General features: G+C 42.1%; 1 long non-coding RNA gene and 1 pseudogene across 2 annotated transcripts; both read right to left on the bottom strand.

Moving 5' to 3' along the window:
* Positions 1–13,185: 13,185 nt before the first annotated feature.
* Positions 13,186–96,626, bottom strand: LOC123989774 (annotated as a pseudogene).
* Positions 24,607–27,208, bottom strand: LOC123991964. 2 transcript variants are annotated; one of them, XR_006831064.1, is made up of 4 exons: positions 26,961–27,208; positions 25,788–26,065; positions 25,162–25,688; positions 24,607–25,039 (listed from the first exon to the last, which is right to left on the bottom strand). It is a non-coding gene; the product is annotated as an uncharacterized LOC123991964 (long non-coding RNA). The 2 variants fall into 2 exon arrangements; XR_006831070.1 differs by lacking the exon at positions 26,961–27,208 and adding an exon at positions 26,533–26,938.
* Positions 96,627–131,928: the final 35,302 nt, after the last annotated feature.

The raw sequence follows: 131,928 nt of genomic DNA, 5'->3' as shown, positions 1-131,928 counted from the left end.
AAGCAGTAAGTGAATATAAAACTTGTGGATGTCTGGGGAAAAAACGAATTGATGGGAAAACAGCGCCGCACTTTAAAATATACAAAAGTTCCTTTATACTAAAAGGTAAAATACTAGAAAGCCAGCAGAATGTGAGTGTATCCACTATTAAATGCTTTTCTAAGTGCTTCGTCATACATGTAATCAATGAACACATGTTTAAAACTCTTCAGAGCACTGCTGAAAACATATTTTCACTGATCAGAGAGAGAGAGAGAGAGAGAGAGAGAGAGAGAGAGAGAGAGAGAGAGAGAGAGAGAGAGAGAGAGAGAGAGAGAGAGAGAGAGAGAGAGAGAGAGAGATCTTCCATATCCCCCATGCAGGTCTGCATGCCCTGGAACAGACATGATAATAGCACATAACATTTAAAACACAGGAACATCAGGATATGATATTTAATTCAAAAGGTTTCAGTCATTCAATAGCAAGAAAGGAGATACAAAGCCGACTCATTACTGCCTACAATATTATGTAAGCAAATATCAATCTAATATTTTCCTGTAGGATTGCTGCAGCTATACATTAGACCTGGATAAGTGTTAATAATACTTGGACCATTGGGGTATTTAGCCTACGATCCATAACCATTGTGCTGTATAGAAATTATTCCTTGATAATTGTATTCACATCATAGTAGTGACCGTCATGGAGAAATAAGCTATGAACTAGATCCCTTTTTACATCTGCGATCTGCTCATTCGCCTGTGGTCTATGTATGCAAAGAACCAGCACCTTCAGGACAATAACTTTTGTATGTTTTGCCTGCAAATGTCATAATGATTGCAGATCATTTATCTATAGGCAACTACACCTGCTTACTCAACCGTCTTATTAGCAAAAGCACATTAGAAGCTAGTCCTCTAAGGATGAAGAGGAGACCACCAGTAGCAGATCCCCAGAGGGTGATATTCACCAGGGCTGTTTGTTTCTCTCTGCGGCTGTCACCAGACTGATTAAACGCGGCGTGCTTTACAAAGGGTATGGTTATGCAAATATAAGAGCAAATACTGTTGACACATGATGATGATGAAACATGTTTTGAGATCAAGCAGCCTTGAGATCCCCACTAGTTGCTAGTGCCTCTCAGTGCTACGTCCATGCATCCATTTAGCCTAAATGGGGTGATGAAGTCCTGCTCTAGTATAGGACTCCATAGGACTACGATGAACAGTCGGCTCTAAAGAGTCTCTTTGGAGCAGGTGTGGTGTTTTCATCAAGAATCGCCTTCACGGCAGAACAAATAGTGTAGCAAATTTCCTCTTCTTTAATCCTGTGTTGAAGCCATGCTTTCCTTCCATCCAGTATCGTTGTTTCCTCCATGTCAGAGCAAATAAATGGAACGCCTGCTCAGCATTCACAGATCGCAGGGTAGAGAGGATAGCTGGAGAGATGGGTGCTGGGGCCTCAGCAGCTCCATGACTCACGGGAGGAGACTCTTTTTACAGACATGACACAAGAAAATGTGTGTGTCTGTGCATGCACGTTGTGTGTATTGTGTTAGTGTGTCTGTGGACCAGCCATAGCCCCTGAGAAACACCATATATTCCACCAATAACATTCGGATGGCAGAACAAGCACTTTCAAAATGAGTGGTACGTAGTGTGCAAGGGATAGCTATTCAATAATTTAGACCGCAGATGAGGGTTACATGTACCGAATGCATAGAGCCCTGGCTGTTTGCTGGGGAGGAAAATCTAGTCTTCCCATGTTTGCATTGTGGAGACAACATTGACAATTTCAATTGCTGACTTGCCTCATGCTCTGCTCTGACGATCCTCAATATATCAAACTGATTGGCACGAGGATGAGTCATCTAATTAATCTTCCTTTTCTAATTTTGGCACATTTGAACATGGTATTTAGAGAAGGATCACAGATATGGGAAATGGAAATGTCGCGAACATGTAAAATGGCTCATCAAAAAATGCAAGTATCTGATAAGTCTGTGAGCACAAGCTGCATTCTAAATGAGAAAACACCTTCTCTATCTGAGTATAACGCAAAGACAATATCCCATATAAAGCACATTAGACAGAGCAATATGAACAACCCAGCTAGCCCACAACAAACAGAGTGATTGGTTAATATCGACAAAATAATAGCCTATGAGCCACCAAGTGCCAACTACATGGAGAGAGAGACTTAAGAAACAGCTTCACCAGTTGGACCACTGGTTCCCTCTACTCCCCTCCAGTTCAACTGCAGGGTTGTATAACATTACACTAATGGTTCACAAATCATTAAGTTGTCCCCACGATGAAAATGGGGAGGGGACAGTGGATCTGTCTCTGTCCTTAGTATCTTTGTACGGCACGATTTTGACAAAACTTGTGTGAATGATGTGTCTTGCCATAGAGATCCAGCATTTACAAAATTACACTGATTGGCCAGATGGTGGTGTTATAACAAGTGATTGAAAACGTTAATTTTGAAAGGTCAAGCCCCTAATCCCATTTGACCTGAAGTAATGAACTTCCGGCCATACAAGTTTGGACACACCAACTCATTGAAGGATTTTTCTTTATTTTTACTATTTTCTACATTGTAGAATAATAGTGAATACATCAAAACTATGAAATAACATATGTGGAATCATGTAGTAACTATAAACGTGTTAAACAAATCAAAATATAAGAGTGTGCAAAGCTGTCATCAAGCCAAAGGGTGGCTACTTTGAAGATTCTCAAAATGTTAAATATATTTGATTTGTTAAAATTTGAAATTGGTTAGTACATGTTTGCATATGTGTTATTCCATAGTTTTGATGTCTTTACTATTACTCTACAATGTATAAAATAGTCAAAATAAATAAAAAACCTGGAACAAGTAGGTGTCCAAACTTTTGACTGGTACTATAGCTCCCTCTCCTCACAAGGAACAAATTTGCCTGAGGAAAACATAAGGTCCGCCATGATGGATTTTCCACCATTTAGAATTTTGTGAAAAACACTTAAAAAGCTTCTCCTCTGGCACCGAATGATTGATCTACAAGAAAATACATATGTGACATCAATGGACAAAGGTCTCTGAACGCAACACTTTCCAGACTAGTACATAAAACAACATTAAAGTGGGCGTGGCCTTGATGGAATTCATATTCATATTGTAACAACACTGTCAAGACTCAACATATGGAAGAACATTCATATTGACCCACATGGTGGCTCTATAACGGGCACATTTTTATATCTCTTGATCTGTTTGACTCAGAGTGATGAAATGTGGCACACATGCTCAGGGATACAAGTCTAGCCAACCCACACGTTATCTCAGACACCACTGGCTAGATTTTGATGAAACATGGGTGAATTATGCGTCTTGTCATATAGATCTCGGGGGGGGGGGGACACATCATCCATGGGGGACGTCATGCTTGCTGTTGCCTTGTTGTAATTTGCCATTTCATACATTCATTAGTGAACATATGCCTAATAATGCAGCTGAGATGGTGGCCCAAGGACTATACTAAAATATAGTCCCTGGGCCACCACACGGTATTCAGTATTCAATCTCATAACTTACAGTAGCTACAGTATGCCTGTCCTTCATATTGCCTGTGGTTTTCTATCTGTTGTACAGCCGGACTGGAGACCATCTGACAGACCCCCTTTCTAAAGCTTTAAACAAACTGGAAATATTGCTAGACTTGTATGATTCCCTTTCAAAAAACATTTGACACAAAGATCAGACAAAATGGAGAGAATAATAACTGAGGAACTGGAAAAGTGCCTGTCTCTTTCATGTGAGTGATCTCCAACCATGTAATCAGAGGGACCTCATATGCTGTTGGAGGAGAGAGCCAAGTGTCCATGTCCCATGTTGGGAAGGCTGATTTGTGTTATGTCCATAATTAGAATAAACTGTGTGGGTTTCAAGCCGGGCATTACACATTACTTAAAAATATATCAAGGCAATGAATGTGCCAGATCTCTTGGCTTTGAAGAAGATCTTAATTAACTCCTAGCCATGCACACAGATCTCTATCATCTCAACATGGCTTCTCCAGCCCATAGAGACACCATGGTTTCAAATCTCACCGCCAGATTTCCCAACACACTCTATTTAGCCTGTATTGTACCGCCCACTTGATTTACATTTCTGTGAACATTATTTTAGGGGATTTACGGTAAGGAGGTTATTTCTTTAGATTATGACCAGCCTCCTCTCATTTTCAGCCTCTTGTAAATCATATCTCCTTTTAAGACCCAGGAAATTAAAAAAGGCAGTCTGAACACAACAAACATTAATATTTCCCTGAAAAACGTGATACATAGCAAAGAGCACTGTCTGGAGCCTCTTGGACCCTTGTTTGTGGAGCCCATGTGTCTAGTCTACTGATGCTGGTTAATTTATTCTCTAATGTCCCTGTAGAAATCACTGTCTCTACTTTGTACAGATTGTGCCTCCACACTATGGTGGCCACTTACTGAAAACAATAACTCCCTAATGGTCTTGTTAACAGGTTCATGCACTTCTATCAGGACAACAAACAGTCACACACACACACACGCACGCCCACACACCCACACAGTCACATTCACACACACGGTCGCACAAACATACACACACCCCAACATTGATGTAGCGTAGGCGTAACTGTGTCTGGGATTTGACATTTGGTGTATCTTTTAAAAGGGTCTCTCGTCATGACTCTTTCATTTGATATTACTGTAGATCCTGATTAATATTGGATGGATTCTGCCTTTCCCAGTGAAAGACTGACCTTCAGAAAATATATTCTGAGGTCACTGCCCTGATGTTTGAAGTTGATGTGCTGTCTCTCTTCTCTTGTATATGTATGTACAGTAGTCCCAATAGGAAAGCTAGGTCTGAGGAAGTTTGATATACAGTATATCCTTATTGTAAAGTCACCACCTACAGTAATGTATTGTAATTTGTAGTTATTAAACTCAGCTCCAGTGGAGTGTCCTGTAACTTTTAGGCACCTCTCCTCTCTCTGAAAAACCTTTACATAAAAAGTGAAAACCTTTAAAAGCCCTATCAATTAAATGAACTATTTGTCCTCTTCTTCAGTTTAGGACAATATTTAGAATGAAGTACCATAAAAGATAAATACAACCGATAGTTTGTGAGGAAGCAAGAAACTCCAGAAACCTAATCAAAGAATTTGGTGATCATTTATTCCGGTACTCATTTTTCTTAATTCACCACTCACTGTCACAGTCATACGCTGGACCTAGTTTTGTCCCATGGAATAAATGTTGTGGATCTTAATGTTTTTCCTCATAATCCTAGACTATCGGACCACCATTTTATTACGTTTGCAATTGCAACAAATAATCTGCTCAGACCCCAACCAAGGACCATCAAAAGTCGTGCTATAAATTCACAGACAACACAAAGATTCCTTGATGCCCTTCCAGACTCCCTCTGCCTACCCAAGGACGCCAGAGGACAAAAATCAGTTAACCACCTAACTGAGGATCTCAATTTAATCTTGCGCAATACCCTAGATGCAGTTGCACCCCTAAAAACTAAAAACATTTCTCATAAGAAACTAGCTCCCTGGTACACAGAAAATACCAGAGCTCTGAAGCAAGCTTCCAGAAAATTGGAACGGAAATGGCGCCACACCAAACTGGAAGTCTTCCGACTAGCTTGGAAAGACGGTACCGTGCAGTACCGAAGAGCCCTTACTGCTGCTCGATCATCCTATTTTTCTAACTTAATTGAGGAAAATAAGAACAATCCGAAATTCCTTTTTGATACTGTCGCAAAGCTACATTCACTTTAGCAGTGATAAATTCATGAACTTTTTTGAGGAAAAGATTATGATTATTAGAAAGCAAATTACGGACTCCTCTTGAAACCTGCGTATTCCTCCAAACCTCAGTTGTCCTAGGTCTGCACAACTCTGCCAGGACCTAGGATCAAGAGAGACGCTCAAGTGTTTTAGTACTATATCTCTTGACACAATGATGAAAATAATCATGGCCTCTAAACCTTCAAGCTGCATACTGGACCCTATTCCAACTAAACTACTGAAAGAGCTGCTTCCTGTGCTTGGCCCTCCTATGTTGAACATAATAAATGGCTCTCTATCCACTGGATGTGTACCAAACTCACTAAAAGTGGCAGTAATAAAGCCTCTCTTGAAAAAGCCAAACCTTGACCCAGAAAATATAAAAAACTATCGGCCTATATCGAATCTTCCATTCCTCTCAAAAATTTTAGAGAAGGCTGTTGCGCAGCAACTCACTGCTTTCCTGAAGACAAACAATGTATACAAAATGCTTCAGTCTGGTCTTAGACCCCATCATAGCACTGAGACGGCACTTGTGAAGGTGGTAAATGACATTTTAATGGCATCGGACCGAGGCTCTGCATCTGTCCTCGTGCTCCTAGACCTTAGTGCTGCTTTTGATACCATCGATCACCACATTCTTTTGGAGAGATTGGAAACCCAAATTGGTCTACACGGACATGTTCTGGCCTGGTTTAGATCTCATCTGTCGGAAATATATCAGTTTGTCTCTGTGAATGGTTTGTCCTCTGACAAATCAACTGTAAATTTCGGTGTTCCTCAAGGTTACATTTTAGGACCACTATTGTTTTCACTATACATTTTACCTCTTGGGGATGTTATTCGAAAACATAATGTTAACTTACACTGCTATGCGGATGACACACAGCTGTACATTTCAATGAAACATGGTGAAGCCCCAAAATTGCCCTCGCTAAAAGCATGTGTTTCAGACATAAGGAAGTGGATGGCTGCAAACTTTCTACTATTAAACTCGGACAAAACAGAGATGCTTGTTCTAGGTCCCAAGAAACAAAGAGATCTTCTGTTGAATCTGACAATTAATCTTAATGGTTGTACAGTCGTCTCAAATAAAACTGTGAAGGACCTCGGCGTTACTCTGGACCCTGAACTCTCATTTGAAGAACATATCAAGACCATTTCGAGGACAGCTTTTTTCCATCTACGTAATATTGCAAAAATCAGAAACTTTCTGTCCAAAAATGATGCAGAAAAATTAATCCATGTTTTGTCACTTCTAGGTTAGACTACTGCAATGCTCTACTTTCCGGCTACCCGGATAAAGCACTAAATAAACTTCAGTTAGTGCTAAATACGGCTGCTAGAATCCTGACTAGAACCAAAAAATTTGATCATATTACACCAGTGCTAGCCTCTCTACACTGGCTTCCTGTCAAAGCAAGGGCTGATTTTAAGGTTTTACTGCTAACCTACAAAGCATTACATGGGCTTACTCCTACCTATCTCTCTGATTTGGTCCTGCCGTACATACCTACACATACGCTACGGTCACAAGACGCAGGCCTCCTAATTGTCCCTAGAATTTCTAAGCAAACAGCTGGAGGCAGGGCTTTCTCCTATAGAGCTCCATTTTTATGGAACGGTCTGCCTACCCATGTCAGAGAAGCAAACTCGGTCTCAACCTTTAAGTCTTTACTGAAGACTCATCTCTTCAGTGGGTCATATGATTGAGTGTAGTCTGGCCCAGGAGTGGGAAGGTGAACGGAAAGGCTCTGGAGCAACGAACCGCCCTTGCTGTCTCTGCCTGGCCGGTTTCCTTCTTTCCACTGGGATTCTCTGCCTCTAACCCTATTACAGGGGCTCACTGGCTTACTGGGGCTCTCTCATGCCGTCCCTGCAGGGGGTGCGTCACCTGAGTGGGTTGATTCAATGTTGTGGTCATTCTGCCTGGGTTGCCTGGGTTGCCCCCACACTTGGGCTGTGCTGTGGCGGAGATCTTTGTGGGCTATACTCAGCCTTGTCTCAGGATGGTAAGTTGGTGGTTGAAGATATCCCTCTAGTGGTGTGGGGGCTGTGCTTTGGCAAAGTGGGTGGGGTTATATCCTTCCTGTTTGGCCCTGTCCGGGGGTGTCCTCGGATGGGGCCACAGTGTCTCCTGTCCCCTCCTGTCTCAGCCTCCAGTATTTATGCTGCAGTAGTTTGTGTCGAGGGGCTAGGGTCAGTTTGTTATATCTGGAGTACTTCTCCTGTCCTATTCGGTGTCCTGTGTGAATCTAAGTGTGCGTTCTCTAATTCTCTCCTTCTTTCTTTCTTTCTTTCCTCCCTAGGACCATGCCCCAGGACTACCTGACATGGACCTGCTGCCCCAGTCCACCTGGCCATGCTGCATTTCAACTGCCCCCTAGGACTACCTGACATGATGACTCCTTGCTGTCCCCAGTCCACCTGTCCACCTGGCCATGCTGCTGCATTTATGAACATTTGAACATCTTGTTGTTCTGTTATAATCTCCACCCGGCACACCTGAGCCCCACCCCACATAGGACCATGGACCCCCCAGGACTACCTGACATGATGACTCCTTGCTGTCCCCAGTCCACCTGACTGTGCTGCTGCTCCAGTTTCAACTGTTCTGCCTTGTTATTATTCGACCATGCTGGTCATTTATGAACATTTGAACATCTTGGCCATGTTCTGTTATAATCTCCACCCGGCACAGCCAGAAGAGGCCTGGCCACCCCACATAGCCTGGTTCCTCTCTAGGTTTCTTCCTAGGTTTTGGCCTTTCTAGGGAGTTTTTCCTAGCCACCGTGCTTCTACACCTGCATTGCTTGCTGTTTGGGGTTTTAGGCTGGGTTTCTGTACAGCACTTTGAGATATGCTCTGGATAAGAGCGTCTGCTAAATGACTTAAATGTAAATGTAAATGTACGAAGGGCTATATAAATAAATTTGATTTGATTTTGATTTGATCATGTGTGTCCTACAGAAAAATAAGACTTAATTCATTTGAGCGTAAAAAAATGACAACTCAGCAGACATTCTCCCTCTCTAGCTGGAATTGCAAAGCTAAGGTGATTAGAGTTAAAAATCTGTGTGATGCAAATTAGATTCCTTTGATGATTTCCCTTCTTTTGGCATTGACAGGCTTACTGCATCAAGAAATAGAAACCCAGAGGCATGGTGTTGAATGGAAAGTGTCACGACTTCTGCCAAAGTTGATGCCTCTCCTTGTTCGGGCGGTGCTTGGTGGTCGACGTCACCGGTCTTCTAGCCATCATTGATCCATGTTTCATTTTCCATTGATTTTGTCTACACACCTGGTTCCAATCCCATTCATTTATTGTTGTGTATTTAACCCTCTGTTTCCCCTCATGTCCTTGTCAGAGATTGTTAATTGTTATGCTCATGATTTATGGGCGACGGTTTCTTGTACCCACGTTTATTGTGTTATGTACTTTGGTTTTGGAGTCTGTTTTACGTTATTAAACTACTCCATTATACCAAGTTTGATTCTCCTGCGCCTGACTTCCCTGCCACCTACACACACGACATGACACAAAGGCAAAAGCCAATATGGCTTCCAATATACTGAAGTCCCATTTTGAGCCAGTTTATGGCTCGTGTCTGGTCCAAAAACACATTAATGTATTCATATTTTGACAGGCTATCATTCAGAAAACAAATAGAGTAGAATTACCTGATGTAATGAGCTCAGTCCAAGTAAACCCTCTTGAATTGCCCATACAGGTCTGGATATGGGAATGGAAGAGATTAGAAATTCAAGCTAAAGGAAATTCAGATTACAAAAAAGGATACAAGTCCATGTGTGAATAAAGTGCAGAATATTTTTGGACACTGCTGTTTAAAATATTCTCCTACTAGTATAAAACACCCCTTAGTTCTCCAATCCTTCACACCAAACCCAGCGTAGTGTTAACTCAGTGGTGAGCTGCTCCCAACAATGACCAACTCTCTGATTCAGTGACTTTCTGAGAGGACAATTAAGCTTCTACTCTCTGACGAATCCCACAGCCAATTCCAAGTCTCACACAAACCGCTAATTGGCATGAATTAACAGTAAACTGAGGTAGTTTCTTCACCGACTGCTCAGGCAGCACATTAAAGAGCAGCAGAGAGAAATAGAGAGAGAAAGAGAGAGAGGGCCCACTTGAATTCACTTTACAGTCAGCCAGACTTAATAATAATAATAATAATATATGCCATTTAGCAGACGCTTTTATCCAAAGCGACTTACAGTCATGTGTGCATACATTCTACGTATGGGTGGTCCCGGGGATCGAACCCACTACCTTGGCGTTACAAGCGCCATGCTCTACCAACTGAGCTACAGAAGGACCACATGGCCTGACGATATTAGTACAGACTTTTTAATCAAGAAACATTCAGGCTTTTGCCCAACCCTAAAGTGCATGTAGCAAACATCTGGCCCACCACCTGTTCTGCTCACTGGGCCACCCTAATGAAAAATCTGATTTTCTCATCCATTAGTCCATATCACCCCACATTCAGCTTCTGATCATATACCCAACACATGAACACGACGCAGTGGCGCTATTCTAGCCAGCTGGACTCAATCTTCTGAGTCATTGACTGTGCTATAGTGAGAACATTAGGTATAAAGTATGAATGTTTTCAAATGACTTGCTCAAATTACTGTCATAATTAGCTTACTCTACTCTGCAGAGTCAGTTCTATTGCTTATGGAACTTTCAATATCACTGAAACCATGATGCCATGAAGGCAGCCTACCAGTAACTCAGGCTGCATCACATCCGGCCGTGATTGGGAGTCCCATAGGGCGGCGCACAATTGGCCCAGCATCATCCGGGTTTGGCCGGGGTAGGCCTTCATTGTGAATAAGAATTTGTTCTTAACTGACTTTCCAAGTTAAATAAAGGTTAAATAAATAATCCTCCTGATATAACTTAGTTTGAAAGTGACCTTTATTCTACTCTACTTTATTTCTTCATTCTCAGGATCACTTTTCTATGGAAGGGCCTGTACCACATTTTAATAAAACTGTGCTATAGAAAGTTACATCATAACTATACCCTGTAGAGCAAAACATTACCATCAAGGTCAAGATTAACTGGGGTGCATAAACGGACCCATGGCACTCATCTCAAAAGGGGAAGTTATTCTGGCAATGTTCCCACCTATCCACTGGCTGCCTCTGCAGCCCAATTTAATGTATCTTATTTCTGACGGTCTAAACATTATACCTAGTTTGTTTACCAAGGTTGTTTTCCCACACTGATGGATCATAAGGCGAATCTTCAGTACTTACTAATAGTTGAATCCTATTTAAAGATGGTACAAAAACGGAAAATAAAAGGAGGATGATATGTCGCTTACTAACATGTTTATGTGAAAGAAGCATACATCATATGTATACAGTACATAGCAATATAAAATAATTGTGCTTCATTGAAAATGCTGGCAAAATTTGTGAAATCACCAGGGAGAGGTTGCCTAGTAGCGTTTAAAACATGATTACAAACCACATGTGATCCAATCAGCAGAGCAATAAATTATTATTACCTTCTGCAGGCTATAATGAGGCTACAACTCCAATGTGATTATTACAGGGGAGGGAGAGGGGGGCAGGGGAAGTGGGGGAAAGAGAGGGAGGTAGGGGGAGGTAGGAGGAGTTAGGGTGAGGTAGAGGGATTAGAGGAGATAGCGGGATGTAGCGGGAGGCAGAGGGCGGTAGGGGAAGGTAGAGGGTGGTGGGAGATAGGGGAAGTAGAGGGAGGTAGGGGAAGCAGCGGGAGGTAGAAGGAAGTAGGGGAAGTGGAGGGAGGTAGAGAGAGGGAGGGAGAGTTAGGGGAAATAGAGGGAGGTAGAGGGATGTAGGGGAAGTGTTTTTTTAGGATCCCCATTATTTGATACTGTAATGCCAGCTAATCTTCCTGGGGTTCAACACAGAACAAAAAATACATGATCAACCATTTAACAAGTAGACCTTGCAGACAATGAAAATACCTGACAGGTAATACATTTAACATTCAGTAGATGATCTCTAGTGTAAGTCCTGTCATATGGTTGATCACATTAGATGTTCTTTTATTGAATTCTTGAATGTGAATGTACTTTTTGCCTTAGAAATGTGAGTTGGTAAAACATTCAGAGATGGCTTGGTATAAAACTAGATTTGAGGAGATTTGTCCTTGGCCTTAGGGTTATCATGCCCTGAATTTTCCTGTCTGGTTGTTGGTTGTTTGTTTCTAGTATACACTTGGTCTGAGAAATACTGTGGTTTCTTGAAAAATATAACATTTCTAAAGACAGTCAAAATATGTAATAGTAATTTGTGTTCAACGGGAAGCCATGAGAGATTCTGATGCTTTTGGTTGACATTCATTCAGATAGAGCAATGAAGAGCTAATCTGGCTTTGAGAGAGTTGGAGCAATTTTAATTGTTTTCTTTTGCAGCAGATGCCCATATGACTGGACAGTACTCTAGGTGTGATAGAACCAGAGGTTGAATCACATGATTCAGAGTGCTGGATGTTACATACACAGAACCTTTTTATCATTACAGCAATGACATTAATCATTTTAATTACAATATTGTTGTGACACTTTACTTGACACCCAGTGTCATAACACGATATGACACGGTCATAACCATGTCATAACAGCTGACATAACTTGTCATAACCTGTCATAATATGGTCATATCACTGTCATGACCCATATATTTACACCTGTTGTGACAAATATTGCGTTATTTTATGGCTGGTTATTACACCTCCTGTACATAAGCGTGTCAAACCCACATTTATTTAAATTAGTTTTTCCCTGCCAAGAAGTTTCCTTCTTAAATCCTTTGTTGTCGTAATGAATTCTTTACAGTCATTTTTTTTTTCATCATATTTTAAATAACTTGGAGAAAATACAAATGCATGACACTGTCAAGAAGCATTACGACTATCCCTTTTCCTTTTACTTGGACTAAGAAAATACACTTTATGACGCTGTCAAGGAGCATTATGACCATCATAATCATAAAATCCAGATAGGCCTATCACATACATGCCCTTATATCAGTCATCAGTCAAAAATAGGGTGTCTTGCTCCTGAAATCAGCTCCTGCTTTCATCCAGGTCATCAGCAACGGAGCTTTGGTGAAGGTGCATGTCTGACATCAATGTGTGCGCAATTACAGTGATTATTTAACATGATCTATTAAAAAAATGTACAGTTCCAGTCAAAATTGTGGACACACCTACTCATTCCAGGGATATTAGTTATTTTCTTTACTATTTTCTACATTGTAGAATAATAATGAAGACATCAAACTATGAAATAACACATATGGAATCATGTAGTAACCAAAAACTGTTATACAAATCAAAATATATTTTATATTTGAGATTGTTCATAGTAGCCACCCTTTGCCTTGATGACAGCTTTGTACACTCTTGGCATTCTCAACCAGCTTCATGAACCAGCCGGGCCGTGGCCTCTCGGGACTTCTCTACCAGGTAGTTATAGCTGTTGAAGGAGAACGCCTGGGCTATCCGTTCCAGAGTCTTAGGGATGGTCTGGAAACAAAGAAAGAGGGAGAAGAAATTGGCTTTAATACTGTAGTGGGTATTCTTTACATTGTTTAGCCATTGAAGCCCAGATAATGTAGGTAAAGGAAGGTTGATTACCATCATGATTCATTGAGGCTCTAAGAAATGATTGATACATGCTTTATACTAGATGAATTAATAGTTTTATAATAATAAATGTTTTAGCTACATTATAACATTTCCAAGACTTTACCTGACCGAAGCTTGATACTCTAGCTGGGTAATGATCAAGCTTAACAGTAATTCTACCTCAAATGTCCACTAATAGTTACCCTATATCCTGGGTCCTCCTTCAGAGTGGCAGTATTAACAGCAGAACCTGACTGCCACACAGTCTCCTAAACACTACAGTCATACAGGAACACTTTCTTCTTCCATGAGTGGCCATGGTAATCACAGAACACCTGTGGAGGCAACATGACAGAGATACTGTAGAGGGGGACAGAGTAGCCAAGAGAGAAGTCTAATGTCAGACAGGAGAACGGCCCATAGCTGTAATGATGGCCTTAAATGAACACAAGGTTCTGGGCTTTATTTACCCTCATTAATCTAACCGTGATCACACAAATGACAATGTTTTGAGAGCCATTGTGAGATAATAATACAGTCGCTTTAGTACAAATGCAGTCGACTGTCTAGCCAGAATGGGTATTAACGCATCACAGGCACTTTGGTTTGCAGCAATTACAACAAAGAGAAGTCAAACACTACAGACGTAGGATCTTAATTGGAGCCAGTTTGCTACAGCAAGAACATAATACTGGACATTTTTGTATGGGTTGATACATTTTTCATTATGGAAAATCAAGTCTGAAATGTCCACTTTCTTTTGAAAATGTTTTGTAACTCAAATACAAGTATGCATTTCCTGCGGTGGACGAAACTTCTCAGCAACAAAAAAGTGATCAAATTAAGATCCTACATCTGTATCAATCAATTACACGCATTAAGCAATTGTTTTGTTTACTGACACTAATACAGTTCCATACTCATAATTATGTGCAGGTACACTTGATTATAATAATAAACTGTTAATAACAGTTCAATTCATTTGAAAATCAAGGTAATTACTTCATGATATTGCTGCCACACAATTTACTTCCTCATTTCACACTGCAGAAAAAATATATAATCAAACCCATTGCTGGAATAGTTTCTTATTATTTATGTTTACAGTGATAAGTAGTAAAAAGCCTTTGTTTCATTATGGCATGGTTTTCCTTCACACCAATGTTGGAGAGACGCACAATACATTTTCAGTTAGAGAAATAAACCTGTCAGATTGTTATAACAGCTCTAAGTGAGTTAGCTAAATTAGTTAAACATGTTCCAAAACAGTTATATCAAGTCCACTGTATGGTTAGAATGGCTGATCAACTGGAGTTGTACTGTAGATGTTTCCCTGACATGACATTCTGGAAATATAACAAATGGTTGTTGGAGTTGAGAGAGATCACAGAAGAAGAACCACAGAGCTATAAACAAGCTATTCAGATTCAGAAAGAAGTTCAGGGGAGGTGAATCAGACAACAAAATGCCCCTTGTCTATCTGAATGAACAACAGAGGTACTTTTTGCATAATAATTATGCTCAAAACATTGTGTGTGCATTCCATATGCATATCACTGAATGTTTATGTGGGAGGGTGAGGTAGAAAGACAGGGAGAGAGAAACAAAGAGAGAGGGGTATCTATTTGTTCTACAGATACGGTGAAGCTGTATGTTGAGTGACATCTCTCACCAGAAGTGTCCTGCTGATGCTGTTGAGGTAGTGAAGAAAGCCATTGGCATGGTAGATAGTATGGCTCAGGAAAGGATAAGGCTTCATCCACTGTCTGTTGAGATCATCACCGTTCAGAAAGCAACGGTGACTGTTAACAACGCAACAGAGTTACACTACATGACAGAAAGTATGTGGACACCTGCTCGTCGAACATCTCATTCAAAAATCATGGGCATTAATATGGAGTTGGTCCACCCTATGCTGCTATTACAGCCTCCACTTTTCTGAGAAGGTTTTCCACTAGATGTTGGAACATCGCTGTGGGAACTTGCTTCCTTTCAGCCACAAGAGCATTAGTGAGGTTGGGTACTGATGCTTGGCATTTAGGCATGGCTCGCAGTCTGTGTTCCAATTCATCCAAAAGGTGTTAGATGGGGTTGAGGTCAGGTCTCTGTGCAGGCCAATCAAGTTCTTCCACACCGATCTCGACAAACCATTTCTGTATGGACCTTGCTTTTTACAGGGGAGCATTGTCATGAGGGCCTTCAACAAACCATTGCCACAAAGTTGGAAGCACAGAATCGTCTAGAATGTCATTGTATGCTGTAGTGTTAAGCTTTTCCTTCACTGCAACTAAGGGGCCTAGACCGAACCATGAAAAACAGCCCCAGACCATTATTCCTCCTCCACCAAACTTTACCGTTGGCACTATGCATTCGGGCAGGTAGCGTTCTCCTGGCATCCGCCAAACCCAGCGTGATTCATCACTCCAGAGAACGTGTTTCCACTGCTCCAGAGGCCAATGGCCTTACATCACTCCAGCCGGCGCTTGGCATTGTGCATGATGATCTTAGGCTTGTGTGTGGCTGCTCGGCCATAGAAAACCATTTCATAAAGCTCCCAATGAAAAGTTATTGTGCTGATGTTGCTTTAAGACAGAGTTTGAAACTCAATAGTGAGTGTTGCAACCGAGGACAGATGATTTTTACACCATACAACCTTCAGCACTCGGCAGTCCCATTCTGTGAGTTTGTGTGGGCTACCACTTCGCGGCTGAGCCTTTGATACGCCGAGATGTTTCCACTTCATAATAACAGCACTTACAGTTGACCGGGGCAGAAATTTGACAAACTGACTTGGTGGAAAGGTGGCATCCTATGACGGTGTAATGTTGAAAGTCACTGAGCACTTCAGTAAGGCCATTCTACTGCCAATGTTTTTCTCTATGGAGATAACATGGCTATGTGCTCCTGTCAGCAACAGGTGTGGCTGAAATACCTGAATCCACTCATTTGAAGGGATGTCCGAACACTTTTGTGTAATAGTGTATTTTCAAGCAGATTTAAGTCAAAACTGTAACTCGGCCACTCAGGAACATTCACTGTCACTCAGGAACATTCAGTGTATGAAACTCCAGTGTAGATTTGGCCTTGTGTTTTAGGTTATTGTTATTGTCCTCCTGAAAGATAAAATCATCACCCTGTACTTAGTGGAAAGCAGACTGAACCAGGTTTACCACTAGGATTTTGCCTGTGCTTAGCTTCATTCTGTTTTTTTTCATGCTGAAAAACTCCCCAGTCCTTAACAATTTCAAGCATACCCATAACATGATGCAGCCACCACTATGCTTGAAAATATGGAGAGGGTGTCATAAGTGCAGAGCGGAGTAAGCAGGTTTAGAACTACTGAATTTATTAAAGCACCATATATAAAAGTGGGACGAAACCCAAAGTGCAAAATAATAAAGTACTCAGAAAATAGTAAGAGAGATTCCTCTCAGGAAAACAAGCAACATTTACAATGACCGAGAAAGACAGATGACAGAGGGAGTATACATACAGTGATAAAGTGGGGATTGGAACCAGGTGTGTGTAATGATGATGAAACAAATCTGGGGTTGATGAGTGAAGGGCGTTTGCCAGCGGCAGGTTCGACAGCAGCTAGAAGGCCGGCAACGCTGAACGCCTGAGCTGGACAGGAGGGGGCCCCAAAGCAAAGGACGCCTGTATCTTTGTAGTACCTTCCCAAGTTCTCGCATGTCTCCCTGGTCCTCCACACACCCCACTGGCTTCCAGTCGAAGCTTGCATCCACTACAAGACCATGGCGCTTGCCTACGGTGCAGCAAGAGGAACTGCCCCTACCTACCTTCAGGCTATGCTCAAACCCTATAACCCATCCCGACCATTCCGTTCTGCCACCTCTGGTCTCTTTGCCCTCCCAATCAGCCCAGTCCAATATCTCCTCTGTCCTAGCACTCCAATGGTGGAACCAGCTTTCCGCTGAACCTAGGATATCAAAGTCCCTGCCCATCTTCCGAAAGCACCTGAAACCTTACCTCTTCCTCTTCAAAGAGTATCTTAAAACTTCCTACTCTGTCCCAGATGCTAATATATGCATATTATCATTACTTTTGAATAGAAAACACTCTGAAGTTTCTAAAAATGTTTGAATGATGTCTGTGAGTATAACATAACTCATATGGCAGGTGAAAACCTGAGAAAAATCCAACCAGGAAGTGGGATATATGAGGTTGGTCGATTTTCAACTCATCGCCTATTGAAATCCGTGCGATATGGATCTGTGTGCACTTCCTACGGCTTCCACTAGATGTCAACAGTCTGTAGAACCTTTAATGAAGCGTCTACTCTGATGTGGGGCCGGATGAGAGGGGAATGAGTCAGTAGTCTGCCAGAGAGCCAGGTCCTGGTCATGCGCATTCCACATAATATCGACTTGCGTTCCATTACTTCTATAGACACAAAGGAATTCTCCGGTTGGAATGTTATTGAATATTTATGATAAAAACATCCTAATGATTGATTGTAAACTTAGTTTGACAGGTTTATTCGACCTGTAATATAACTTTTTGAGGTTTTCGTCCGACGTTCGCCTGGACCTACACGAGTGTTTGGATATGTGTACTAAACGTGCTAACAAAAGTAGCTGCTTGGACATAAATAATGGACATTATCAAACAAAACAACAATTTATTGTGGATCTAGGATTCCTGGGAGTGCATTCTGATGAAGATCATCAAAGGTAAGGGAATATTTATCATGTAAGTTCGTATTTCTGTTGACTCCAACATGGCAGAGAAATGTTGTTTCTATCTGAGCGCCGTCTCAGATTATTGCATGGTATGCTTTTTCCTTAATCTGACACAGCGGTTGCATTAAGAACAAGTGTATCGTTAATTCTGTGTAAAACATATATCTTTCATCAAGGTTTATGATGAGTATTTCTGTTAGTTGATGTGGCTCTCTGCAGTTTCTCCGGATAATTTTCAGGCATTTCTGAACATGGCGCCAATGTAAACTGAGATTTTTATATGCACATTATCGAACAAAACATACATGTATTGTGTAACATGATGTCCTATGAGTGTCATCTGATGAAGATCATCAAAGGTTAATGATTCATTTTATCTCTATTTCTGTTTTTTTGTGACTCCTATCTTTGGCTGGGAAAATGGCTGTGTGTTTTTTGGACTTGGCGGTGATCTAACATAATCATATGTTGTGTTTTCGCTGTAAATCCTTTTTTTAAATTGGACACCATGGGTAGATTAAGCAGATGTTTAGCTTTCATTTGCTGCATTGGACTTGTTAATGTGTGAAAGTTCTATATTTCGAAAAAATATTTTAGAATTTCGCGCGCTGCCTTTTCAGCGGAATGTTGTCGAGTGGTTCTGCTAGCGGAACGTGTGTCCTAGAAAGGTTAAATAATCCCCCTTACAGTATATGAAAGAAAATGCAGCATTATATGATGCAAAATGCATCATAAGGGGATGATTTCTGTATTTTGAAAGAAACATATCTTGAAAACTTTATTTCTGACAAGCAAAACATTTTGGGACTATGTCAACAATGCACAATGAAACAAATACCAAAATATTTTGGGGTGGAATTTTCCTTTAAATTATTCAGGCTTACATGAAGATAACCTTCAGACAGGGAAGAGCTACACCAGAAAGAAAACAATGTCTAAGGAACTTGATTGTCTTCTATGACTTGTGAGAGGGGCAAATGTCTGGTGTTTAACGTGTAACTGCTTGCCAAAATAGAGGGCAGCCTTTCCAATCAAAGGGCCGGGCGCAGTGCACGCTAACCAAGGTTGACAGGTGTTTCCTCCGACACATTGGTGCGGCTGGCTTCCAGGTTGGATGCGTGCTGTGTTAAGAAACAGTGCGGCTTGGTTGGGTTGTGTATCGGAGGGCGCATGACTATCAACCTTCGTCTCTCCCGAGCCCGTACGGGAGTTGTAGCGATGAGACAAGATAGTAGCTACTAACAATTGGATACCACGAAATTGGGGAGAAAAAGGGGGTAAAAGATTTTTAATAAATATATTTTTTTAAAGAGATGGGTGGGGCTGTCTTAAGAGGGTGTGAACAATGCTGAATGGGTGTAGACAAACGAGAGCTCTCCAGTAGGTACCACAAGATTTAAAGGCCAGTTTCTCAAAAGTGAGGATACAAGTTTATCAACTTTCAAAGCAGAATTTCTTCCCCAATGTTCCCAAAAATGCACTGTATAATATACAATTTTGTACCTGTGTGTCTCTGCTTTTATCCAATGTAAAAAACACAATTTCAAATTTTGCTACATAAGACCGAATCAAGGTATATAGTAAACTAATTGTTGAATTGGAGAAGACAAAATACTTGTTTACTTGTATATTCAAGTAAATAAGACTCATTGTATTAATTTAATGAGTACAATGGTCCTTCTGTAGCTCAGTTGGTAGAGCATGGCGCTTGTAACGCCAGGGTAGTGGGTTCGATCCCCGGGACCACCCATACGTAGAATGTATGCACACATGACTGTAAGTCGCTTTGGATAAAAGCGTCTGCTAAATGGCATATATTATTATTATTATTATTGTTTATTTGAATATGCAAGTAAATAAGTATATTTTGTCTTCTCCTATACACCACTTTGTTTATATTTTCCTCCAAGCTCCATAACAAAGGAGATATTAAACAACCTCCCATGACTTTTCCCTCAGCAGAATGATTGTGCCCAGCAGGCATGAATGAGCAAACATATGAATATTAAAAACAAAGCCATCCCACATCGCTATGCTATGCACACAGGTGATAATACAGTCAGTCCGACCCAGCCATGCACAACAGAGAACTGCTACATTAAAACAACTGACAGGCCCTGCTTAAAATCTACTGTGAGATGTGATAGAGAGAAGAGGAAGAGGGAGCATCTGAGGGAGAGAGTCACTTAAAACACAACTCAACTGCTGGCTTCACTCTTTATCAGGCGTGTTGTTGTGGAGGAATGTGGGACGGCAGTCACTACTGTAAATAACCCACGAGCACAGGCACAATGGTAGACTAAATGTGAATCTAGAGTGCCAGGAAAGCTGTAGACTGAATGGTTATAGAGTAAGAGAAAGGATGTGAGGGGATGGGTGTTACTGCAATTACAGGCATAGCGCTACTGGGTGAGGTTGCCCTTGTACTGCCGATCGGCACAGCGGTCACATTGGTGTTCTAGATTCTATGGAGATCCAGTGGCAGAAATCTCAACTTTCTGTGTGTCTATGATCCTCCATGGTGGAAAATAGATGCGCATTACTGATATTAGTTCTCAGGCTATTTACCTATTTGAGCTCTCGGAGCACATCAATGCAAGACAGTCAGTTAGAGGTTCAGAGGGTTTCTGAGACTGCTTTGAACTCAGACATGGAGGAGACGCTGGATCTGTTAGCTTAACGGGGTACAGAGTTTGGCATTTAAGAAAATTTCAAAACGAACTAACTTCCCAGCATCTGTTGTTTGCACTTATGTCTCTCCTCTCAGACATCCGGAGGGACATGTCAATCAGATAGGCAGAAAGTAGCGGGAGCCAGAGTTCTATGGGGGCTTTCCATTGGCATCAACATTTGAGTAGATGAATGCCTGAGAAGAAAATTGTGTATAGCTTTTCTTAAGCAATATTATGGAAGGACACGCTTTATGTAACAAGCAGGAGCCTCTTTATCATCATCTCTCTCTCAAGATAAATAAAAGTAAATTATACAAAAGAGGATTTTGGATTTTTCAGGTGTCTGTTTTCAGCAAGGTAAGAAATTAACTTGTTTCTTTTTTTTCTGTCGACAGTAAGCCTGGTCTTTGATGATTTGGTTATGCAAGTTTCCGTCCTTGGCAACATCACCGAGTTGAAACACCAGGCAACTGTGTCAGAACCAATCAGCTCCAGTCTTTCCACAGAGGTGACAGATCATTATTATTTATCCAAATCATACTGAGACACAAATACATCATTAATTAGGTGAAAAGGAGCTTTTTATCTCAGTCACACACTCAGTCAGACATTGGATGAATAGCTTGATATATCTATATACTGGATCAACAAGGGAAATGTGATTGCGCAATTGGAGTGAAATAGCTTTGATGATTTCTTGCCACGCGCTGAACGCTCTTGATGTTCAGATTTTAACACCAAGTTGTGAAAAAGCCTTCTATGCACTTCAAATGAGTTACTGTAGTAGCTATCATAATTTTTATGCCACTGATGTGACAAAAAAGCAATAATTATGTTGATGCACAAATGTGTGGTATCTTGAGTTGATGCACAATTGTTAATATATTTGTATGGTGTGGTTGAATTTGTCAAGCTATACATCCTCTGTCACACCCTGATCTGTTTCACCTGTCTTTCTGCTTGTCTCCACTCCCCTCCAGGTGTGACCCATCATCCCCATTATCCCCGGTGTATGTATTATCCCTGGGGCGGCAGGGTAGCCTAGTGGTTAGAGTGTTGGACCAGGAACCGGAAGGTTGCAAGTTCAAACCCCCGAGCTGACAAGGTACAAATCTGTTGTTCTGAACAGGCAGTTAACCCAAATAATTGAAAATAAGAATTTGTTCTTAAAGTTAGAGTCACTGAACTTAAAGTAATCCAGGCAATTTTAAATAAATTATAGTCGTACTTTATCAAAAAAATCTACTATGACCAGGCCTGGTCTCTTTGTTTCATAATGTTCCATTATTTCAAGTAACTGTCGTATATTATCTCAAATATATCATCCATGTAAAACAAACCTGTCTACCAGATATTGTTCATCTTGAACAATCTTTTTTATTCTGTGCTATGGATTTTGCAGGTTCTTCGCATCACAACATTTGTGTTTTTTATAAATGGACTGGATTATTACTTAACACCTGCATCCTGTTTTAGTAGGAATGAAATCAGACCTTGTTGAATACCCAAAAGGTCTACATTTTTAATAGGAGTAATTAAACATGGTAATAATAGATCTTTGAGTACCTCAAAGGTCTGCTATACCGCTGCTGGTATACCATCAAACCCTGGTTTTTCCAGACTGAAAATATTGAATTGCCTCAAGTTCCTCCTGTAAATTGGCCTCCACACAAGTCATTCTGTAAATGGTGTTAATTTGACGCGGTTTATTATTTTGAAATAAATCCTTAGTTAGCGTAGTTAAGTGGCGAAGGAGACTGAGAAGAAAACATGCTTCCAATATTTTGCTTCCTCTTTCAAAATATAATTTGTTGAATCATGGATGACTTATTTGTAGCGATTCTGTAAATTATTTTTGGTAGCATTTCTATGTTGAAGATTAAAGAGATTGGTAAAATGCACATTTTCCATCCAATTCGCTTTATTTTTTTGTATTAAACTCAGCAATAAAAGAAACTTCCCCTTTTCAGGACCCTGTCTTTCAAAGACAATTAGTAAAAATCCAAATAAATTCACAGATTTTCATTGTAAAGGGTTTAACTTCTTATGGCTGTAATCCCGCTAACGGGAGCGATATGACAACCAGTGAAAGTACAGGGCGCCAAATTCAAAATAACAGAAATCTCATAATTAAAATTCCTCAAACATACATGTATCTTATATAGTTTTCAAGGTAGTCTTGCTGTTAATCCCACCAGTGTCCGATTTCAAATAGGATTTACGGGGAAAGAACCACAAACGATTATGTTAGGTCACCAACAACTCACAGAAATACACAGCCAATTTTTCCAGCCAAAGAGAGAGAAAAAAGCACAAATAGAGATAAAATGAATCACTAACCTTTGATCATCTTTATCAGATGACACTATTAGGACTTCATGTTACACAATACATGTATGTTTTGTTTGATAATCTGAGTTTACATTGGCGCATTACATTCACTAGTTCCAAAAACATTCAGTGATTTTGCACAGCCACATCGATTCAACAGAAATACTCATCATAAATGTAGATGATAATACAAGTTACACATGGAATTATAGATATACCTCTCCTTAATAATGCAACCGCTGTGTCATATTTTTAAAAAACTTTACGGAGAAATAAAACCATGCAATAATCTGAGACGGCGCTCAGAATAATAGTTGCATAGCCGCCATGTTGGAGTCAACTATAACCATAAATGACATGCTAAATATTCCCATACCTTTGATCTTCACCAGAAAGTCTCCCGGGAATACCAGGTCCACAATAAATGCTTGATTTGTTCGATAATGTCTAGTATTTATGTCTAATTAGCTACTTTTGTAAGGGCGTTGGGTACACCTATCCAAACGCTGGAGCTGGTCGACAATTTCTTCGGACATAAACGTCAAAATGTTACATTACAGGTCGGAGAAACATTTCAAACTAACTACAGAATCAATCATTAGGATGTTAAAATATAGCTTTAATAAAGTTCCAACCAAAGAATTCCTTTGTGTCTAGAGGAGGAACAGAACGGATATCATGTGCTTTGCGCGTGATGTGGAACTGGCACTCTGCCAGCAGTCTGATGCATTCTGTTCTTATTCAGCCCCAAACAACACAGCAGAAGCCTCATTCACATTTCTAAAGACTGTTGACATCTAGTGGAAGCCCTAGGACGTGAATCTTCATTAATTTCTAACAGGGATTTCAAAGGGGAATGGTTTGAAAATATACCAGCCTCAGATTTCTCACTTCCTGTTTGGATTCCTTCTCAGGTTTTTGCCTGCCATATGAGTTCTGTTATACTCACAGACATCATTCAAACAGTTTCAGAAACTTCAGAGTGTTTTCTATCCAATACCAATAATAATATGCATATATTAGTAAATGAGACTGAGGAGCAGGCCGTTTACTCTGGGCACCTTTCATCCAAGTTACTCAATTCTGCCCCTGCAGCCATAGGAAGTTTTAAGGATTCACATGTGAGGTCATGTGTTAAACAGTGAGTAGTGTAGTTAAGATTAAGACTAAAAGTGGTAAAAGTAGTAGACTACAATAAGGAAGAATTCCAAATAAAAATATTTTATACATTTTAAATGATGCAGAGCCAGACACAATTGTCTAAATTGATGGGTCATGTGAAAGAAATGCTATAACCCCCAGCCACACAAGGTCTCTACAGAAGGTGTAAACGGTACAGCCAAATGGTTACTTGCATAGTAGCAATATCAGAAATAGATAGTGTCAATATAAAAATATATAATATACAGTATGTACAAGAACAATATCAATAACAATATCAGTGATTGATGAGGTATTTATATGCATATAATCAGGGGTAAGGTGTCCGATCTGCAGGATAAAAAATATATAAAAAATAGTAGCAGCAACATATGGCATGTCTGTTAGGAGATAATCATGTGAAAAGAGGCACTGCAGATAGTGCTGAAGATTGGTCCGTCCAAACCACGCATGGACAAGGGAATCTATATTCGGAAAGCCTGTTCCTGTCCTGCCCTTGACTTTGGTGCATGGCATGTGATGTCCATACCCTCTTCGTCACAAAACTCCCTGATCTTCCCCAAAAGCTAAATTTGTCTAGCTGTGTTCTGTCCAGGTGGTGCTTGTACAGGCAGATCACCTACGGTAGGAAGAGTGTCAGCGTTGCGCAGCAGCTGACACTGAGTCAGAACACTCCTTGGTGACAACAACATCAGGCTCCAGAGCATCGAAGCTGTAAAACAGGAAATAACAAAAACATTTTTAGAGGACATTACAACCTTGCACAACATCAATTCACCTCCAAAGTTAGATAAGAAGAATAACCTCATAGAATGCAATGGAAATGATAGTCACCTGAATTTCTGGAACTGCTTGATCTTTTGCAGCGGCCTGAAGTACGGAGTCAGATGTTGTTGCCAGCTTTCCACCAGCACCGTACCATCCTCCAGTCCAACCAGCTGTGGGATGTTGACCTATGTCACAGTGCTGTCCTTCAGAACACCAGCAATCTCAGAAAAAGTGTTCACTGGTCTTTCTGAAGCGCTGCTTGATGAGGCCGAAGCACCAGTTGGGGGGGAAACTTGGTGTGGCCTGTGGTCAGGAAGTGAAGGTCCACACTCGGGGTGGCAGGGTAGCCTAGTGGTTAGAACGTTGAACTAGTAACCAGATGGTTGCAAGTTCAAACCCCTGAGCTGACAAGGTACAAATATGTTGTTCAGCCCCTGAACAGGCAGTTAACCAACTGTTCCTAGGCCATCATTGAAAATAAGAATTTGTTCTTAACTGACTTGCCTAGTTAAATTAAATAAAAATAAATAAACTGTGGTGGAGCTCGTGTGGGCTTAGTGCTTGAGATGTGGGGCAGCAATTTCCACGTACCTCTGGAAAATACAGAAATAATGTGAGATCAATAAAAGTAGTGAGCAATCATGTTGGAGGTCAATTAAATAATCAAAATGTGTTGTTTATGCTTTACATACCAAGTGTTGTCATTGAGTCCTTGTAGAGACCCCACACTGCTGCTTTTGTCACATGAGATTGCAGGAGCTTTCCACCAAAGTGTTTGTGTCCTGGGTAGAATCCTGGTAATACTATTGCATTATCCTCTGCATAGTTGTTGAAGTTCACCACTCGCTGCAAGTTCTCATGCTTCAGGTGTAACCTGTGCTTGCTTGAGCAAGCTCTCTTTTTGATGGGAGGCATTAGACCCTTCTCCTTGTATGACTGGTGGAGGAGAGTCAGGTGTGTTCTACTGATGCTGAAAGACAAATACCAGATAAAAATATTTGAGCATTATTATACAATAGATAGCCGTAATCACTGTCAACAACACACCAGGCTAACTTGATTGGACATCAGCTAGCTAGCTAACAGTAAGCTTTAACTTGGGGTATTTTGTTTTAAACATGTAGACAGGTAGCTAAACAATGAACCATAATCTCAATCCATAGAGTACTAGCAATACAAACCGATTGTCGTAGCTAGCTAAAGTTAACCAAATAGGTTCAATGTTAGCTAGTTAGCTAGCTAACATTAGGCTGTAACTAGCAATGTGAAATTGCATTCTGAGATATCACTACACACAGATCATACATGCAATGTTAGCTAACAAGCCATCCATCTAACGTCAGCTAGCTAGCTAACAGTAAGCATTTAACTTTCAATGAAAACAACTTTGACTAAATTAGAAACGTATAATATCTGAAACTGTAGCTAGACTCTTACCCGTATACACGCTTCACGACAGACTGCAAACCCTTTCATTAAATAAGACGTCCTGGTTCATTTTCCATTTTGTTTGTACAGCTTGCTTGGCCAGTTGTGTAAAGTCACTCTGTTTCACACTGACCGTGTGCAATGCTATAAGAATCACCAGATCTTTCTCCCTCTCTGTCACTGATGCCATGGTTACCCTTAGTTTGAAGATGTAATCTGGAGACAGGTGTTTTATGTAACAGCCTACTGTGTTCTCTTTTCGACTACCTATACTAGCAAACCCCAGAAGTGTATTAATCTCCTTATCATACTGCTTCTACCAGACATTCCAATGATTTCAAAACTCGGTCAACTTCTTCCGTGACAACACTGTTAATCACCGTTTCTTCCCCATCACTCTCATCAGAAGACTCTACAATGTATAATGAAAATGTTACCTAAATCAGGGGTTTTCCTCATGCCCAGATTCATTTTCAGAGTCAGAGAGAGTCAGCATTGCACAGTCGTCCTCCAGAAAGTACATCATCAAAACTTTTTCACTCTGACCTTTGTCAATACTGTCTGATAAATTCAAGGTAGCAAAGTTATTGAGAGAAGTTGCAATATAGTTGCAGTTCTCCATAGCTAACATATCTTTCAAAAAACTGCAGTATCTAAAACTGGTTTATCTACGCATAACGAGCAGCTCATTTTAGTAACACAAGATGCTACACCGTAGACCAATCTGAAACTTCTCTCTCGGAATGTCCAACCCACTCATTATCTCAGCCAATCATGGCTAGTGGGAAGGTCCCTAATGGAAAATTACTCAAGTAAAAGTCACCCATAAAAATAGCACTTGAGTAAATATACTTTTGTATCAAAAGTACATGTAATTGCTAAAATATACTTAAGTATCAAAAGTAGAAGTAAAAGTATAAATAATTTAAAATTCCTTATTAAGCTACGCAGACGGAACCACTTTCTTGTTTTTAAAATGTAAGGATAGCCAAGGGCACACCAACACTCAGACATGATTTACAAAATATGCATTTCTGTTTAGTGAGTCTGCCAGACCAGAGGCAGTAAGGATGACCATATGTTCTCTTGATAAGTGTGTGAATCTCACAATTTTCCTGTCCTGCTAAGAATTCTAAATATATCAAGTACTTTAGGTTGTTAGGAAAAACGTATGGAGTAAAAAGTACAATATTGTCTTTAGGAATGTAGTTTAGTAAAAGTAATCAAAAAATAAATAATAAATTACAGATACCTCCCAAAATACTTAAGTAGTACTTTAAAGTATTTTTTACTTAAGTACTTTACACAACTGACCGTAGGGATGGTGCCAGCTTTCCTCCATACGTGACACTTGGCATTCAGGCCAAAGAGTTCAATCTTGGTTTCATCAGTCCAGAGCATATTCTTTCTCCTGGTCTGAGTCCTTTATGTGCCTTTTTGGCAAACTCCAAGTGGTCTGTTATGTTCCTTTTACTGATTGGCTTCCGTCTGGCCACTACCATAAAGGCCTGATTGATTGAGTGTAGCAGATATGGTTGTCCTTCTGGAAGGTTCTCCCATCTCCACAGAGGAGCTCTGGAGCTCTTTCAGAGTGACCATTGGGTTCTTGGTCACCTCATGTCAAATCAATTTAATTTACCACAGGTGGACTCCAATCAAGTTGTAGAAACCTCTCAAGGGTGATAAATGGAAAGAAGATACATTTCAAGTCTCATAGCAAAAGGGTCTGAATACTTTTGTAAAAAAGGTACTTCTGTTCTTTATTTTTAATACATTTAAAAACCTGTTATCCCTTTGTCATTATGGGGTATTGTGTGTTGATTGATGAGGAAAAACATTATAATAATAAATTGTAATGTAACCAAATGTGGAAAAAGTCAAGGGATCTGAATATTTCCGAATGCACTGTAAATGAATGTGATAAACTAATAAAATGTTATATGCATAGAGTATAAATTGCAGTTTAAAGAATGGAAAACTAAAACATCACATTATTATCTTAATCTGTAAATAACCTTCAAGTTGAAAGCACATTAGATGAGGGTTGAGTGGTTCTCTCTGGCCTGTAAAGGTGATACCTACAGTATGTGGCTACAGTACTCTCACATAACATGCTCATCTGTGTGTTATTCCAGACAGAGAGGAAAATGAACTGAACACAACATGAGCAGCAGCTCACTCAGGCTCTGGGAATACACATCCTCATTTCAACACACATGTTCACCTCCATCCTACACACATGCACACACCACAGATACACCGCCTGTGCCTGTGTAGCATCCATTCCCTCTGAAATAATAGGGACAGCAAAGGCTGTTTATCCTACCAAAGCAATACAAGGTAAATTAAATGAATGTCAGAGCTAAAAGAGCTAATAGGAGTATTTGTCTTCGTCATATTGCCTATTTTTGCACTATATCATGTGAATTAAGTTTTTTTCTCTGCCCTTCAAAATCTCATTACAGTCCCCAGAAAATTCATAGCTTTTAAACTCACTCTATTTATTAATATGTTTGTTCTTATTAATCCTTACATCTTTCTTCTGAAGGCAAAGTCAAACTGTTATTGTACAAATAGCTTTTTTCTCACCCCCATAATGTTTCAAAATATGTTAAATGATTCATCTTCAACAATTCAGATTTTATTCCTCAGGATGGCTCTAATGTCAGAGAAAACATGTTCCAAGCAGTTGGCCAGAGAGAAATCATGCATTTTTACATTCCCATGCTGTCAGGTGCTCTGTCTGGAGACACCTGCGCAGGTCTGTATTGTTGCTGAAGCTTCAAGCTTCATGCACAGACAACGCATCCGCCCAAAACATTGTCCGCCCTTTTAATATGACGAATCTCGAGGGGAAGAGCTTGAAGGTACAGACACCACCACATCAACCTCTGGTTTGGACACTGCATTGAGTGTAAAAAGGTGAGTGGGTTGTGATTAGTATATACACACATACACATCGAAGTGTTAGAGAGCCTAGATCAGGGCAAGAGCCTCCTTCTCCACCAAAGATTAGTTTAGCTGATAACTGTTGAACTTCTTGGAGAAGTATGCCACAGGACGCTCAATTTCCTGGCTATCTGACTGCAGCAGAACCAACTTGATCAACAGTCTTCCATGAGGGGAAGTGGGTAGGAATCAGGTTGTCACACTTAACTTTTGGTAGTCTGTGCAAAACCGAAATGTTCCATCCTGCTTATGAACCAAAAGACAAGGTTCAGCAATGTCATTAACAAGCATATACTGAATCTCAGAGTTTAAATGTTTATGTTTCTCAAATGACACACAGTAAATCATTGCCGGATAGGTGGGGCATCACCAACGTCAATATCATGATTTATCAAATGGGTACGAGAAGGCGTCTGTAAAACTCATGATCAAATGGACCAAGCTCGGCACTACAAGGAACAGACAAGTGTCCCAGCAGAGTATCAAAACTACCCAAAGACGGAATTATTTAACCGTCCTTCCAGGACACCATCATCTGGGCTAATCAGCTACCCTTCACAACAAACTGCCACCGTGGGTGAAACATAAGGATCCAATAACAACTCAGGTCTTGAACTCGTTAAAATAACAGGTTAGTGTCCCCTGCAGGTAAAGGCAAGTCTGAGGCAACAGAGGATGGAATAGAAGGACATGCATAGTAAGGCTTCAACAAGTTCATATGACAGAGCTGTGTAGCCTTTTTCCTTTGAGGAGTTGCAACCACATAGTTCAACTCAGAAACCTGACTTACCACTGTCTATGGTCCACTAAATGTAGCCTGAAATGGAGAACCAACAATAGGTAACAGAGTGAGGACTTGGTCACCAGGACTGAACTGGTGGTGATCAGCTCGTCAGTCAAACAGTCCCTTCATCTTACACTGAGAAGATGTTAACTTTTCCTTATCCATTTCCCCAGTTGCATACAGGCGTCGCCTGAAGTCATTTACATAAGATGACAGATTCCTAGGGGGCTCTGCAGCACCCCGGCCATCTCGTAAAATGGCTAGTGGACCACGTACGGTGTGCCCAAAAACTAGGTTGTTAGGGCTAAATCCTCTGCTTTCTTGTAAAATCTCTTTAAAATCTCTTTAGCTATAAGCAACAACCAAGGCAACCCCTCCTCCCAGTCTCAGTCCAAGTCAGTGCAATAAGCATGCAACAATTACAAGGTATGATGGAACCGCTCCAGGGCTCCCCGATGGCTCCCAAAATTGTGTCTGATGCAAAGGTGGCGTAACACCTGTGTGAACATGTTAAGTTGGAACCTTGATCACTTTGAATAATTTTGGGTATTCCAAAAATAGAAATAAACTGAGTCAATGCCCTAACAACGTACTTGGTTGTTATGGTACGGAGTGGATATGCAGCGGATAACAGGTCACTGGGCACATAACTGTCAACAGGTAAATACTCAAAAAAACACCTTTTAGTTGGAGACTCTTCTTTGAGCGTGGTGGAATTATTCTAATCAAAGGAGAGACTTTTAGATTTCTTCAAAACAATTTAACTTTATAATTGAATTACTGCAGTAATGGAGCTTGTCAACTACACACCGATTCGTTGAGAGCCCAGCCAGCAGGACTAAGCCACAGCATTTTATAGTAAAGTCCATCCTCCTGGATTTTCATGAAAAATCACAGATGTATGGAATAGGAACTTTGTATTGTGGGTCAGACCCTGATTTCTACACGAAGAGAACAGTCTTTACAGCAGATACTAATAATTCACAGCAAACAGTATCTTTTATAGGAATCCTAACCTTGTGATTATTATCCATACTGAATCTCCACCCTGGTACCTCATAGAACAGAAACATCAACTCATGCTATGGAATGCGGTCTTGTTAGGTTTATCACCCAAGGCATACATCTTCTCTCAGCATTAAGCCCCCAGAGGCCCATTCTCAGTAGAACACACACAGATGAGTGTTCTAAGAACCCCCTATTCTGTTGCATAAATTAACAATTTGATGCAATTACAGTATTTTAACAATCTTGTAATTTCTGTTCTCACACGAGTCACACAAGTGTATTGAAATTACTTCAGAACTATGCACACTTTGAAGAGGTGTGTGGCCACTTGGAGACACCAGTTAGTCCTCCCACTCAAACCCTTGTCATCCTTTAATTTTTTCTCTATCAACAAATGTGGGGAAAAGTACAGTAAATGCAAAATGCACATCAAATCAACTGTGTAATATTTGGTTTCAGTCTTGTGTCAGGTGAACTTTGAGTGCTCATTTAGACTTTTCATCTAGTAGAATTTGCTGCACACTATTGAGAAAGATAATTGTCATTTGAGAATTTCAAAATGAACAAATGGCTTGAATCAATGTAATTACACATTAGATGAACCATTCTCTGTAGGATGAGCCTAGTATGCTGATATTTGTTTGTTACTGCATTCATTTTTACTAAACATTACATTTTAAATACTATTTAGTGTGATTAATACACAGTATGCATTTTAAGTAGGTTGCGGTTGAAACTGTAAAAAAATGGATAAATATTTTAAACAAATATTATCTTGTCAAGTTCCTCCTCCAACCTCCCCCGATGAGTTTTGTGATATCCTTCTCCCAAAAAATAATGTAAAATTATCTGAGACACAAAAAAAAATATTGAAGGTCTAATTACACATGCCGAACTATGGTTGGCAATTGATTCATTTCAAAGTGTCGGACACACAAAAAGAGGGGCTGATTTCTCTCACCTACTGAAGCAGGAGCCAGTAAAGAGACCCAGTCTCATTAAAAATTGGAGGCCCCTTACCCTTCAAAGTTACGATTCAAAAATATTGGAAAAATGGAATGCTCATAGAATTTAAAAGGTCCTATCGGACATTATTCATCACAATCTGAAGGGATTCTTCAAAGGCAGGCATATTGGAGACATGAGACAACTACTAGAAATAATGGAAAACTATTAGAATGTAGGGAAACCAGGTATAATCTTTATTGTAGATTTTGAGAAAAGCCTTTGATACAATACCTCTAGAATGTGTTTATAGGTGCATGGATTCTTTCAAGTTTGTAGAATCTCTCATAAAATGGGTAAAAGTAATTTACAACAATCCCTTATGTAAAATAATAAATAACTGTTACTTCTCTGAGAACTTTGAATTGTCAAGCGGCATAAAACAAGGTTGCCCCCTGTCACCATACCTATTTATTATGGCCATTGAACTGTTAGCTTTAAGAAATGTATCTAATGATAACATTAAAAGGGACAAAAAATGTATGGATTAGAGGCAAATGTGTCAATGTACGCTGATGATTCAAGTTCTCTCTTGAGTCCTCGACCTTCATTGGGGACCTGGGAAATTTTTTTAAAATGTATGGATTAGAGGCAAAAGTATCAATGTACGCAAACAAATCAAGTTCTCTCGAGTCCTTGATCTTCAACCATGAAGGGCCTCATTGAGGACCTGTATATTTTTTCCAGTTTCTCTAGACTAAAACCTAACTATCATAAGTGTACTACATTATGGACTTTAAATTGCCATGTGGTCTCCCGATGGTGAAGTTGATGTGCTTGGTGTACATATCCCAGAAAAGTTTAGCAACCTTGCAACCAATAACATTGGTAGAAAAAACTTAGCAAAATAGATATATAGAATCTTGAAACTGTGGAGAGGGAAAAACTGAATGAGAAGATTAACCTGATTAACCCTTCCACACGTACCATCACACGGGTGTTTAGAACACTCATTTAGAATGCTCGTTTAGAACGGCAGTTTCGAATGACGCAACAATCAGCGTTTGAGCTGGCCACACTTTTTTCATAAACTATTTACATAAACACAGTCCTTTCAAAGTTATGTCCAGAATGTCAGCAGTTTATTTTTGGATGCATCGTTCAGATATTCACAGAAGAAGATATAGCATAACACAATCATCCTAACCGGAAAAATGTAGGCTACATTTGTCCTAGCGCTGAGGAAAGATTGACCCAACACAAGCAGTCATATTTTCTAACTCTCGGCTGACGTAAACTACAATATGAATTAGCTAATAGCAATTACTATATATAATTAATCACATCACGGGTGAGCTCACCATTGATCGAAATAACTAGGTAAAACACTTTATAGAAATCGAAAGTAATCTGACAATTAGTTTCAGCGCGCAGCCATGCATTTTTTCCTCACAGAAACCGAATATAATAAGAGAAGACGAGATGAGTTTGGTCTGTTTGTAGTATGCATGTTGAAGGGGTGTGTCATCTACCTTCATTCGCATCCCACCATTAATTTCCGGAATTCCTCAAAAAATTTGTGAACTCTTACTCACCTCATTTTGTTATAACATCTTTGGTCAAACAGACGTGAATCCCAGAATGCATTGTATGTCAACAAACATGGCTACACAGCTGGAATTAGCTTAGCTCATCATAATCAGTACAACCTTCAAAAAATTATTTTACACACATAATATGTGCCCATTTACAATCTGTGCAAGAACCGGAATGCATGAGTTGTCACCTAGAATTGAAAACATGTGAATAAAATCGTAAATACACAAATAATTACCACAAAAAACATTTTCTGATAGTGATTTATTGATATAAGTGGCGCGTGCCGGCAGTCAACCACGTAACCTCCCACTCTGCACCATTCAGTGTTGTTGTTTATGTATGTAGCTAGTGAGCTAAGCTGTAGCATTAACAATGTCTTTCAAAAGGAGACAACTCACAAATGTGGTAATTCTGGAGATTTTTTAAAATTCTGACAATGAGTCTGAGTATGAAAGTCAGGAATCAGATTCTAACAGTGACAGTGAGGAGCTGCCCCCCCAACATTGTAGCCATTGAGAACCCTGAATCTGAATTTCCCTTGTAAACTGAGGAAGTACCAGGTCCCTTTGAAGATGATGGTGGTGATGGAGGCAGACCGACAGTGGATGAAGTACAGGAGTTCTGTGGTAGCTGGAAGGCCACCAGTCATTTCACCCCACCTGGCACTGCTGTCTGCTTTGACGCCCCTTGCCATTTCCAACTGAGGCAGAGTGCTTCAAGTTGTTTCTGACAGAGTAGCTGGTGGGAGAGATAGTTGAGGAGACCAATCGCTAAGCCTTAGAGTGTAGTGGAGAATCGGATCAAATCAAACGCATTACAGAACTTGTGAAATCAATTTGGCTTTTAATACAAGAGTATAGCAAGCCGGGATGGTCCGCGGAACACACCTTTCCCAGAGCCCTGGCTCCAGTATTTATCCACATATTGCATATGAGCCCATCCCACATGCAAAATGAGTTTACAATTCCAATCCGTGCATCCTGCTTGTTCAGCTCAATAACGCCCATACCTGCTTTCCGTCAGATTATAATGATGACAAGACCCTTGCTTTGTTCCTGCACTTTACTAAATGCATTCTTTTGTTTGTGTATTATCTAGGATCAGCAGACTGTGTCTCCTCAGTTTCTAGCATGTCCAGCTATACTAAAAATACTATACATTTCTCTATTTTACAGCCCTATGCTTTGGCTCTGCACTTAGCTCAATATGTTCCTTTGTGTGACTTTATCTCAGAGCAACAGACTATGTGTCTTCTCTGTTATTCCTTCTGCATCTCTACGTCCTAAAAATATGCGAACTATGTCTATTGGTCATCAGTTAGTCATTTGACTGACCCCCTCCTTTGTATATCCCTCTGGCCTTGGTATGTCCAGCTATCCTAGCACCTGTGTCACCTTCCCTTCATGTAGTCTGTTTTTAGTGTTCAGCTATTCTATATATCTTATGCATTTGTCTATGTGTTGTATTTGCACCCACAAGAGCTACAGGAGAAGAGAGAGCCAGGAGTGAGGGGGAAACTCGCAAAATGGGTGACAACCACAATTAGTGAAATGTATACCTTCCTGGTGACAGCCCCTCTCATGGGAATAGTAAAGAAGAACTCCCTAAGAGAATACTGGAGCACAGATCCTATGTTTGCTCCCTTCTTTGCCTCCCTCTTTTCCCAAGATCGCTTCCTAGTTCTGCTGTGATGCCTGCATTTTGTCAACAATGCTACTGCCATCCTAAGTGACGTCGTTATACAAAATAAGAAATGTTCTTATCAGCCTGACATCAGCATTTGTTCGGGTCTTTGTGCCATACAAGGACCTATGCATTGATGAGTCCCTGATGTTATGGAAAGGTAGGCTTGTGTTCCGTCAATATATTCCCTCTAAATGACACAGGTTTGGAGTCAAGTTCTTTGTCATGTGCAATGTGAAGACAGGATTTGTACAGGTTATTATAGTTTACACAGGGTCCACCACTGACATCAAACATTATGAGGGGCTTGGGGTGTCAGGGTCCGTGGTGATGACCATGCTGGCTCCTCATCTCGGCAAGGGACACACTTTGTACGTGGACAATTGGTATAGCAGTCCCACACTCTTCCAGCATCTGCTCTCCAACAGCACAGGGGCCTGTGGCACAGTCAGGTCGAACCTGAAGGGGATGCCGGCATTCGGATGCGGGAAGATGCAGAGAGGGGAGGTGGAATTCCAGGAGAACAGTCAACAGCTGGCAGTAAAGTGGCATGACAAGCGAGACGTCCACGTCCTCTCCACTGTCCATACAGCAACCATGTCGGCCACAGGGAAGGTGGACCACCTGACCGGAGAGAGAAAGATCAAACCAGATTGTGTGCTTGATTATAACCTCAAAATGGGGGCCGTGGATAAGGCAGACATGATAAACAGCTTTGTGGAATGCACATGGAAAAAAACAAGTGGTATAAGAAGATATTTTTCCATCTGATCGACACTGCTGTCCTCAACGGTAGCATAGTTCACCGCCAACTAACAGGTGAGATGATTACTGAACAAGGTATTTTTGTAATTGGATGTACAGTTCACATACAAATCCATTATGCAATTATAGTGACAATATCTCACCCACCTACCCACTGCCTCATCATCCTCTAACTTTCCTCATCCTCCCCACTCCCTCATAGGTAAAGTAATTACCTACAAAAAATACAGAGAGAACCTCATGAGAGAGCTGCTGGAGGAGCACCACACCCCTCGGCGCCCATCCACTGGGGGTCGTCCTGCTGTAGACAATCCCCTACGCCTCACTGCACGACATTTTCCCTGCAAAGTCCCTCAAACTGCTTCTCAAGGTAGTCACACACGGAGGCATTGCAAAGTCTGCCTGTCTGGCGCCAGGAGAAGTAAGCAGAGGAAGATGACAATATACATGTGTCTAGCTTGTGATACACCTCTATGTATTTCACCATGCTTTGAGGAGTATCACATGCTCAAGCATTATTGAGCACATCTGCAGCAATAGGTTACTGACCTGACATGACAGGTGACCAGCCATGATACTATGCCTTAGAGATGGGGGTGGAAATGCAGTTGTTGTTCAGTCACTGCATGGATATTAAATATGGGTTATGCATATTCCGTTTTTTGTCCTCTAGTAAAACAAGTTGTTGAATCAACTACCAGTACTGCAATAAAATAGATGAATATTACATATTGTCAAACGTGTTTTCTTGCTGTGTTTTCATCCAGTACAACTGTTGAGGAGTGTACGTTAGCATACAAAAGCTGTCCTCATTCTTCAGCTCCAAAGATGTCCAGCTCCAGTTATGATATTGGCAAGTAATGTTTCTGGTTTCTGAAAGTACAGAATAAAGAAGAATTATTCATTAGAATACAATATAAGGATATAGCAATAAAACAATACTACAAAGAACATAATAAACACTGCTATAAAACAATAGTTTATTGCATTGACAAAATCACAGATTTGAGTTATAACAGTAAGAAACTAACTTTTGAGCTCCACAAGGGGGCAAGGCAGGGCAGAACAAACCATGGTCATATTTTTTATTTAATTAACTAGGCAAGTAATTTAAGAACAAATTATTATTTACAATGATGGCCTACACCGGCCAAACTCGGACAACGCTGGGCCAATTGTGCGCTGCACTATGGGACTCCCAATCACAGCCAGTTGTGATACAGCCTGGATTTGAACCAGGGTGTCTGTAGTGCCATAGACCGCTGCGCCACTTGGGAGTCATAAGGCCAGGGTAGCTTCAAAATACAACACTGTCACGCCTTGGTCATTGTATCTTGTGTTTTGTTAGTTGTTTGGGTAGGCCAGGGTGTGACATGGGTTTATATGTTGTATTTCGTATTGGGGTTTGTATTAATTGGGAGTGTGTATTATTAGGGGTGTGTCTAGTTAGGCTTGGCTGCCTGAGGCGATTCCTAATTGGAGTCAGCTGATTCTAGTTGTCTCGGATTGGGAACCGTATTTAGGTAGCCTGAGTGCGCGTTGTAAGTCGTGGGTGATTGTACCTGTCTTAGTGTTAGTCACCAGATAGGCTGTATTTTGTTTCATTCGTTTGTTGTTTTCTTCTTCCGTTATTTCATGTACCGTATAGCTTCATTAAAAGTCATGAGTAACCTACACGCTGCATTTCGGTCTGACTTTCTACAAACAACAGACGAAGATCATTACAAACACAAGCTAATAGTTTTCTGACGCAACTAGCATTGTTTTACAGAGCTAATAGAATAATGTAGTTAGGTAAGCATGATTGACAATAACACCATAAAGGTTATAAAATGTGTAACGTTACCTCACGTGTCCGCGGTGATAAAGAATATACACAAATATATTATGCTCCATACATACAGTACGCTACAATAGAAATGTGGAATAGAAAATGTGAACACATGTGCAGATCCTGTTCTGACGGGAGATGAGCAAATGTCTGCAGACGTGAACTGCACAAACAATTGGGAAGTTCTTGGGGAATTTTGTCCGTGTCAGAAATGTCCCAAAAATGTATTTATCCGCAAAAGTAAAAATGACTATTTTTATGTGAATGAATGAGGAGGCGGAACACACCTAAATTCAAAATGTTTTTAGAAAATAAAAACTTGTTTGAAAATCATTTGAAATTGAAGTTAAAGCAACCTATAAATATAAACAGGCTGCATGCTTTAGTTTGAGGGCAGCGCAGATAAAATGTACTGTTTACGTATCAATCACATTCTGGAATGGAGAGAACATTCTAACATCACGTGCATAAAAAACTCACGCTGGGGCGACCGTTAGAGATATTTGGAACTCACGCATGAAAGGGTTAATTCTCTAGTGATATCGCAGTTTACTTACAGTGCATTCGGAAAGTACTCAGACCACTTCACTTTTTCCACATTGTTACATTACAGCCTTATTTGAAAATTGGTTAGACATATATTTTTCCTCAATCCACACACAACACCCCATAATGACAAAGCATTTTATTGCATTTTTGCAGCATTGAAGGTCCTTAAGAACACAGTGACCTCCATCATTCTTAACTTCATATGGCTGCAGGGGCAGTATTGAGTAGCTTGGATGAAAAGGTGCCCATTGTAAACGGCCAGCTCCTCAGTCTCAGTTTCTAATATATGCATATTATTATTAGTATTGGATAGAAAACACTCTAAAGTTTCCAAAACTGTCAAAATATTGTCTGTGAGTATAACATAACTGATATTAGAGGCGAAACCCTGAGGAAAATCAAAGCAGGAAGTGGCTTCTATTTTGAAAACTCCATGTTCCATAGCCTCCCTTTGCTCCATTTAAAGGGATATGAACCAGATTCCCTTTCCTATCGCTTCCTCAAGGTGTCAACAGTCTTCAGACATAGTTTCAGGATTTTATTTTGAAAAATGAGCCAGAACAATAACATCGCATCAAGTGGTCACATGAGATTTGCTTGCGCAACAGAATTTGGACAGCCATTGTTTTCCCCTCTCCTACTGTGAAATACATTTGCGGTTGATATATTATCGATTATATATATATATATATATATATATATATATATATAAAAAAAACAACCTGAGGTTTGATTTAAAACGTTTGACATGTTTCTGTGGACATAATGGAAACCATTTGGAATTTTCGTCTGCGTTGTCGTGACCGCTCTTTCCTGTGGATTTCTGAACATAACGCGACAAACAAACAGAGGTATTCTGGATATAAAAATCATCTTTATGGAACAAACGGAACATTTGTTGTGTAACTTGGAGTCTCGTGAGTGAAAACATCCGAAGATCATCAAAGGTCAACTATTAATTTGATTGCTTTTCTGATTTTCGTGACCGAGCTACCTGATGCTAAGTGTACTTAATGTTTCATCGTGCGATCGATAAACTTACACAAACGCTGACACGGCAGGTGGATGAACAAAAGGCTACGCTGTGTTTTCCTATATTGCCCTTGTGATTTCATGAATATAAATATTGAGAGTAATATTTATTGGATGTAGGGCTATGTTATTCAGCGGTTGTTGATGACACTTATCTCAATAGGAGGATTGCAGCCATAACAGGTTAAATGGAAGAAGTCTGGAACCACCAAGAGTCTTCCTAGAGCTGGCCGCCCGGCCAAACTGAGCAGTCAGGGGAGAAGGTTCTTCATCAGGGAGGTGACAAAGTTCCTGATGGTTACTCTGACAGAGCTCCATAGTTCCTCTGTGGAGATGGGAGAACCTTCCAGAAGAACAACCATCTCTGCAGCGCTCCACCAATCAGACCTTTATAGAGGGGCCAGACGGAAGCAACTCCGCAGTAAAAGGCACATGACAGCCCGCTACAGACCATGTGAAACAAGATTCTTTGGTCTGATGAAACCAAGATTGAACTCTTTGGCCTGAATGCCAAGCGTCACATCTGGAGGAAACCTGACATCATCCCTACGGTGACGTATGGTGGTGGCAGCATCATGCTGTTGGGATGTTTTTCAATGGCAGGGAATGGGAGCGTTCAGCTTCACCTTCTAACAGGACAACTACCCTAAGCACACAGACAAGACAATGCAGGAGTGGCATTGGGACAAGTCTCTGGATGTCCTTGAGTGTCCCAGCCAGAGCACAGACTTGAACCCGTTCGAACATCTCTGGAGAGACCTGAAAATAGCTGTGCAGGGGCACTCCCCATCCAACCTAACAGAGCTTGAGAGGAATGAGAGAAACTCCCCAAAAACAGGTGTGCCAAGCTTGTAGCGTCATACCCAAGAAGACTCGAGGCTGTAATCACTGCCAAAGGTGCTTCAACAAAGTAAAGGGTTTGAGGGTAAATGTAAATGTGATATTTCAGTTTTCCATGTTTTATTCATATCCAAGAAAGCATAGCAGTCAGACATCATTGTCCTTCTCCTTGTCGTGTCCCATGTATATATCGTTTTCTTCGCTTAGCTTTTTAAAATATTTTTCTAAACCTCAACTTCAAAATACTCTCCTGCAAACAGCCTCACCCAATGTGGTGTGGATGTAATTTTTTCTAAAGTATTTTCTTTACCTCAATCGGAATCCCACAACAGAAGATAGCCAGCTAACTAGCTTCTACCTAGTAGCCAGCTAACCACTGATAGCGGTTAACAGCTACCTGTAGCTCGGAGAGCTCTTTCTAGTTTGTACAATGCGATTCAATCCAGAGCATACTGGACCTATTTTCTTTCTGAACCTTCTCACCTGGATCATCGCAGGTCCCGAAGCAAGCACCAATTAGCTTGGAGCTAGCCCATGCTAGGCCCATCTCCCGGCTAGCTGAAGAGGTCCATCAGCCACTGCTGGATCCCTTTTATTGCTGGTACGGGGTACGGAACCCCGCCGATTCTTCATGACAGCACTACCGACATAATCTGCTTGATAGGGTTACTCAACTGGCTCCTACGTTGCGACGCCCCTGAATGTCAATCTGCTAGCCTGCTAGCTGCGGCCTGCTAGCTGTCTAGAGCATATTGGACTGTTAGCTGAATAGATCCATTTGCAAAATTGGACTGGACCCCTCTAAGACACGGAACCCTACTGATCCACCACATCAGGTCTATTGAGGGAACTGCACGAGGAGGCTAAAACAGACTTTTCTCAGTAGCGACGTTCCTCTAAGGCCCTTCTGCTAGCTTGCTAGCCCCGGCCTGCTAGCTGTGTGAATCGCCGTGTCTCCAGCCAGCCCAACCATTCACTGGACCCTTATCATCCCTCGGCTACGCATGCCTCTCTCTAATGTCAATATGCCTTGTCCATTACTGTACTGGTTAGTGATTATTGTTTTATTTCACTGTACAGCCTCTAGCCCTGCTCAATATGCCTTAACCAACCATTTAGTTCCACCTCCCACATATGCGATGACATCACCTGGTTTAAATGTTTCCAGAGACAATATCTCTCTCCATCATCACTCAATGCCTAGGTTTACCTCCAATGTACTCACATCCTACTATACCATTGTCTGTACATTATGCCTTGAATCTATATTATCGCACCCAGAAACCTGCTCTTTTACTCTCTGTTCCGAACGCACTAGACGACCAGTTCTTATAGCCTTTAGCCGTACCCTTATCCTACTCCTCCTCTGTTCCTCTGATGATTTAGAGGTTAATCCAGGACCTGCAGTGCCTAGCTCCACCTCTATTCCCCAGGTGCTCTCATTTTTTGACTTCTGTAACCGTAAATGTCTTGGTTTCATGCATGTTAACATTAGAAGCCTCCTCCTTAAGTTTGTTTTATTCACTGTTTTAGCACACTCTGCCAATTCGGATCTCTTAGCCGTGCCTGAATCCTGACCACCAAAAACCCTGAAATTTCCATCCTTAACTATAACATTTTCTGCCAAGATAGATCTGCCGAAGGGGGCAGAGTTGCAATCTACTGCAGCGATAGCCTGCAGAGTTCTGTCTTACTATCCAGGTCTATACACAAACAATTCGAGCTTCTACTTTTTAAAAATCCACCTCTCCAGAAACAAGTCTCTCAACGTTGCCGCTTGCTAAAGACCACCCTCTGCCCCCAGCTGTATCCTGGCCACCATATGTGAATTGACTGCCTCCCATCTATCTTCAGAGCTTGTGCTGCTAGGTGACCTAAACTGGGACATGCTTAACACACCGGCCATCAAACAATCTAATCTTGATGCCCTCAATCTCACACAAATGATCAATGAACCTACCAGGTACAACCCCAAATCCATAACCACAGGCACCCTCATAGATATCATCCTAACCAACCTGCCCTCCAAATACACCTCTGCTGTTTTCAACCAAGATCTGTGAACACAGCCTCATTGCCTGCATCCGTAATGGGTCTGCGGTCAAACGACCACCCCTCATCACTGTCAAACGCTCCCTAAAACACTTTAGCGAGCAGGCCTTTCTAATCAACCTGTCCGGGGTATCCTAGAAGGATATTGGCATCATCCCGTCAGTAGAGGATGCCTGGTTGTTCTGTAAAAGTGCCTTCCTCACCATCTTAAATAAACATGCTCCTGTGGCGTACTGCATTAACATCGAATAGCCCTCATGATATGCAACTTTTCAGAGAAGTTAGGAACCAATATACACAGGCAGTTAGGCAAGCTAAAGCTAGGTTGTTCAAACTGAAATGTGCATCCTGTAGCACAAACTAAAAAAAAGTTCTGGGACACTGTAAAGTCCATGGAGAATAAGAGCACCTCCTCCCAGCTACCCACTGTACTGAGGCTAGGAAACACTGTCACCACCGATAAATCCACTATAATTAAGAACTTCAACAAGTATTTTTCTACGGCTGGTCATGCTTTCCACCTGGCTACCCCTACCTTGGTCAACTGCCCGACACCCCCGACAGCAACTCAACCAAGCCTCCCCCATTTCTTCTTCACCCAAATCCATATAGCTGATGTTCTGAAAGAGCTGCAAAATTTGGACCCCTACAAATCAGCCAGGCTAGGCAATCTGGACCCTCTCTTTCTAAAATTATCTGCCAAAATTGTTGCAATCCCTATTACTAGCCTGTTCAACTACTCTTTCGTATCGTCTGAGATTCCCAAAGATTGGAAAGCTGCCGCGATATTCCCCCTCTTCAAAGGGGGAAACACTCTAGTCCCAAATTGCTACAGACCTATATCTATCCTACCCTGCCTCTCCAAGGTCTTCGAAAGCCAAGTTAACGAACAGATTATCAACCATTTCGAATCCCACCGTACCTTCTCCGCTATGCAATCTGGTTTCAGAGCTGGTCATGGGTGCACCTCAGCCACGCTCAAGGTCCTAAACAATATGGATAAGAAACATTACTGTGCAGCCGTATTCATCAACCCGGCCAAGGCTTTCGACTCTGTCAATCACCACATTCTTATCGGCAGACTAAACAGCCTTGGTTTCTCAAATAACTACCTCACCTGGTTCACCAACTACTTCTCTGATAGAGTTCAATGTGTCAAATCGGAGGGCCTGTTGTCCGGACCTCTGGCAGTCTCTACGGGGATGCCATAGGGTTCAATTCTCGGGCTGACTCTTCTCTGTATACATCAATGATGTCACGCTTAATGATGGTGATTCTCTGATCCACCTCTAAGCAGATGGCACCATTCTGCATACTTCTGGCCATTCTTTGGACACTGTGGTAACTAACCTCCAGACGAGCATCAATACCATACAACTCTCCTTCCGTTGCCTCCAATTGCTCTTAAATGCAAGAAAAACTAATTGCATGCTCTTCAACCGATCTCCCCCAGCTCCTGCCTGCCTGTCCAGCATCACTACTCTGGACGGTTCTGACTTAGAATATGTGGACAGCTACAAATATCTAGGTGTCTGGTTAGACTGTAAACTCTCCTTCCAGACTCACATTAAGCATCTCCAATCCAAAATTAAATCTAGATTTGGCTTCCTATTTCACAACAAAGCATCCTTCACTCATGCTGCTAAACATACCCTCGTAAAACTGACCATCCTACCGATCCTCGACTTTGGCGATGTCATTTACAAAATAGCCTCCAACACTCAACAAATTGGATGCAGTCTATCACAGTGCCATCCGTTTAGTCACCAAAGCACCATATACTATCCACAATTGCGACCTGTACGCTCTGCTTGGCTGGCCCTCGCTTCATACTCGTCGCCAAACCCACCGGCTCCAGGTCATCTACAAGTCTCTGCTAGGTAAAGCCCCGCCGGGGCGGCAGGGTAGGCTAGTGGTTAGAGCGGTGGACTAGCAACCGGAAGGTTGCAAGTTCAAACCCCCGAGCTGACAAGGTACAAATCTGTCGTTCTGCCCCTGAACAGGCAGTTAACCCACTGTTTCTAGGCCGTCATTGAAAATAAGAATATGTTCTTAACTGACTTGCCTAGTTAAATAAAGGTAAAAAAATATATATTTAAAAAATCTCAGCTCACTTGTCACCATAGCATCACCCACCCGTAGCATGCGCTCCAGCAGGAATATCTAACTAGTCACCCCCAAAGCCAATTCCTCTGTTGGCCGCCTTTCCTTCCAGTTCTCTGCTGCCAATGACTGGAACGACCTGCAAAAATCGCTGAAGCTGGAGACTCATATCTCCCTCACTAGCTTTAAGCACCAGCTGTCAGAGCAGTTCACTGATCACTGCACCTGTACATAGCCCATCTGTAATATAGCCCATCCAACTACCTCATCCCCATAATGTATTTATCTCCTGTCCTTTCATGATTTCTTCCCAGGTCCAATTTATTTTTCCCATCGCTGCTTGGTCCTTGTTTGGTGGGATATTATGTCACGATCTTGGAAATGAGCGGACCAAGCCGCAGCGTGAATACAGTTCCACATATTTATTTAAGTGAAACTAACAAAACAAAATAATAAAACTTACAAAGACCGTCAGGACGTAGTGCCCAAACACACTAACAAACACTCAATATCCCACAAAACACAGGTGGGGAAATAGCTTTTTTTTTATCAGCATATCTTTTGCGCAACCAGGGCTGGAAAAACCTTGGATCATTACTTCCAACTTCCGCGACGCATATAAGGCCCTGCCCCGCTCTCCTTTTGGAAAAGCTGACCACGACTCTTTTGTTGATCCCTGCCTACAGACAGAAACTAAAACAAGAAGCTCCTGCGCTGAGGTCTGTTCAACTCTGGTCCAAGCAATCTGATTCCACACTACAAGACTGCTTCCATCACGTGGACTGGGATATGTTCAGTATTGCGTCAGACAACAACATTAACGAATACGCTGATTCGGTGAGCGAGTTCATTAGAACGTGCGTTGAAGATGTCATTCCCATAGCAACCATTAAAACATTCCCAAACCAGAAACCGTGGATTGATGGCAGCATTCGCGTGAAACTGAAAGCGCGAACCACTGCTTTTAATCAGGGCAAGGTGACTGGAAACATGACCGAATACAAACAGTGTGACTATTCCCTCCGCAAGGCAATCAAACAAGCTAAGCGTCAGTATAGAGACAAAGTAGAATCTCAATTCAACGGCTCAGACACGAGGTATGTGGTAGGGTCTACAGTCAATCACGGATTACAAAAAGAAAACCAGCCCCGTCACGGACCAGGATGTCTTGCTCCCAGGCAGACTAAATAACTTTTTTGCCCGCTTTGAGAACAATACAGTGCCACTGAGACGGCCCGCAACTAAAACATGCGGACTTTCCTTCACTGCAGCCGACGTGAGGAAAACATTTAAACGTGTCAACCCTCGCAAGGCTGCAGGCCCAGGCGGCATCCCCAGCCGCGCCCTCAGAGCAAGCGCAAACCAGCTGGCTGGTGTGTTTACGGACATATTCAATCAATCCCTATCCCAGTCTGTTGTTCCCACATGCTTCAAGAGGGCCACCATTGTTCCTGTTCCCAAGAAAGCTAAGGTAACTGAGCTAAACGACTACCGCCCCGTAGCACTCACTTCCGTCATCATGAAGTGCTTTGAGAGACTAGTCAAGGACCATATCACCTCCACCCTACCTGACACCCTAGACCCACTCCAATTTGCTTACCGCCCAAATAGGTCCACAGACGATGCAATCTCAACCACACTGCACACTGCCCTAACCCATCTAGCACAGAGAAATACCTATGTGAGAATGCTGTTCATCGACTACAGCTCGGCATTTAACACCATAGTGCCCTCCAAGCTCGTCATCAAGCTCGAGACCTTGGGTCTTGACCCCGCCCTGTGCAACTGGGTACTGGACTTCCTGACGGGCCGCCCCCAGGTGGTGAGTGTAGGCAACAACATCTCCGCCCCGCTGATCCTCAACACTTGGGCCCCACAAGGGTGCGTTCTGAGCCCTCTCCTGTACTCCCTGTTCACCCAAGACTGCGTGGCCACGCACGCCTCCAACTCAATCATCAAGTTTGCGGACGACACAATAGTGGTAGGCTTGATTACCAACAACGACGAGATGGCCTACAGGGAGGAGGTGAGGGCACTCGGAGTGTGGTGTCAGGAAAATAACCTCACACTCAACGTCAACAAAACTAAGGAGATTATTGTGGACTTCAGGAAACAGCAGAGGGAACACCCCCCTTATCCACATCGATGGAACAGTAGTGGAGAGGGTAGTAAGTTTTAAGTTCCTCGGCGTACACATCACAGACAAACTGAATTGGTCCACCCACACAGACAGCATCGTGAAGAAGGCACAGCAGCGCCTCTTCAATCTCAGGAGGCTGAAGAAATTTGGCTTGTCACCAAAACCACTCACAAACTTCTACAGATGCACAATCGAGAGCATCCTGACGGCCTGAGTTGCCTGGTACGGCAACTGCTCCGCCCACAACCGTAAGGCTCTCCAGAGGGTAGTGAGGTCTGAACAACGCATCACCGGGGGCAAACTACCTGCCCTCCAGGACACCTACACCACCCGATGTCACAGGAAGGCCATAAAGATCATCAAGGACAACAACCACCCGAGCCACTGCCTGTTCAAGCCACTATCATCCAGAAGGCGAGGTCAGTACAGGTGCATCAAAGCTGGGACCGAGAGACTGAAAAACAGCTTCTATCTCAAGGCCATCAGACTGTTAAACAGCCACCACTAACATTGAGTGGCTGCTGCCAACACACTGACTCAACTCCAGCCACTTTAATAATGGGAATTGATGGGAAATGATGTAAAATATATCACTAACCACTTTAAACAATGCTGCCTAATATAATGTTTACATACCCTACAATATTCATCTCATATGTATACGTATATACTGTACTCTATATCACCTACTGCATCCTTATGTAATACATGTATCACTAGCCACTTTAACTATGCCACTTTGTTTACATACTCATCTCATATGTATATACTGCACTCAATACCATGTACTGTATCTTGCCTATGCCGCTCTGTACCATCACTCATTCATATATCTTTATGTACATATTCTTTATCCCCTTACACTTGTGTCTATAAGGTAGTAGTTTTGGAATTGTTAGCTAGATTACTTGTTGGTTATTACTGCATTGTCGGAACTAGAAGCACAAGCATTTCGCTACACTCGCATTAACATCTGCTAACCATGTGTATGTGACAAATACAATTTGATTTGATTTGAGCTACCTAAATATGATCCCCAATCAGAGGCAACGTTGAATAGCTGCCTCTAATTGGGAACCACATTAGCACCAACATAGAAATAGATATACTAGATCACCCCCTAGTCACGCCCTGACCTACTACACCATAGAGAACTAAGGGTTCTCTGTGGTCTTGGAGTGACAACAACATTGTTAGGGGATCTGAAAAACTACAATCAGTCTATGGGAAATACCATTATAGTCTTGAGTAAAGTATTTAATTTTTAGTGCAATATCGGTAGATATTTTACAAATTGGTAGGTTCAGGACCCTTGTAAGACATCACAGTTACCTAGAGGGATGTTTTGCAAAAGGATAGTAAAATTGCATTATACTGGGAAAGATGGATTAATCTGTGGACATCGGAGGATTGGAGTTAAGATCCAAATGAACGGTGGATTGGCAGCTTTGGGAGAAAATCCTGCACTTGTAGAAAGGGGAAATTAGGAATATATGCATAATTATTTAACTACATGTACCGTACTTGTGAGCGAAAATAGCTGTAAGCAGCAGTAGAAGTATTGTTGTCCATTAGTATTCTGCCTTCTCTTCTTTTAGCAAAGCGCCTTTTGATTTGGCACCATCCAGTGGCTGTTTTGTGTAGCCGCAGCTAGCATGTTCTGTGCTGCGCTACCTCTTTGTTGGTGGAAAAACAGGAAATAGAGAATTATGCAGTTCAGCCTCATTGTTGGAAAAGAGTGATGTAATACTGCTTTTTATCTTCTGCCATCCTTCTTGTTAAGCCTTCGTAAAGCATTACCTGAAAGTACAAAACAACTATGAGATGTTAATAATTTAGTAATGCAAGTGTTTTCTGCAGGTCATGTTTTCCCTTGCTAGCCTAGCCTGCCTGTTGAGTGCTGTTTTGCAGCTCGCTTCTCTGTACATGTGATTTCTCTTCACACTTACATTAGCTTACATGTTATTTAGATACTAATACTGTTCAGAACAATATTCAAGCAGGTCACGTACGTTTTCTTTGTACAGTGTTGGTCAAGTATTGTATTGTTAAAGCTGACCCCCCCCCATTCCAAATGAATAAACAATCCTTTGGGCCAGTAACCGAAAGGTTGTTGGTTCAAATCCCAGAGCCGACTAGGTGAATTCTGTCAATGAGACCTTGAGCAAGGCACGTATCCCTAATTTATCCTGTAAATCGCTCTGAATAAGAGTATCTGCTAAATGACAAAACTGTCCATGTAAAATGTAGCAGGCAAGCCAGATTTCGGACATGGCCACTGTCTTCCCTCTCCTCCAAGATTTTTACCAAAAATAAGGACATGGAATGGAAAGTATGAGCTCCAGCATTCTGTGTGCACATTCTAGCGGATAGAGTGCTTAGGTCCTGTCCTGGAGACACATACTATAAGAACATAATGAACCAGACATTTTCCTGTCAGTAGCTAGGTTTCCATACAATTTGCATAAATCTGCATAAAACAATGTGCACATTTCCCACCAGAGATGTTTCCATTGTCCGGACTTTTTGTGGATAAAAATGCACATGAAATTACTTTTGCTGTTAAATTCCCATGTACCAAATGAAAAATACATGGGTTTCCATCGCATTTTGAACTCCACTGATGGTTTTCTTGGCACATGCGCTCTAGGCAACAGCTTGCAGATAAGGTGCAGGTGGGCTACCTACAGCTTGCAGATACGGTGCGGGTGGGCTACCTACAGCTTGCAGATACGGTGCGGGTGGGCTACCGACATTGTGAGATTATTATGGATAAGAGTAATATTCTTTTTATTTTTGTCAAAATGGCCACCAAGCATCGATCATCATGTCACCATAATAAGACTCAATATTTATTGGAAAGGAGCATCAAGTCCATCACCTTGCAAATTCCCCAACTTGTGACTCATCTAAGTGTTTCCATGTTTCCATCAGCATCAGGTAATTCATCTGTATGAAATGGTTGAACAGAAACGTCTATTTCCTTTATTTATGCCCTATCTAAGCCTAGTTCTACAGACCCAGCACTGACCTCCACGTCGAATTGGCATGTTTTACTCTGAAATAACTTGGGCTCATCTGAGTATTTAATTTATGGAGCATCAAATTGGAGCTTTGGAGGGTGACATATATAATGTGAATTGTTAGTGGCTGTGCTTTAGCTTGACAGACCAAGGTTACATAAACAAGGCAGTTGTTAATGTTCCAGTATATTTAGAAATTCATGGCCGAGGTGACAGTCACAGACCTCTGTAGCAGTGTTGTTGGTCACTTGTAAATAGGTACTGTTTTATACACTAAGCTAAAAAGATAATGAAAAGAAAGAAATACATTTGAAAATTGAATTCTTATTGCAGATTACTGTTGTTATCCATGTCAACTGAGTTAACATGTTAACATGTTACACTTTGTAGTCTAACAAGCAATATTCAGGGGTGTGCATCAACACCAACTCTATGCCTGCTCCTCTGAGACATCAAACTTCTCCTCCTGATGCTAGGTGAGGAGGGTGTGGAGTAGGTGAGGGGAATTTCGGGGATGAGGTGCAGCAGCGGTGTAGCAGCGGTGTACAAGAGGGGGGAGTGTGCAAATTGTCTGGGTAGCCATTTGACTAGTTGTTCAGGAGCCTTATGGCTTGGGGTATAAGCTGTTTACAAGCATCTTGGGCCTAGACTTGGCGTTCTGGCACCGCTTGCCATGCGGAAGCAGAGAAAACAGTCTATGACTAGGGTGTCTGGAGTCTTTGACTATTTTTAGGGCCTTCCTCTGACACCACCTGGTATGGAGTTCCTGGATGGCAGGGAGCTTGGCCCCAGTGACATACTGGGCCGTTCGCACTACCCTCTGTAGTGCCTTGCGGTCGGAGGGTGGGCAGTTGCCATATCAGGCAGTGACGCAACCTGTCAGGATGCTCTCGATGGTGCAGCTGTAAACCTTTTGAGGATCTGAGGACCCATGCCAAATCTTTCCTGAGGGGGAATAGGTTTTGTGCCCTCTTCACGACTGTCTTGGTGTGTTTGGACCATGATAGTTTGTTGGTGATGTGGACACCAAGGAACTTGAAGCTCTCAACCTGCTCCACTGCAGCCCCGTCGATGAGAAAGGGGGTGCGCTCGGTCCTCTTTTTCCTGTAGTTCACATCTTCTTTGTCTTGATCATGTTGAGGGAGAGGTTATTTTCCTGGCAACACACGGCCAGGTCTCTGACCTCCTCCTTATAGGCGGTCTTGTCATTGTCGGTGATCAGGCCAACAACTGTTGTGTCATCGGAAAACATAATGATGGTGTTGGAGTCGTGCCTGGCCATGCAGTCATGAGTGAACAGGGAGTACAGGAGGGGCTGAGCATGCTCCCCTGAGGGGCCCCTGTGTTGAGGATCAGCGTAGCCGATGTGTTGTTACCTACACTAGCCACCTGGGGGTGGACTGTCAGGAAGTCCAGGATCCAGTTGCAGAGGGAGGAGTTTAATCCCAGGGTCCTTAGCTTAATGATGAGCTGTGAGGGCACTATGGTGTTGAACGCAGAGCTATAGTCAATGAATAGCATTCTCACATAGGTGTTCCTTTTGTCCAGTTGGAAAAGGGTGTGTGGAGTGCAATAGAGGTGGCATCATCTGTGGATCTGTTGGGGTGGTATGCAAATTGGAGTGGGTCTAGGGTTTCTGGGATAAGGGTATTGATGTGAGCCAGGACCAGCCTTTCAAAGCACTTCATGGCTACGCACGTGAGTGCTAAGGGTTATTTAGGCAGGTTACTTTCGTGTTCTTGGGCACAGGCACTATGGTGGTCTGCTTAAAACATGTTGGAATTACAGACTCGGACAGGGAGAGGTTGAAAATGTCAATGAAGACACTTGCCAGTTGGTCAGCGCATGCTCACAGTACACGTCTTGGTTATCCGCCTGCCCCTGCGGCCTTGTGAATGTTGACCTGTTAAAGGTCTTACTCACATCGTTAGCGGAGAGCGTGATCACACAGACTTCTGTAACAGCTGGAGCTCTCATGCATGTTCAGTGCCATTTGCCTCGAAGTGAGAATAGAAGTAGTTTTGCCCGTTTGGTAGGCTCGTGTCACTGGGCAGCTCTCGGCTGTGCTGCCCTTTGTAGTGTGTAATGGTTTGCAAGCCCTGCCACATCCAACGAGCATTAGAGCCGGTGTAGTATGATTTGATCTTAGTCCTGTATTGATGCTTTAACTGTTTGATGGTTCGTCGAAGGGCATAGCAGGATTTCTTATAATCCTTCGGGTTAGTCTCACTCTTTGAAAGAGTACCGTCACTGTGGGGACGACGTCATCGATGCACTTATTGAGGAAGCCAATGACTGATGAGGTGTACTCCTCAATACCATCGGAGGAAATCCTGAATATATTACAGTCATGCTAGCAAAGCAGTCCTGTAGCGTAGCATCTGCTTCATCTGACCCCATTTTTATTAATCTAGTCACTGATGCTTCCTGCTTTAATTTTTGCTTGTAAGCAGTAATCAGGAGGATAGAATTATGGTCAGATTTGCCAAATGGAGGGCGAGGGAGAGCTTTGTATACATGTCTCTGTGTGTGGAGTATAGGTGGTTCAGAGTCTTTTCCTTCTGGTTGCACATTTAACATGCTGATAGAAATTTGGTAAAACAGATTTAAGTTTTCTTGTTTGCTAAAGGCGAAATACAGCTCATTCAATGCTGTCTTAGTGCCAGCCTCTGACTGAGTTGGTATGTAAACAGCTACGAAAAATACAGATGAAAACTCTCTCGGTAGATACTCTACCTCAGGCGAGCAATAGCTCGAGACTTCCTGAGATATCGTGCACCAGCTGTTGTTTAGAAAAATACATAGCACGCCACGCCTACAGCGTATAACCAGCCAGCTGTATATTGGTAGTGTCGTCGTTCAGCCACGACTCTGTGAAGCATAATATATTACAGTTCTGAAAGTCCCATTGGTAGTTTAATCTTACCCGTTGGACATCAATTTTATTCTCCAAAAATTGCACGTTTGCTAGCAGAATGGAAGGAAGTGGGGGTTTATTCGATCGCCTACAAATTCTCAGAAAGCAGCCCGCCCTCCGGCCCCTTTTTCTCCACCTCCACTTCAAGCAAATCACAGGGATCTGGGCCTGTTCCCGAGAACATAGTATATCGTTCGTGTTGGGCTCGTCAGACTCGTTAAAGGAAAAAAAAGTATTCTGCCAGTCCATGGTGAGTAACTGCAGTCCTGATGTCCAGAAGTTATTTTTGGTCATAAGAGACGGAAGTGGTAAAATTATGTACAAAATAAGTGTTTTAGAAAAGTTACAAAAAATGCAAATAAACTAACAAAAAAACACAATCGGTCGGGGACACGTAAAACATCTGCCTTCTTCTCCGCGCCATTAGTTCAGAACAAAACAGATGTATATTTTACTAGGCAAGTCAGTTAAGAACCAATTCTTATGTACAATGACGGCCTACACCGGCCAATCCTTAACCCAGAAGACACAGGGCCAATTGCGTGCCGCCCTATGGGACTCCCAATCACAACTGGTTGGGACAAAGCCTGGATTCGAACCAGGGTCTGTAGTGACACCTCTAGCACTGAGATGCAGTGCCTTAGAATGCTGCGCCTCTCAGGAGCCCTGATGTGTTGCAGAGGAGAAATGTTATGCTAAAATACAAACGCTCTCCCTGGTGGGCTCTGCCCATTTGGGATGGAATACAATTGAACGTGCCATAGGAATATTTACACTTTATTTAAACTTTACACTGGCAAATGTATTCTAAAAACTGGAAACATGAGTGACTACCTGTCAGCAGAAGTATAGATTTGAACAGTCCAAAAAACACTGTGATATACTGTGAAACTTCAATTAATAGCCTTGGCGTTTATTTGCTTCAGTCACTTAACATAACAGGCGCTTATTAGAGACAGGCTTCTATTTGACCTAGGTGTCTATTTCCTTAAATGCACACAGCTTTATCTAATTTGCGTAGGTATTTGTTTAATTCCAGCATTTTAATACATTTCCTGCACAGTGTTCACATTTACATACCGTGTCACGTTTCTTTTGTCTTAGAATGCCATTATAAAAAAAGTTACCTTTTCAGAATAATTATTCTCCTCTTTGAGTGTGCATTTTGCCAGTTCTTACCTTCCCCACTAGAGGGCTATTGGCCAATGTGTGGATGTCTCTACTCCCAAAGTCATTGACTTGTTGTGCTTGCAAGTTTGCTAGCAGCAGTTCTCAGCTGTTAGCAGTTTTTTACTGGCAATAAAAACAGATTGCAATAATTTTCTTGAGCCATTACTCAAGTATTTAATGTAACAAATCAAACATTAAACCTAGTAAACAATTAATGATAATTCATATTAACCTGTAAACAATTCATTTAGACCTGGCTTTTATTTGAAACTGCCGTTTATTTTCTGACGTGTGCTGTTGCCGGTTCTGGTGCCGTTCAGGCAATTTAAAGTCTTGATTGGGTGACTTATTTGTAGAGGAATGTAACAGTTTTTATGGGTGATTTGTGATGTTTTATTTGTGCTTACCATGACTATGTTTTTGTATTTTAATCTGTGCTTATATACAGTAACAGTCAAAAGTTTGGACACACCTACTCATTCCAGGGTTTTTCTTTGCTTTCACTACTTTCTACTTCATTGTAGAATAATAGTAAGGACATACAAACTATGAAATAACACATATGGAATCATGTAGTAACCAAAAAAGTGTTAAACTAAAACTATATTTTACTTTTAAGATTCTTCAAAGTAGCCACCCTTTGTGTTGATGACAGCTTTGCACACTCTTGGCATTCTCTCAACAAGATTCATGAGGTATTCACCTGGAATGCATTTCAATTAACAGGTGTGCCTTGTTAAAAGTTCATTTGTTGAATTTCTTTCCTTAATGTGTTTGAGCCAATCAATTGTGTTGTGACAAGGTATGTATGGTATACAGAAGATAGCCATATTTGGTAAAATACCAAGTATATTGGAGCATATTATGGCATGAACAACTCAAATAAAAAAACAAGAGTCCATTTCTTTAAGACATGAAGTTCAGTCAATCCGGAAAATTTCATTAACTTTGTTTCTTTAACTGCAGTTGCAAAAACCATCAAGCGCTGTGATGAAACAGGCTCTCATGAGGACCACCACAGGAAAGGAAGACCCAAAGTTACCTCTGCTGCAGAGGATAAGTTCATTATAGTTACCAGCCTCAGAAATTGCAGCCCAAATAAAAGCTTCACAGAATTCAAGTAACAGACACCTCTCAACATTAACTGTTCAGAGGAGAATCATGCCTTCATGGTTGAATTGCTGCAAAGAAACCACTACTAAAGGACACCAATAATAAGAAGAGACTTGCTTGGGCCAAGAATCACGAGCAATGAACATTAGAATGGTGGAAATCTGTATTTTGGTCGGATGAGTCCAAATTGGAGATTTTTGGTTCCAACCGCCGTGTCTTTGTGAGACGCAGTGTAGCTTAACGGATGATCTCTCTATGTGTGGTTCCAATCGTGAAGCATGGAGGTGTGGGGGTGGTTTGCTGGTGACACTGTCTGTCATTTATTAAGAAATCAAGTCACACTAAACCAGCATGGCTACCACAGCATTCTGCAGTGATACACCATCACATCTAGTTTGCGCCTAGTGGGACTACCATTTTCTTTTCAACAGGACAATGACCCAAAACACACTTCCAGGCTGTGTAAGGGCTATTTGACCAAAGAGAGTGATGGAGTGTTGCATCAGATGACCTGGCATCCACAATCACCCGACCTCAACCCAATTAAGATGGTTTGGGATGAGTTGGACCGCAGAGTGAAGGAAAAGCAGCCAACAAGTGCTCAGCATATGTGGAAATCCTTCAAGACATGGAGAAGCATTCCTCATGAAGCTAGTTGAAAGAATGCCAAGAGTGTTCAAAGCTGTCATCAAGGCAAAGGGTGGCTACTTTGAAAAATGTAAAATGTAAAATATATTTTGATTTGTTTAACAGTTTTTTAATTACTTCATGATTCCAAATGTGTTATTTCATAGTTTTGATGTCTTCACTATTCTACAATGTAGAAAATAGTTTTAAAAAATATAGAAAAACGCTCGAATGAGTAGGTGTGTCCAAAATTTTGACTGGTACTGATATATATATATATATATATATATCTTGTACCAGTCTATAAAAAAACATATATTTTATAGACTGGTACAAGATATATATATATATATATATATATATATATATATATATCAGTACCAGTCAAAAGTTTGGACACACCTACCCATTCGTGTGTTTTTCTTTATTTTTTAAAACTATTTTCTACATTCTACTATGAAATAACACATACTGGTATTTTGGCCCATTCCTCCATGCAGATCTCCTTTGGGGCTGTTGCTGGGCAACATGGACTTTCAACACCCTCCAAAGGTCCCTTTGCAGAAAAACAGCCCCAAAGCATGATGTTTCCACCCCCATGCTTCACAGTAGGTATGGTGTTGTTCTTTGGATGCAACTCAGTATTCTTTGTCCTCCAAACACGACGAAAATTTATATTTTGGTTTTCTCTGACCATATGACATTCTCTCAATCTTCTTCTGGATCATCCAAATGCTCTCTAGCAAACTTCAGACGGGCCTGGACATGTACTGGCTTAAGCAGGGGGACACATCTGGCATTGCAGGATTTGAGTCCCTGGCGGCGTAGTGTGTTACTGATGGTAGGCTTTGTTACTTTGGTCCCAGCTCTCTGCAGGTCATTCACTAGGTCCCCCCGTGTGGTTCTGGGATTTTTGCTTACCGTTCTTGTGATCATTTTGACCCCAAGGGGTGAGATCTTGCGTGATGCCCCAGATCGAGGGAGATTATCAGTGGTCTTGTATGTCTTCCATTTCCTAATAATTACTCCCACAGTTGATTTCTTCGAACCAAGCTGCTTAACTATTACAGATTCAGTCTTCCCAGCCTGGTGCAGGTCTACAATTGTGTTTCTGGTGTCCTTTGACAGCTCTTTGGTCTTGGCCATAGTGGAGTTTGGAGTGTGACTGTTTGAGGTTGTGGACATGTGTCTTTTATACTGATACCAAGTTCAAACAGGTGCCATTAATACAGGTAACGAGTGGAGGACAGAGGAGCCTCTTAAAGAAGAAGTTACAGGTCTGTGAGAGCCAGAAATCTTGCTTGTTTGTAGGTGAATTATATATATATATATATATATATATATATATATATATATATATATATATATATATATATATATATATATATATATATACTGTATATAAAATAATAAATAATAAAATAAAAATAATGATTTGTATAATGTGTATATTTATGTTGTTTTATACACATTTGGAAAAGAGACCTAGGTCTCAATATGCCTTCCCTGTCAAAATAAAGGTTAAATGAAATATGAAAAAGGGTATAGTCTGCTATTTCAGACTGTGTTTAATTGCCTTTACAATGAATCCTTCCTTTTCACCTACATCCTAGCATTTTTTATTCTAAGAGCTGTCTGAGCCTAACTTCTCTCCTGCCTGGTCATGTTAAGCCTTTGTAAATAGGGTATGGTGCAGAATTCTGCTTTCTGACCTGCATGATAGGCTTGAGTAAGCCTCTATCTACAGCTCCCACAGGGCCGAGCCTGGAAGTGGCCTAGTCATTTCATTCCAGGCACACAAAGCAATCCCTAATATCTGAGACCGTATAACCTCGAGCAGGAAGGGAATCAGTCATGGTGTCCACAGAATCCATTAACTGCCACACCACTTGAATGTTATCAGAATGCATCTGGTAGTATTCCGTGTCGGTTGGTTCCTTCTAAGCGCACTCCCCACCCACGTTAAATCAATATGGGCCAGGTAGTGTAGGGAAGGTGTATCAGCAATGGATTGTCACTAATAGGGGTTTGTCATGATGTATATGTGTAGGTGTGTATTTTTCCTATAGATCAATAATAATTAGATCTCAATAGTACAATGCCTCTCCATGCACACTGAAGCAATTCCATATGCAGTAAAGCTGGAGAGAAATGCTTGAAATTCACAGTAAAATGGCTGGGTGCATAAAATGTCCTCTAAGGATCAGACCCTTTTTTTCAATTTTCGGCAATAATGAGAATCTAAATCTAACTGCCAGGACAAGCAAGGATATGCATATTCTTGATACCATTTGAAAGGAAACACTTTGAAGTTTGTGGAAATGTGAAATGAATGTCGAAGAATATAACACTTGGTAAACGGGGGGGTTGGGGGGTGTTCCATTCTCTTTGAAATGGAAGAGAAAGGCAATAATGCACTATTCTAGGTTAGGTGCAATTTAGATTGTGGCCACTAGAGGGAAGAGGTGCATGTGCAAAGTTTTAGACTGATCCAATGAACCATTGCATTTATTAAAAACATGTACCAAGACTGCCCAAATGTGCCTAATTGGTTTATTAATACATTTTCAAGTTCATAATTGGGCACTCTCCCCAAACAATAGCATGGTATTACTTCACTGTAATTGCTACTGTAAATTGGACAGTGCAGTTAGATGAACAAGGATTTAAGCTTTCTGCCCAAATCAGATATGTCTATGTCCTGGGAAATGTTTTTGTTACTTCCAACCTCATGCTAATCACGTTAGCCTACATTAGCTCAACTGTCCCACGGGGTGGGGGGGCACTGATCCCGTAGAGGTTAACAATGATGATGCCACTGGCTTAATTGGTCTTTTTGGTTATGTGTGGTCCCCTGGGATCCCAGTCCCAATGTGTTTGTCAATTTAATTTACTTCCAGGGAAGTGCTAGTGATGTGCTGTTGAAGATTAGGGAGGACCATTTTTATGAGCATGGGTTTATTTCTATTACAGCATATATGGATGACTGTCATTCCATTCACCCAGTTCAATGTAATATTGATCATTTAAGGCTACTTCATGATACTCAAATTTGCCCTATACCCATCATGAGGCTGCTACAACCTAGCCTACAAATTAAACTTTACAAAGTAGGTGCACAGGTTTAGAGACAAATTGGAGTAATCGAGGTGACAGTGACACATTCAATAGCGCCACACACACTCTTGCCTGTATCTAGCTAGGGTGTAATCATTAGTCCAAACAGTCCATTAGACCATTCTGTTCAGCAACAAAGAAACAGTTTATATTGGAAAAAATGAGTTAGGTCGCTCCCTGTTTCCAAAACTGAAAACTTACCTTGACTTGGAAGAGTTGCAATATTTGAAAGCCTTAGCCAGATAGCTAACACAAATAGCATTCCTCTGAGTCAGCTGCATTAGCTAAGTAAATGAAAGGCAATCTAAGAAGAAGAAAAAACTGCAAACTACTCACCACACTTTATGCACTGCAGTTCATACCAGTTCACACTGCAAGAGCTCTGATACGTTTGATAGGTTGGAGGATGTCCTCCGGAAATCGTCATCATTATTGTGTAAGTCTATGGAAGTGGGTAAGAACCATGAGCCTCCTAGATTTTGTATTACATTTACATTTACATTTAAGTCATTTAGCAGACGCTCTTATCCAGAGCGACTTACAAATTGGTGCATTCACCTTATGACATCCAGTGGAACAGTCACTTTACAATAGTGCATCTAAATCTTAAAGGGTGAGAAGGATTACTTATCCTATCCTAGGTATTCCTTAAAGAGGTGGGGTTTCAGGTGTCTCCGGAAGGTGGTGATTGACTCCGCTGTCCTGGCGTCGTGAGGGAGTTTGTTCCACCATTGGGGGGCCAGAGCAGCGAACAGTTTTGACTGGGCTGAGCGGGAACTGTACTTCCTCAGTGGTAGGGAGGCGAGCAGGCCAGAGGTGGATGAACGCAGTGCCCTTGTTTGGGTGTAGGGCCTGATCAGAGCCTGGAGGTACTGAGGTGCCGTTCCCCTCACAGCTCCGTAGGCAAGCACCATGGTCTTGTAGCGGATGCGAGCTTCAACTGGAAGCCAGTGGAGAGAGCAGAGGAGCGGGGTGACGTGAGATAACTTGGGAAGGTTGAACACCAGACGGGCTGCGGCGTTCTGGATGAGTTGTAGGGGTTTAATGGCACAGGCAGGGAGCCCAGCCAACAGCGAGTTGCAGTAATCCAGACGGGAGATGACAAGTGCCTGGATTAGGACCTGCGCGCTTCCTGTGTGAGGCAGGGTCGTACTCTGCGGATGTTGTAGAGCATGAACCTACAGGAACGGGCCACCGCCTTGATGTTAGTTGAGAACGACAGGGTGTTGTCCAGGATCACGCCAAGGTTCTTAGCGCTCTGGGAGGAGGACACAATGGAGTTGTCAACCGTGATGGCGAGATCATGGAACGGGCAGTCCTTCCCCGGGAGGAAGAGCAGCTCCGTCTTGCCGAGGTTCAGCTTGAGGTGGTGATCCGTCATCCACACTGATATGTTTGCCAGACATGCAGAGATGCGATTCGCCACCTGGTCATCAGAAGGGGGAAAGGAGAAGATTAATTGTGTGTCGTCTGCATAGCAATGATAGGAGAGACCATGTGAGGTTATGACAGAGCCAAGTGACTTGGTGTATAGCGAGAATAGGAGAGGGCCTAGAACAGAGCCCTGGGGGACACCAGTGGTGAGAGCGCGTGGTGAGGAGACAGATTCTCGCCACGCCACCTGGTAGGAGCGACCTGTCAGGTAGGACGCAATCCAAGCGTGGGCCGCGCCGGAGATGCCCAACTCGGAGAGAGTGGAGAGGAGGATCTGATGGTTCACAGTATCGAAGGCAGCCGATAGGTCTAGAAGGATGAGAGCAGAGGAGAGAGAGTTAGCTTTAGCGGTGCGGAGCGCCTCCGTGATACAGAGAAGAGCAGTCTCAGTTGAATGACTAGTCTTGAAACCTGACTGATTTGGATCAAGAAGGTCATTCTGAGAGAGATAGCGGGAGAGCTGGCCAAGGACGGCACGTTCAAGAGTTTTGGAGAGAAAAGAAAGAAGGGATACTGGTCTGTAGTTGTTGACATCGGAGGGATCGAGTGTAGGTTTTTTCAGAAGGGGTGCAACTCTCGCTCTCTTGAAGACGGAAGGGACGTAGCCAGCGGTCAGGGATGAGTTGATGAGCGAGGTGAGGTAAGGGAGAAGGTCTCCGGAAATGGTCTGGAGAAGAGAGGAGGGGATAGGGTCAAGCGGGCAGGTTGTTGGGCGGCCGGCCGTCACAAGACGCGAGATTTCATCTGGAGAGAGAGGGGAGAAAGAGGTCAGAGCACAGGGTAGGGCAGTGTGAGCAGAACCAGCGGTGTCGTTTGACTTAGCAAACGAGGATCGGACGTCGTCGACCTTCTTTTCAAAATGGTTGACGAAGTCATCTGCAGAGAGGGAGGAGGGGGGGGAGGGTGAGGAGGATTCAGGAGGGAGGAGAAGGTGGCAAAGAGCTTCCTAGGGTTAGACGCAGAAGCTTGGAATTTAGAGTGGTAGAAAGTGGCTTTAGCAGCAGAGACAGAAGAGGAAAATGTAGAGAGGAGGGAGCGAAAGGATGCCAGGTCCGCAGGGAGGCGAGTTTTCCTCCATTTCCGCTCGGCTGCCCGGAGCCCTGTTCTGTGAGCTCGCAATGAGTCGTCGAGCCACGGAGCGGGAGGGGAGGACCGAGCCGGCCTGGAGGATAGGGGGCATAGAGAGTCAAATGATGCAGAAAGGGAGGAGAGGAGGGTTGAGGAGGCAGAATAAGGAGATAGGTTGGAGAAGGTTTGAGCAGAGGGAAGAGATGATAGGATGGAAGAGGAGAGAGTAGCGGGGGAGAGAGCGCGAAGGTTGGGACGGCGCGATACCATCCGAGTAGGGGCAGTGTGGGAAGTGTTGGATGAGAGCGAGAGGGAAAAGGATACAAGGTAGTGGTCGGAGACTTGGAGGGGAGTTGCAATGAGGTTAGTGGAAGAACAGCATCTAGTAAAGATGAGGTCGAGCGTATTGCCTGCCTTGTGAGTAGGGGGGAAGGTGAGAGGGTGAGGTCAAAAGAGGAGAGGAGTGGAAAGAAGGAGGCAGAGAGGAATGAGTCGAAGGTAGACGTGGGGAGGTTAAAGTCGCCCAGAACTGTGAGAGGTGAGCCGTCCTCAGGAAAGGAGCTTATCAAGGCATCAAGCTCATTGATGAACTCTCCGAGGGAACCTGGAGGGCGATAAATGATAAGGATGTTAAGCTTGAAAGGGCTGGTAACTGTGACAGCATGGAATTCAAAGGAGGCGATAGACAGATGGGTAAGGGGAGAAAATTGAAGTTATTGAAGTCAATGTACCCAGAGGAGGACGGAAAATAGCCCTATGGGCCCTGGTCAAAAGTAGTTCACTACATTGGTAATGGGGTGCCATTTGGGGTGCATCCACTGTCTCTAACCCTTACAGCTGATCTGACAAATCTGACATGCATTCGTTTAATAGCTGCCTCTCTAATCAGTGGTACAGCCAATGGGTGTTGGCGCAAACACACAGGTTGGACGGCTTTCAATGAGAACAATTAATCTCACTCTGTTAACTGTTAGAGGAATAGAGGCCAACAGACCAGTGGTCAATCTCTCCATCTCTTCTAGTCAACTGGCATCCAAAGGCTGATAGATATGAAAGATTACTGTAGGTGACAGATCACCTTCCAAGATTCCCTAAGTGAAAAATGTATTCAAACAACTTGCTGTGTGTCTCTGCTCACATATGACTCAATAGTGGACATACGCTGTATTGAGAGGCTCTCTCTGCTGTCTGCAAATACAGAAAACCATCCTGTGTAATATCAACTCAAAAAGCACAAGTCCTAGGGGAGACTCGGGATGAAAGTGACAGTTAAAAAGTTTTGCCTAATTACTCAGAGATCGATAGAGCTAGAGATACCATAATTTATGACAAACAACTTGTATACAGTGTCTTCAGAAAGTATTCACACATCTTGACTTTTTCCACATCTTCTTGTGTTAATTATAAATTGATTAAAAGTTACATTTAAGCTGAAATGTCTTGAGTCATCAAGTACTCAACCCATTTGTTATGTCAAGCCTAAATAAGTTCAGGAGTAAAACTGTACTTAACAAGTCATATACTAAGTTGCATGGACTCACTTTGTGCAATAATAGAGTTAGAAAATATATGTTTTAATGACTACCTTATCTCTGTACCCCACACATACAGATGAATGTAGGTACCTCAGTTGAGCAGTACAGTTCAAACACAGATTCAACCACAAAGAGCAGGGACGTTTTCCAATGCCTCGTAAAGAAGGGCAACTATTGGTAGATAGGTTAAAAAAAGCAGACATTGAATATCCCTTTGAGCATGGTGAAGTTGGATGGTATATGAGTACACCCAGTCTCTACAGAGTCTCTAAATTAGTTGCAGGAGAGGAAGGAAACTGCTCAGGGATTTCAACATAAGGCCAATGGTGACTTTAAAACAGTTTCAGAGTTTAATGGCTGTGAAAACTGAGGGTGGATCAACAACATTGTAGTTTCTCCACAATACTAGCACAATTGACAGAGTAAAAAGAAAGAAGTCTGTATAAAAAATATTCCAAAACATACATCCTGTTTGGAAAAAGGCACTAATGTAATAGTGTAACAAATTTGGCAAAGCAATTAATTCTTTGTCCTGAATACAAGGTATTATGTTTGGGACAAATACAATACAACACAAACTGAGTACCATTCTCCATTTTATCAAGCATATTGGTGGCTGCATCATGTTAAGGGTATGCTTGTAATTGTTTAAGACTGGAATGGAGCTAAGCTCAAGCAAATCCTACAGGAAAACCTGGTTCAGTCTGGTTTCCACCAGACACTGGGTGATGAATTTCTCGTTCAGTAGGACAATAACCTAAAATAAAATTGAATGTTCCTGAGTGGCCTAGTTACAGTTTTGACTTAAATTGGCAAAGAAATATATGGCAAGACTTAATTGGCTTTCTTGCAATGATCAACAACCAATTTGCCTGAATGAGTTTGAAAAACCTTTAAAAGTATAATGTGCAAATATTGTACAATCTAGGTGTGCAAAGCTCTTAGAGACTTACCCAGACTTACTCAATCACTGCCAGAGATCATTCTAATGTGTATTGGCTCAGGGGTGTGAATACTTGTGTAAATTAGATATTTCTGTATTTCATTTTCAATAAATTTGGGTTAGGGTTTTCCACCATAATTTGCAAATAAATTCATAAAAAATCCTACAATGTGATTTTCTGGATTTTTTTTCTTCTCATTTTGTCTGTCATAGTTGAAGTGTACCTATGATGAACATTACAGGCCTCTCTCATCTTTTTAAGTGGGATAACTTACACGATTGGTGGCTGACTAAATACTTTTTTGCCCCACTGTATATAATGTTATTTTGCTAACATTCTAAAAGCAATATGAACTGGAGGACACAAAGGCCTGTGATTAAACTGTATTTTATTTATTTAACATTTATTTAGTTAACATCTCTCCTTTAACTAACACCAAGACTACCTAACATGATACTTCAAACCTATGCTGTCATTTAGTCACTAGATGGATTAATAAGAAAATGACATGTTTGGAACATTAAACAACTAAACACAACTCTACAACCAAAAAACAAAACCCCTTTTTGTTGATAACTCTAGGAAACATGGTTGGACTGGACTGTTTTTTATAGGGAGCTCATCCTCTGCATTAGGAATGTGCTGACTTCACTACATCTTTCTAGCGTCTGTCTTATCTAAGAAAATGGGCATGTTACTTTCACCCTGCGTTACTTTCATCCTGGCTGTCCCCAACTAGATGAATAGTCATTTGTTTTTATAGTAGGTTTGGAGCTGTACTGTATGTCTAGCTTCAGCGGTAGATGAAAGGTTTGGTTGAAATACAATAACAAGAAGAAGTAGAAGTAATGAATATGGGCAGTGTCATGAGAGCCCTTGCCATTTCAAGCACTCTAATAACAATAACGTTTATGATGTACAATTTCATGTGTGCCTTGCTACTATTGTAGGCACACTACTGAATACATCAACAAATGGACAACCACAAATTGTGATGCTTTGTATTCTGGTTATTGTATTTCTCCATGACTCAAATGCCAGAGTATTGATCTGGACTGAAGAGGCATAACAAAGCCTGGGAGGCCAGGAGATAGTGACTCATTAGCTCTCTCCCCCACAGAGAGGAGCATACTGATAAACCTGCCTCAGAGGAAGTAGAGAACCGTGGGCATTTCTCATCTTCTGGCCCATTTGAGCAAGGTGGCCATCACCTGTGCCAGAACACTGGGCCAGAGGGAGGAGGGTTGTGAGGAGGAGGAGATGGAGGGAGGTATGGGGGGTGGACAGGCTTGGCTGTGGTCAATGTTATCCCTGCTGCGGAATGATGAACAGCCTGGGATATCCTCCATTCATCATGGGCCTGTCTCAATCCAGCCTACTGGGGCCTCTACATTATGTCAATGTCGCATGCTGGACCGCCCCATGCATCAAAACATTTTAATACAGCTCAGCGCAGCTCCATGCACTCCCTTGTGTTCATGGCAGGGAGGGTGGCTGAATTGTTTATTTCCTGTAAACAACGACAGGCGGTAAAAACCGTGACGTGGCATGAACATTCATCTTTCAACTGCTGCATTTTATACAAATTGTACAAACATGCATTAAAAAACATGACTGACACAAAAAACTGGCTCCATAATTTCAGGAGGTGTGGGGAAGAACATTTCCTGTAACCTCTAAAGAAAAGCTGAGTCGAAACGAATGCCTGTACAGACTTGTAGCTGGTGAAGGAGTGAGGAAACAGACTGCATCATGGCATCATATGGCAGGTAGAGAAACATCAGGACACATTCCAAATGATTCTTAACAGGTTCCATGATGAAATGTATCATTAAACAACATTGGAAAGTACTACTCTACTTCAATAAAAATTAGAAACAAAAATACTAAAGAGAGCAGTTTAATGAGGCAGGTAGAAACCTCTCTCCTCGTGAAAAACCCAATAAGACAAAATGGCTTGTACTGGCTCCAGTCCAGGAGAAAAACTATTCTCCAATGTGATCTGGCCAGCTTCTACCTTGGGAATAAATGCTCTTTCTGTGTCAGCAATACAAATTAAATGGGATCAGGCTTTTTTCTGACTCTCCAAGCTTGGGGCAAGGATACTCCTTGTTCAAGAGACATAAAGACCGAGAGCACTCTGCTGAGCCTAATATCTGGATACACTCAACTATAATTTAGGCAGACTGGTGCCATTGACACAATCATCCCTTTTCTGTGGCATTGGACTATGCTCAAATGTGACCTCCAATGTTATGGTCAGCAATCTCACTCACACTGCATGTAGAGGAAAAAAAATGCTAAAACTATGTCATTCATTTGTGTCCTTTGTCGCATTGTGCATCTGCATCCCCTATAAGGGCCTCTGTGTTCTGGTGAATTGACAATGGTAATTATAAGGCTGCCTGGATAATGACATTCTGTTCAAACATTACAGGTGTAAAGCTGGTCAGCTAAACTGCCAACTCTACTGTAGACTCCTCCTGCTCTCTGCTGCTCTGTCGTGTTTATACTGTATGAAACCCTTCAATGCTGGGAACGGCAGAATAAAAGGGACTACAAGACAAATCCCTCAAGGTGAACATACAAATTAATTTTACCTGACTGTGAAATGTCAATGATGTATTTCTACATGATATCAAGATTATCAACTAACAGGTTCTCAGATTTGGCTACAGGAAGTCCTTCTTCCCCAGGGGCTACATAACGCAATCCTCTGTTCCTCCACTCCCAAGGTCAGTATTGTAAATTACAATCTGTTCACAACAATCTGTTCACACCAGTGATAAATATCAATGGTGGAGAGGCAAGGGAGGCAGACTGTCAAAGACAAGATGTGAGACGCAGCCTCAGACTTCTCAACCATGAATTGCTTGGTTCACATAGTCTCCTCTGAACAGTTGATGTTGTGAAGTGTCTGTTACTTGTGAAGTGTCTGTTACTTGTGAAGTGTCTGTTACTTGTGAAGTGTCTGTTACTTGTGAACTCTGTGAAGCATTTATTTGGGCTGCAATTTCTGAGGCTGGTAACTCTAATGAACATATCCTCTGCAGGATATGAGGTAACTCTGGGTCTTCCATTCCTGTGCCGGTCCTCATGAGAGCCAGTTTCATCATAACGCTTGATGGTTTTTGCATCCGCAGTTGAAGAAACTTTCAAAGATCTTGACATTTTCCGTATTGACTGACCTTCACATCTTAAAGTTATGATGGACTGTCATTTATCTTTGCTTGTTTGAGCTGTTCTTGCCATAATATTGACTTGGTCTTTTATCAGATAGTGCTATCTTCTGTATACCCCCCTACCTTGTCACAACATGACTGATTGGCTCAAACGCTTTTAGAAGGAAAGAAATTCCACAAATTAACTTTTAAGGCACACGTTAATTGAAATGCATTCCAAGTGACTACCTCATGAAGCTGTTTGAGAGAATTCCAAGTGTGTGAAAAGCTGTCATCAAGGCAAATGGTGGCTATTTGAATAATCTCAAATATAACATGTTTTGATTTGTTTAACACTTTTTTTGGTTGCTATATGATTCCATTTGTGTTATTTCATAGTTTTGATTCTACAATGTAGAAAATAGTAAAACTAAAGAAAATACCCTTGAATGAGTAGGTGTTCTAAAGCTTTTGACCTGTAGTGTAAATGAATAAAGGTTTGAAAAGTTATTCAAGTATAAATCACCAAAGTTACGATAGATTGCCATATATCTTCTGTTAATTATCAAAATTACTGAAGATTCTGGTAACTTTGGTAAATTACCGGTAGCTTTGCAACCCTAATCAGAAGTGATATGGTGCCGTGCAATGCCAACGTCTTTTATCATCTTTCACAGAAAACTAATTCAATTTAAGGGACAGATCCGCTCAGATCTAATAATGAGATTGTGTGTCAAATATCTCAAATGGTCAGTGAGTTTTATTCTTTGATGCTTAATTCCTCTAACGGAACACATTAGATGTAACAAAGGGATGAATACATCAAGCAATTTACTGGCATGTGCATGGTGTTAGTAGCCCACTTGTGGAGTATTTATGTTTTACGCGTTCTCATCTTGCACATTGAGCTGATAGCCCTACAGAGCAGTGTCGTTTAAAACTGAACACATGCTGCTGTTGTCAACAATGGACCTCAATGTGTCATGCCCCAACCTCAAATGGCTTGTCCAATATGCTATAATGGAGAAAATCAATAATTTGTCATTCACAGTATTGCCCTCAAATGCTCAATTTCAGCATGCTCTAAATGCATTTCCAAAACCTGTCACTGAAGGAATGAAAGATACACTTGGTTTTCCTGTCTTCTTAGATTTCACAGCATTGTCTAATATAAGTAAATAGTTGATTGTGCTGACATACACAGCTGGGAAGAATGCTGCTGCACAGAGCACGGGGGATTTCACATGAAAGCTGTCATTTAGTGTCACAGTCAGACATAGGTTGGTGGCTGTGCATGTGGCACTCCTTGTTTTAGACTAGTGGATTCCCTACCGACACACACTACTCTGTTCTCACCTCTTACTGTGTGGTCCCATGCTAAATACAAGCATCTTGCTCAATGTCATCACATTCTCTCTGCAATCAGGAAGATAACTGCAAAGCAAAAGGATGTTAGTCAAAAAGTCAGCTCAGTTTACATCTCCCTTTCCCTCTGGTCAGACCAGCTTTGTGACGAAGATTGGGCTATCATACTCGTACAGATGTAAGATCTAAATTTTAGCCAGTTTGCTATAACGAAAATAATCCTGCAGCAACAGGAAATGTGAACTATTACTGTATGTGGAAAATAATTCATTGACATTCTTGTTGGGATTGATACATTTGATACAAAATCAAGTCTGACATTTCCAAGCGAAAATTACAAACTTCAGAAGCCGTTTTAAACCTAAAATGTATTTACTTAACCTTTATTTAACTAGGCAAGTCAGTTAAGAACACATTGTTATTAAACCCGGACGATGCTGGGCCAATTGTGCGCCGCCCTATGGGACTACCAATCACGGCTGGATGTGATGCAGCCTTGATTCGAACCAGGTACTGCAGTGACGCCTCTTGCATTGAGATGCAGTGTCTTAGACCATATCTGAAGAACCAATACTTCATAATTTGTGTGAGCTGAAAATAGCAGCAGAGTCAAGAGAGTGCACAGTGAAACAAGTGCACTTGTTTGTATTTGTCTTCCCAGAAACAGCAAACAAGTTGACAGCACAATCAGTTGCCAAGGGAGATGGATTGTGTAAATGCAAGAGGAATAGGTATTTCAATAAGTCCAATGTTCAAGCCAAAGTAAATGCTGTCTTCTTCACAGCATGACTCGATGAACAAAGAAGGAAATATAAACGATGCTTTAAAATAGACAGCTCAGATCTCAGATTAGCTGTGATTCATGCAAAGTGCATTTTCGTCTTCCTGAGATCTGTGGTGAAACTAGTATGAGCAAATGTGACCTTTCAACATATCAAATCACAATTTAAATTTCATAGGGTTATGACACTTCCAACATGTATATTATGTATGTTAACGGCTTTATATATGAGTTTGGAGATTTTCCCATACAGTATTTAGAAGACGCCTTTAAATGTTTATTGATGTGTTAAATGTTTTTAGACAACATGAGCTACAGCACCAAGTTGTTGTCATTGTTGAGTCCATCTTTCTTTAGCCCCAAACATTGTGTAATAGGCTACAATCTGATCAATGATTGTTATGCTCAGGCTCCCTGATCATTAGGCTGGTGATAATGCAAAGACTGCAGTTCTGATTGGATCTAGTTCCTACATGGCGTCAGTAGGGAGTCGAGTCAGTAATAGGGAGTCAGGTCAGTAATGTGTACAGAGGGGTATGGAGGCTTATCGGTCACCTCCAGTCCATGAATAATACTATCAATATGATGTTGGAGCTTTTGTTAGCAGCGTAAAAATATATAAGTAAAAATACTTATAAGTACTGCTTAAGTAGTTTTTGGAGGTATCTGTACTTTACTATTTATTCTTTTGACTACTTTTACTTCACAACATTCCTAAAGAGAATAATGTACTTTTTACTCCATACATTTTCACTGACACCCAAAAGTACTATTACATTTTGAGTGCTTAGCAGGACAGACATTTTTTCAAATTCACGCACTTATCAAAAGAACACGTGGACATCCCTAGTGCCTCTGATCTGGCGGACTCACTAAACACATGCATAATTTGTGAATGATGTCTGAGTGTTGGAGTGTGCCCCTAGATATCTGAAAATGGTGCCGTCTGCTTTGCTTAATATAAGGAATTTGAAATGATTTATACTTTTACTTTTGATACTTAAGTATATTTTAGCAATTACATTTACTTTTGATAGTTAAGTATATTTAGAAACAAATACTTTTAAAATCTTTTACTCAAGTAGACTTTTACTGGTGACTAACATTCACTTGAATAACTTTCTATTAAGGAATCTGTACTTTTACTCAAGTATCACAATTGGGTACTTTTTCCACCACTGTTGTTAAGTACTGGTGTACTACTGAATGGGATCAAATAGGAGAGTTACACTTCAAAACCATATCATGGCGATGTGCCAAACTGCAGAATTCAATTCCGCGTTTTGAGTTAAATGGACTCCAGCCCTGTGGCTCAAACTACCTACACATTAATTAAGCTTCCTCTATTGACAGTATGAAGATACCATAGACTCATTTGACATTGCATACTCTCTGTGTCAGTAAGATGACCCTGCAGTAACCTGGACGTACAGGTTAGCTTCCTGCACTGCCTAGCTAAATGACCAAGTCTGGGTTAACAGGGGTGTCAGGGTGGGTGTCAGAGTGCAGAGTACGTACGTGCCATTGGTGACCCTGCCAGGAATGAGCATGGGGACAATCTTAAAGTTGTAGGCCTCCCTCAGGCTCTCGGCGACCTTGTCACTGCTACATAGGAACTCCAGGGTTCCCTTCATCACCCAGCTGGTGTCACTTTCCCCAGGGTGGACCCGCGCTGTCAGCACCTCACACAGACATTTATCTGGAGAGGTGGGGGGAAAGGGTAGAAGGGGAGGGAGAGAGAGAGGGTTACACAATGACTGCTAGTCTGCCACTATAGTTTCCACTCTGAAGGTATTAGTTACACTATCTACATTAAATCAGTAAATCCTCTAGCCACCACTTCTTCCTGTCAGGATTTGGCCAGGGTTGTTCCGTTTTTTGGTCACTAGATGCCCCCATTGTGCCTTTTGACCTTTTGTTTTCCCTTGATCCCCATTATTATTTGCACCTGTGCCTCGTTTCCCCTGATTGTATTTAAACCCTTTGTTTTCCTCAGTTCTTTGCTCTGTGTTTGTATGTTAGCACCCAGCCCTAGTACTCTGTGAACTCTTGGTGATCCCGGTAGACTCTCTTGTGGAATTCTGTTTTTTGTTCTTGTTTATTTTTGAGTAACTTTTGAGGCTTTTTTTATGCTATACCTTCCACCTTGTGGATTTACCTTTTTGTCTTGTAGGATTACCTTTGTTATTGTGGAATTCCTTTTGAGGTTGTGGAGTTACATGTTTTCCTGAAGAACTTCACTTTTTACTTCATTAAATACACCGTCTCAAGTACTGCTGTGTCTGCCTCATCTTCTGGGTTCTGCTGACTATTCGTGGCTCAGTTGGTTAAGTGACTGTTTCTCACTCCGGAGACCCGGGTTCGTAACCGGGTCCTGACATTTCCACGTTATTTAATGTCACGACCAATCAGAACAGGGCTCTCTACAGATCATAAATCCACATCTAAACAAACATGTATTGCTATGGTTTACTTAAAATCTGTGTCTGTCCTATACAGGTCCCCCTTGTTTTGAAAAAGGTAATACAATTTCTGAAGCATGTAATACATTCCGTACACAAGTCTATAGGGCAGCATCTAGACAGCAGGTCCTGTGAAAAAATTTATTTTGAAAAAGTGAGAAGATGGATATCCTTTCAAAGGCATATCAAATATTAATCTAGCCTGGCTATTGTGACCAGGGCTGCCACTCTACCAAAGACAACCACGGAAGAGACAAATTCCTCTGACTCCTGCACTGATCATTCAGTAATGAGTTTCTGCTAGGCCTGTAAAGTGTACACCTTCTGTATGCTTCATTTCATTTATATATTTAATTGAAGTATTGTGAGCCTGAGCAATCAGGTTTAAGTAAGTGATTTGTTTTTGTGAAACAAAATGGGCGATAGCAAAAATCTCATACTTTCGCCTTAATTTAACGAGACATAATTTGTCTGCAGGCGGTCCTGTGTTGACAACAATGATACGTTTAAGAGAGTATAGCCAAATGCATAACAATGCAGAGTGCAATTATATAAATGGAATGGAGAGAAAAAAATCAAAAAGCGAAAGATTAATTTGTCTTTTTGCAAAATGAAATAGATTAAACTTGCAAAAGTGACTGCGTGGGGATGCTGGCATCTTATGGAACTGTCCAGAAGATCAGATTTGAGTACATATCACAACAGCCAGAAGCATGGGCTCAATTCCCTGCAAGAACTGCCTGCTTAAAACTGGAAAAATGTCTATTTTATATTTTGATTCAAGAAGAAAATGTGTTTGCGTTCTCTCTTTCATACATACTTTTATTTGAGGTAGTATGTGAGTAGCCTATCCATTGTGAGTTTATCACATTCCTCAACAAGTCAACACTATGCTCCTCAACTCTAATTTCTCCTTATGGTGCAACAGCACAAATTAATCAAACAAGCAGCAACACTAGAATGAACTCGTAACTGGAGAGCCACTCAAACAGGCTAACACGCTAGGCTTTCACACATTCCTCTCCATAATTACAGTCATCTTGACCCCATTTCCATTCATCGTCTCTATTCAAAGCCTAATAAAGCTTGCTCTTGGCACATGTAAAGTGTAAAGCATGGAGAGGTGTAGGCATGTTCTGAAAGGCATTGAGCGATCAGATTCATCAACAGTTCTCCTTGCCAGTCCCACAAGCCAAGCCAAGGCAAGTTATCTATATTCTCAGCGGTGGGTAGAGAGACTGTGTGTGTTGTGTGTTTTCCCTTAGATATGGACATGTCTCTGGCACACAGGTATCATCAGCCAAACGGTCATACAGAGAGCGGGTTGGAAATGTGTTTCTTTGTCTCTCTATCCCTTTCTGCTTCCTGGCTATCTGAGCAAACGTACCACCTGCTGACAACATCTACAATACCCTGAAATGTGTGTGTTTTGTGTGTGTATGTGCACCCGTTCTTGTATGTTTTCCAATGGGTGTACTGTACTGTGTTAATCTGCAGAATACTTTCTCTATGGTATAATTCAAGACAATGGCTGTGCTTTTAGAATAAATCTGCATATGGCAGTCTGAATATAAAGCCTGGACCACTTTAAAGTATGCTTTATTTCATGATATATTGCCAGTATGTTTTCATCATGTAGTGTAGGCAACAAAAACATTCAGAAAATAACCACTTTTAACATTTAATAAACACATTCACAGTACAAGCCCCTCACTTCGGTTAACATTAGCCTCTCTTTCACCATGATCACTTATCCTTACATTATAATGCACTGGACCACAAGCAGCACTATTATTCAACTTTTATTGGAGATGAATTGCTATGAATTGACTGTATATTAGACTGAACATGTAAGATAAATGGCTTGTTTGTGGAAGTGTGAAGGTAACAAGTTGACATTAAATGTCTGGTTGCTAACCTACTTCCACACCAACCCCCTTTCCTTTCCTTTCCTTTCCACTATATACTGACTAATGGTGGTTGATGATCAATCTCCCCACTCTGCCACTCACCCACTTGGACAGGGGCATCCTTCATCTCCCATGGGGTGTAAGTGGTGCTGGAGTCTCCATCAAAGGCTTTCTCACTGAGCAACTTGGTGATTAAGTGCCACACTTTATTCCCTTTGGGTGACTGTCCAACCAAGTAATACATCTGGCCATGGAACACTTGCTTTTTAAAAGAAATCGGACACTTTATTTTTTACATTTTAGCCTAAAATGACATACCCAAATCTAACTGCCTGTAGCTCAGGGCCTGAAGCAAGGTTATACATATTCTTGATACCATTTGAAACACTTTGAAGTTTGTGAAAATGTGAAATTAATGTAGGAGAATATAACACATTAGATCAGGTAAAATACTTTTGTATCATCATCTTTGAAATGCAAAAGAAAGTCCCGATCCCGTAGAGGTTAAACCAAAATAAAGGGAAAATGTACCACATGTGTTCTGGCGTGAACTTGTTGTTACTGAGATGAAGTCAATCTTTCCTATAATAAAACACAGTGAAATGCGTGTCTGGATAAAGTGTCTGAGTTTTCCATTAGTTCCATGTTGTTGTGATTCAAAGCTCTGTCTGTCCCTATTCTCACAAGGGCTTTTTGATCAAACCACTCCATCCATGATGCCCCATCGCTTGGGTCCACAAGAACAGATCAAACATACCCTAATAGGGAAGATTGCAGTTGAAAGGGAGAACTCAAAGGCTGGTCCATTTCCTCACACTGGTTTACAGGGTTGTTCCTGGCTCAAAAAGTGGCTTCGGTGATTTCCTATGCAGGAAAAAGCCTTGGTTTAGTTATAACCAAACCTCTATTGACCAGTTCTTCATAGTTTCAACACCCTAGAAACGATCTCAAAATAGCTGTCTGGTGCAGCAACAAACCCTCAAAACATCCAGCTGGTATGTTGTGCACCACCTGAGGTGAGGAGGCAGCAACAAGCTGTGAGTGAAGGTTACAAAAACTTTAAATTGAAGAAATAACTGATCAAATGGCAACTACTGAGACAAACACAGTATTGGCAGAGAGAGGCTGCCTCGCATGCACACGTAGAAGTACAAAGCAAGCCTTGAGCAATCAAAACCAATCTCTAATCTTTTCCTGTATATGCAAATCAGGTCTAATTAGTACAAATCAGGGTTGTCCATTTACAATCAATGCAGCTTTAATTTTCCATTTTATTAATTAAATATGTTCCAGTCCAAATGAGCTCAGGCTCATTTCAGAGATTGTTCATTATCTAACATAATCTCATTTAGCATGACAGTGTGTTCTAAAACTATCTAAAGGGAGGTCACTTTTTCATTTTTTTCTCTCTGTGTGATACTGTAATGCGCCTGGGTGTTAGGCTTGTGTACCATTACCAAGGGTCTTAATACTCACCCCAAACAACACCAAACAACCCAGAACAGGTACCGCAAAGTACCCTAAACAGAAAACCTAAAGTACCCCAAAGTAGACCAAACAACCACAAACAGATAGCCCTAAAGCAGGGTTTCCCAAAATGTGTTTCACCCTGCCAGCATTGGGGAACATTCCACGCCCCCCATGGCCTCGTCTATTTCTATAGGCACAAACACTGTTGATGACACTATTCACACCCCTTGTGTTGGCAGAAATAACATTTTGCAGGATCAAAGCTTATTTCCTGCAATTCTATAAATGTTGCCATGGGATGTAGACATTTTGTATTGCAATTTTAAAGCTAATTTCCATTACAATAAAATCAATGGGCTAAGAAACCAAGCTAAAAAACGTTAGCGGACATGGGCTAGTTATAAATAGCTCTCTAGTATCTGCAATGTCTGACATAAAAAGAGAAAAACTGCTGATGCACTACCCGATTTCGAAATGTCACCTTGTGCATTCTACAAGGTGCAATTGTAGGGGGCGCGAGAGGCTGGACCGCCAACCCCTTGTGCCCCCCACAGTTTGGGAACCACTGCCATATAATAACCCAAACAACTCCAAACAGGTACCACAAAGTGCCCCAAACAACCCCAAAGTGCCCCAAACAAGTACCCCAAACAGGTACTCCAAAGAGTCCCAAACAACCCCAAACAGATACCCCAAACAGGTACCCAAATTTACCAGAAAGTACCCATTTAAATAAAATAAATTGTCATTTAGCAGACACTGCAATCCTAGCTTCAGGGGGAAGGGGTGCCAGGGCAGAGAACAGCTTTGACTGGGATGAGCGGTAGGGGTGGGAGTGCCAAGAGAACAGAGGTGGCAGAATGGAGTACTCGGGTTGGGGTGTAGGGTTTGAGTATAGCCTCTAGGTAGGGCGAGAATATCTTCTTGCTGTTCCATAGGGAAGTACCATTGTCTTGTAGTTGATGTGAGATTCGACTAGAAGCCAGTGGAGTGTCCATAGGAGTAGAGTGACATGGGAGACTGGTTTCTTCCTAGGTTCCAGCCTTTCTAGGGAATTTTGTTATAGCCACCATGCTTCTACATCTGAACTGCTTGCTCTCTAGGGTTTTAGGCTCGGTTTCTGTATGAACACTTTGTGACAACTGCTGATGTAAAAAGGGATTTATAATCAAATTTGATTAATTTACAGGGGTTTGATGGCACAAGTGCCCAGCCAACAGCGAATTGCAGTAGTCCAGACAGGAGACGACAAGTGCCTGGATTAGGACCTGCTCCGCTTCCTCTGTGAGGTAGGGTCGTATTTACGGATGTTGTGGAGCATGACCCTGCAGGACCGAGTCACAAAAAATCTGACCCAGGAGAATGCAGCCAAGTAAACTTCCGACGCCGACAGAGATGGCCGCCTCGCTTCGCGTTCCTAGGAAACTATGCAGTTTTTTGTTTTTTTACGTGTTATTTCTTACATTAGTACCCCAGGTCATCTTAGGTTTCATTACATACAGTCGAGAAGAACTACTGAATATAAGATCAGCGTCAACTCACCATCAGTACGACCAAGAATATGTTTTCCGCGACGCGGATCCTGTGTTCTGCCTTACAAACAGGACAACGGAATGGATTGCATGCAGCGACCCAAAAAAACGACTCCGAAAAAGAGGGAAATGTAGCGGTCTTCTGGTCAGACTCCGGACAAGGGCACATCGCGCACCACTCCCCAGCATTCTTCTTGCCAATGTCCAGTCTCTTGACAACAAGGTTGATGAAATCCGAGCAAGGGTAGCATTCCAGAGGGACATCAGAGACTGCAACGTTCTCTGCTTCACTGAAACATGGCCTACTGGGAAGACGCTATCCGATGCGGTGCAGCCAACGGGTTTCTCCACGCATCGCGCCGACAGAAACAAACATCTTTCTGGTAAGAAGAGTGGCGGGGGCGTATGCCTCATGACTAATGAGACATGGTGTGATGAAAGAAACATATAGGAACTCAAATCCTTCTGTTCACCTGATTTAGAATTCCTCACAATCAAATGTAGACCACATTATCTTCCAAGAGAATTCTCTTCGATTATAATCACAGCCGCATATATACCCCCCCAAGCAGACACATCGATGGCTCTGAACGAACTTTATTTAACTCTTTGCAAACTGGAAACCATTTATCCGGAGGCTGCATTCATTGTAGCTGGGGATTTTAACAAAGCTAATCTGAAAACAAGACTCCCTAAATTTTATCAGCATATCGATTGCGCAACCAGGGGTGGTAAAACCTTGGATCATTGTTACTCTAACTTCCGCGACGCATTTAAGGCCCTGCCCCGCCCCCCTTTCGGAAAAGCTGACCACGACTCCATTTTGTTGATCCCTGCCTACAGGCAGAAACTTAAACAAGAGGCTCCCACGCTGAGGTCTGTCCAACGCTGGTCCGACCAAGCGGACTCCACACTCCAAGACTGCTTCCATCACGTGGACTGGGACATGTTTCGTATTGCGTCAGATAAAAATAGGACGAATACGCTGATTTGGTGTGCGAGTTCATTAGAACGTGCGTTGAAGATGTCGTTCCCATAGCAACGATAAAAACATTCCCTAACCAGAAACCGTGGATTGATGGCAGCATTCGCGTGAAACTGAAAGCGCGAACCACTGCTTTTAATCAGGGCAAGGTGTCTGGCAACATGACCGAATACAAACAGTGCAGCTATTCCCTCCGCAAGGCTATTAAACAAGCTAAGCGTCAGTACAGAGACAAAGTAGAATCTCAATTCAACGGCTCAGACACAAGAGGCATGTGGCAGGGTCTACAGTCAATCACGGACTACAAGAAGAAACCCAGCCCAGTCACGGACCAGGATGTCTTGCTCCCAGGCAGACTAAATAACTTTTTTGCCCGCTTTGAGGACAATACAGTGCCACTGACACGGCCTGCAATGAAAATATGCGGTCTCTCCTTCACTGCAGCCGAGGTGAGTAAGACATTTAAACGTGTTAACCCTCGCAAGGCTGCAGGCCCAGACGGCATCCCCAGCCGCGCCCTCAGAGCATGCGCAGACCAGCTGGCCGGTGTGTTTACGGACATATTCAATCAATCCCTATACCAGTCTGCTGTTCCCACATGCTTCAAGAGGGCCACCATTGTTCCTGTTCCCAAGAAAGCTAAGGTAACTGAGCTAAACGACTACCGCCCCGTAGCACTCACTTCCGTCATCATGAAGTGCTTTGAGAGACTAGTCAAGGACCATATCACCTCCACCCTACCTGACACCCTAGACCCACTCCAATTTGCTTACCGCCCAAATAGGTCCACAGACGATGCAATCTCAACCACACTGCACACTGCCCTAACCCACCTGGACAAGAGGAATACCTATGTGAGAATGCTGTTCATCGACTACAGCTCGGCATTCAACACCATAGTACCCTCCAAGCTCGTCATCAAGCTCGAGACCCTGGGCCTCGACCCCGCCCTGTGCAACTGGGTACTGGACTTCCTGACGGGCCGCCCCCAGGTGGTGAGGGTAGGCAACAACATCTCCTCCCCGCTGATCCTCAACACGGGGGCCCCACAAGGGTGCGTTCTGAGCCTTCTCCTGTACTCCCTGTTCACCCACGACTGCGTGGCCACGCACGCCTCCAACTCAATCATCAAGTTTGCGGACGACACAACAGTGGTAGGCTTGATCTCCAACAACGACGAGACGGCCTACAGGGAGGAGGTGAGGGCCCTCGGAGTGTGGTGTCAGGAAAATAACCTCACACTCAACGTCAACAAAACTAAGGAGATGATTGTGGACTTCAGGAAACAGCAGAGGGAACACCCCCCTATCCACATCGATGGAACAGTAGTGGAGAGGGTAGCAAGTTTTAAGTTCCTCGGCATACACATCACAGACAAACTGAATTGGTCCACTCACACTGACAGCGTCGTGAAGAAGGCGCAGCAGCGCCTCTTCAACCTCAGGAGGCTGAAGAAATTTGGCTTGTCACCAAAAGCACTCACAAACTTCTACAGATGCACAATCGAGAGCATCCTGGCGGGTTGTATCACCGCCTGGTACGGCAACTACTCCGCCCTCAACCGTAAGGCTCTCCAGAGGGTAGTGAGGTCTGCACAACGCATCACCGGGGGCAAACTACCTGCCCTCCAGGACACCTACACCACCCGATGTTACAGGAAGGCCATAAAGATCATCAAGGACATCAACCACCCGAGCCACTGCCTGTTTACCCCGCTATCATCCAGAAGGCGAGGTCAGTACAGGTGCATCAAAGCTGGGACCGAGAGACTGAAAAACAGCTTCTTTCTCAAGGCCATCAGACTGTTAAACAGCCACCACTAACACTGAGTGGCTGCTGCCAACACACTGTCATTGACACTGACCCAACTCCAGCCACTCTAATAATGGGAATTGATGGGAAATGATGTAAATATATCACTAGCCACTTTAAACAATGCTACCTTATATAATGTTACTTACCCTACATTATTCATCTCATATGCATACGTATATACTGTACTCTACATCATCGACTGCATCCTTATGTAATACATGTATCACTAGCCACTTTAACTATGCCACTTTGTTTACTTTGTCTACATACTCATCTCATATGTATATACTGTACTCGATACCATCTACTGTATGCTGCTCTGTACCATCACTCATTCATATATCCTTATGTACATATTCTTTATCCCCTTACACTGTGTATAAGACAGTAGTTTTGGAATTGTTAGTTAGATTACTTGTTGGTTATCACTGCATTGTCAGAACTAGAAGCACAAGCATTTCGCTACACTCGCATTAACATCTGCTAACCATGTGTATGTGACAAATAACATTTGATTTGATTTGATTGGTGAAAATATAGGTGGAAGAATATTTTGGCAGAATATAATCTTAAAATGCAAATGTGTATATTATTTACAATATGCATGATCAATAAGGTTTATTTTTTTTCACTTCAGGTGCCTTATCCAATAAAAGAATGCACAGGCATTATTTATTTAAGAACAAATCATAGGATAAAGTGGTAAAGCTACAACAACTCTGCCACGTTGACCCTCAATCTGGTTGTGTGTTTAGACCCTTTCTGTACGCCATGTCACCCACGACTGCGTGGTCATTCACGACTCCAACACCATCATTAAGTTTGCTACCGACAGCGATGCCTACAGGGAGGAGGTCAGTAACCTGGCAGTGTACCTGTTTGGGGTGCCTGTTTGGGGACTTAAGGATTGTTTGGGGTACCTTTGGGTACCTGTTTGGGGTACTTTGGGATACCTGGGAGGAAGTCAGTGACCTGGCTTAGGGTCGTTTAGGGTACTTTGGGGTACCTGTTTTGGGTTACTTCTGGGTACCTGTTTGGGGTTGTCTGTGATGATTGCTAGGACCCTTAGCCAGACTAGTTTTTCTCCAATAGCTTCATTGAGTCAGACCTGAGAACCTCTTTATTGTCTACTTATCAGGGAAACAGAGATCCAGATGAGATTAGATTTATTTTACCTTTATTTAAAACTAGGCAAGTCAGTTAAGAACAAATTCTTATTTTCAATGAGAGGCTAGGAACAGTGGATTAACTGCCTGTTCAGGGGCAGAACGACAGATTTGTACCTTGTCAGCTCGCAGGTTTGAACTTGCAACCTTCTGGTTACTAGTCCACCACTCTAACCACTAGGTTACCCTGCTGCTGAAGTTGATGTAATGAGTTATAACATCAGTATGAGTTCAATACAGTATGAAACACACAATTCATATCTGGATCAAGCTACAGGATGAAAAAAGGGAGAAGAAATCGACCTATCCAAAGAGCTGTATAAACATTGCCCAAAGCTCAGATCCAAACCCATTTCAGACATCCCAGAAAACACCATTCTGATTGAGTTCATCAGTCATGTATCACTCCATTGTGTAGCCTACACCTAGTGGACGAAATGACTGGAAATCATCAGAAGCTCAATACATATGGATCATTCATTTACTAAAACACATCACCACCAAAGTTAGTTCCCCAAATGTCACTGCTGACAGTGGTAACATTTGTGTTTTGAGAATGATGTGGGAGTCAAGCCTATCATTTATGTGATATCAGCCATTATATTCACCTAATGGACCTTGACCAGGCTATCTGACCAATGGGGTGTGATAGATGTGAGCGTTATGATGGACTCGTCGACTACGAGGAGAGACATACTGAGAATCAGAGAGAAGATGGTGAAAATGCCAAGGTCAAGACAGATCTATAACAGTGTACAGAGAATGTATCGGAAACAGAGGCAACATTCAATTTAACATTCAAAGCTCAACATCAATATTGTGGATTAATTTACCAGTACATGCCTTCATTTGTTTCATAATTGTGCATATTTCAAACCAAATTGGATCAAATTGAAGTTTCAATCAGATACAGGCTACAATAATCATGTTGACAAAAACAAACAATCGTGACTCCTACGGTATCTTTCCACCCACATTAACACAATAAGTTATTTGCTCCTATGGAATCATCCTCTGTATTTACAGTTATTTCAGATGACTTGGCAAATAAACAAGAAACAAATTCAACTCTGAGCTTAAAAACTTTAGCCATACCAGTGTTGTTTATACTCAAGCTGCTCTTATCACAGGACTCTCTCAGCTCACAAACGACTCCATGACATGTCATAAAATGAAATGACCCTTTCTCACCATGACACTGGTGACAGTCATTTATCTTAGGAGTTAACACAAGGCTTCTTTCAATTAAGCAGCAAGCAATTATTCATGTCCTACACGCAATATTATAATCAATATATTATAATTATTATATTATATTAACATATTATATTAACATGTGTCGCTATTATTATCAGCCCTAAATTGAATAAAAACACCATATTGAGTTAAGTTAGCCAACTACTATACTACTAGAGGTGATCTGCAGTGCAATTGAGTTGCATAGTGTTAAATGGGGCTTAATTATCAAACATTAGTTGTCTATTATGTTACAATATGTGTATGAATGTGTATACAAGAAAACCAAAACAGCTTAATATACTATGGTCCTATAAGAGATAACAGAAAAGCACTAAATTGCAAAAGGACAGGTCCCTGGCTGATGTGTTAGCAGAGTGGTAGAGGGATTACAAACTGATTCGTAGAAGATGCATATTGTATGTTGAAAACATGGATGATCATTTAGTGCATCTAGCAACGTTATTAGATGACTCACAGTACATCATAATATTGGCATACTGCACTGAGGAACAACTGAGAAGTTCCATTATTTGTCCCAGGCTGACAATGTATAGAGGACTAGTGTACTGTATCTCAAATCTATACTAAACCCCTGATAGGTGAGACTGGGGGCAATTGTAACAGGGTCAATGAGAATGGGCAAGACCAAAGATATAAGTGCCTTTGAACGGGGTATGGTAGTAAGTGCCAGGCTCACCGGTTTGTGCCAAGAACTGCAACACTGCTGGGTTTTCCACATAACAGTTTACTGTATCAAGAATGGTACACCTCTCAAAGGACATCCAGCCAACTTTACACAATTGTGGGAAGCATTGGAGTCAACATGGGCCAGCATCCCTGCGGAACGCTTTTGACACCTTATAGAGTCCATGCCCAAACGAATTGAGGCTGTTCCAAGGGCAAAAGGGTGGGGTGCAACTCAATATTAGGAAGGTACTCTTAATATTTTGTACACTCATGATTGACATGTGTCACTATTATTATCATCTAATGCTAGGCACATGAGGTTTTGTAACGCAGTGTTAAAATGACCCTGAGCCAAACATCCAAATTATGAAAAAAAAGTTTAAATTATACATGAATATATGTATTTTCTTTTGCTGTGGTGTGCCAAAGAAGTTGCAAACAGATATAATTTGGTCACCATCAGATTACTCAAATGTTTTGAGGGGAACCGAATATACAATGTCTTACCTACTTAGAAATAATTATATTTCTTGGAAAATCATGATATACTGTATGTCTATGATGATATGATAATTCATAAACATTCATGATTTTAAGTGAATTTGAGTTCAGTGAATTTATTTGGTTTATTTTCAGGTGTTACATTTGACCTCAGCTACTGTGACAATAGTCTCTGGAATGGGGGCAAATGTAACATCTGGAATTATTTGGATTAAAAATCAATATTGTGATCAGACTATCTTCCTCACAGACCTTTAAATGGTATGAATGATTATTATGTAAAAACATTGACTGGCCTAGTTGAAGTGGTCTCTGAGCAATGGAATGAAATACTTATTTTAATTTTTTCTTCTTTAATTAAAAAAACAATTCTTACAATTGCCTACAGTCTCCCCTACCTGGAAACTTGTCGCTATTTTAAGTGGGTTACATTTAGTAAAGCTATATGTAAGCATATGCACACGACAGACTGTGTGTTTTCGTTGCGAGAGTGAGGTTAACTTCTGACAATGTATCTTCCACCATTTCTCTGACTGTTGCCATGTTACTATGGCACATAGAACAAGTAGTCACATTATGCTGATGATTACAGAACAATACAATTGGCCTCAGTCCGGCTCAGGAGTAATGTGATAACATCTTAGATAAGTACCTGGCTTGCCAGCTATATAATACTAGCAAGTAAAAATAGCTGCCTCCTCCTTTCTGTTGGTTGTTATGCAAGCTGGCTAGTAATGCTTTTGTCGCTAACGTTAGCTAGCAACCTAACATTACAGCAGAGTCACGTAGAGACTCGACAGCTGGAATGCGAACAAACTCCATCTGCCTGGCTAGTAATGCAATGACTGCTCTATCTACGTGGTTAGCCACTCATGCAGTAGTGATGTAAATGCTGTCAAATACTCCCACGTTTCTCATCTGACAGCCTGTTTTCAGCTACATTTCCATCAGTTATCCTACTAAATTCGGTGGTCAGTGGATAAAGTATCTATGACTTGAAAAAATGTGTCTGAAAATGAACTCGTCACGAGTTGTTGCTCATGTGTAATAATAGCTAACTAGCTGGCTCATGTAGCCATGAACTCCCGAACGTCTAGATGCATCTAGCTAGTTATCGTCGTAACAAACGTGGACACAATCTTTTCATGCCACTTTCCAGGAAGATGGCACAGCAAAGATGGATAACTGACTGATGCTGGCACTAAGATTGTACTTAACAAACCGTATAGAGCCATAAGCAAACAGGAAAATGCACATCCATAGGCGGTGCTCCTAGTGGCCAGTGATTTTAATGCAGGGAAACTGAAATCTGTCTTACCTCATTTTTACCAGCATGTCACCTGTGCAACTAGAGTTGAAAAAAACTCCAGACCACCTTTACTCCACACACCCGGACGCTTATAAGAAATACCACTATGCCCTCTGACGAACCATCAAACAGGCAAAGCATCAATACAGGACAAAGATTGAATCCTACTACACCGGCTTTGACGCTCGTAAACTATTACGGACTACTGTGACGCAAGCCTACCAGACGGGCTAAATGCCTTTTATGCTCGCTTCGAGGCAAGCAACACTGAGGCATGCATGAGAGTACCAACTGTTACGGACAACTGCGTGATCACACTCTCTGTAGGTCAACATTCACAATGCTGTGGGATTGACGGATTACCAGGATGTGTACTCAGAGCATGCACGGACTAACTGGCAAGTGTCTTCACTGACATTTTCAACCTGTCCCTGACTGAGTCTGTAATACCCTTCAGGGGTACGTGCTCAGTCCCCGCCTATACTCCCTGTTCCCTCATGACTGCATGGCCAGGCACAACTGGCAATGATGAGACAGCCTATAGGGAGGAGGTCAGAGTCCTGGCCGTGTCGTGCCAGGAGGTCCGAGAACGCCCCCATTCTTGTCAACGGGGCTGCAGTGGAGCAGGTTGAGAGCTTCAAGTTCCACATCACCAATAAACTATCATGGTCCAAACACACAAAGACAGTCGTGAAGAGGGCACGACAAAGCCTATTCCCCCTCAGGAGACTGAAATGATTTGGCATGGGTCCTCAAAATGTTCTACAGTTGCACCATCAAGAGCATCCTGACCTGTTGCATCCCTACCTGGTATGGAAACTACTCGGCCTCTGACCGCAAGGCACTACAGACCGCATGGCAAGTGGTACCAGAGCGCTAAGTCTAGGTCCAAAAGGCTTCTAAACAGCTTCTACCCCAAAAACATAATACTTCTGAACAGCTAATCAAATGGCTACCCAGACTATTTGCATTGCCCCCCACACCCCCTCCTTTATGCTGCTGCTACTCTCTGTTTATTATCTATGCATAGTCACTTTAATTCTAAATACATATACATATTACTTCAATTACCTTGACTAACCTGTGCCCTCGCACATTAACTTTGTACCAGTACCCCCTGTATATAGCCTCGCTATGGTTATTTTACTGCTGTTCTTTCGTTATTAGTTATTTTTCTTTTTTTACTTATCTATTTTTTACTTAATACTTATCTTTCTTAAAACTGCATTGTTGGTTAAGGGCACATAAGTAAGCATTTCACTGTAATGTTATATTCAAGGCATGTGACAAATACAATTTGATTTGATTTGATTACAGGCAACATCCACAACTGAGATAAAGGCTAGAGCTACCCCTTTCAAGGAGTGACACTAATCCGGACTCTAAGAAATCCCACTATGACCTCCAAAGAGCCATCAAAAACAGTCAATGCAGGACTAAGATCGAATCCTATTACGAATCCTGACGCTCATAAGATGTGGCAGGGCATGCAAAATAGCACAGATTACAAAGGGAAACCCAGCTGTGAGTTGCCCAATGACGAGAGCCTACCAGACGATCTAAATTTAATCTATGCTCGCTTTGAGGCAAGCAACACTGAACCATGCATGACAGCACCAGCTGTTCTGGGTGACTGTGTGATCTCGCTCTCCTTAACTGATGTAAGTAAGACCTTTAAACAGGTTAACATTCACAAGGCAGCGGGGCCAGACAGATTACCAGGACACGTACTCAGAGCACTGACCAGCTGGCAAGGGTCTTCACTGAGATTTTCAACGTCTCCCTGACCCAGTCTGTAATACCTACATGTTTCAAGCAGACCACCATAGTCCCTGTGCCCAAGAATGGCAAGTTAACCTGCCTAAATGACTATCGTCCCGTAGCACTCACATCTGTAGCCATGAAAAGCTTTGAAAGGCTGGTCATGGCCCACATCAACAACATTATCCCAGATACAATGGACCCACTACAATTTGTAAACCACTCCAACAGATCACGCAACCTCTTTTGCACCCCACATTGCTCTCTGCCAAAAGGAACACCTACATGAGAATGCAGTTCATTGACTATAGCTCAGCATTTAACACCATAGTGCCCTCTAAGCTCATCACTAAGCCCAGGATCCTGGAACTGAACACCTCCCTCTGCAACTGTATCCTGGATGTCCTGATGGATGCCCCCCAGGTGGTGAAGGTAAGCAACGACATATCCACGACACTAACCCTCAAAACAGGTGCCACTCAGGGGGTTGTGCTTAGCCCCTTCCTGTACTCCTTGTTCACCAATGACTGCGTGGCCTCGCACGACTCCAACACAATCATTAAGTTTGCTGACGACACAACAGTGGTTGGCCTGATCACCGACGACGATGAGACAGCCTATATGGACTCAGTCAGTGACCTGGCAATGTGGTGCCAGAAAAACAAGGGCATTGGCCCTTAGATCCTCAAAACGTTCTACAGCTGCACCATTGAGAGCATCTTGACTGGATACATCACCGCTTGGAATGGCAACTGCTTGGCATCCAACTGCAAGGCGCCTCTGAGGGTAATGCATATGGCCCAGCAAATCAGTGAGACTGCCATCCAGGCTGTGCAGAGCAAGGCCCTAAAAATTGTAAAAGACTCCAGTCACCTGAGTCATAGACTGTTCTCTATGCTACCACACACCAAGTCCCCGAACAGCTTCCCTAACCTTCACCCTTTCCCTAACCTTAACCTCAGTCGACTAACTTGCTATGTTAATTCTACTAACCTGGTACGAAAAAGTCAATTCGTTATCAAAGTGGCATGGAAAGAGTGTTTCCCGTTATGAACTACCACTTCGCATAGGCTAGCTGAGCTGTTTAATTCAAAAACGACTCAGATGACTCAAATCCTGTAGCTAATTTGTCTTCAGAAAGTTTTCATACCCCTTCACATATTCCACATTCTGTTGTGCTACAGCCTGAATTCAAAATATATTAAAAGGATTGGACATTTAAAAACAAAATGTTTTGCCTAAAATGGCATACCCAAATCTAATTGCCTGTAGTTCAGGACCTGAAGCAAGGATTTGCATATTCTTGATACCATTTGAAAGGAAACACTTTGAAGTTTGTGGAAATGTGAAATTAATGTAGGAGAATATAACACATTAGATCTGACAAAAGATCATACAAACAAAAAAAATTGTGTGTGCAAAGTTTCAGACGGATCCAGTGAATAATTACATTACTGCACAATATTCTTTATCAAGTCTGCCAGGAGTTTGCATAAATACGCAGAATTGGTCAATTTATACATTTTCAAGTACATAACTATAGAGAACATACAAAAATGCTATGGTAATACAATATTAAAGTGTACACACTCCTAGGAATGTCATAGATGATGGACCATTAGCTTATATACTAACTTTCACACATCTAGATGGACAGACAGGGTGGGTGTGGAGCCAGAGACAGCAGTGGGTGCAAACCGTAGACCCCAGTTCCAACAATTGAGCATAAAAATGGATTTTATCAAATAAAACTATGCTACATTTTATCTCTGGGACCCTCAAGATGACAAATCAGAGAAAGAGTACTGAATTTAAGTACATTATTTACCTCAAGAGGTGAATGAATCAAACCACTTCCGTGATAAATGCTTTTTTGTTGTTGTGCACTCTCCTCAAACAATAGCATGGTGTTTTCTCACTGTAATAGCTACAGTTAATTGGACACTGCAGTTAGATTATCAAGAATGTATGCTTTCCGCCCATATAAGACATGTCTTTGTCCTGGAAAGATGGCTGTTGTATACAACTGTAACAGCGTTCTTCGCTTGTAGAAAGAGAGTCGGACCGAAATGCAGCGTGGTTGTTACTCATGATCTTTAATGAAGGAAAACGGAACGATACATGAAATAACTATTACAAAATACAAAACAACAAACGGAATGTGAAACCTAATTACAGCCTATCTGGTGAAACTACACAGAGACAGGAACAATCACCCATGAAATACAAAGCGAAACCAGGCTACCTAAATACGGTTCACAATCAGAGACAACGAGAATCACCTGACTCTGATTGAGAACCGCCTCAGGCAGCCAAGCCCATACAACACCCCTACTCAGCCGCAATCCCAATAATACAAAAACCCCAATACGAAATACAACAACATAAACCCATGTCACACCCTGGCCTACACCAAATAATTAAAGAAAACACAAAATACTAAGACCAAGGCGTGACAACAACGTCATTCTAGTTACATAAGTGCACGTTAGCAACAACCATCCCGGTTTAGGGACACCGATCCCGTAAAGGTTAAAGAGATTTTTTTCTTGAACCCATCTGCACACAACACCCCAGAATGTCAAAGTGAAAACATGTTTTTAGACAGAATATCTCATTTACATAAGTATTCACACCACTGACTTGTTACTGAAAACATATTTCCATTTTGATACTTTGGGGTATTGTGTGTAAATCAGTGACACAAAATCTCTATTTTTTAATTCAGGCTGTAACAACAAAATGTGGAAAAAAAATCACGGGCTGTTGTGAATACTTTCTGAAGGCTTTAACGGTTGTCGTCTGGAGAAAAAGAGGAGGACCAATGCGCAGCGTGGTAAGTGTCCATTATTTTAATAAAACAACTGAACACTGAACAAAACAACAAAAATGACCAGTCCTGTAAGGTGACGAAAAACACTAAACAGAAAATAATCACCCACAACTAAAATGGGTAAACAGGCTACCTAAGTATGATTCTTAATCAGAGACAACGATCGACAGCTGCCTCTGATTGAGAACCATACCAGGCCAAACACAGAAATACAACATAGAAAAAAGAACATAGACCACCCACCCCAACTCACGCCCTGACCAAAGTAACACAAAGACAAAATAAAGGAACTAAGGTCAGAATGTGACAAAGGCAATTTAGCTAGCTAGTCCACCTATGTGACAAACAATATTATTCTTGTGCGGGAATATTAGATTAGCCTGTTTTATTTTAAGATAACCTTAATTGAAGTTTGTGCTTACTACTGGTTACAGATCTTTTTATTTTTTATATTTTTTATTTCACCTTTATTTAACCAGGTAGGCTAGTTAAGAACAAGTTCTCATTTGCAACTGCGACCTGGCCAAGATAAAGCATAGCAGTGTGGACAGACAACACAGAGTTACACATGGAGTAAACCGAGAGAGAGCAGTTCAGCGTATTGTTATTTTGTAAAATGGCACTCATTCAGTGAGTGACCAGGCTACTGCAGATGATAGGAAATTGTCAAAGGCTTGGAACCCATTTCAGCCTATCAAATTGGAGATTTTTCTAGATTATAACAACAACTCCACCAAAATACCATGATGTGTGTGAGATAGAAAAATTACGTATTTAACTGATCAATTTTATATTAATGGTTAACAATTAATATGTATCTAATAGTAAGACATTCCTGTCCTGCTAGTGTCTGTGTTTTCATGGGCTTCACTCTAGTTCACTGCAGATAATCTGGGCGTATGATCACTTGAGATGGCTTTAGCTGACAAATGAGTTAAAGACTGCATTACATAGCCAAAAATGTGTTTTACTAGAGATAGCTTAGGAGTAGAACAATACCTCATTGTCTCAAAATCATCCTTGCATCTGGGAAACTAAGCCAGGGTGGGGTTAAGACAACAACCCACGTGCAGATAACAACAGGATGAACCCAGAGTGGCTTATGATGCTCCTTGGTCTGCATGAGGAGGGTTGAACCAACCATGACTGAGCATTATTAGTGTCAACTATATATAGTACTCTGCATTTGTGTAAAGGTTAGGTTACTCGGTCCAACACTCAAGGGTGTGGGGTCGAACAGCCTCATTATTGCAACAATTCATCAATATTAAATAAAGATTATTGTTTGAAGAAATGACCAAGTCTCTCTCAGTACTGAATTTCCATGACATGTGTTAATGTCATAATTCCACTGTCCTGCAGCTCAGGCAGGCATTTCGTCTACACAATTTTCCCAACCTATTATTTGGTCTGCAACAGCAGGTACCCAATCAAGGGTTACATTCTTTCTCCCCTTGAGGTTTCTACTATGAGCACTAATACTGCAGATCTGAAAAGGCATTCCTGTGCCTCTACAGTCAGCCAAATGGTGGCAGGCTGGCTGTGGGGAGGGCACGGCAGCTCTCTTCCCTAAATATTAATCAGCAGGAACTGGAAGGACAGAGGAAAGATGGGTGAAACATGATGGAGGTGGAGGGTGGGGAGGATGGAGAGAGGCTAGGGAGAGGCTGGTGGGGCTGGCAATGGTGGAGAGGCTTGGGAGGGAGGGGAGGTGGGGGGCAGGGAAGGCTGAGAAGGGGACAATGCTCCCCTCCCCGATAGCACGGCCCTGGTTGTGTGCCATACTTGGATCAGCTTGTCCCTCTCTACCCAGCGTCACCCCACACATCCATCACTCAGCCTCTTTCTCATTTATATAGCATCATCATTAAGGAATTAGCCTCAACCTATTAATAATGACCACAAGGCCATGAGGAAAATCCAGACATAAACACACTGTCCTTCAGAGGGATTACATGTCTAACCTCAAAGTCCTCTCACTCACCTTCTATCTGGCCCATTAGTTTGACTTGGGTTCAAAGGAATGTATGAGTATTATTGAATTTCTCCTCTGACTCCAGCAGTGCACGTATCATGGGGTGAGTCTATCACCTTGCATTTTCCACATCACAACTCCAGCTCTGTCAGGAGCTGCTGTCTGTGTTATATCTTATGAGTTCTCTCTCACACACACACACACACACACACACACACACACACACACACACACACACACACACACACACACACACACACACACACACACACACACACACACACACACACACACACACACACACACACACACACACACACACACACACACACACACACACACACACACACACACAGGTAACGCGCACACACACACACAAAGGCTCAACAGGACATGGCTTCGTAAACTCACGCAGCTGTTGCAGGTCCTTACAGCTTTTGAAGGAGGGGCAGGCGGTGATAGTGAGCGCTACCAGCCAGTGTGTTACACAGACTCTGCTGCCTGAAGAACACCTTGCGAGGGTCCACTGACCGCTGCAGCACCTGCAGTTGACTCTGAAACACAGTAATAAGCACTGGCCTGTAAACTACCTCCCATAATGCACAGAGCATAATTGCTGACTCAAATACAACATACACCCAAACGCCCATACACACACATAATAACCACATGCTCTGGAAGGAGAATGTCAAGACTATCTCAAGGTTGGTGTGGGTGTATGCACGCACGCACACACACGCATGCATGCACACACACACACACATACACACACACACACACACACCATATCTACACTCATAGTGTAGTCGAGGTTTAAAAAAGGCTTTTTAAAGTTTGTTTTTTCCACTTTAAAATGTCAGAGTTGATCTGCCCTAACAAAAAATGTCCATTAAATATAATACACTTAATAATTCTAATTTCCTGTTGCTGCAGGATTATATTCCTGCTGTAGCAAACTGGCTGAAATTAAGATCCTACATCTGTACCTGCAGTGCAGAGTAGATGTTGGGGTAGTAATAGGCCAGGTAGCAAATGTCGTCGTTGTGTTTGAAGTTTACGGTAAAGGTCAAGGTGTAGAAGGAAGAGCTCTTCTGGCCTCGGCTTGGCAGAAGTTGTTTCGGCATGGACAAAACTCAAATGACATGTAATTTAAAAAACTAAACTTACAGAATGTTACGCTATACAGTGTACCAAACATTAAGAACATCCTTTCTAATTTCTGTACAGCACTTTGAGATATCAGCTGATGTACGAAGGGCTATATAAATAAATTTGATTTGATTTGATTAATATTGAGTTGCACCCCCTTTCACCCTCAGAACAGCCTCAATTCATCAGGACATGGACTCTACAAGGTGTCGAAAGCATTCCACAGGGAAGTCTTCAACTTCAGGAGGCTGAAGAAATTTGGCTTGTCACCAAATACACTCACAAACTTTTACAGATGCACAATCGAGAGCATCCTGTTGGGCTGTATCACCGCCTGGTATGGCAACCTGCTCCGCCCACAACCGTAAGGCTCTCCAGAGGGTAGTGAGGTCTGCACAATGCATCGCCGGGGGAAAACTACCTGCCCTCCAGGACACCTACACCACCCGATGTCACAGGAAGGCCAAAAAGATCATCAAGGACAACAACCACCCAAGCCACTGCCTGTTCATCCCGCTATATCATCCAGAAGGCGAGGTAATTACCGGTACATCAAAGATGGGAACAAGAGACTGAAAAACAGCTTCTCTCTCAAGTCCATCAGACTGTTAACATACTGAGTCAAATCAAATACATGTATCACTAGTCACTTTAAACAATGCCACTTTATATAATGTTTACATACCCTACATTACTCATCTCATATGTATATACAGTATTCTATACCATCTACTATCTTACCTATGCCGTTCGGCCATCGCTCATCCATATATTTATATGTACATATTCTTATTAATTCCTTTGTTGTCGTGAAATTGTTAGATGACTTGTTATATCTTACTGCATGGTCGGAACTAGGAGCACAAGCATTTTGCTACACTCGCATTAACATCTGCTAAACATGTGTATGTGACCAATAAAATTGTATTTGATTTGATTGTCATTGAGTGGCCCAGCCAGACCGGACTTGAACCCAATTGAACATCTCCGGAGAGACCTGAAAATAGCTGTGCAGTAACGCTCCCCATCCAACCTGACAGCACTTGAGAAGATATGCAGAGGAATGGGAGAAACTCCCCAAATACAGGTGTGACAAGTTTGTAGTGTCAAACCCAAGGAGACTTGAAGCTGTAATCGCTGCCAAAGGTGCATCAACAAAGTACTTATTAAAGGTTCCCAATACTTGTGTAAATGTGATATTTCAGTTTTTTTATATATATACATTTGCAAACATTTCAAAAAACCTGTTTTTGCTTTGTAATTAAGGGGTATTGTGTGTAGATTGATGAGGGGGAAAAAAACTATTTCATTCATTTTAGAATAAGGCTCTAATGTAACAAAATATGGAAAAAAGACAAGGGGTCTGTATACTTTACGAATGCACTGCTTATAGTGGAGTCTTATGTAAGGATATTAATATTGTGTCGGCACTGGCGACGCTTGTATTCCTATTCCTACCAGTAAAAGTTCACTTGAACAATAAAGCAATTATAATCTGCTTGCAATGGATATCACTAAATAATGGTTTGTTCACGCACCAAATGACATGTCACAGCTCACTCTTCCAATCATCATTAAAAAGGATCTGCAGTCTATGTGAGTGTTTGTAAATGAATGTCCTCCCGGCACTCACCTGTAGTAGCAGATCTCAGTCGCAGTTCTGACCCAGTTGAGTCGTACCTCCAGAGCCTCTCTGGCAGTGTACAGCACCGGCTGCATCCCTGGGGGACAGACAGATAGGTGTACTGTACTGTAGCTTACAGATGCTTATCTATACCCTTTATGTCACAAATCTAATGAACAGATTGATGCCACAACATAAACCACAATGAACGTTGTACCGTTAGGTGGGAGCATACAGTTTACTAGAGTGTACAAAATAAGTCAAGATCTTTAGAAAGTATACTCAATAGGGGACTTTAAAATGCCATTGTACATTTTTCCTAGGATATAGACCCAATTTCACATTTACGGCAAGTGTCATTGTGGCCAGGCTCACCGCTGAGCTTTAGAACTGGGGAAGGTGAGGTTCTGAATGAAGGAGAGCCCTGCGTGGGGGATGGAGCAGCACAGTGAGGGGGACTGAGGGGGGAGCCACACAGAGAGGGAGGCTTTAAGGGGCAGCTACTGAGGGAACCCAACCCTAAAATATCTATTTTGACAATCATCTACCTCAGTGCTTATCCAGGGATGAGGTCTTTATCCTGGCTATTCCTGCTTACCGTAGTTGAACTGGCTGTTGGCTTTCTCACAGTTGATGATGTTGAAGCGATAGGGCACGTTGGCCGCCATACCTCGAAATAGAACCACTTGTGGTGCTGGGAGCAGTTGGCGTCCGCATTCAGGATCATATCATACTTGTGACTGAGGAGGAGGCAGGCGGTTGAAGTCAGAGATTACAGTTGAATCCCAAATGGCACCATATCCCCTGTATAGTGCACTATAATTTTGACAAGAGCCTGTCAAAAGTAGTGCTCTAAAAAGGGAATGTGGTGCAATTTGGGACACAGTCTACATTATGAAGAAAGAAGTCCCTCTCTGGTGTATTCTGACTGCTCTACAGTGTAGCCGTTTTACAAAGAATTGCTGTATTATTTAATGACATTCCAGTCCCGGTATAGACTAAACCTTTAATTTGATCTGAAATATGTCAATGGGACACCTTCCTTACAGAACCAAAAGGAGAGGTTAGTGCAACGCTGTTTCCAATGCAGCGTCAATGAGCCCCGAGGTGGATGGACTGCCTGTAGTGAGATCTCAGCAAGGAAGCAGTAAGGAGCTGGAACCAAGTGAAAAACTGTACCTGCGGACGTGAATGGCTTTGCGCTGGTTCCCGCACTCAAACTTGGAGAAGAAGCTCAGGGAGTTGGAGTGAACAAGAGAGCACAGGGAGCTGGGGGTGGGGGAGGTTAATTAATATAGAGTACCTTGACTACATCAACAAGTATAGATGGCTAGGAGAGTAATGGTCATTTTGATATTTATGCTTTGGTGTAGCTGCTCTTACAGTATCCATGCTATTCATCTGACGTCCTCTATTTCCACTGCATTCAACTAACACATCAATAGATGAGTCTGGAGCAGCAGAGCCTAGAAATATCTCCTTCAATTTCCTTTCTTCAGACATACCCCCACCAAAGTGCATTGCTATTTCAACATTTGGTCAGTAACAAGAAGAGTATTTCACTGCCTGGTAGCAGATGTTTTAAGCAGCTATGGTAGACACCTATTAATAATCCACAGGAGGATACGGCCATATGATAACTGCTTGTGTGGAATCAGTCAGAGAGTGGCTGACTAGTCAGCACTTACCTGGGGTCCTCCAGATCAAACACAACTTCATTAATAATGTCCTCAGGGTGGAGGAGACGCTGGATGTCCTCAAACAACTTTCTGTTAGAGACAGTACAGTACATATCCAATGAGGATTTTATTTATTTATTTCACCTTTATTTAACCAGCTAGTTGAGAAAAAGTTCTCATTTACAACTGCGTCCTGACCAAGATAAAACAAAGCAGTGCGACACAAACAATAACACAGAGTTACACATATAATAAACAAACATACAGTCAATAATACAATAGAAAAAGTATATATACAATGTGTTCAAATGAGGTAGGACAAGGGAGGTAAGGCAATAAATAGGCCATAGTGGCAAAATAATTACAGTATAGCAATTAAACACTGGAGTGATAGATGTACAGAAGATGAGTGTGCAAGTAGAGATACTGGGGTGCAAAGGAGCAAAATAAATAACAGTATGGGGATGAGGTAGTTGGATGGGCTATTTACAGATGAGCTATGTACAGGTGCAGTGATCTGTGAGCTGCTCTGACAGCTGGTTCTTAAAGCTAGTGAGGGAGATATGATTCTCCAGTTTCAGTGATTTTTGCAGTTCGTTCCAGTCACTGGCAGCAGAGAACTGGAAGGAAAGGAGGAATTAGCTTTGGGGGTGACCAGTGAAATATACCTGCTGGAGCGCGTGCTATGGGTTGTTGCTGCTATGTTGACCAGTGAGTGATTATCCAATGAAGGTAATCTAGTATAATATAGTTACACTACTGTACACTTCAATAACACAGCATTCAGCATTAATCTAGTTTATTAATTATGGTTCTGTAATTATTTTAATAAATACTGTGCATAGAATATATTCTTAGATTTGCTGGTACTGGCCATATAGTACAGCATTATGTAATCTAAAGCATGTTATGACTCATTACAAACAAGTACATTTGAGTTCTGTAATATTATAGCGAATGGCTGACTTCATAAACCCTGGTCAGCCTAAACCCTGCATGTTAACTTATATGGCAATTCGACTGGACACTTCTAGATTTCCCCTAACTAAATATAAACAGAGGGATACATCCAACACCTGCAGACCTAGTTTTTCTGTGTAGCAGTTTGGTGTGTCAGCACAGCAACGGGCCCTGATATTTCCTCCTCTCTCTCAGTAGGAGAGAGACTGTGGTGCAGACACTGCTCTATCTCTACCCCTCTCCTATAACTATTCCATTGCCAAGGTCCCTCACATCTCCCCAACTTCAGAAGAGAGGCGCCAGCCACAGAGGAGCACTGCATCAGACAGCCATTCCTTTCCTCCTCTCTGTGAATACAGGATTACAAGATGGGCTGGAGAAATGTCTCCACTGCAACCACACAGCCCTCCTCATCCCCTCCTTCATCCCTGTGCAGTGTGCACTCTAAAGAAATCCACCAGAGGACAATAATAACGTCTGGGAGATCCACCAGGAGGCTAGGGGTACACATGCTGGATGGAGCCTGGGGGTGTGGCTATTTGATCAGGCCATGCCTGTGAGGACCACTGCCCTTCATCTACCCCACCAGGTCTTGAGGGGAGAGAACAGCCAGCAACCATCCCACTGAGTGAGAGAGAGTCAGAGGGTGGCTGAAAACACTTTCTCACGCTCTCTAAGAAAACAGGGCCCAGCAGACCAGACACCGTCCAAATGACATGAGTCTAATTGTTTTTCTTCATGAAGAGGAGTTTTACATCAGGGAAATTTTAATTTAACTTGGGACAATTTACATACACTTCTGGTGAAAGCTGAATTTAAAAGTATTCAGAACCATGTTATGTGACCTCAGACTCCCAAAAATGAAAGTGCTTGACAAAATTGCATCTGTGCAACCTGAATGTTGCAGACTGCCAAACACTTTAAGTCCCCAAAAATTGGTTTTGCACAGAAGAAGACACTAAATAGAGCTAATATCTTATCTCTCCCCAGGGTGAACACAATGAATTGTGAAATTGGTGAAATAAACGTCCTTTCCCACAATCTGCTATTTGCACCTGGAAAAGTTATCCAGGAAAAAAAAAAGAGTTTTGGTCCAGGCACTCGCCACACAGCCTAATTAGACTACTGAGTGTTTAATAAAAGGTTTGCACTTTGGGATACATTTGTGTTGACTGACTTCAGTTGAGGGAAGCAGAACGAAAGAGACTGACAAAGATCATTTTTAATGACAAATTAAACAGCTTGAGATAATGATAAGCAAGATGTGGATATCTACACTAGATGACCAAAAGTATGTGGACACCTGCTCGTCAAATATCTCATTCCAAAATCATGGGCATCAATATGGAGCTGGTCCCCCCTATGCTGCTATAACAGCCTCCATTCTTCTCGGAAGGCTTTCCACTAGATGTTGGAACGCAGACTGCAAGCCAGGCTTAATCGCCCAACCTCATTAATGCTCTAGTGGCTGAATGGCAAGTCAACGCAGCATGTTCCAATTCATCTTTAATTAAGGTGTTTGATGGGATTGAGGCCAGGGCTCTGTGCAGGCCAGTCAAGTTCCTCCACACCGATCTCGACAAGCCATTTCTGTATGGACCTCGCTTTGTGCACTGGAGCATTGTAATGCTGAAACAGGAAAGGGCCTTCCCCAAACTGTTGCCACAAAGTTGGACTCACAGGAACTAAGAGGCCTAGCTCGAACCATGAAAAACAGTATTCCTCCCCCATCAAACTTCACAGTTGGCAAAATGCATTTGGGCAAGTAGCGTTCTTCTGGTATTCGCCAATCCCAGCTTTGTCCATCGGACTGCCAAATGGTAAAGCGTGATTCATTACTCCAGAGAACACGCTTCCACTGCTCCAGAGTCCAAAGGCGGCAAGCTTTACACCACTCCAGCTGACGCTTGGCATTGCGCATTGTGATCTTAGGCTTGTGTCTGGCTACTCGGCCATTGAAACCCATTTCATGAAGCTCCCGACGAACAGTTCTTGTGCTGACGTTGCTTCCAGGGGGAGTTTGGAACTAGCTAGTGAGTGTTGCTTCCAGGGGGAGTTTGGAACTAGCTAGTGAGTGTTGCTTCCAGGGGGAGTTTGGAACGAGCTAGTGAGTGTTGCTTCCAGGGGAAGTTTGGAACTAGCTAGTGAGTGTTGCTTCCAGGGGAAGTTTGGAACTAGCTAGTGAGTGTTGCTTCCAGGGGGAGTTTGGAACTAGCTAGTGAGTGTTGCTTCCAGGGGGAGTTTGGAACTAGCTAGTGAGTGTTGCTTCCAGGGGGAGTTTGGAACTAGCTAGTGAGTGTTGCTTCCAGGGGGAGTTTGGAACTAGCTAGTGAGTGTTGCTTCCAGGGGGAGTTTGGAACTAGCTAGTGAGTGTTGCTTCCAGGGGGAGTTTGGAACTAGCTAGTGACTGTTGCTTCCAGGGGGAGTTTGGAACTAGCTAGTGAGTGTTGCTTCCGAGGACAGGCGATTTTTACGCCCTGCACACTTCAACACTCGGCAGTCTGTGAGCTTGTGTGGCCTACCCCTTCGCGACTGAGACATTGTTGCTCCTAGACGTTTCTAATTCACAATAACAGCATTTAAAGCTGACCGGGGCAGCTCTAGCAGGGCAGAAATTTGACAAACTGGGGCCTCACGTGTCGTGCTTCACTACAGATCCGGGTTCGATCCCAGGCTGTGTTACAGCTGGCCACATTGAAAGTCACTGTGCTCTTCAGAATGGGCCATTCTACTGCCAATGTTTGTCTATGGAGATTGCATGGTTGTGTGATCGATTTTATACACCGGTCAGCAACAGGTGTGGCTAAAATAGTCGAATCCACTCATTTGAAGTGTGTCCACTTAATTTTGGTCATGTCAACTACGGATTTTACATGTCAAAGATACTAAAGCATTTGTTGATTCTCACAAATGGCAATAATTTCAGGTTCATTAACAAATGATAAAAGCATTGTCATCAATAAGACAAAAAATCTATAGAATACAATTGCATTACATGCACAGCCGATCATATAAATAAGGCCAGAATCAGATTATGTGGAAAAACATTTCAAGACCTATCTAAATCCCATCTTTCTGTGCATATATAAAGCCTATATTAGTCACTCTTCAGAAGGCTGCAGTAAGCAATTTGTTTGATTAGCCAAAACTTCTCCCTCTGTTTGTATGGCCCCTCTAAATGAGTAACTACATTGACTACACTGTAGTAGTGTAGCATAATAAATATAGTGTAAAAAAAAGAGTGTAAAAGGATCTAAACTATTCAACCAGGAAAATCTGTTCAGTACAGTAACAACCCCCCTCAAACATTCCCACAGTGTTGAACACTGTGCTAGTGTCAAGGAAAGGTGTCAAATGGTTACACCACGACAGTGAGATGACCATCGAAGAAGACAGGGAAAATGTTGCCATTATTCTTAATATCTCCGGCAAGTCTGTCTCTTCTCAAAAACAATTCTGGCAATCACTTCCAGAAACCTGCTTCCATGAACTACTTTTGAAGATGGCACTCACAAAACATTAAATGAATCCAAGACAATTGACAGGATGAATGCTATCTCTGCTGTGCCATCTGTGACAGAGAGGAGCAACAGCAGATGATACAAAGAGAGAAAATAATCAAGACAATGTGGATAGCAGGAGGACCAAGCATATATTTTACATCTTCCTTTCTAAAAATTCTCCTTAAATTCCTTGTACAAATGGTGTTTATGCAAATGAAGTGATGGGATGCTTGTAATGGTTAGTACCACACTGATACAAGGCCTTCCATCATGCCATGACACAAGAATGGCACTGCAAGGGATAGCAGCCATTTTATGGGCTCCTGACCAATTCTGCTATTTTGTGTGTTTTTTTTATCTGATCTTAACTTTTTCCGCCATCGTTTCCTATGACCGAAAAGAGCTTCTGGATATCAGAACAGCAATAACGAACCTCGATTTGGATGAAGATTTCTACTTCAACGAGTAGGAGGCGCAGGACATTCCGCTCACCCCGGACCAGGCCCGAAAATGAAAAAGGCGTCGTAAGAGAGGCCGATGTGTGGGCAACCTGACGAGACTACGTCAGCGAATACATAAACATATGGGGCACATAACAATCTCAGCTCTGTAGATTCTGCTGCAAAGAGACAGAATCAATAGATCATTTTTTCAATATTGCTCCCATGTAGCTTGTTTCTGGCCACAGGTTCAGGAAGGGCAACAACAACACAAATCACAACATGCACTTAAAAGTAACCTTACAAATAACAATGTTGGGCAATTTGGAAATCCATAGTCAGTCAAAAAATAATATAATAATACTCTTAGGAAAGGTTTTTATCTTTAGCTCACAATCGGTGGATACTATACGATTAGAAATGTAAAACAATTATGTAAAACGTCACAGCACAATTGAAAGATATATGGCACATGGAAACCAAACGCGGGTGGTCTGTGGTGATTGGTGGGATGGGCTGAGAGTGGCCGAGGGTTGGGATAAAAAGCTTATGCTTGGTCATGTATTGTTATGTGACTGCTTTATATAAAAGTACTGTGTATGTAAAATGTATATGCAAAATGAAAAGCTTTAAAAAATATATATATATATATACACACACACCAACAGTGTCTTGAAGAGGGCACGACAAAGCCTCCTCCCCCCATGAGCCTGAAAAGATTTGGCATGGCCCCTCTGATCCTAAAAAAGTTCCACAGCTGCACCATTGAGAGCACCTTGACTGGCTGCATCACCACTTGGTATGGCAACTGCTTGGCATCCGACCGCAAGGCACTACAGAGGGTAGTGCATACAACACAGCACATCACTGGTGTGGAGCTCCCTGCCATCCAGGACCTCTATACCAGTCGGTGTCAGAAGAAGGCCATAAAAATGGTCAAAGACTCCAGCCACTCAAGTCATATACTCAAGTCATATACTGTTCTTTCTGCTACCGCACGGCAAGCGGTACCGATGCACCAACTTCAGAACCAACAGGACCCTGAACTGCTTAGGTAGTTAAACAGTTAACCAAACAGCTGTCAGGATTATCTGCATTGACCCTTTTTGCACTAACCTCTGACTCGTCACATATGCTGCTGCTATTGTTTATTATGTCATTTTATTCCTAGTTACAGTTGAAGTCGTAAGTTTACATACATTTAGTTCACATACAAACTCGTTTTTTCAACCACTCCACAAATGTCTTGTTAACAAACCATAGTTTTGGCAAGTCGGTTAGGACATCAACTTTGTGCATGACACAAGTCATTTTTCCAACAATTGTTTGCAGGCAGATTATTTCACTTATAATTCACTGTATCATAATTCCAGTGGGTCAGAAGTTTACATACACTAAGTTGACTGTGCCTTTAAACAGCTTGGAACATTCCAGAAAAAGATGTCATGGCTTTAGAAGCTTCCGATAGGATAATTTACATAATTTGGGTCAATTGGAGGTGTACCTGTGGATTTATTTGTCACGCCCTGAAAATAGAGAGCCTTTTTATCCTCTATTTTGGTTAGGACGGGGTGTGACTAGGGTGGGTAATCTAGGTTGCTGATTTCTATGTTGGCCTGATATGGTTCCCAATCAGAGGCAGCTGTTTATCGTTGTCTCTGATTGGGGATCATATTTAGGCAGCCATTTCCCCACTGTGTTTTGTGGGATCTTGTTTATGTGTAGTGGCCTGTGAGCACTTCATTGTCTTCACGTTTCGTTCAATCTTTATTGTTTTTTTTTGCGTTTCAGTTAATAAACATGTGGAAACCATATCACGCTGCACCTTGGTCCGATAATTCTTATGACGAACGTGACATTATTTCAAGGCCTACCTTCAAATTCAGTGCCTCTTTGCTTGACATCATGGGAAAATCAAAAGAAATCAGCCAAGATGTCAGAAATTTTGTTTTAGACCTCCACAAGTCTGGTTCATCCTTGGGAGCAATTTCCAGACGCCTGAAGGTACCACGTTCATCTGTACAAACAATAGTATGCAAGTATAAACGCCATGGGACCACGAAGACGTCATACCGCTCAGGAAGGAGATGTGTTCTGTCTCCTAGAGATGAACGTACTTTGGTGCGAAAATTGCAAATCAATCCCAGAACTACAGCAAAGGACCTTGTGAAGATGCTGGAGGAAACAGGTACAAAAGTATCTATATCCACAGTAAAACGAGTCCTATATCGACAAAGATCGTACTTTTTGGAGAAATGGCCTCTGGTCTCATGAAACAAAAATAGAACTTGTTTGGCCATAATGACCATCGTTATGTTTGGAGGAAAAAGGGGGAGGCTTGCAAGGCGAAGAACACCATCCGAACCGTGAAGCACGGGGGTGGCAGCATCAACTTGTGAGGGTGCTTTGCTGCAGGAGGGACTGGTGCACTTCACAAAATAGATGGCATCATGAGGAAGTAAAGTTATGTGGATATGTTGAAGCAACATCTCAAGACATCAGTCAGGAAGTTAAAGCAGCAGCTACTCTTCCTTGGGTCCAGCAAAATGAAGGCAGTTTATACTATTTTAAAACACTACAATATATACACAGATTTCACAACACCTCACGGCCCTACTCTACCACATATCTACAGTACTAAATCCATGTGTATGTGTGTGTGTGTGTGTGTGTGTGTGTGTGTGTGTGTGTGTGTGTGTGTGTGTGTGTGTGTGTGTGTGTGTGTGTGTGTGTGTGTGTGTGTGCCAATGTTTGTTGCTTCACAGTCCCCGCTGTTCCATAAGGTGCTTATTTAATCAGTTTTTTAAATATAATTTTACTGCTTGCGTCAGTTACTTGATGTGTAATAGAGTTCCATATAGTCATGGCTTCATGTAGTACTGTGTGCCTCCCATAGTCTGTATAGTCTGTTCTGGACTTGAGGACTGTGAATAGACCTCTTGTGGCATGTCTTGTGGGATATGCATGGGTGTCCGAGCTGTGTGCCAGTAGTTTGGACAGACAGCTTGGTGCATTCAACATGTCAAATCAAACCACTTGTTCAGTTTGCCCCTGCTTTACATCAGAAAGAGACTGTTATGGGACATGGCACAGGCAGCAAAATATTTTATAGGGGACTTCCAAAGGGCCTACTGTTTTTTTTTTATATTTATTTTCTAATATTTAAAAAAATATATATATATTTTATTTTTGTGTGTTAGAATTGCTTTTTGATATGTTGTATATAGTTATTTGCACTGTTATTTATATAGTTATCGGTCATTTCACCAATTCGGCCACTTGGGTACATTTGGGCAACTTGTGTGGGGCACCTGGGTGATTTCATGCTAAATGTCATGGAGCTCACCCATTCCTGAAGTTATCAGTCTGAAACTCTGCACACCTACAGTTGCCCTCTTGCGTATTCCATCAAAATGATCTCCCTCATCCTATCTGACTGTGTGGCTATTTTAGTACGTGAAAGATGCTGCTACAACAATATAAAACAGAAAACATATGCTCTTTCTTTCTCTTTTCTTCCACCAGATACTGTTATATTCTCCTACATTCAATTAACATTTCGACAAACTCCAAACTATGCAAGAACTATTTAGAGAAGAAACAGTCAGCTGGTATTCTGTCTATAATGGAGTCGCCAGCACAGTCACCGGATTTCAACCCTATTGAGCTGTTGTAGGAAGGAGCATCTTGACCGTATGGTACATTACATTTACATTTAAGTCATTTAGCAGACGCTCTTATCCAGAGCGACTTACAAATTGGTGCATTCACCTTATGACATCCAGTGGAACAGTCACTTTACAATAGTGCATCTAAATCTTAAAGGGGCGGGGGCGGGAATACTTATCCTATCCTAGGTATTCCTTAAAGAGGTGGGGTTTCAGGTGTCTCCGGAAGGTGGTGATTGACTCCGCTGTCCTGGCGTCGTGAGGGAGTTTGTTCCACCATTGGGGGGCCAGAGCAGCGAACAGCTTTGACTGGGCTGAGCGGGAGCTGTACTTCCTCAGTGGTAGGGAGGCGAGCAGGCCAGAGGTGGATGAACGCAGTGCCCTTGTTTGGGTGTAGGGGCTGATCAGAGCCTGGAGGTACTGAGGTGCCGTTCCCCTCACAGCTCCGTAGGCAAGCACCATGGTCTTGTAGCGGATGCGAGCTTCAACTGGAAGCCAGTGGAGAGAACGGAGGAGCGGGGTGACGTGAGAGAACTTGGGAAGGTTGAACACCAGACGGGCTGCGGCGTTCTGGATGAGTTGAAGGGGTTTAATGGCACAGGCAGGGAGCCCAGCCAACAGCGAGTTGCAGTAATCCAGACGGGAGATGACAAGTGCCTGGATTAGGATCTGCGCCGCTTCCTGTGTGAGGCAGGGTCGTACTCTGCGGATGTTGTAGAGCATGAACCTACAGGAACGGGCCACCGCCTTGATGTTGGTTGAGAACGACAGGGTGTTGTCCAGGATCACACCAAGGTTCTTAGCGCTCTGGGAGGAGGACACAATGGAGTTGTCAACCGTGATGGTGAGATCATGGAACGGGCAGTCCTTCCCGGGAGGAAGAGCAGCTCCGTCTTGCCGAGGTTCAGCTTGAGGTGGTGATCCGTCATCCACACTGATATGTCTGCCAGACATGCAGAGATGCGATTCGCCACCTGGTCATCAGAAGGGGGAAAGGAGAAGATTAGTTGTGTGTCGTCTGCATAGCAATGATAGGAGAGACCATGTGAGGTTATGACAGAGCCAAGTGACTTGGTGTATAGCGAGAATAGGAGAGGGCCTAGCACAGAGCCCTGGGGGACACCAGTGGTGAGAGCGCGTGGTGAGGAGACAGATTCTCGCCACGCCACCTGGTAGGAGCGACCTGTCAGGTAGGACGCAATCCAAGCGTGGGCCGCGCCGGAGATGCCCAACTCGGAGAGGGTGGAGAGGAGGATCTGATGGTTCACAGTATCGAAGGCAGCCGATAGATCTAGGAGGATGAGAGCAGAGGAGAGAGAGTTAGCTTTAGCAGTGCGGAGCGCCTCCGTGATACAGAGGAGAGCAGTCTCAGTTGAATGACTAGTCTTGAAACCTGACTGATTTGGATCAAGAAGGTCATTCAGAGAGAGATAGCGGGAGAGCTGGCCAAGGACGGCACGTTCAAGAGTTTTGGAGAGAAAAGAAAGAAGGGATACTGGTCTGTAATTGTTGACATCGGAGGGATCGAGTGTAGGTTTTTTCAGAAGGGGTGCAACTCTCGCTCTCTTGAAGACGGAAGGGACGTAGCCAGCGGTCAGTGATGAGTTGATGAGCGAGGTGAGGTAAGGGAGAAGGTCTCCGGAAATGGTCTGGAGAAGAGGGGAGGGGATAGGGTCAAGCGGGCAGGTTGTTGGGCGGCCGGGCCGTCACAAGACGCGAGATTTCATCTGGAGAGAGAGGGGAGAAAGAGGTCAGAGCACAGGGTAGGGCAGTGTGAGCAGAACCAGCGGTGTCGTTTGACTTAGCAAACGAGGATCGGATGTCGTCGACCTTCTTTTCAAAATGGTTGACGAAGTCGTCTGCAGAGAGGGAGGAGGGGGGGAGGGGGAGGAGGATTCAGGAGGGAGGAGAAGGTGGCAAAGAGCTTCCTAGGGTTAGAGGCAGATGCTTGGAATTTAGCGTGGTAGAAAGTGGCTTTAGCAGCAGAGACAGAGGAGGAAAATGTAGAGAGGAGGGAGTGAAAGGATGCCAGGTCCGCAGGGAGGCGAGTTTTCCTCCATTTCCGCTCGGCTGCCCGGAGGCCTGTTCTGTGAGCTCGCAATGAGTCATCGAGCCACGGAGCGGGAGGGGAGGACCGAGCCGGCCTGGTACATACGATGTGCCCATCAAGCCAATCCAACGTGTGGGAGGTGCTTCAGGAAGCATGTGGTGAAATCTCTTCAGCTTACCTTAAAAATTGAGAACTAGAATGCCAAAGGTCTGCAAGGCTATAAATGCTGCAAATGAATGATTCTTTGACGAAAGCAAAGTTTGAAGGACACAATGATTATTTCAATTAAAAATCATTATTTATAACTGTGTCAACATCATGACTATATTTCCTATTCATTTTGTAACTCATTTCATGTATGTTTTCATGGAAAACAAGGACATTTCTAAGTGACCCCAAACTTTTGAACGGTAGTGTACTTGTATGTTGAGCAGCCGGAGTGTTAGATGTGCCTGCTTGGGTGTGTCAGTATGGATCTGACACCATGGCTCTTCCTTCCTTCTCTCTCTCTCTACCCACAGGAAGTAGGGGTTACAGCATGCCAAATGCTGTTATTCACAGACAGCCACGCGGTGCCTAGTCCTGGTCACATCAGTCAGGCACAAATAATAAAATAAGTATATTAGGAAGAGGAGGATAATGGGAGCTCCGGAACGACTTCTTCCATGTGTGTGTGTCAATGAGGAAGCGAGGTGGTGGCATTGATTTATGCCTGCATCAGAGGCCCTGTTATTGAAGTAATGTGAAGTCAGAAATCGCTACACATCAAACTCACAGCACGCACTTCCTTAGTCAAGCCTTTTCGCAAGTAATGGATCAGTCAAATAGGCTCCCATTTTACTCATTTTGGAGGAATTACGGAGGAAAATTGCATGTGTCAGATTATGTCTGTGCCCATGCCAGTGAGTGCTTGAGTGAGTGAATGTGTGCTTGTGTGTGTGTATCGTGTGTGCGTGCATGACTACTGAGTGCATGTGTGCTACAATCACAAATCACTCACGTATTCCTTGCTGCAGTCAGCCTCTTCATTTCAAATGTCGTCGTCACTATCATCTTCAAAGTTGACATCTAGCGAAAAAGAAAATACAAGACGACTAATACGTACATTTCAAGATGTGTCAGACTTCTGAACAATTTGTGTAGGATGAAACAAACTGGTAAATGAGAAATCTGTCCCTGTCTGACATGTAATATGCATGTGCATGACTAAAACGTGAATTGTAAAATGCACGGTACGGACCTGTAACAGTGACCAAAACAAATGGATGCATACATCCAAAAAAGACATACCTGCAAATCATTAAACATACAATATGAGAGCTTTTATCTTGACCTGTATCTTTTATATTCTACAAAGGACAAACACTTCTATTGCATATGGATTTTACAGTAATGCCTCTGACCTTAAAAAAAAACAACTTGATCTTCTTTTGTTTCTGTAGACCTTTCACCCTGATGTTCTAGTCCGCTAACATGACTGGCAGATGAAAGAGTTCAACTCCATGTCATGTCAGCAGACAGATAGGGGAACGAACGATGGTTCACGGAGAAAGAATTCAGAACCTCCTCAGAAAGGTCCCCATTCCAACAGGATGAGCTAGGAATATGTCAAACTGAAATCTGCCTCACAGCAACAGCAGCCATAAAGGGATTTCAATTTGGAGGGTCATTATTGAGAGAGGTGTGAGGAATTGGTAGCTACAGGGGCTCTTAAAGGACCAAATCGCCCGCTAACTGATTCTAGAGGTGTGCCACAGTTGATGTAACTAGAGACAGTCAATTTCAACATAGCAGACTGGCCTTGTTGATGTCCCGTGTTGCTGACAATATATCTTTTGAATGTTGTGAAATATGTCCTTGTTGTTGGAACTGCAAATATAGATTTTCAATGGCTTTTCAGATTTTTGGCAAATTGGAAAAGCCCTATGGCAGTCTGTAGCTCTGCAACATGTACAATCATACATCAATACATGGGGTATTTATATTCTTTCCTTTGGGTGGATCATCCTGTACTTTACCCTGTTCTCAGAGTTTCACTGCTGCCTGCTTATTCACTCCTGTCTGTTTATAGGCAAGTTAGATGAAGAGTGATCCACTCTTCTAGGAAGGCGTTCCACTAGATGTTGGAACATTGCTGCGGGAACTTGCTTCCATTCAGCCACAAGAGCATTAGTGAGGTCGGGCACTGATTTTGGGTGATTAGGCCTGGCTCGCAGTCGGCATTCCAATTCATCCCAAAGGTGTTCAATGGGGTTGAGGACAGGGCTATGTGCAGGTCAGTCAAGTCATTCCACACTTATTTCGACAAACTATTTCTGTATGGATCTAGCTTTGTGCATGGGGGCATTGTCATGCTGAAACTATTGCTATACAGTTGGAAGCATAGAATAATCTAGAACAACATTGTATGCTGTAGAATTAAGATTTCCCTTCCCTGGGACTGAGGGACCTAGCCCGAACAATGAAAAACAGCTACAGACCATTATTCCTCCTCCACCAAACTTTACAGTTGGCATTATGAATTCGGGCATGCAGCTTTCTCCTGGCATTCGCCAATCCCAGATTTGTCCGTCGGATGCTAGATGTTGAAGCGTGATTCATTACTCCAGAGAACACGTTTCCACTGCTCCAAAGTCCAAATGGTGGCGAGCTTTAAACCATTCCAGCCAACGCTTGGCATTGCACATGGTGATCTTAGGCGTGTGTGCGGCTGCCGAGGATAGAATATTTTTACTCGGTTCCGTGCTTCAGTTCTCGCCGGTCCCGTTCTGTGAGCTTGTGTGGCCTGCAACTTCGCAGCTGATCCGTTTGTGCTCCTAGACGTTTCCACTTCACAATATCAGTGCTTACAGGTGATAGGGGCAGCTCCAGCAGGGCAGAAATTTGACAAACTGGCTTTTAGGAAAGGTGGCATCCTATGACGGTGCCACGTTGAAAGTCACTGAGCTCTTCAGTAAGGCCATTCTACTTCCAATGTCTTCTATGTAGAGTGCATGGCTTTGTACTCAATTTTATACACCTGTCAGCAACGAGTGTGGCTGAAATAACCGTATCTACTAATTTGAAGGGGTGTCCACACACGTTTGTATAAATAGTGTAGCTACAGGGTAACCACACCTGAGCTTGCTGAATAACAAAACACGCCAGGAAGTCTTTTTCACTGCAGGTCACTGTCAGTGTGTTACAATGGGATAATGTTGCTCATCATATTCAATCAATTACTGCAATAACAAAAAATATATGTCACATTCCTCTCATATATAGGATTCACACACACAGAAACAGAGAGAGAGAGAGAGTTCTTGGGCTCCTGAGTTCTTCTGCAAAAAATATAGAATTAGAGTTGGATAAATGTAGATAAACTTATATTCTTTCAACCTCAACATTAAAACTTTCAATCCAAATCAAAATTCCATACCTAAAACCTCGATCTTGGCCAAAATTGCCTAAATGGACCATTACTACCAAGGACTATCAAGAAAAAACTTCTAACAAACCAAAACCTGCAGAAGAAGCACGGCGGAACCTGGAAATACTATCCAACACAAAACTGAGTGAGTAATATTCAGTCTGAAGCTACTTCGGAAGCCAAAAAGGAAAAGACAATCTCTAGGTAATTTTGTTATATAAAGCTATGTAAATAAGTATACTAAGCTACCAAGCTGCTAGGACAGAGCAGACCAGGCAACTTAATGTTCCACACAGACCATCCCCTGGCATGGCACAGCACTATAAGAGCACACTATCCCTATTTCAATAGAGTGTTTATTGGCCCAGGGTGGAAACTCAGAATATGAGGAAATTGAAACAACCTCTGTCAACATGTGTACAAGTGTGGGACAGTAATAGTGCAGGGCATCCTCATGCAGTTCCAGCAGGACTTTTATGGGATCAAAGAGAGAGCACAGCACTCTCCCTGTGACGACTCCCCCATCCTGAGTGAGGCTGATCACACCTCTTCAAACTGTCCTGCAGACAAGGATAGTTTGGATAGTCACCCCCCCCAGCACTGAACCAACCAGGTCCCACAACAGCACTACTTCTCCATCATTGAGAAGGATACAGAGATGGAGAGAGACATGGTGGAGTTCAGAGAGCTAGTCCACACAAATCTAGACAGAACAAACCCATAAAACAGACCAACACAACAACGCCCACACAACAAGAGGAGGGAGGGCAGAAGATGGAGAACTTAGAGGCACAAATGGCACTGAAGGACGAGGTCCGAAAGCTGAGGTGTGACAGAGAGCAGGACACTCCCCCAGACAACCCAACAGACCACACCCCCTCTGAACAAGCCCTCCTGACAACCCCCCCCCCACATCCACTGAGGACACACAAAAGCCAGATATTGTGCTCTTCATTGACTCAAATGGCAAATACATTCAAGAGGATCAACTTTTTCTGAAACACAAAGTGGCTAAACTCTGGTGCCCAAACACTAGGCATGCCCTGGAGCTGTTGTCAGGGAACAGACTAAGTTCCCCCAGCCACGTCATAATTCACATGGGCATAAAGGAAAGGTCGGCAACAGCACTCAAGGGAGTGATTGAAAAAGCTTCTTCAAGGGCCTCCCAGGTGGCGCAGTGGTCTAAGACACTGAGCTGTGCCACCAGCGACTCTGGTTTTGAGCCCAGGCTCTGTCACACCCGGCCACGACCGGGAGGTCCATGGGGCAATGCACAATTGGTCGTCCAGGTTAGGGAGGGTTTGGCCGGTAGGGATATCCTAGCGACTCCTGTGGCGGGCCAGGCACAGTGCACGCTGACCAGGTTGCCAGGTGTACGGTGTTTCCTCCGACACATTGGTGGGGCTGGCTTCTGCGTCAGATGCGCGCTGTGTTAAGAAACAGTGCGGCTTGGTTGGGTTGTGTTTCGGAGGATGCATGGCTCTTGACCTTAGTCTCTCCTGAGCCCTTACGGGAGTTGTAGCGATGAGACAAGATAGTAACTACTAACAATTGGATACCACAAAATTGGGGAGAAAAAGGAGGTCAAATTTAACATTTTAAAAAAGCTTCTTCAACTTTCCCCAACGCACAAGTGGTTATCTACACCCTGCTACCACAAAATAAAGTTTAACCATACAGCGGGTGAATGCAAGCATTTTGCGAGAAACCTAATGTAAACCTGACCCACCACTCCACCCTGGACTTGAACAGCCTTCACGACCAGGTCCACCTCTACAAGGCAGCAATCCCAACTTTTGCCAGGAACCTGAAGGACGGCACCCTCAACCGTAGCCCCAGGCCCTCACACAGGAGCAACGGACACCCTGCACAGACCAGCGAGACACCCTCCCAGACATGCAAGACCCCCTCCCGAAGGACCTGCACTTAGAGAACCCATGCCAAGAGGACATACATCCAGACCACAGCATCACCAGTCACAACCCAAACAGCTAAGACCGCCCCAAGCAACCCTAGCCGCACCCTATATATGCCCCCCCCCATATCAGACCTATGCCCCTCCCACACACCCCATGCCCACCACTCATGCGGCAAAGACCTCAACATGACAGCAGGGCATATGACCAGGCCGTGAGAAGAGCAACAGGCACAAACCCCACTATTACACCCGCCCCAGCCCCATCCTGGAACTTAGGAAGTACAGTTGAAGTCTGAAGTTTACAAGCACTTAGGTTGGAGTCATTAAAACTCGTTTTTCAACCACTCCACAAATTTCTTGTTTACAATAGTTTTGACAAGTCATTTTTCCAACAATTGTTTACAGACAGATTATTTCACTTATAATTCACTGTATCACAATTCCAGTGGGTCAGACGTTTACATACACTAAGTTGACTGTGCCTGATAGACTAATTGACATCATTTGAGTCAATTGGAGGTGTACCTGTGGAAGTATTTCAAGGCCTACCTTCAAACTCAGTGCCTCTTTAATTGACATCATGGGAAAATCAAAAGAAATCTAACAAGATGTCAGAAAAAAAATTGTGGACATCCACAAGACTGGTTCATACTTGGGAGCAATTTACAAACACCTGAAGGTACCACGTTCATCTGTACAAACAATATTACGCAAGTATAAACACCATGGGACCACGCAGCCGTCATACCACTCAGGAAGGAGACGCGTTCTGTCTCCTAGAGATGAATGTACTTTGGTGCAAAAAGTGCAAATCAATCCCAGAACAACAGCAAAGGACCTTATGAAGATGCTGGAGGAAGCAGGTACAAAATAATCTATATCCACAGTAAAACGAGTCCTATATCGACATAACCTGAAAGGTCGCTCAGCAAGGAAGAAGCCATTGCTCCAAAACCGCCAAAAAAAAACAGACTATGGTTTGCAACTGCATTTGGAGACAATGATCGTACTTTTTGGAGAAATGTCCTCTAATGAAACAAAAATAGAATTGTTTGGCCATAATGACCATCGTTATGTTTGGAGAAAAAAGGGGGAGGCTTGCAATCCGAAGAACATCACCCCAACCGTGAAGCACAGGGGAGGCAGCATCATGTTGTGGAGGTGTTTTGTTGCAGGAGGGGCTGGTTCACTTCACAAAATACATGGCATCATGAGACAGGAAAATTATATGGATATACTGACGCAACATCTCAAGACACCAGTCTAAAAGATACAGCTTGGTCGCAAATGGGTCTTCCAAATGGACTATGCCCCAAGCATACTTCCCAAGTTGTGGCAAAATGGCTTAAGGACAACAAGGTTAAGGTATTTGAGTTACCATCACAAAGCCGTGACCTCAATCCTATAGAAAATTTGTGGGCAGACCTGAAAAAGCGTGTGCGGGCAAGGAGGCCTACAAATCTGACTCAGATATACCAGCTCTGTCAGGAGGAAGCTTGTGGAAGGCTACCCGAAACGTTTGACCCAAGTTAAACCATTTTCAAGGCAATGGTACCAAATACTAATTGAGTGTATGTAAACTTCTGACCCACTGGGAATGTGATGAAAGAAGTATAAGCTGAAATAAATAATTATCTACTATTATTCTGACATTTCACATTCTTAAATAAAGTGGTGATCCTAACTGACCTAAGACAGGGAATGTTTACTACGATTAAATGTCAGGAATTGTGAAAAACTGAGTTTAAATGTATTGAGCTAAGGTGTATGTAAACTTCCGACTTCAACTGTATGTATCAGATGCTCAACATGCTTTGCTCACACCTATTGTGATTATCCAGGCATAAACCACACAAAAACAACACTAGACACTATAGAACATAAAGCTTTTACTATTTAATCCTGGAATATACAAGGTCTGAGGTCATCTGCTTGTGGCCTAAAGAGCAGGAACCCAGACATCATCAAAGAAATTGGAAATACATACGTTGTCATCCTACAAGAAACATGATATAAAGGAGGTGGACTCGCTGGTTGCCCTCTAGGTTAAAGAGAGCTGGTAGTTCCATCCACCAAACTACCAGGTGGGTATAGAGCAGACTTAAACCACTCTATTAAATTAGTCAAAATAGGGACATTTTACATCTGTCTAGAAATTAATAAGAAAGTATTAATTACCTATTGTTGGAGCATAATCAGAATTAGTTGGTAACATAGGTAAGATGTTTTATATTCATCATATGTTTGTAAGTTACTTTTCATCAGAATGTTTTTGTATAATACTGTGGAGGGGTTTGCAGTCATCTGGTCTCTGTCAAGACTAAGTTACGTGGGCCGGAGAGAGGGGAGAGGTCAAGCGTGGATCTCTTGGCTCCACAATGTCTGTGTGCCAGTCAATGTGTCTCTGTGATCTTGTCAAGATAGGATGGATTTGATATATGGCTGTTGATGTGGAGGATTTGTTTATGGTTCTGAGTTTGAGACATAGTTTAGGAGACGAAGCTGAATGATAAATTATGCCTATGCTGTCTGGCTATATGTGTCTTTGCTATAAAGTATCTCAGTTGCAGTGTGTAAGGGACTCAGAGAATTCATTGATAGACACTGAATTCATCTGAAAGTCACAGGGTTGTGTTGGAGCTCATATAATTAAAGATGGACTTTGTGATAACTAACTCTGACTTGTGTGTGGTTTGCTCTCATTATTTGGTAAATACCGGAAATTTCCACGACACTATATCCCCCCAATAGAATCCCCATACCTTAACGATGACAGCTTCTCCATCCTGGAGGGGGAGATCAACCATTTCCAGGCTCAGTGACATGTACTAGTCTGTGGCAACCTAAATGTCAAAACTGGACAAGAACCCAACACCCTCAGCACACAGGGGGACAAACACCTACTTGGAGGTGACAGCATTCCCTAGAAACAACTACATAACCAACAAAAACCGGTCACAACTCCTGCAGCTCTGTCGAATGCTGGATATGTACATAGCTAATGGTAGACTTCGAGGGGACTCCTATGGCAGGTACACATATAGCTCATCTCTTGACAGTAGTACTGTAGACTACTTTATCACTGACCTCAACCCATAGTCCCTTAGAGGGTTCAGTCAGTCCACTGACACCCCTATCTGATCACAGCAAAATCACACTCTACAATACTTGACAAGAGCTATGCTCAATCATGATGCATCAAAGCCAGAGGAACTGAATAATATTAAGAAATGCTATAGATGGAAGGGAAGTAGTGTGGAAATCTACCAAAAAACAATTAGGCAACAACAAATTCAATCCCTTCTAGACAATTTCCTGGAATAGTAAAGGTGTAAATTTAGCAGTAGAAAACCTAAACAGTATATTTGACCTCTCAGCTCCCTTATCAAATCAAAAAATGATAAGCAGACAACCGAAGAAAATTTACCATAATGACAAATGGTTTGATGAAGAATGCAAAAACCAAAGAAAGAAATTAAGAAACCTATCCAACAAAAACATAGCGACCCAGAAAACCTGAGTCTACGCCTTCACCATGGTGAATCACTAAAACAATACAGAAATACACTATGGAAAAAGAAGGAAAGGCACGTCAGAAATCAGCTCAATGTAATTGAAGAATCTATAGAATCTAACCACTTCTGGGAAAATTGAAAACTCTAAACAAACAACACGAAGTAATTCTATCCAAAATGGAGATGTATGGATAAACCACTTCTCCAATCCCTTTGTCTCTATAACCAAGATTTAACAGCAAAAACATATACATGATCAAATACAAATATTAGAATCAACTATTAAAGACTACCAGAACTCACAGGATTCTCCAACTACATTGAATGAAGTACAGGACAAAATATAAACCCTCCAACCCAAAAAGGCCTGTGGGGTTGATGGTATCCTTTTTTTCACTTTTATTTAATCAGGTGGGCCAGTTGAGAACAAGTTCTCATTTACAACTGCGACCTGGCCAAGATAAAGCAAAGCAGTGTGACAAAAACAACACATGGGATAAACAATTGTACAGTCAATAACACAATAGAAAAATCCGTATACACTGTGTGCAAATGAAGTAAGGACGTAAGGCAATAAATAGGCCAATAGTGGTAAAGTAATTACAATTTAGCAATTTACACAATTTAGCAATTTACACACAGTGATATGTGCAGATGAGGATGTGCAAGTATAAATATTGGTGTGCAAAAGAGCAGAACAACAAAAACAAATATGGGGATGAGGTAGGTAGTTGGTTGGTTGGATGGATGGGCTATTTACATATGGGCTGTGTACAGCTGCTGCGATCAGTAAGCTGCTCTCACAGCTGAAGCTTAAAGTTAATGAGGGAGATATAAGTCTCCAACCTCAGTGATTTTTGCAATTCGTTCCAGTCATTGGCAGCAGAACATTGGAAGGAAAGGCGGCCAAAGAAGGTGTTGGCTTTGGGGATGAGCAGTGAAATTTACCTGCTGGAGCGCGTGCTACGGGTGGGTGTGGCTATGGTGAACAGTGAGCTGAGATAAGGCAGAGCTTTACCTAGCAAAGACTTATAGATGACTTGGAGCCAGTGGGTTACTGCGACGAATATGTAGCAAATGAAACGAATATGTATCTTAAATGAAATTATAAAATAAACAGACCACAAATTCCAATTGGCTATACTTAAACTCTTTAACATCATCCTCAGATCTGGCATAATCCCCAATATTTGGAACCAAGGACTGATTACCCCAATCCACAAACGTGGAGACAAATTTTAGCACATTAACTTCCGTCGAAAATGCATCAACAGCAACCTTGGGAAATCCTGCATTATCATTAACATCAGACTCGCACATTTCCTCTGCGAAAATAATGTACTGAGCAAATGTCAAATTGGCTTTTTACCAAATTACAGTACGACAGACCACATATTCAACCTGCACATCCTAATTGACAAACAAACAAACCAAAACAAAGGCAAAGTTTTCTCATGCTTTGTTGATTTCAAAAAGCTTGAGACTCAATTTGACATGAGGGCCTGCTATACAAACTGATGTAAAGTGGTGAAGGGGGAAAGACATATGACATTATCAAATCCATGTAAACAAACAACAAGTGTGCCGTTATAATTGGCAATAAATGCACACATTTCTTTCCACAGGGCCAGGGGGTGAGACTCAGATGCAAAATAAGCTGCACCCTCTTCAACATACAAATCAACGAATTGGCGAGGGCACTAGAACAGTCTGCAGCACTCAGTCACACCCTGCTAGAATATGAAGTGAAATGTCTACTGTTTGCTGATGATCTGGTGCTTCTGTCCTCAACCAAGGAGGGACTACAGCAGCATCTAGATCTTCTGCATAGGTTCTCTCAGATCTGGGCCCTGAAGGGTAAATCTCAGTAAAACAAAAATAATGGTGTTCCAAAAAAGGTCCAGTTGCCAGGACCACAAATACAAATTCCATCTGGACACCGTTACCCTAGAGGACACAAAAAAACTATACAGCAGTACCAGTCAAAAGTTTGGACACACCTACTCATTCCAGGGTTTTTCCTAATTTTTCCTATTTTTTACATTGTACAATAATAGTGAAGACATCAACACTATGAAATAACACATATGGAACCATGTAGTAACCAAACAGTGTTAAACAAATCCAAATATATTTTAGATCCTTCAAAGTAGCCACCCTTTGCCTTGATGACAGCTTTGCACACCCTTGGCATTCTCTCAAAAAGTGAGAAAGAGGGAAAGTGTGTGGTGTTCCTTTCAACTCTATAGTGGCATCCAGTCTAAGACAACTCCACATTTTCACCTAATTCTCTCATTCCGAAAATTAACCACATACTGTAGAGGGAAAACATTAGTTCACACATAGTAGTTAGTTCATTAGCTAGTTAACATTTCACACAGATTGCCAGGGTCCAGTAAGCAACTAACGCGTTATAACTTGAGGAACGGCAAGGAGTCGTATACCAGTTAATACAATAGCAAATTGGTTAAGTTACTAACATTAGCTCATCTGATGTTGTAACGTTAACTAGCTAACGTTAGCTGTCTGATTTTATTAGCCAGCTGATTTTCACATCATGAACTCAATTATTTGATCAGTTAAGTTGGCTAATGTTGCTCAACATTTCTCTTGCTAGCTAACAGAGAATTTGATCCACCTAGCAAGATACTTAACAATGCTAACAATACTTGTTCCACCACACTTTCTCCCTCACCTCAAACTTTCTAAATGCCAGTTGTTTTTCAGTTACAGCTCATGAAGTACGCTTCATCACCTTCTCACCCTGTCTCTGTGGTCAGGCTTCTCACCTACTTTACCTCTTCATTATTGTTCAGGGTATGAATTATTAACTAGCAAAGTGCTATTCCACTCTCCACTCTTTCCAGAGAGCGCGATGATGCGGTATCAAGCAAATTGCTTGTCTCTTCTCTCTTCAGTCGTGTGCTGCATTCTGTTCTTATGTGAATGATTGGCTGATCCTTGGATATAGCCAGGATTGCTCCAAACACGCATCACTCTATTGCATAAAACCAGTATTGAGCCAAAGCCCCCCCTCCCCTCTCCCACACCTCATCGGATGGTCACCTAGTTTGGATTCAAAATGACGAATTTGTCCGAAAAGCGCGTTTGCATCCCTGAGAAGAGCCCCCTAAGCGAGCTCGTCCTTGGGCTCTGTTCACAAACCCAAACAGACCACACAGAGTCCCAGGACAGCAACACAATTAGACCCAACCAAATCATGAGAAAACAAAAAGATAATTACTTTACACATTGGAAAGAATTTACAAATCAACAGAGCAAACTAGAATGATATTTGGCCCTAAACAGAGAGTACACAGTGGCAGAATAGCTGACCACTGTGTCTGACCCAAAATTAAGGAAAAATTTGACAATGTGGACTCAGTGACCAAGCCTTGCTATTGAGAAAGGACACTGAAGGCAGACCTGGCTCTCAAGAGAAGACAGGCTATGTGCACACTGCCCACAAAATGAGGTGAAAACTGAGCTGCACTTTCTAACCTCTAGACAAATGTTTGACCATATTAGAGAGACATATTTCCCTCAGATTACACAGACCCACAAGGAATTGGAAACTCCCATATCTATTGGGTGAAACACCACAGTGTGCAATCACAGCAGCAAGATTTGAGACCTGTTGCCACAAAAAAGGCCAACCAGTAAAGAACAAACACCACTATAAATACAACCTATACATCTAGTTAAAAAAATACTTTTTACAAGGATTAAATGTGAGGAATTGTGAAAAACTGAGTTTAAGTGTATGTAAACTTCCGACTTCAACTGTGTTAGCTAAATATATGTAAACTCAGTTTTTCACAATTCCTGACATTTAATCCTAGTACAAATTCCCTGTTTTAGGTCAGTTAGGATCACCACTTTTTTAAGAATTTGAAATGTCAGAATAATAGTAGAGAAAATTGTTTATTTCAGCTTATACTTCTTTCATCACATTCCCAGTGGTTCAGAAGTTTACATACACTCAATTAGAATTTAGTAGCATTGCCATTAAATTGTTCAACTTGGGTCAAACGTTTCAGGTAGCCTTCCAAAAGCTTCCCACAATAAGTTGGGTGAATTTTGGCCCATTCCTCCTGACAGAGCTGGTGTAACTGAGTCAGGTTATTAGGCCTCCTTGCTCGCACACGCTTTTCCAGTTATGACCACAAATCTTCTATAGGATTGTGGTCAGGGCTTTGTGATGGCCACCAATACCTTGACTTTGTTGTCTTTAACCTGATGTGCCTATATGTTCCCAAGCGGGAACTAGACTATCCAATAATAATAATAATAATATGCATATATTAGCAATTTAGGACAGATTTTTATGCAGTTCATTGTGGGCACGCAATTCATCCAAAGGGGAAATACCGCCCCCTATCCTTAACAAGTTGCGATTTTGCCACAACTTTGGAAGTATGGTGGGGTCATAGTCCATCTGGGAGACCGATTTGCGACCAAGCTTTAACTTCCTGACTGATGTCTTGAGATGTTGCTTCAATATATCCTCACAATTTTCCTATCTCATGAAGCCATCTATTTTGTGAAGTGCACCAACCCCTCCTGCAGCAAAGCACCCACACAACATGATGCTGCCACCCCTGTGCTTCACGGTTCGGATGGTGTTCTTCGCCTTGCAAGCGTCCCCCTTTTTCCTCCAAACATAACGATGGTCATTATGGCCAAACAGTTCTATTTTTGTTTCATCAGACCAGAGGAAATTTCTCCAAAAAGTACGATGTTTGTCCTCATGTGCAGTTGCAAACCGTAGTCTGGCTTTTTATGGCGGTTTTGGAGCAGTGGCTTCTTCCTTGCTGAGCAGCCTTCCAGGTTATGTCGACATAGGACTTGTTTTACTATGGATATAGATACTTTTGTATCTGATTCTTCCAGCATCTTCACAAGGTCCTTTGCTGTTGTTCTGGGATTGATTTGCACTTTTCGCACCAAAGTACGTTCATCTCCAGGAGACAGAACGCATCTCCTTCCTGAGCAGTATGAAGGCTGCATGGTCCCATGGTGTTTATACTTGCATACTATTGTTTGCACAGATGAACATGGTACCTTCAGGTGTTTGGATTTTGCTCCCAAGGATCAACCAGACTTGTGGAGGTCTACAATTTGTTTTCTGACATCTTGTTAGATTTCTTTTGATTTTCCCATGATGTCAAGCAAAGAGGCACTTTGAAGATAGGCCTTGAAATACATCCACAGGTACACACCCAATTGACTCAAATGATGTCAATTAGACTATCGGAAGCTTCTAAAGCCATGACATCATTTTCTGGAATTTTCCAAGCTGTTTAAAGGCACAGTCAACTTAGTGTATATAAACTTCTGACCCACTGGAATTGTGATACAGTGAATTATAAGTGAAATAATCTGTCTGTAAACAATTGTTGGAAAAATTACTTGTCTCATGCACAAAGTAGATGTCCTAACCGACTTGCCAAAACTATTGTTTGTTAACAAGAAATTGGTGGAGTGATTGAAAAACAAGTTTTAATGACTCCAACCTAAGTGTATGTAAACTTCCGACTTCAACGGTATTTATTTATTGTCCTTTTTGTACTTAACCATTTGCACATTATTACAACACCATACATACACATAATATGAGACATCTTTATTATTTTTGAACCTTTGTGAGTGTAATGTTCACTGTTAATTATTTATTGTTTATTTCACTTTTGTTCATCTATTTCACTTGCTTTGGCAATGTAAACGTATGTTTCCCATGCCAATAAAGCACCTTAAATTGAAATTTAAATGAGACAGAGAGACAGACAGAGAGAGTGAGACAGACAGACACAGAGAGAGAAAAAGATAGGAGTTAGAGTGATCGAGAGGGAGATAAAGAGAGAACGAGTGATCAAGAGAGAGACTTTGTCTTTCTTTAATGATACATCCTCACTTCATTAAAACCTCATCACCCCGCTCCTTTTAAAATCAAATATCCCCTGTGCTGCATACTCACCTTGCTCTCTACCCCACGATACAAAACATCACAATAACCAAAACCTAACCACTGTTACAACCGTATATCCAACCTATCTTCCCCAGCTATTACAGACTAAAGGTCAACCGATTATTGTTTTTCAAAGCCGATACCGATTATTGGAGGACCAAAAAAAGACGATACAGATTAATCAGCCGATTAATTATATTTATTTGTAATAATGACAATTACAACAATACTGAATGAACACTTTTATTTGAATGTAATATAATACATCAATAAAATCAAATTAGCCTCAAATAACTAATGAAACATTTTTAATTTGGTTTAAATAATGCAAAAACAAAGTGTTGTAGAAGAAAGTAAAAGTGCAATATGTACCATGATAAAAAGCTAACGTTTAAGTTCCTTGCTCAGAACATGAGAACATATGAAAGCTGGTGGTTCCTTTTAACATGTTAGGTTGTAGTTATTATAGGAATTATATGACTATTTCTCTCTATACCATTTGTATTTCATATACCTTTGACTATTGGATGTTCTTATAGGCGCTATAGTATTGCCAGTGTAACAGTATAGCTTCCGTCCCTCTCTTCCCCCCCTAACTGGGCTCAAACCAGGGACACATAGACAACAGCCACTCTCAAAGCATCGTTACCCATCGCTTCACAAAAGCAGCAGCCCTTGCAGAGCAAGGGGAACAACTACTTCAAGGTCTCAGAGCGAGTGACGTCACCGATTGAAACGCTATTAGCGCACACACCACTAACTAGCTAGCCATTTCACATTGGTTACACCAGCCTAATCCCGGGAGTTGATAGGCTTTTAATCATAAATAGCTCAATGCTTGAAGCACAGCGAAGAGCTGCTGGCAAATGCACGAAATTGCTGTTTGAATGAATGCTTACGAGCCTGCTGCTGCCTACCACCGCTCACTCAGACTGCTCTATCATATATCAAATCATAGACTTAATTATAACATAAAAACACACAGAAATACGAGCCTTAGGTCATTAATATGGTCAAATCTGGACACTATCATTTCGAAAACAAAACGTTTATTCTTTCAGTGAAATACGGAACCGTTCCGTATTTTATCTAACAGGTGACATCCCTAAGTCTAAATATTGCTGTTACATTGCACAACCTTCAATGTTATGTCATAATTATGTACAATTCTGGCAAATGAATTACGGTCTTTGTTAGGAAGAAATGGTCTTCACACAGTTCGCAACGAGCCAGGCGGCCCAAACTGCTGCATATACCCTGACTCTGGAAAGCAAGAGAAGTGACACAATTTCCCTAGTTAAAATAAATTCATGTTACCAGGCAATATTAGCTAAATATGCAGGTTTAAAAATATATACTTGTGTATTGATTTTAAAGAAAGGCATTGATGTTTATGGTTAGGTACACATTGGTGCAACGACTGCTTTTTTCACGAATGCGCTTCTTAAATCACTCGTTTGGCGAAGTAGGCTGTGATTCGATGGTTATATTAACAGGCACCGCATCGATTATATGCAACACAGGATAAGCTAGATAAACTAGTAATATCATCAACCATGTGTAGTTAACTAGTGATTATGTAAAGATTAGTTTTTTATAAGATAAGCTAAATGCTAGCTAGCAACTTACCTTGGCTTCTTGCTGCACTCGCGCAACAGGTAGTCAGCCTGCAACGCAGTCTCCTCGTGGATTGCAATGTAATCGGCCACAATCCGTGTCCAAAAATGCAGATAACCAATTGTTATGAAATCTTGAAAATGGTCCTAATTAATCATCCATTACGATTAATCGGTCGACCTCCAATACAGACGGCCTCCCCGACACATATATAGAACTCAAATTCCACCCTAAGGCGCGCAGAGACCATCCCATTAAATAATAGTAAAGGGTACGTTATCCCCCAAACTTTGACCCTGTTCCTCCGTGTTGGCCAAACAGCCAACATTGCCTGAACAAACAGAAAATTCAATAACACACATTTGGCCTTTTCCTTATTTACCTGTACTGTACTCCATTATAAACATCCCCACAGTAAACTCCACCCCCAACCTCTCATACAGACATTCCAACAGAGACATTAATGGCATTAACCTGGGGCACACAGAAAACACATGATGCACAGTTTCACTCATGACACAGAAAGGACACCCCTGTCCGACTCCCGGGTAGACCCGTACCAACCAGCTATTAGTGGCCAGGGCTCCATGTATTTTATTTTATTTATTTTACCTTTATTTAACCAGGCAAGTCAGTTAAGAACAAATTCTTATTTTCAATGACGGCCTGGGAACAGTGGGTTAACTGCCTGTTCAGAACGACCTTGTCAGTTTGGGGGTTTGAACTCGCAACCTTCCGGTTACTAGTCCAACGCTCTAACCACTAGGCTACCCTGCCGCCCCAACCCTCCACTGGAGGTCCCCTGATCTCTTTGGTACTGGGAGATCCCAGAGGGATATCTCCAGCAGCCTAAGATACTGCATTTATGGAACGCAGCTGGCATGCCCAGGAAGTGTTTGAGAGCTGTACAAGTTCAGCTGATGCTATTCCAAGTTTGGACTGAGCTTCTTTGAACTTGTGGTGGTTAACTAGGGATGTACTGAAAAACGAATACACGTTCCCCAAGAAACTGAAAAACTCAGCAGCTTCCGGAATAGCCCTGCAAGTATGACACAACACCAAATTAAGCTCATGAGCATAGCAATGTCCATAAATTGCCTCCGGATGCAGCACTCTGAAATGTGCTTGCACACCTCCTTTGGACCCACTCATGACAGATGCACCATCATAGGTCTGTGCAACGCACTTTAGATCTGATATCCCTCTCCCTGCTGATGCAACTCATTTGCTATCGATTGGGCTTCAAGTGACTTGATTTCTGCTAGTGCTAGTAAACGCTCCTTAACTGTCCCCTCTGTCACATACCTAATACACAGAGCCAACTGTTCAGAATGCCCATCCCTTGCCCATCCCATCTGCCATAATGGCATACATTCTAGACTTTGACATCTCAGAGACCATGGTGTCCATAATCTCTTGAGCACAGCATTCGATCATGTCCTTCTGAGATTCTGGAGAGAGATACGTCGCATTTGATGGAGTATTGTACCTTTGCAGACAAGGGTCAAACTCCTTCAAAAGCTCCATGCATTCAAGAAAGTTCCCTCTATTTGTGCTTTCAATAGATTCATCATTGGCACGGAAAGAGTCCCTATCTTCCTAACATTGACCTCAACAATTCTCCTTGGATACTCCCTTCTCTCTGCAATATCACTATTATGGGCAGATGTTAAAATTTGAGCAATGTTCCCATGACTGTTAGTTTCCTGGTAGCTTTGCCATGCCACAACACTGTATCTGTCTGTGCCAATTCATGTTTACCGAAGATAAACAGCTTTTTCCAATTTTCGCAGCCATTACGGACAAAATAATCAAATGTAATGTTTTTGCCAGAAAGTCAACTTGGAAAGCAGAAATATGTGTTTTTGTGGACAGGGTACTGTCCCCAATTGTATTTCTGTGGGTAGCTATTCAGCTTCAATTGTCTGGGCCCAGTGTCTTTGTCACCCAAATCGCTCTCATTTCTGGAAGGTGTTGCTGCAGTGGCTTGATTACTTTCTTTCTCTGGATTGGTTTGTTGTCCTTCTCTCTCTGGATCAGTTTGTTGTCCCTCTCTCTCTGGATTGGTTTGTTGTCCTTCTCTCTCTGGATCTGTTTGTTTTTCCTCCCTGTCTGGATCTGTTTGTTGTCCCTCTCTCTTTGGATCTGTTTGTTGTCCCTCTCTCTCTGGATTGGTTTGTTGTCCTTCTCTCTCTGGATTGGTTTGTTGTCCTCTCTCTGGATTGGTTTGTTGTCGCTCTCTCTCTGGATTGGTTTGTTGTCCTTCTCTCTCTGGATCTGTTTGTTGGCCCTCTCTCTCTGGATTGGTTTGTTGTCCCTCTCTCTCTGGATTGGTTTGTTGTCCCTCTCTCTCTGGATTGGTTTGCTGTCCTTCTCTCTCTGGATCTGTTTGTTGTCCCTCTCTCTCTGGATTGGTTTGTTGTCCCTCTCTCTCTGGATCTGTTTGTTGTCCCTCTCTCTCTGGATTGGTTTGTTGTCCCTCTCTCTCTGGATCTGTTTGTTGTCCCTCTCTCTCTGGATCTGTTTGTTGTCCCTCTCTCTCTGGATTGGTTTGTTGTCCCTCTCTCTCTGGATTGGTTTGTTGTCCCTCTCTCTCTGGATCTGTTTGTTGTCCCTCTCTCTCTGAATCTGTTTGTTGTCCCTCTCTCTCTGGATTGGTTTGTTGTCCCTCTCTCTCTGGATTGGTTTGTTGTCCCTCTCTCTCTGGATTGGTTTGTTGTCCCTCTCTCTCTGGATTGGTTTGCTGTCCTTCTCTCTCTGGATCTGTTCGCTGTTCCTCTTTCTCTGGGGATGCTTGCTCTCTCTCACTTGTACAGCTCGCATGTTGATATCTGCCTTGCATAGAAGCCTCTCTTGCTGCATGACCCTTTAAGACATCATGAGCATCATTTATTTATGCCTCACAAAAGTGAGACATATGCTGTCATATGCTGTACAAATTTAACTGAAAGCTTAAACATCTACTTGCTTTTTATATCACTAACCTTCATCAGACATTCTCCCGCAGCCCTGTCAGCCTCCAGCTTTTTTCCCTCATTCTTGTCTGCTGTGTTTTGACATGTATTGCTATTAAACTCATATTTACAATAACTCAAGGCTTAATAGGTGATTAATCCGTTTTTATTTTTGTTTGAACTGGTAAAATCTTAATTTCTCACCGGATTGGCCTTCGGCAGAGCTGCTGGCACTGCCTCTCTTGAAGAATTTCTGTATATCCATCTAACATTAGTCATTAGCTAGCCTACAGCTGAGAAATTGAGGATAATACAATGACAGTGTGATCATTGTCACCTTTTCCACACATGACCTACTGATAATTGTTTTGCAATGGTCTACTGAATGAAAGCAATTGAGTGTGAAAAGATATGTGCATGATGTTATGTCATCTGTCTCATTTATAGCCTGGCACAGATAGCAAAACTACATTAAATACAACGTTAATTAGATCGCCACATAATTTATAGACCAAGCGACATCCCTGCCACCATCCATAGCATTACTAGACCCAACCTCAGCTACACCACCATCCATAGCATGCCTAAACCCAGCCTCATCTACACCACCATCTATAGCATGACTAGGCCCAGCCTCTGCTGCCTGCGTCTCATGCCCCCCTGCACATTGACCTCGATTTCCCCCACTGGCGCTTGTACCCCCAGCTACCTTATGTACAGCCTTGATGTGTGGGCACGCAAAGCTCTTATGCCCCAAATCGCCACACTCAAGCACCGTATACCATCTGTGCTGGCAAACCCTGCATAGAGCCCCTCCCCATGCCTCACTTTAAAATGCACATTTAACGGTTGCACATTGTTATTCAGAAACATGAACACTTGCCTCTGGAACTAAACAATATGCTTAACGGCATCTGCCTGAAAACCTGCCGACAGTACACGAAACCCGCTAGCAAACTTACCAAACCGATTCACCTCTTTCTGGATTTGATGATCCGTAATAAACGGAGGCAGATTCTCAACTACCACCCTTTTCGAAGGAGTCGAAAGATGAGAAATCGGCACCAACACATTCCTTACAAATACTCCACTAGCAATCAGCTTACCCACCAAATTCACTCTTTTCATGAACACAACCACAACTTTGTTCATTCTGGATGTGAAATGTATAAATTCAGTTCCTACCTGTTTGCTGACCATGAGCAGAATCTCCTCCATCTTAACTCCATTCTCAGGAACACACCTGAATTCATGCCCTATTAACAGCGTCTCCTCTGCGCTAGGCTGTGAATCCATCGCACACAGCACACTTTCCAAACCCCAGGAAACTTAAACTCTGTCCTCTTCCTCCTTAACTTTGAAAACAAACAGTGGGTACCACTAAACTAACAGTGTGATGACCCTCCACCATAGAAAATCAACATTTTAAGAAATGACCAAGGAAAGAATCAAGAAAATAAGTAAGGACAGATCCATTCACATGGCCTCTCAACTACACACCCAGCATACACTGGGAAGAGAGAGAGATCAAGAGTGAGAGCAGGAAAGAGAGGAAAGAGAGACAGTACGAGGAAGAGAGACTGATGAAAATATAGAAAGGTAAACAATACCTTGGGGTCTTGGAGCAGTGTCAGTAGTCCTCCTATGCAGGGGGAAGGTATAAACACTGATTGGAGGTCAGTGGAAGGGGTCATTTAGGATATCACTTCCTCATCAGCTGGACAGCAGGCTCCACCACTCCAAACCTTTACTGGCCAAGCAGGTCTTTCAAACAACAACAGAACCACACACAGTCACCTCCTAGATTGTTCAAATAAAATAAAATGTTATTTGTCACATGCGCCGAATATAACAGGTGTAGACTTTACAGAGAAAAATGCTTACTTATGAGCCCTTTCCCAGCAATGCAGAGTTAAAAAGTAAAACTATTCGGTAATAAAAATAGAAAATAGTAACACAATAAATAACAATAACGAGGCTATATACAAGGAGTACCAGTACCAGATAATATTTACATGTCGGTAGGGGTTAAAGTGTCTAGGCAATCAGGATAGATTTTTGCTGTTGTCATTTATATTTATTTATTTGACCCCTTTTTCTCCCTAATTCCGTGATATCCAATTTCGATCTAATTACAATCTTGTCTCATTGCTGCAACTCCCCAATGGGCTCGGGAGAGGCGAAGGTCGAGTCATGCATCCTCCGAAACATGACCCGCCAAGCCACGCTTCGTAACCCGGAAGCCAGCTGCACCAATGTGTTGGAGGAAACACTGTTCAACTGACGACTCAAGTCAGCCTGTAGATGCCCGGCCTGCCACAAGGAGTTGCTAGAGCGCAATGAGCCAAATCAAGCCCCCCCAGCCAAACACTCCCCTAACCCAAATGGCGCTGAGCCCATTGTGAGCTGCCCCATTGGAAGGTCACAGCCGGTTGTGACACAGCCTGGAATCGAATCCCAGGCTGTAGTGATGCCACAAACCCTGAAACCTGTTTGTTGTTCATTTTTAACTGTCAAATTAGAAGCCCTGTCCAGCATTACAATCGGTATTATACGCAAATAACTTGCCGAGAGCAATCAGAATTGCCAGGCAATACCAACTCCAATTATAAAATGCCAATATCCTTAAAGTAATAAGATAAATGATAAATTAATTTCAAATTCTAAGGAGTAGAGAAAGCAAAAAGGGGTAGAGAAACCAATTAGAGTAAGGGATATTAGTTATGGCTTATAACAGTGACAGGTAGCCTTTGAAACTATGTGAGGGTATACCTGTATTTTGTGGAAGAGGTGACTGATGCCCCCCTGTGCCACCAGGGAATCTCTGCCGGCGCTGCAGTGTGTGGTCTGGTGTAGGCAGCGAGCAAGGCCAGGTGGATGGGGATGGCCTGGGTCCTTGTTGTGCCAATCCTCATACAGCTTCAGCAAGACAGGCATAACCCTTGGCTACAGCGGTCCTGACATTGGCCTCTGAGACAGAAATCAGTTTTAATGTCAACAAAGAAGTAGTTATATATTTTGTATTTGTATATTACTATGGATCCAAATTAGCTGCTGCCAAGGCAATTAGGGAAAGTGAAAAGACCTCTGGTGGCATGTCTTGTGGGGTATGCATGAGCTGTGTGCTAGTTGTTTAAATGGACAGCTAGCTGCATTCAACATGTCAATAATTCTCACAAATACAAGTACTGTAGTGAGGAAGTCAATCTCTCCTCTACTTTGCGCCATGAGAGATTGACATGCTAATGTTAATGTTAGCTCGCCGTGTACATTTAAGGGCCAGCCAGGATGCTCTGTTCTGTGACAATTGTAATTTGCCTATGTCCCACATTGTGGCACTTGACCATATGACTGGACAGTAGTCCAGATACAGGTACCAAGTCAATGTGCGGGGGTGCAGGTTAGTCAAGGTAATTTGCACAATTTGTTAATTTGTTAAAATGTTTGGGGTCACTTAGAAATGTCCTTATTTTTGAAAGAAAAACACATTTTTTGTCCATTAAAATAACATCAAATTGATCAGAAATGCAGTGTAGACATTGTTAATGTTGTAAATGACTATTGTAGCTGGAAATGGCTGATTTATTATGGAATATCCACATAAGCGTACAGAGGCCCATTATCAGCAACCATCACTCCTGTGTTTCAATGGCATGTTGGGTTAGCTAATCCAAGTTTATCATTTTAAAAGGCACATTGATCATTAGAAAGCCCTTTTGCATTTATGTTAGCACTGTTGTCCTGATTAAAGAAGCAATACATCTGGCCTTTAGACTAGTTGAGTATCTGGAGCATCAGCATTTGTGGGTTCGATTACAGGCTCAAAATGGCCAGAAACAAATAACTTTCTTCTGAAACTTGTCAGTCCATTCTTGTTCTGAGAAATGAGGCTATTCCATGCGAAAAATTGCCAAGAAACTGAAGATGTCATACAACGCTGTGCCTTTTAAAATTATAAACTTGGATTAGCTAACACAACGTGCTATTGGAACACAGGAGTGATGGTTGCTGATAATGGGCCTCTGTACGCCTATGTAGATATTCCATAAAAAAATCTGCAGATTCTAGCTACAATAGTCAATTACAACATTACCAATGTCTACACTGTACTTCTGATCAACTTGATGTTATTTTTTTAATGGACAAAATGTTTTGCTTTTCTTTCAAAAACAAGGACATTTCTAAGTGACCCCAAACTTTTGAGTGGTAGTGTAGTAGAGGGCCGATTTTAAGTTTTCATAATAATCGGAAATCGGTATTTTGGAAACTGATTTGGCCATTTTTTAAATATATTTTTTCACACCTTAATTTAATCTTTATTTAACTAGGCAAGTCAGTTAAGAACACATTCTTTTTTTAAATGACGGCCTAGGAACGGTGGGTTAACTACCTCGGTCAGGGGCAGAACGGCAGATGTTCACCTTGTCAGCTCGGGTAATCCAGTCTTGCAACCTTACAGTTAATAACCTGTTGCGACTCTGGGGGCAGTATTTTCATTTTTGGAAAAATAACGTTCCCGTTTTAAACGGGATATTTTGTCAGGACAAGATGCTAGAATATGCATATAATTGACAGCTTTGGATAGAAAACACTAACATTTTCAAAACTGTAAAGATATTGTCTGTGAGTATAACAAAACTGATGTTGCAGGCGAAAGCCTGAGAAAAATCCAATCCGGAAGTGCCCCAGGTTTTGAAAGCGCTGCGTTCCAATGAGTCCCTATTCAGCTGTGAATGTGCCATCAACGAGCTTACGCTTTCTACGTATTCCCCAAGGTGTCTACAGCAGTGTGACGTAGTTTTACGCATTTTTGTTGAAGAATAGCCGTAGGTGGCCACATTGCGTAAGTGGTCACATGGTGGATCCAAGAGAGAGTCTCGCGTAAAATACAGAGGTAGCCATTACTCCAATCGGTCCTACTGAAAAACGAATTGTCCTGACGGATATATTATCGAATAGATAATAGAAAAACACCTTGAGGATTGATTATAAACAACGTTTGCCATGTTTCTGTCAATATTATGGAGCTAATTTGGAATATTTTTTGTCGTTTTCGTGACTGCAATTTCTGGGCGATTTCTCAGCCAAACGTGAAGAACAAACGGAGCTATTTTGCCTAAAAAAATTATATTTTGGAAAAAAATGAACTACCTGGGAACTACCTGGGAGAATTGTGAGTGAAAACATCCGAAGTTCATCAAAGGTAAACAATTTTATTTGATTGCTTTTCTGATTTGTGACAAGGTTGCCTGCTGCTAACAAGGCATAATGCTATGCTAGGCTATCGATAAACTTACACAAATGCTTGTCTAGCTTTGGCTCTAAAGCATATTTTGAAAAATGACAGGGTGATTAACAAAAGGCTAAGCTGTGTCTCAATATATTTCATTTGTGATTTTCATGAATAGGAATATTTTCTAGGGATATTTATTTCCGTTGCGTTATGCTAATTAGTGTCAGGCGGTGATTACGCTCACGGATCCGGGATGTGGAGTCACAAGAACTAGTCCAACACTATAACCACCTGCCTCTCGTTGCACTCCACAAGGAGACTGCCTGTTACGCAATGCAGTAAACCAAGGTAAGTTGGTAGCTAGCATTAAACTTATCTTATAAAAAACAATAAATCAATCATAATCACTAGTTAACTACACATGGTTGATGATATTACTAGTTTATGTAGCGTGTCCTGCGTTGCATATAATCTGACTGAGCATACAAGCATACAAGTATCTGACTGAGCGGAGGTAGGCAGCAGCAGGCTCGTAAGCATTCATTCAAGCAGCACTTTGGTGCGTTTTGACAGCAGCTCTTCGTTGTGCGTTAAGCATTGCAGTGTTTATGACTTCAAGCCTATCAACTTCCGAGATGAGGCTGGTGTAACCGAGGTGAAATGGCTAGCTACTTAGCGGGGTGCGCGCTAATAGCGTTTCAAATGTCACTCGCTCTGAGACTTGGAGTGGTTGTTCCCCTTGCTCTGCATGGGTAACGCTGCTTCGAGGGTGGCTGTTGTCGATGTGTTCCTGGTTCGAGCCCAGGGAGGAGCGAGGAGAGGGACGGAAGCTATACTGTTACACTGGCAATACTAAAGTGCCTATAAGAACATCCAATAGTCAAAGGTTAATGAAATACAAATGGTATAGAGGGAAATAGTCCCATAATTCCTATAATAACTACAAGCTAAAACTTCTTACCTTGGAATATTGAAGAATCATGTTAAAAGGAACCACCAGCTTTCACATGTTCTCAACTTAAACGGTACATATTGCACTTTTACTGTCTTCTCCAACACTTTGTTTTTGCATTATTTATACTAAATTGAACATGTTTCATTATTTATTTGAGGCTAAATTGATTTTATTGATGTATTATATTAAGGTAAAAATAAGTGCTCATTCAGTATTGTTGTAATTGTCATTATTACAAATACATTTTAAAAATCAGCCGATTAATCTGTATCGGCTTTTTTGGTCCTCCAATAATCGGTATCGGCATTGAAAAATCACAATCGGTCGACCTCTATAGTGTATGTAGGGGTAAAGGGAATATGCATAGATAATAAACAGCAAGTTTCAGCAGGGTAAAAACAAAAAGGAGGGGGACTCAATGTAAATAGTCTGCTTGCCGTGCGGTAGCAGAGAGAACTGTCTATGACTTGGGTGACTGGATTCTCAGACAATTTTGTGGGCCTTCCTCTGACACAGCCTAGTATATAGGTCCTGGATGGCAGGAGGCTTGGCCCCAGTGATGTACTGGGCCATATGCACTACC

This window comes from Oncorhynchus gorbuscha, linkage group LG02 (genome assembly GCF_021184085.1).
Source record: "Oncorhynchus gorbuscha isolate QuinsamMale2020 ecotype Even-year linkage group LG02, OgorEven_v1.0, whole genome shotgun sequence".
Classification (NCBI taxonomy): Eukaryota; Metazoa; Chordata; class Actinopteri; order Salmoniformes; family Salmonidae; genus Oncorhynchus; species Oncorhynchus gorbuscha.
This window is presented reverse-complemented; position numbering and strand designations above follow the sequence as displayed.